This window comes from Tachyglossus aculeatus, chromosome 11 (genome assembly GCF_015852505.1).
Source record: "Tachyglossus aculeatus isolate mTacAcu1 chromosome 11, mTacAcu1.pri, whole genome shotgun sequence".
NCBI classification, from domain to species: domain Eukaryota; kingdom Metazoa; phylum Chordata; class Mammalia; order Monotremata; family Tachyglossidae; genus Tachyglossus; species Tachyglossus aculeatus.
Genome location: NC_052076.1, coordinates 64509238 through 64653416, shown reverse-complemented (window position 1 = coordinate 64653416; position 144179 = coordinate 64509238). Strand labels below are relative to the sequence as shown.

General features: G+C 44.3%; 1 long non-coding RNA gene across 1 annotated transcript; it reads right to left on the bottom strand.

Moving 5' to 3' along the window:
• Positions 1-53154: 53154 nt before the first annotated feature.
• On the bottom strand, positions 53155-102821 carry LOC119933992. Its single transcript, XR_005452829.1, has 3 exons — positions 102713-102821; positions 78776-78945; positions 53155-53301 (listed from the first exon to the last, which is right to left on the bottom strand). It is a non-coding gene; the product is annotated as an uncharacterized LOC119933992 (long non-coding RNA).
• Between the last annotated feature and the right edge of the window lie 41358 nt (positions 102822-144179).

Sequence of the window (144179 nt, the reverse complement as noted above, 5' to 3'; positions counted from 1 at the left end):
GAGGGAGAGGGACTGGATCTAATTCTCAAATGTGCATTCTCTCCCAGCAATTAGTACAGGGCTCTGAACCCAGTAAGCACTTAATAAATACTATTACTACTATTATTACCCCTCTAGACTACAAGCTCATTGTGGGCAGGGAATGCGACTGTTTATTGTTGCACTGTACTTGTCCAAGCACTTGGTACAGTGCTCTGCACACAATAAGCACTCAATAAACACAACTGAATGAATGAAATGGAGAAAGGGAGGAGAAGTTGGTCAGACACCATGAAGACACACCCTAATATGTCTGCTCCACCTCTGATTTCACTTCCCATGTGGTACAATCTCAGATGGGAGTGCAGGAAAGCGATCAGTGGATGCCCCTAGAAGATTTGTGTGGTGCCCTGATACCCTCTGGTTGAAAGACTTTTCTCCAGCTCACCAAGAGATGAGACTTTATGGTGCAAGATGCCTGCTGCTGCCACCCCCAAGTGAGCTAGGTTTTGAGAATCCACAAGCAGAACCGTTCATCACCTATAATGGAATATAACTTCTCTAAGTTAAACACTCCAAATGAATATGCACCTTCAGGGCCTTTGAGTTATGTTGCTTTAAACCATCTCCTCCTCTTCCATAAACCATCCATTTATGCAAGTAAATAGGCTAGGCTATACTCTGTAGTTTTGATCTACATGGTACTAGAAAAGACCATTTGAGTAGAGTGACCTTGAAAGGGTATACCCATGTGGTTTAGCCTGGCCTTAAGGTCCAGGGGTGGTACTGGAGTTCCTGGTACAATGAAGAAAAGACTGTTTTGCATTTCTTATTTGGCCAGGAAGATCCAATATATCTGCCAATCCACAGCATCTATGGGATTTGATGGTGGAATGCTAAGAAATGATAGAAATGATTTTTTTTTTTAACTTTTTTAATGGTATTTGTTAAGCACTTACAAGGTGCCAGGCACTGTGGTAGATCAACTGATCACATTTTAGCGAGTGCTTACGGTGTGCAAAACACTTGAGAGAGTACAATATAACAGAATAAGTTCCCTGCTTACAATGGGTTTACAGTCCAGAGTGGGGAGATAAAAGATAATCAGATTGAACCCAGTCCCTGTCCCACATAGAGCTCACAGGCTTAATCCCCATTTTACAGATGAGGGAACTGAGGCACAGAGAAGTTAAGTGACTTGCTCAAGGTCACACGGCAGACAAGTGCCAGAGTTGGGATTACAACCTAGGTCCCCTGACTTCCAAACCCACACTCTTTTCACTACGCCATGCTGGTTCTCTGGGGAACAATTCAATAGTCTCTGCTCTTGGATCCCAAGCACTATGCTGCCTGTAGATGTACAGTGCTAAGCGCTTAGTACAGTGCTGTGCACACAGTAAGCGCTCAATACGACTGAATGAAATAAAGACATTTTGACTGTTTTTTTGTTGTTATGGTATTTGTAAAGCATTTACTATGTGTCAGGCACTGTTCTAAACACTGGGGTAGATACAAATTAAGTTGGACACAGCCCCTCTCCAGTCTGAGGCTTAAGTCTAGGTAGGAGGGAGAACAGGAAAACTGGGGCACAGAGAGGTTAAATGACTTCCCTAAGGTTACACAGCAAGCAGTTGCCAGAGTGAGGATTAGAACCCAAGTCCTCTGGCTCCCGCCCATGCTCTTTCCACTAGGCCATACTGCTTCTCTGACTGAGTCACGGTGGCACTCCAACAAGCAAGAGTCTCTGCTGGAGAGAAGGATGTTGAGGGAGGAGAAGGAATTGAGGAGAGTTTTTCTAGTTGCTCCTAGTGGACAAGGACATAAACATTTAATAATAATGATGGCATTTATTAAGCGCTTCCTATGTGCCAAGCACTGTTCTAAGCACTGGGCTTGTTACTGCTAGGGCTGTGTTTGGGTAAGAATCCGGTTCTTAGCTTCATTCATAGGAAAAAGTATTAGAGCACTGAATTGAAAGTATTCAATGGTAACTCTGATGCTACGACTATACCTCCTTGTTTGAGTAATATCTCTCCTCCTTGGGCAGAGAATGTGTCTACCAACTCTGTTGTACTGTACTGTCTCAGGCACGTAGTACAGTGCTCTGCACACAAGAAGTGTTCAATAAATACCGTTGATAGATTTGATCCTCTGGAGTTGGAGAGGTATCTGCATTTAGCACCCTTCTCTTCTCTCCCCCAAACCCTGCTTGACAACACATTTGATGTCACAGTGCTTTCTCATCCCCAATCCCAAAACTTCCCTCTGCCTGTAAAATTTCCGTTTTGGATCTACCCGCCTTTCAACACTTACTCATCTCTCTTTCCATGTCCAAAAGCCCCCCCCACAAACACATACTTTTACAATACTGTGGGGAAACTTGTCTGTGTCAAAGTCCATCTTTAATCTGGGGTGATAACACCACTGCCTTTATTGAGCAGCACTGAGATGGGATTTGCACAAATCTACAGAGCCAGAATTGAGCTGGGTCCAGACTGGAGGAAATCCCCCTGGGTCAGGGAGAATCTTCAACTAAAAGCTTTCAAACCTACTAAACATCCAGTTTTTAACGGGATACAAATTGTCCGTAATGCAGATGACTCCATCAACTGTGAATGAGGGAGCGTTCGACTATCTCTCATCCCATAGTAAATGGGGGATTCTTTTTGGAGGGGTGGTCCCTTTTGATTGTGAGGTTTCTGTGAAATCAGAATAAAGGGGGTTTTCTGTCACTCACTTCATCATTCCTATTTCTAGTCAACGTGTCTCCATTCAGGAAGATTTCTACTTGAAGAGAGAAACTTAGGTCCCTAGAAAATGTTTTGAAATGGCCAGGGGAAGGGAAATAAGTTTCCTATGTTGTGTCAGCATCCTAGTGATTTGCTTGTAATGGAAAATGCATTTGATATTCACCCCATCATCAGCCCCGCAGCACTTACGTACATATCCTGGTACATATCCTGGTATACCCCTTCTAGACTGTGAGCCTGTTGTTGGGTAGGGACCGTCTCTATATGTTGCCAACTTGTACTTCCCAAGTGCTTAGTACAGTGCTCTGCACACAGTAAGCGCTCAATAAATACGATTGAATGAATGAATGGTACATAGCCTCTAGTCCGTAAGCTCATTATGGGCTTGTATTTTATCCTCCCAAGCACTTGGTGCTTTGCATATAGTAAGCGCTCAATAATTACGATTGATCGATTGATCCTTGTGCTCTGTCATTTCCTTGCTTAGACCCATCTATGCCAACCACCTATGAAATTTAAATGCTGAGGTTCACTGCTGGCTAGGGAGACCTTCATTTCCAAACATCCTGTTCTCACTGGTAGTGAAAGACTACTAGGCTAGGTGGAACTTTAGTCTGACCCAATTATGGTGTTGCTTTCCACCTGTTCATTCATTCAATTGTATTTATTGAGCACTTACTGTGTGCAGAGCACTGTACTAAGCACTTGGGAAGTACAAGTTGGTAACATATACAGTCAGTACCCAAAAATGGGCTCACAGTATGGAAGGGGGAGACAGACAACAAAACATGTAGACAGGTGTCAAAATGGGATCAGGACACTGAATTTTGGGAGTCAAATTCCTGGAAACCAATCAATTGCTCATATTAAGTGCTCACTATGTGCAAAACACTCTACTAAGTGCTAGGAAGAGTATGGTATATGACAGAGTTGGTAGACACTTTCCCTGATCACAATGAGCTTTCAATCCAGAGGTTGAATTTAGAGTCTAGAGGGCAAGCTTTAAGGCTAGCGTAGGTCCAATGACCTCAACCCTTGGACATAACCCTCTACCATTATCCAGACTCACTCTCTTTGTCTGTCCATAGAAATCTACCCAAATGGACCAAAGTGTGCACTGGATTTATTTTCTAGGCAAATTTCATTATAGGATGAACTTAGGCCCTCTGTGCATATGCACACACAATCAGTCAATCAGTGGAATTTATCAAGAGCTTCCTGTGAACAGAGCACTGTCCTAAGCACTTGGGAGAGTATAGCAGAACAGAGTCGGTAGACACATTCCCGGCCCATGATGAATTTAACAGCCTAGACGGGTTTCAGAGACTGATATAAATGATTTACAGATGTGTACATAAGTGTTGTGGGGCTTGGGGTGGGGTGAATACCAAATGCCCGAAGCACAGAATCAGGTGCAGTGATCAAAGGCCCCCTAAGACCCGAAACTCCTCTCTGTTTATAAAGCTCAAGATTTGCAATGTCCAGGCTTTTGCAGAAAGTGTTTGTCTCGTTGCCTAAGCCAGTCTGATGTATTTTCCCTGGCCTAGGGAGCATGCTACCTTTGGGGTTTTAATTACGAATTGTAACATTTCACCTCTCCATTTCAGCTTCTAATGTCTAACTAAATGGGACTGCTCCTCCCAGGTCATTAGTGGTCACATTCATCTGTGAATTTTCTGGTTGCTATCTTTCTTTTTGGTACTTAATAGAAGACAGAAATCTGGTTTAAAAATGAAGTGGTACGAATAGGACTAGAATATGCCTACACTTCTACACTTCACTGCAATAATGAAAAGAGGCAGAAGCAGGAAAGAGATGACAAAAATAAGCACATCTTCAACACCAATATTGGGTTAGCTAATTGTCCATCCAGCCCAATATTGAGAAACAGTATGGGCTAGTAGAAAGAGCACAGACCTGGAAGTTAGAAGACCTGCATTCAAATCCCAACTCTGCCAACTGTCTGCTGTGTGATCTTGGGTAAATCATTTAACTTCTCTGTGTCTCAGATTCCCTATCTGTAAAATGGGGATTCAATGCCTGCTGTCCCTCCCCCTTAGACTGTGAACCCCAAGTAGGGCAAGAACTATGTCTAACCTGTTCATCTTGTATCTACTCCAGCGCTTAATGTGGTTCACGGCACATAGTAAATGCTTAACAAAAACCACAGGTATTAAATCCAAAAGGGGCATCGGGATGTTTGGAACAATCACATGACCTTCCTTGACATCCATCCTCATTGTTAAAGGATGCACCATATAACATCCCTGACTCTCCTGGAAGGGACCAGTTGTGAAATTCTCTTCTAGGCATTAATCCAAACCTCCATGAAACTCCCTCACTGGTGCGAACTCTTCAGGCACAGGAGCTTAAGAGGAAGGGAAGGTCCAGCTACAAACGTGATCATCTACTCTCTGATTCCCCTAGAAGTGACAAGGGCCTGTGGGAGAGAGCTATTCTGATTGCCAGAAAATCTCCTGTGAATGCTTGCCCAATCCAGAAATGCTACTGGGAAGGAAAGTAGACAACCAGCTGGGCCAGGGCCATAGCATATTCATCTGCCCTTCCTATTTAGGCTCTAGCCTTGCATTATGGGTCTCAAATCCAGTGTCCAATTTGGGTTCTGCAAAAAAAAAAAAATGGCCACCACCCTCTTTGTCAATTTAAAAATACTCTTTTACTTCTTCTCTGGTCTCCTTTATCTCCTAGATTAGGATGTGTCTAATCTGTTTACCTTTTAAATTAACTCAGTGCTTAGCTTCTCACATAGCATTAATAAATAACATTACTACTACTACTATTGCTGCTACTAAATGTCCATTTGCTTTCCCTCTGCTTCCTCCTCCTCTTTTCATCCAATATTTTGATAATCATTTCTCCATCTCAGGCCTTTCTCCTTGAAAACCATCACTTCCTTGACTGCCACTTCTGTGCAAATGGCCATTTTAAGCCTAATTTTGCTTCTGACCTTCAGAAGTTTAAATCCTTCCTCCTTTTTTCTATTCCCATTTGGTGCTATAAAGACTTTTTATGGCAACATACCTAGCTTTATGATTTCTAAAACACTGCCCTCTCCAATCTGCCTGCTCCTTTTGGGACCTTTCCACACTGGAGATAAAATATTTCCTTTTGGTTTAGCCTTTGGGCTTATTGTTCTCAAAATGCACCAATTCAAGGAGGTCCCTGTACTGAATCAGGGAATTCTAGACTTTCCACAGACTCATTTGCAACAGTGGAAATGTTTCTCCCTCATATACTGTCTAAATAAAGGAAGGTTCCATACTCCTCAGATACCATCTAGACAGTCAATCCTATTTTTTTGAGCTCCTACTGTGTGCACAGCACTGTACTTAGGAGAGTACAATGTAACAGTCACATTCCCTGCCTACAAGGAGCTTACAGTCTAGATAATATCTGTGAGGAAGGCCCCAAACTCAATCAATAAATCAATGGTATTTATTGAGCACTTATGTGCTGAGCACTGTACTAACCACTTGGGAGAGTACAGTGCAAAAAAGTTGGTAGACATGCTCCCTGGCCACAACTGGCTTACAGTCTAGATAATATCTGTGTGAGGAAGGTCCCAAATTTTTCAAATAACATCTAAATAAGGGAAGATTCCTATAATGAGTCTTGGGTGTTTTATCCTTGAAAGAGAATGAAGCGATTGTCTCTGAGGATGACATTTCTTTGGGGCAGAGAGAGGGAATAAGAAGTATCCCCTCCCTTTCTGCCCATACACAAACCCTACTCCATTCAACCTGCCTCTACCTTCTATGACTGTCAATGGCTTCAACAAGAACTATTGAAATGGAGACCTGTTTTTTCGGGCAAACCTAGGTCTACATTCCACTAACATTTGCTCTCCTCCTCCTTCTCCACACAGATTGCCTTAGTTCACCCCCTCAGCTGTCTTTGAAACGCTTCGCTCCCATCTCATCTTTCCCGCTTCGCTCCTGGTCGCATTTTCCCCACGGACTCCAAGGCGCTATAGAAAATGTTATTTATTGAGCACCAACTGAATGCTTGGCACTGACATAAACACTTCAGAGAGTACAGCAGTAACACGACACCCATTTCCTGCCTCAAGGAGTGGAAAATCTAGTGATTAGATTGGGGAATAGCTGTGGAAAGGACAGTGGTTCTGGGTTTGTCATTCAGTTAATAATTGTGGCACTTGTTAAGCACTTATTACATGCCAGGCACTGAACTAGGTACTGAGGTAGATAAAAGGTTGGACCCAGTCCCTGGCCCACATAGGGCTCACAGTCTTAATCACCATTTTGCAAAGGAGGAAAGTCAGGTGCAGAGAAGTGACTTGCCCAAGGTCACACAGAGGATAGGTGGAGAACCCAGGCCCTCTGACTCCTAATCCCAAGTTCTTTCCACTGTGCTATACTAAGCGCTGCAGGGAGCAAACAGAAAAATAAAAACAGAATACAGCTCCTGCCTTGCTGGAGCTGAAAATCAGCTACAGGAGAGAGGATAAACATAAATACACCAAAAGACAAGGGAAAGAAACAAAAATCAGTTGTAAGACACACACACATATTTAAAAATTAAACGTGCATATGTTCAATTTTTCTTTCAACTATTTTGATAACTTCAGCTGCAAATATATTTTATGTATGGCTCCCCCAATTCAGAGTATACGCTCTTTGTGGGAAGAACAGAAATCACTTCATTACAGTGTACTTCCCAGTGCCTGGTACAGAGGATTGCACCCAGTGGGTGCTCGATAAATTTTATTTTCAGAAATCAAACAAAAAAATCTATAAGATCCAGTTTATACAACTAGAGCCAAGTAAGCACTGAAGGTTGCTGGAGTGACTAGAGCGACCAGTGATGAGCAAGGATGATTTATTTTACTTGTACATATTTACTTCTCTTTATTTTATTAATGCTGTGCATATAGCTATAATTCTATTGATTCTGATGGTTTTGACACCTGTCTACTTGTTTGGTTTTGTTGTCTGTCTCCCCCTTCTAGACTGTGAGCCTGTTGTTGGGTATGGACTGTCTCTATACGTTGCCTACTTGTACTTCCCAAGCGCTTAGTACAGTGCTCTGCACATAGTAAGCGCTCAATAAATATGATTGAATGAATGAATGATCGGGGAAGATTTCATGGAGGAGCTGGCTTTTCATCTGCCTTTTGAAAGAAAGAATGGAACTGGTTCAATGAAAGAGCATTGCAATGGGCATTGTAAGATGGCTCAGAGGCAGGAGAGTCATAACAATGGGTACGTTCCCCGAGATGGCAGATTCTGGAATTTCTGTATGTTGCACAAGACCCTAACTTAGCCTGTGTGTTTCCCGGCTTTCTGGAGGCGAGGAGCTGAGATTTCACCTGCCACCATGGTGTTTGCTCTGAGAGACTGAATTCCTTGGAGGGGTGTCCCTTCTGTGTTGCTTATGCACTTGTTTCCTTTAATCACATCTTATTCACCTCATCAAGGCCTAGTGGATAAGAACACAGGCCTGGGAATCAGAAGGACCTGGCTCCCAACCCCAGTTCCACCACTTGTCTGCTGTATGACCATGGGCAATTCATTTAACTTCTATGTGCCTCAGTTACCTCAGCGGTAAAATGAAGATTAAGACTGTGAGCCCCATGTGGGATGTGATCTGTGTCCAATGCAATTCGCTTGCAATAGTGATAATGATAATTATGGTATTTGTTTAGTACTGTTCTAAGCGCTGGGGTAGAAACAAGGTGATCAGGATGGACACAGTCCCTGCTCCACGTGGGGCTCACAGATTTAAGCCCCATTTTACAGATGAGGTAACTGAGGTACACAGAAGTGAAATGACTTACTCAAGGCCACACAGCAGACACGGTGGTAGAGCCAGGATTAGAACCTGTGATCTTCTGACTCCCAAGCCCATGCTTTATCTAGTAGGCCAGGCTGCTGAGAACAGTGCCTGGAACACAGTAAGCACTTAACAAATGCCACAGTTATTATAAGCGGGTCTCCCTTGCACTTAGATTTACACCTTTTATTCACCCTACTTGCAGCACCATGGCACTTATGTACATATCCATAATTTAGTTATTTATATTAATGCCCATCAACCCCTCTAGAGTCTAAGCTCCTTGTGGGCAGGGAATGGGTCTATCCAATCTGTTGGCTTGTGTTTTCCCCTGTGCCTAATGCGGTACGCCACGCACAGTAAGTGCTCAATTAATAAAATCCACTGATAGCTGTAATTTATATATTTATATCAATGTCGGTCTCCCCCTCTGGACTGTAAGATCCTTTTGGACGGGGAACAAGACTACTGTATGTGCCCTCCCAAGTGCTTAGTACAGTGCTCTGCACACAGTAAGCACTCAAAAAATTCGACTAATTGATAGCTGTAATTTACATGTTTTATTAATGTCTGTTTTCCCCTCTAGACTGTGAGAGACTGTGAGTCTTTTAGACTGTGAGCCCACTGTTGGGTAGGGACTGTCTCTATGTGATGCCAATTTGTACTTCCCAAGTGCTTAGTACAGTGCTCTGCACATAGTAAGCGCTCAGTAAATAGGATTGATTGATTGATTGATAGACTGTAAGTTCCTTGTGGGCAGGGAAGTGTCTACCAAGTCTCTATTGTAGTCTTCCAAATGCTTAGTACAGTGTTCTGCATGAAATAAGTGCTCAAGAAACACGATTGAATGATTGATTACCAGTGACTGAGAATATTTGCTCTGAACTCGGGGGATGGAGTTCCTCTCAGGATCATACCTGGAGAGTTTCCAATACTCTACCAGTCTCGGCTATGTAGGGGGAGAGTCAAGCAGAGGTATACCCATCCCATTCTTAGCTTGGACAGTGGCTAGCAAGTAGAAGGCAATCTGCTAGTAGTCAAAACTCACCTGTTCTGGGCAGCAGTGGCATGGAAGAGAGTCGAGGGCAGAGACTCAAGTTTACCAGGCAGGAAAAGGCAATGGAAAACCACGTCTGTATTTTTACTAAGAAAACTCCATGGATACGCTACCAGAACGATTGCAGGTGGAGGTGGGACTTTCTGGGAGAGATTTGTCCATGGAGGCTCTGTGGGTCAGAAATGACTCGACAGCATAAGACAGGACAAAGGGGGGAGGGAGAGAGAAGGGGGCAGTGAGAATAGAGACCCCATTACCTAATGCAGAGATGGCAAGAAACTCATAGCATGGGCCTGGGGGTTGGAAGAAACTGGGTTCTAATCCCAGCTTCTGTGGGACCTTGGGCAAATTGCTTCACTTCTCTATGCCCCAGTTACCTCATCTGTAAAATGGGGATTAAAATCAGGAGCCCAATATGGGACATGGCCTGCGTCCAACATGATTACCTTGTATCTACCCCAGCGCTTAGAACATTGCCTGGAACATAGTGAGTGTTTAACAAATGCCAATAAAAAAAAGAAAAGGGAAAGAGCCCCAAGACTTCCTGAGACCAAACCCCTAAGCTGCTCACCGCCCCTATGTCACTGACTCCGTGTTCTCGGTGCAGAGATTTACAATTGAGAAAGCAAATGCCGGCCAGCTCCACCCACAGACACACAGCCCCATACCCCCCCGCCCCTGCCCAGTTCATTTGGCCCATTTCCCCACACCAGATTTTTTAAAAAGCTTATTTGTTAAGCGCTCATGATGTGCCAGGCACTGTACTAAGCACCAGGTAGATACAAGATAATCAGGTTAAATGCGGTCCCTTTCCCACATAGGGCTCACAGTATTAATCCTCATTTTACAGATAAATAAGGCATAGATAAATTACGCCGTAAAGTCACACTGCAAGTATGTGGTGGAGCAGGGATTAGAACCCAGGTCCTCTTAGTCTCAGGCCCATGGTTTTTCCACTAGGTCACGCTGCTTCTCTTAGTAACTTTTTGAAGGCAGTCATGAAGTTCTTAAGGTGCTTTATGGCTGAAAGGCACCAGTTCCTTCAAGCCCTAAGCACAAATCCTCAAGAGCCAAAGACTCAGGCCCCAAGCCCCCATGATCTCTTCACAACCTCCGTGGGACACAGTAAAAGATGGCACCTGCTTTCCCAGTCTCTCCGGAACAGAGAAAGGATGAAGGTTTGGAGATGCTCTGAACTACGGGCTTGGAGCTCAAGGGTAGGGTGACAGTGGAGGAAGGGGCCTAACCTTGAGGTAACAGGGGCATTCCTAAAAACAAAGGAGGGATTCACTTTCCTGCAGAACGTGATTGTCCTATCCAGACCGTTTCTGCAGTAATAATAATAATAATAATGGCCTTTATTAAGTGCTTACTATGTGCAAAGCACTGTTCTAAGCACTAGGGAGGTTACAAGGTGATCAGGTTGCCCCACGGGGGGGCTCACAGTCTTCATCCCCATTTTACAGATGAGGTAACCGAGGCACAGAGAAGTGAAGTGACTTGCCCAAAGTCACCCAGCTGACAATTGGCGGAGCCGGGATTGGAACCCATGACCTCTGACTCCAAAGCCCGTGCTCTTTCCACTGAGCCACGCTGCTTCTCTACGGAATGCACGTAAGTCTACTGGGAAAATTACCTTCCGGAAATAGCCAAAATGGGTTTCTTGAAAATGCGGATTTTTGAAAACATGGGTGAATTTAAGAATGGTTGTATCTTTAAAGTACACTTATATTAGTAATAACAGAAACTCTTTACCATTGGATTTGAAGCAGTCGATCACCTTGCGGCCTCTTATCTTACCTCCCCGGTTTCCATTTCAACCACCCCGCTCCCTTCATTCCTCCAACGCCAACCTACTCACTGTGCCACCGTCTCGTCTATCTCGCCGCCGACACCTCCTCTCCCGCTTCCTGTCTCGTATCTGACAGGTCATCACTCTCCCCATCTTCAAAGCCTTATTAAAATCAAATCTCCTCCTAGAGGACTTCCCTGACCAAGCCCTCAATCCCCCTATTCCCTCTCCCTTCCGTCTTATGCTTGCTCTTAGATTTGTCCCCTTTATTCACCCTACCCTCAGCCCCGCAGCACTTATGTATATAGCTGTAATTTATTCTAATATTTGTCTCCCCCTCTAAGCTGGAAATGCGTCTCCCAAATCTGTTATACTGTATTTTCCCAAGAGTTTAGTACAGTGCTTTGCACCCAGTAAGCGCTCAATATGATTGATGGATTGATAACAATAGGACTTGCGTTAGTTATCTAACATGTCGAAACAGCAAGAGACAGTGAGATGGAGAGAGGGGGCTGATGGCAGAGGGGGTGGCATACAAATCTTGCGATAGAGAACCTAGGGTTTTTGTTGTTTTTTAATAATGTTCACATGAGACACAGCATGGCCTAGTGTAAAAAGCATGAGCCTGGGAAGCAGAAGACCTTGGGTTCTAGTCCCGGCTTCACCACTTGTCTTCTGGGTGACCTTGGGCAATTCACTTTACTTCTCTGGGAAGCAGCGTGGCTCAGTGGAAAGAGCATGGGCTTTGGAGTCAGAGGCCATGGGTTTGAATCCTGGCTCAGCCGCATGTCTGCTGTGTGACCTTGGGCAAGTCACTTAACTTCTCAGAGCCTCGGTTCCCTCATCTGTAAAATGGGGATTAAGACTGTGAGCCCCACGTGGGACAACTTGATCACCTTGTATCCCCCCCAGTGCTTAGAACAGTGCTTTGCACATAGTAAGCACTTAAATGCCATTATTATTATTATTATTATTATCTGCAAAGTAGGGATTAAGAAGACTGTGAGCCCCATGTGGAACATGGACTGTGTCCAACCTGATTAGCATGTATCTACCTCAGAGCTTAGTCGAATACCTGGCACATAACAGATACCATTTTTTAAAAAATGTGAATTAATCCCTCTGCTAAATTACTAACAAAATACAAGCTGACACTCAACGACTATTGTAGACTTTGGAAATGGAATCTGAGGAGCTGTCTTTCTGATCTCAAGCCAAATCACGTCTGCTATGTGGCCCTGGGCAAGTCACTTAACTTCTCTGTGCCTCAGTTACCTCCTCTGTATAGTGGGGATTGAGACAATGAGCCCCACATGGGACAGGGACTGTGTTCAACTTGCTTAACTGTATCTATCCCAGCGCTTAGTACAGTGCCTGATGCGCAGTAAGCACTTAACAAATACCATCATTATTACAGGTCACACCCTTTCTCCAGGAAGTGTTTAAAACAAACTTTTCAAAGCAGACTCTCAGCATGCCAGACATGCTGAGGGCACTTCCCTTCTGTTACCCGGGACTTTTTAAGCTGTTTCATTTTCAATTTATGATGGAAGGGCCTCCCTATTTACTGCAAGAGAATGAATCATAAAACTGAATTATTTCAGCTTTTAATTGAGCAAACTGGCAGACATTCCATGGTTTTGTTCTTCCTAATCTAAATTGAATCTGGGAGGGGGCAAAGATAACATGATGTGAGAAGGAGCAGAATTTCAAACATGAAATTCCGTACATGAAGTTATACTGATTGGAATAAAAATGGGTCCTTTAAATCGTCTCTTGCTGTATCCCTATGACTCCCATAAACTTAAAGGAAATAGTTTTTTTAATCCTTCATCATATTTATTTAGCAGCTGACATGCCGTATTTGTCTCTAAATAATCTGAGCCACTCAGTCATCATTTAGGTTCTCCTCTGCCACTAAAATAATTTGGTTTCCCATTCCATGTGTGAGTTCATCTAATTAAACATCCTCCAAAAATCAGTGTTCAATAGGATTCCACGGAGTGACGGGCCCAAGGAGAAACTGCATCCTTTGCAAGAACGAAAAAACATCCCTTATTGTTCCCTCCACAAAGACATAATGCGTTGTTTACCAATTTCCCCTCCTTTAGATGTATTAACAAGTGCCTCGCTCTTAGGTCATTCCTCCCGAAAACAAATATCCCAATTAAGTTATTAGAAGTATTAATTGGATCATCTGAGGAGCGTTTTATACGATTTCTCTCTTGCTAATCTAAATGGAATCTGTGAGTGAGAAGACTGCCTCAGGGGAGAGTGGGGGAAAAAATCATGTTCACTGCCTTGCAGTTTATAAATGGGTATGTTAAATGCTGTTGTTAAAAGATGTGAGTGTCATATTCTGATCTTCATCAAGGGAGAAAAAAAATTCTGCAGAGCTTCAGATTCCAAGGCTCAGCACTGCCAAGCGGGAGCCAGAAAAGGGAAATCATCCAATAATAGTGGTATTTGTTAAGCGCTTCCTATGAGCAAGGCTTCCTATGTGCTAAGTGCTGGGTTAGATACAAGCTTATTGGGTTGGACACGGTCCCTGTCCCACATGGGACTCACAGTCTCAATCCTCATGTTACAGATGAGGTAACTGAGGCACAGAGAACTGAAGTGATTTGCCTAAGGTCAGAAAGCAGACAAGTGGCAGACCTGGGATTAGAACCCAGGTCCTTCTGATTTCCAGACCCATGCTCCGTCCACAAGGCCACATCACCATCAATGGTATTTGATGTGCTTACTGTGTGCACAACACTGTACTAAGCACTCAGAGTTGGTGGGCAATGTTCCCTGCCCACAAAGAATTTATAGTCTAGAGAAGCAGTGTGGCTTGGTGGAAGCAGCACGGGCTTGGGAGTCGGAGGACGTGCGATCTTAACTTCTCTGTTGCCTCAGTTCCCTCATCTGTAAAATGGGGATTAAGACTGTGAGCCCCACGTGGGACAGCCTGATTACCTTGTATCTACCAGTGCTTAGAACAGTGCTTGGCTCATAGTAAGCGCTTAACAAATACCCTAATTTTTATTATAGTATAGAGGACTGTGATCAACAAGGAATCCAGGAAAGCTACCACACTTCTTACACTTTATCCGATGTACAGAAAGAGCCTCTCCTTATTGATCTTGGGGGATCAAAACAACTCCTTAAGGGTAGGGGGAATCATGTCTACTATCTTTGTATTGAACTCTCCTAAGCACACAGAACAGTGCTCTGCACATAGAAAACACTCAATATACACCACTAATAGATCATTTCTCCTATTATTATTATCAAGTTGTCTATTGCCAAATTGTCCTTTCCAAGTGCTTAGTACAGTGCTCTGCACACAGTAAGTGCTCAATAAATACGATTGAATGAATCACGTACCGTCAAGTTGTTTCTCATTCATTGTGACTCTATGGATGTATTTTCTCCAGGATGTCCTTTCCCAGAGCTTAGTAAAGGGCCTGGGACACTAAGTGCTTAACAAATACCATAATTATTATTCTGCCGTAATTTGTAACCTTGCTAACAGTTCTTTCATTATCATTGTTATGGTTTCTATTCATCGAGCTGCTGGACTGCCTCTTCCATGTTTTCCCTGGGCTTTTCCTAGCATTAGTGTCTTCTCCAGAGAATTAATCCTCCTAATTGTGTGTCCACAATATGCTCATCTAAGTCATTTGTCCTTCCAAAGACCACATTGGTTTAATTTGCTCTATAACCCTTGTGTTTGTTTTTGGACAGTTGATGTTACATGCAAAAGCCTTCTCCAACACCACATTTCAAAAGAATTGCTGTTTCTCTTCATTTCTTTGATGTGCGAAGTGAGAGAGTGGCTCCTTGCTGAGTGCTTTCAATCAAGATATATAAAATGCCTAAACTCCTTCCACTGGCATTCCAGGGTGAATACTTTGTATTTCAATAGTCCTTTCTGCATCTTATATGCTCACTCCATCACCTCCCTTAAACCAGCTAACCCTCCTGGGTCCTTTGTCTTCTGGTTGATTTTCAGCAATAGAAAAGAGGCTCAGAAGCATAAACATTTTTATTGTAAATCAATTAAGCAAGATGCAGTTGCTCTAAATAAGAAGAGTTTACACTTGGTGCCTTTAACTATCTGACTGGCAATAAAATTAGTTGGCATACCATCATAAAAAAGAAGCAGGCTCTGAATTAGCGCGCCGAGCGTATGGCAACATTCTGAAAAGGTTAAAAAAAAAGAAGCAAAGCTGGAGGGAATTTAAGTATTCGGAAGTGGATTTAATTTAAGCTTCACAGGTTGGGCTGGGAACTTGTTCAGATCCACTGATTTGAGCTTATTGGCTATTCAAGTCCTGGGCTTCAGATTTACTTAGGTACAACCGGATTAATAAGGTCGACAGACTGCCCTGCCTTGAAAAATGAGAGAAACAAAATATATTTTGGGGTCATTCCCGGCCCTTCTACACCCACTGACTGGGGTGGGACAGCACAAGCCCAAGTCTCCTCCCAATACCTGTTTAGGCCATGGTTTAGGCCATGGAAGGATTCCACACTCTTTCAGGCCACCTTTTGGGACACCACAGCATATATTACATTCACAGCTGCAATGTACCCTACATTGTCCCTCAGGACGGTTGACAGAGTTAATGCTCGCCCCAGAGTGCCCAACTTATTAGGAGGAGTAAATGTAAGCTCTGGGAGAATCAAATTATGTGCCAAATATAAGAAGTGTTTCAGTGGAGGGCTGGGCCACAAACAAGGAGAGAAAATAGGAAAATTCTAATTGTCTCCTGGTGGAATGCACGAGCCTGATCATAAATCCCATGTTCCCTCAGAGACACCATGCTCCCCACAACCTCGAGAATGCCACCTGTTTCTACTTGGGAAAGAGCCAACGAAGGACAGATTCCATTTCCTTTCTATTCAGGAGCCAAGAGGCAGCCAAAGAACTTGGTCTCCCTTGAAATCGTGGCTTTACAGTGTCCAAACTTGAGGAGAATAGCAGGAAACCCCACTAGCCCAATGGGAAGGTTGTCACCAGGAGCCTGTTCCCCCAAATCCAAGCCACTGGAGGGTAATCTAAAGACTTGAAGTGGAGATTGTAAATTCCTGGAGGGAAGGGGTTGATGTCTTCTATCATCAATCGTACTTATTGAGCGCTTACTGTGTGCAGAGCACTGTACTAAGCACTTGGGAAGTACAAGTTGGTAACATAAGTCTTCTATCCCTATTTTACTCTCCCCAGTGCTCAGTAATCAGTAAGAGAAGTAAGAGAAGCAGCATAGCCTAGTCACACGAGCCAGGGTTTGGGAGTCAGAGGTTGTGGGTTCTAATCCCAGCTCTGCCACCTGTCTGCTGTGTGACCCTGGGCAAGTCGCTTCACTTCTCTGTGCCTCAGTTACCTCATCTGTAAATTGGGGATTAAGACTATGAGCCCCACATTGGACAACCTGGTTGCCTTGCATCGACCTCACTGCTTAGAACAGTGCTTCACAAATACTATAATTATTATTGTTATTAAGTACTTGATAAACACCAATGGCTAATTGATTTGACTTTCAAGTCAGGAGAACTGAACCCTAAACTGCCTTTCATCAAAACTGGAGGTCCTCTGAGGGAGAAAGCAAGGGTTTGAATTGCTTCATGTTTGGGAGGGCTGGATATCCAAAATTCATTCAATCGTATTTATTGAGCGCTTATTTTGTGCAGAGCACTGTACTAAGTGCTTGGGAAGTACAAGTCAGCAACATATAGAGACAGTCCTTCCCAACAATGGGCTCACAGTCTAAAAGGGATGACTGGATTCAGTATGCGGAGAGACAGAGAAGCAGCGTGGCTCAGTGGAAAGAGCACAGGCTTGGGAGTCAGAGGTCGTGGGTTCTAATCCCGGCTCTGCCACTTATCAGCTGTATGACTTTGGGCAAGTCACTTCACTTCTCTGTGCCTCAGTTATCTCTTCTGTAAAATGGGGAATAAGACTGTGAGCCCCTTGTGGGACAATCTGATTACTTTGTATCTACCCTAGTGCTTAGAACAGTGCTTGGCACAAAGTAAGCGCTTAACAAATACCATCATGATTATTATTATGGCAGGTCTTTAAAGTCTATGGAAGGGGCCATGGAGATATTCCCCTGGAGAGCCCAAGAATGAAACAGACACACACATACCTGCCCAGGATAAATCCTTGGCAGGTGTATCTGGGGATAGGGGAACGGATGGTGCGGCTTCTGGAAGAAGCACTGGGCCTTAAAACTCCAACTCAATGGGTTCAATGACAAATTTATTTTCTTCCACAGCTTCATTAGCCTAGTGTGTGACTCAGTAAGAATATGACTAGGCTTTGTTTGCAAACCATCACCACTGATTCAACGGAGAGAAAGGAATTTCCTTGAGCGTGCAGTACATGTTAGCTCTGGGGATGCCAGTGGGGAGACATGGAGGCAGAATTTTGCTATTATTCATGCTGTTACTTCCCTTCCCATAGTGCCTTATCAGTGCCTTATCTAGGTATTTTAGTACCCATTACATTAAAGGGAAAAGTTGATCCTGTCTGCAGAGTTAGGAGTTAGACAAAGAAAGTTACCAGCTAGCACTGGGAAACATGTCCCAAGGTTAGGAAAGCCATGAAGTGGTGAATGATAATTGAGACTGTCCACTCTTAACTCTCTCCTCCCTGCCCAAATCCAGAAAGAGCAAGGACACTGGACCTCAATCTGCTTCTTGCATCATCCACATCATCACCGATAGTATTTATTGAGCACCTGCTGGAGAAAGGGGAAAAATGGTCCTTGGGGAGCTGACATTCCAATCAATCAATCAATTGCCGATCAAATTTATTGAGCACTTACTATGTGAAGAACACTGTACTAAGTGCTTGGGAGAGTACAATATAACAGAGTTCGTAGACACAATTGGTCGACAATATGTTTACAGTCTAGAGGGTCAGACACGAATATAAATAATTATGAATTGGTACATAAGTGCTGTGTGGCTGAGGGAGGGATGAATTAAGGATGCAAATCCAAGTGCAATGGGGAAACCAAATGGATATAATTTTTCTTTTTTAATGGAATTTGTTAAGAACTTACTATGCTCCAGACACTGTATTAATTGCTGGGGTAGATACCCTTCTGCACCCTCTGACTTGCTCCCTTTACTCATTTCTGCCTCCCAGCCCCATAGCACTTAGGTGCATATCTGTAATTCATTTATTTAGATTAATGTCTGTCTCCCCCTCTAGACTGTAAGATTTTAATGGGCAGTGACTGCATCTTTTCATTGTTTTATTGTACTCTCCCAAGCTCTTGGTACAGTGCTCTGCATACAGTAAGTGCTTAATAAATACTATATTTCCATACTTCATGCCGCTGCCCAGATTGTCTTTGTCCAGAAACACTCTGGGCATGTTACTCCCCTCCTCAAAAATCTCCAGTGGCTACCAATTAACCTACGCATCAGGCAGAAACTCCTCACCCTGGGCTTCAAGGCTGTCCATCCCCTCGCCCCCTCCTACCTCACCTCCCTTCTCTCCTTCTCCAGCCCAGCCCGCACCCTCCACTCCTCTGCGGCTAATCTCCTCACTGTGCCTGGTTCTCACCTGTCCTGCCATCGACCCCCGGCCCACGTCCTCCCCCGGGCCTGGAATGCCCTCCCTCTGCCCATCCGCCAAGCTAGCTCTCTTCCTCCCTTCAAGGCCCTACTGAGAGCTCACCTCCTCCAGGAGGCCTTCCCAGACTGAGCCCCCTCCTTCCTCTCCCCCCTCCTCCTCTCCATCACCCCCGCCTTCCCTCCTTCCCCTCCCCACAGCACCTGTATATATGTATATATGTTTGTATGCATTTATTACTCTATTTTATTTGTACATATTTATTCTATTTATTTTATTAATATGTTTTGTTTTGTTCTCTGTCTCCCCCTTCTAGACTGTGAGCCCACTGTTGGGTAGGGACTGTCTCTATATGTTGCCAACTTGTACTTCCCAAGTGCTTAGTACAGTGCTCTGCACACAGTAAACACTCAATAAATATGACTTAATGAATGAATACTAATATTAGTATTAACAAATATGACTGAATGAATGATTGAATACAAACTAATCAGATTAGACTCAGTCCAGGTCCCACATGGGGCTTACAGTCTTAATCCCCATTTTACAGATGAGGAAACTGAGGCAAAGAGAAGTTAAATGTTTTGCCCAAGGTCACCCAAGAGGCAAATGACTGAGAGGATTCGAACGTGGGTCCTATGATTCCTGGGGCTGTTCTCTTTAAACTAGGATATGATACTCTGACAGTCCCTGCCCCATAGGATGTTCAAAATCTAAGACACAGAGAGTAGATTCCTCAGTTTACAGATGAGAAAACTGAGGCACAGAGAAGTTAAGTGACAGAAACAAACTGAAACTTTGGTCTTCTGATACTCAATCCCATGCCTTTTTCACAGGCTACTTAACCCCTATTAGAAAAAGAACTGGCAGGATTCATACTGCAACTGAATATGGGATGTAAATAGCAGAGAGGAGTCAAAGACAATAAAAAATGAGCTCCTAAGGCAGCCAGGATAAGAGTGTTGTCAACACTCATGTTAGAAAGAGATGGCTTAGGATAGAAGATGAGGTTTGACATACAACATGTAAGGTACTGGTAGGTTACTGAGGTAAAGAATGTCCTGAAGAGATGTCCTCTTCTCCAATTCTTTCCATGACCCCCTCCAATCTCTTTCACCCCACAGAAACGACTCTATTGAAGATCACCAATGATCTCCTTCTTGTCAAATCCAATGGTCTGTTTCCATCCTAATCCTCGTCGACTACTCGGCTGTCTGACACTGTCAATCACCTCCTCCTGGAAACACTATCCATCCTCTGGTTCACTGACACTGTCCTCTCCCGGTTCTCCTCTTATATCTCTGGCCACTCATTCTCAGTCTCTTTCATGGGCTCCTCCTCTGTCTCCTACCCCTTAACGGTGGGTGACCCTAAAATTTCAATTCTAGATCCCCTTCAATTCTCCATCTACAACCACTTGCTTAGAGAACTCATTCTCTCCCATGTCTTCAACTACCACCTCTGTGTGGATGATGCCCAAATCTGTATCTCCAGCCCTGCTCTCTCTCCCTCTCTGCAGTCTTGCTTTTCCTCCTGCCTTCAAGGCATCTCTACTTGGATATCCTCCCATCACTCAGGCTTAACATGTCCAAAACAGAATTCCTTATTTTCACACCTAAATCCTATTCTCCCCTTCACTTTTCCATCACTGTAGACAGCACCACCATCCTTCCTGTCTCACAAGCCCATATCCTTGGCATTATCCTTGAAATTCCAGTGTATTCCTAGCCACCTCTGCCTCAAATACTCCTCACCGTTGGCTTCAAAGCACTCAATCACCTTGCCCCCTCCTAACTCACTTCACCACCCTCCTACTGCAACCCAGCCCACACATTTCATTCCTCTAATTCTAACCTTCTCACTTTTCCTCAATCTCATCTAACTTGCCGCCGACCCCTCGTCCATGTCCTGCCTCCGGCCTGGAATGCCCTCCCTCCTCAAAACTGACAGACAATTACTCTCCCTCCTTTCAAAGCCTTATTCATTCATTCAATCATATTTATTGAGCACTTACTGTGTGCAGAGCACTATACTAAGCGCTTGGGAAGTTTGAAGACACATCTCCAAGAGGCCTTCCCTGACTAAGCCCCCCTTTCCTCTTCTCCACTCCCTTCTGCGTCACCCTGACCTATTCTCTTTATTTATCCCCCCTCATCCCCACAACACTTGTGTACAGATCTGTAATTTCTTTATTTCTATTAATGTCTGTCTCCCCTTCTGGCATGTAAGCTTGTTGTGGGCAAGGAATGTGTCTGCTTATTGTTATATTGAACTCTCCCAAGCTCTTAGTACAGGGCTCTGCACAAAGTGAGCACTCAATAAATACAACTGAATGAACAATTATGAAGGCAGAGAGAGATAGGTGAAAGGGCAGGGTTGGTAATGTAGATTTGGAATCATATGCGTAGATTTGGTAGCTGAAATCATAAAACCAAGCTGAAACCTCAAGAGAACAAGTGAAGAATGAGAAGAGTAGATGACAGAATGGAGTTTTGTGCACTTCCATTTCATTGAGAAGGTGAAGAGTCAACCAAGAAAATTGAGAAGGACTGGTCTAAGAGGTGTGAAAAAAGTCAGGATCTTGTGTTGATAAAACCAAAGCTGGAGAAAGGGGAGGGGAGGGTCAAATATCAAAGACAGTTGAGAGGTTACAGAGGATTAGGATAGAATGGAGTCCATTCGATTTTTCCAATGGTGAGTGCTACAATAAATTAATCAATCAGTAATATTCGTTGAGCTCTTACTCTGTGCAGAGCTCTATACTAAGTGCTCGGGAGAGTACAAAAGCAGCATAGCTCAGTGGAAAGAGTACAGGCTTGGGAGTCAGAGGTCATGGGTTCAAATCCCGGTTCTGCCAATTGTCAGCTGTGTGACTTTGGGCACCTCACTTAACTTCTCTGGGCCTCAGTTCCCTTAGCTGTAAAATGGGGATTAAGACTGTGAGCCCCCCATGGGACAACCTGATCACCTTGTAACCTCCTCAGCGCTTAGAACGGTGCTTTGCACATAGTAATCACTTAATAAATGCCATTATTATTTATTATTACAATATACCAGAGTTAGTAGACACATTCGCTGCCCATAATGTGCTTACAGTCTAGAGGGGGAGACAAACATTAAAACAAATAAATTAAAGATATGTACATGAGTATTGCCTCAGGAGAGTTGAGGGCAGATTCCAGGATGCAGCAAGGGAAGAAAAATCGGGCAAAGAGGAAGTAGAGGTTGGGATCAATGCCTGTGGACAATGGAGAGCAAGCGTATGCACTCATAATCTGTTCCAGGGACCCGGAGAATCAAATCATCAGTCGAAAAGGAAACTAGTATAAAAGACCTCTCAGGATCCAGCCAAAGCATAATTAGAAGTGTTGAACTTACTAAGAAAACAAATGAACACCAGTTTGGGCTTACTTTTTAGTCAGCCGACCCAAGGCAACTGAGAATTAGCTTCTGCAAATTACTTGTTCACAGTAGAGGCTCACATCACCTTCACCCTAATCATATTAAAAAAAAATAATTCTTTCCCCATGATTGAGTTTGTAAAATATGTCTCAATTTTGAAACTAACCATGTAATCTTTTTAAAAAAACTGTATTTATGTCCCAGTCACAGTACTGAAGCAGTGGCGTAGATACAAGATGGGGCTCATAGTATCAATCTCCACTTTACAGATGAGGTAACAGGAACAGAGACATTAAGTGACTTGCTCAAGGTTACACAGTGAACAAGAGGCAAAGCTGAAATTAGAACCCAGGTCCCCTGACTCACAGCTCCAGGCTCTTTCCAGTGCTTCTCTGTATTCCACTGGATCGTGGTGATTCCAGCAGTTTCCCAAACCCCCACCCCATAGCCATGAAAAACCATTCCAATCCTAGCCTCTTCCTTGGGCCCCAAGATGAGCTATCATCATTTTTGTATTTATAATCTGGTCATTTGGAAGTCAAGTGAAACAAGAGTCTTTGAATAAAGGGATACAGCTGACCTACTTAGACTGTAAGCCCCATGTGAGACAGGAGCTGGCTGTCAGCAAACCCATTCACCAGGTTTTATTGGAACCCTTGCTGGGAATGCCCTAAGAGGAATATGCGTGCCATGACAAAGGACAGCTCTTCCTATTAGAAACTAGGGCCAAACTACAAACAGCTGATGATAACTCTCTGGTCTCCACTCTCCTCAGTTAAGTTGAACTACATTCAAGAAGTGAAGTGTCATTTCCTACTGCCAAATTCCTGAGTCATTCAGCCTACCCTTCTCTCCTTTTTTTCATTTGATTTCTGTTAAGGTGTTCCTTGCTAATCAATAACAGGAGAGGTGATACCTTCATCATCATCAAGCCAGTTGGTGTTCTGCCTGTCAGAAGCTTTTAGCCACTGCAATCTTTCTTCTCAAAGGCTGTAATTACTTTTCTTTGACGTTCTATTGGGGAAAAAGTAGTTTTCTAGCCTGATCTTTTACATGTGTATTTGAGGGATGCCATGAAAGAGGAGGAAGTGATTGATACTATAGGGGAGCTCTAAGAAAGACTACGGATCATTTTTGAAATGAGTAGGTACGTTTCTTTGTCCATGCTCCAAAGAACTTCTTTTGCTTAAAAAACGCACTCAACTCCCCAAGCTTCTTAATAATAATAACAATAATAATAATGATAATTATAATGGCATTTAAGTACATACTATGTGCCAAGCACTGGGATGGACACAAGCAAATCGGGTTGGATACAGTCTCTGCCCCGCACAGAGCTCACAGTCTTAATCCCCATTTTAAAGATGAAGTAACTGAGGCATAGAGAAGTGAAGTGACTTGCCCAAGGTCACACAGCAGACAAGTGGTGGAGCCAGGATTTGAACCCAGGTCCTTCTCCTTGGCCTGTGCTCTATCCACTGCACCATGCTGCTTCCCCTACACTTGCACCTTCCATGACTTAGAACGTATCTTAGAGGTGCCCAGGTCCCACCTTTTCTCCCACCCTCTTAGTTCGTTACTCCGCTGTGGAAGAGGGACTGTGTCTCACCTGTCTTGTGTTTTACCCAGTGCTTAATACAGTGTTTGACACATAGCAAGTGCTTAAATACCATTTTGAAAAACTGTTATTATTATAGAGCTTCCAGAAGAGTCAGCCAGTTTGATCAAAAAAATAAAAAGGTATTTACTGAGCCCTGTGTGCAGAGCACTGAAATGAGTGCTTGGGACAGTGTAATAGTTGGTAGACATGATTCCTGTTCTCAAGGAGCTTACAATCTAGTGAAGCAGCGTGTACCAGTGGAAAGAGCACGGGCTTGGGAGTCAGAGGTCATGGGTTCTAATCCCGGCTCTGCCACTTGTCAGCTGTGTGACTTTGGGCAAGTCACTTAACTTCTCTGTGCCTCAGTTACCACCTCTGGAAAATGGGGATTAAGACTGTGAGCCCCACGTGGGATAACCTGACTACTTTGTATCTACACAGTGCTTAGAACAGTGCTTGGCATATAGTAAGCTCTTAACAAATAACATTATTATTATCTCAGTCTGACCAAATCCAAATGCCTCTACTCCATTCTAGTCCTCCACACTGTGGTCCACACCCTTCATTCTGAAACATTATCTCACCTTGACTTCACTGACACTGTCCTCACCTGGTTTCTCCTCCTATCTCTCTGGTTGCTCCTCCTCGTTCTCTTTCACTTTGCATTCTCCAATTAAACCCACTCACTTGGAGAACTCATTTGATGAGTTCCCTCTCGTCCCCCTCTCCACCCCCGCATCTTACCTCCTTCCCTTCCCCACAGCACCTGTATATATGTTTGTACATATTTATTACTCTATTTATTTATTTATTTTACTTCTACATATCTATTCTATTTATTTTATTTTGTTAGTATGTTTGGTTTTGTTCTCTGTCTCCCCCTTCTAGACTGTGAGCCCACTGTTGGGTAGGGATTGTCTCTATATGTTGCCAACTTGAACTTCCCAAGCGCTTAGTACAGTGCTCTGCACACAGTAAGCGCTCAATAAATATGATTGATTGATTGATTTGATCCCATGGTTTCAACTATCATCTCTACTCAGATGATTTCCAAATCTACTTCTCCAGACCTGACCTCTCTCTCTGCAGTCTTGCATTTCCTCTTGCCTTCAGGACATCTCTAATTGGATGTCTCAGTGTCACCTCAAATTTAACATGTCCACAACGGAACAGAACTCCTCATCTTCTCACTCAACCCTGTTCTCCCCCACTTTCCTCTCACTGTAGAGAGCATCACCATCATCCGTCTCACAAGTCTGTAATTTTGGCCCACATAATCAACACACATATTCAATTTGTTCCCAAATCCTGATAGTTCTACATATTTTATCTCTAGAATTCACCTCTCCCTTTCCATCCAAACTACCATGCCAATCCAAGAATGTATCATATCCTGCCTTACCACGGCATTAGCTTCCTCGCTTATCTCCCTGCCTCCTGTCTCTTCCTTCTCCTGCCCATAATTCACTCTGCCTGGAGATCATATTACCAAAAAATAAAATTAAAAAAAATTAAGGCAAAGCTATCAGCCTGTGATTCCCCTGCCCTCAAAAGTTTCCAATGTATTGCCCATCCACTTCTGCAAACAGAAACTCCTTTCCAACAATGTTAAAGACATTTAACCACTTCTCTCCCTCCTACCTTACTTTGCTAGTGGTCTACTATAAACGAATCTGCACATTTTGCTCCCCTACCACCAACCTACTCTCTGTACCTCAATCTCACCACTCTCCCCACCTTCAAAGCCTTACTACTACTACTACTACTAATTGTGGTATTTGTTAAGTGCCTACTATGTGCCAGTCACTGTACTAAGGGCTGGGGTGGATTCAAGCAAATTTATTCATTCAGGCATATTTATTGAGTGCTTACAGTGTGCAGAGCACTGTACTAAGCGCTTGGAAAGTACAATTCAGCAATAAAGAGAGACAATCCCTGCCCGCACCGGGCTTACAGTCTAAATGGGGGAGACAGACATCAAAACAAGTAAACAGGCATCAATATAAACAGAATTATAGATTTGTACATATATCCACAAGTGCTGTGGGGCGGGGAAGGGGTAGAGCAAAGGGAGCGAGTCGAAGTGACATGGAAGGGAGGGGGAGCTGAGGAAAAGGGGGGCTTAGTCTGGGAAGGCCTCTTGGAGGAAGTGAGACTTCAGTGAGGCTTTGAAGGGGGCTCACAGTCTCAACCCTTTTTACAGATGAGGTAACAGGCACAGAGAAGTGAAGGCCACACAGCAGATAAGTGGTGGAGTCAGAATTAGAACCCATGACCTTCTAACTCCCAGGCCCATGCTCGATCCACAACACCGTGTTGTTTCTCTTCCAAGAGAACTTTTAATCAACCAGTAAAATCAATCAATGGCATTTATTGGATGCTTACTATGTGCAGAGCATCATACTAAGCACTTAGGAGAGTACTTTCCCTGACTTAGCTCTCATTCCTCTATTTGTCCTCCCTTTGGCATCCCCTGTGCACTTGGTTATGTTACCCTTAATCACTTGATATTTGCCACAGCCCCACAGCATTTCTGTGTACAATATTATATGTTGTCATTTTCCCTAACTGCAGTTTCCTTTTATGTCTGTTTCCCCCCTCAGGACTGTAAGTTCTCTATGGACAAGGATTTTATGTAATGACTCTATTGTATTGTACTCTCCTAAGAGCTTAGTACAGTGCTCTGCACATGATAAGCTCTCAATGACTACCCCGATTGATTAAATATTGAATCAGAGGTGGAGACTGGAGAGGCAGAGATGGGAATCATCCACATAGAAATAGTAGGTGAAGCTGTGGAAATGAATGAGTTCTCCAAGAGAATGGGCATAAATGGAGAATAGAAGGGGACCTTGCTTCAAGGGATTCCCACGATAAGGGGGTTGGGAGTCAGAGGAGGAGCCAGGGAAAGAGACCGAAAAGGAGCAGCCAGAGAGATAGGAAGAGAAGCAGGAGAGAGCAGTATTGGTGAAACCAAACTTAGGTAGTTTAATCAGGAGAAGGGGGTGGTCCATTGAGTCGAATGTGACTGAAAAGTTGGGGATTAAGTTTAAGATGGGAGAAGAGAGGCTTCTATTCTGCAGTAGCAAAATTATTCAGCCTGACTCTGGTGCCCCTCCTGACTTTCTCTGAATCTATTCTCTGTCTCTCTGCATGGGCCAACTTTTCCTCTCCCCCCTCTCTGATAATAACAATAATAATGATGGCATTCGTTAAGCGCTTACTATGTGCCAAGCACTGTTCTAAGCACTGGGGGGGATACAGGGTAATGAGGTTGTCCCACGTGGGGCTCAGTCTCCATCCCCATTTTCCAGATGAGGGAACTGAGGCCCAGAGAAGTTAAGTGACTTGCCCAAAGTCACACAACAGACAAGTGGCAGAGCTGGGATTCGAACCCATGACCTCTGACTCCCAAGCTCGGGCTCTTTCCACTGAGCCACGCTGCTTCAGTGATCCTGATGGCTGCAGGCTATCCATGCTTGACCCCTCCCCCCCACTCTCCTCTCCCCCAGGGCTCTTCTTTCTCTTTCCCCGTATATATGTATATATGTAATATTTATTACTCTATTTATTTATTTTACTTGTACATATCTATTCTATTTATTTTATTTTGTTAATATGTTTGGTTTTGTTCTCTGTCTCCCCCTTCTAGACTGTGAGCCCACTGTTGGGTAGGGACCGTCTCTATATGTTGCCAACTTGTACTTCCCAAGTGCTTAGTACAGTGCTCTGCACACAGTACGCACTCAATAAATACGATTGATTGATTGATTGATTTCCCCATCTAGCTCCTGTTTTGATTCCTGCTCCTCCCACACTGCAGCCCTTACAGCCTCTGTGCTGACTGTGAGCCAGTCAGAGCCCTCAGATGAGATGATGAGGGATAACTTTTAGCATCATCTTTCCTAGCAACTCATTCAGAATTACAGGCTTCTATCAATGGCACAGCTTCAGTGACCGAAACAACCACCAGTTACGGTTGATTCGGAAAAAGACACCCAGGCCAGGCTGAGGATACTAAAATTGGCAGGACAGAGACAATCGCTCCACTGACGTTTTGTCCAGATAAAGTTTTTATGTGGGCTGACCAAATTAGAGTAAACACAGATATCTCCTTTGATTTTTTTTTACTCCACCACTGAGCTCCAAAAGGTGCACTTGAAAAGCTTGAGATTTCTTTTCAAGCCACGCACAACCAGTGTGGGCTTTCTCCTCCCTGCTTCTGAAGAGGAAAAACTGCAGCTTGAAGGGAACAAGAGACCTTACAACTTCAACTTTATCCTTGTCATACATCTTATTTACAGTGGTTCAGCAGTATGTTGGAAGAATCTCATTTTAATTACAAAGATTTTTTTGGAAAGTGCTTAGCGGGATACCGAATGCTAAACTCGGAGGGATGCCTGACTCCGATCTATAAACCCATCTTTGTTTTTCTATCCACTGGGGAATTGATTGGTTCTGGGACCAGTCCCACCTAGGGAATTATTAAGAACACTTTTAAACTCTCCAGTTATTTTGTGAAGTTAATGACTGGCTATTGAAACAGTAAATGCAGAATCCTTGTGAGATATGGTGCCTGGTGACCGACTATACAAAGAAGAAGACAAGGAAAATGGCAATGACAATGGGAAAATGAAGAAAAAATATTTCAGTTGTTTTAAAGACAGGTCTGTACTAACGACAATGCCGATGATTCCATTTGTAGCAACGGCAGAGAGACTGGAAAGAGATTGGGGGTTTTTTTGGTAGAGAAAGAGATTAATGGTGATGGAGTTTTGAAGGCGCCTGCAGAAGAGTCCGTAATGGTTTACTTGTGTCATGTAAAAATAATGAAGATATCTAGTAGCCTTTAACTACCTTTTGCATATCTGGGAAAATTGTCCTGAATATTCCTGCAGCCCTCATTCCTGGGAAATTGAAGGTCTTTTTGAGCAACTACCAACCTTTACAAGGATGGGGGTGGAGGGGGTGTCTCCCATCCAGAAGGGCTGATGCCCTCTGGTCCTGACGTTTCAGGGCCAAGACCCTGGAATGGATGATAGTGCAGATGGCTAGCTTGGTACTATCCATACTCTCCTCATTCCTGCCAGTCTCATTTCTGTTGGGGTCCGGGATGCAGTGAATTAGATGTTTACAGGAAGGTGGACACAATGCCAAGTGCACACCAAGCGTTTTACACGTGGGACCTATTTCTGGCCGAAGAGATCTCATCACAGTGCCCAAGCTGGGTCCAACAGCAGTGATTAATTTGGTAGCCTTCATGTTCTTTGCCATCCTCGCTAGCCAACAACTTTTCAAGATTGCTGCTGGGCCTATCCATCTTGCAGAATGTCTTAGTGGCTTTTTTATTAGAAGGACCTGGGTTTTAATCCTGACTCTGCCACTTTCCTGCTGTATAATGTTGGGCAAGCCGTTTCACTTCTCTGTGCCTCAGTTTCCTTATCTGTAAAATGGGGATTAATACTGTGAGCCCCATGTGGGACATAGACTATGACCAATCTGATTAGCTGGTATCTACACCAGTGCTTACTACTACTACTACTACTAATAATAATAATGATGGTATTTGTTAAGCATCTACTACGTGCCAAGCACTGTTCTAAGTGCTGGAGTGATACAAGGTGGGGCTCACTGTCTTAATCCCCATTTTACAGATGAGGTAACGGAGGCACAGAGAAGTTAAATGGCTTGCCCAAAGTCACACAGCTGACAAGTGGTGGAGCCGGGATTCAAACCCATGATCTCTGACTCTCAAGCCCACACTGTTTCCATGAAGCACAGTGCCTGGCACATAGTACTACTTAGTTCGCTTAACCAATACCACAAAATAAGGAAACCTTGCTACTAAAAGCATGACCCCAGCAGGCATTCCCTACATGCAGAGCCAAGACTAGAATCCAGTATCCTGGTTAGCAAAGCCATGTTCTTTCCATGGCTCCAACGGGAGGACAAAACCTACTACAACCTTAATCCAAAATTTCAAAAGAGGGAGAAATACTTGGCACAGGACAGTGTCAATGCTACCAGCCCAAGCTTCAAATTATCCCAAGGTCGCTGTACTCAGGAGGAATGGCCGTGGCCTAGTGGAAAGAGCACACACCCGGGAGTCAGAGGACCTGGGTTCTAATCCTAGCTCTGCCACTTGCCTATTTTGTGATCTTAGGCAAGTCACTTGATTTCTCTGTGCCCAGTTTCCTCGTCTGTGAAATGGGATTTGATATCTGCTCTCCCTCCTACTTAGACTGTGAGCCTCATGTGGGACAGGGACTGTTTCCAACCCGATTAACTTAGACCTGCCCCAGTGCTTAAAACAGTGCTCGACATACAGGAAGTGCTTAACAAGTAACATTTAAAAAAATAGACGATCCCTAACCCTAATGGATTTTATGCACCAATGGGAGCACTAAGCCTTTTATATTGATAAATACCTAGAATTCACTAGAAATGTAAAATTACATGGTTATTCAGGAGGTTAATATTCTACTTCAGTAGATGTGAGAATGTTGAGCTAAATAAGACCACAAGCTTTCCAAGAAGCTGTTCCCATTGTGATTATGCACTCATTATGAAACTGTTAGGTTTGCTCTAAAATCCATTTTTTATGATGTTTTATTTAAAGATGGCATTCCTGGAGTTCATCAAATGCATATTTGAGTATGAGGCACTGACTAGAATCACACAAATCAATTCCTACTCCCTAGAAATTTACCGTTTGATGTAAAGTTTTAGCCAGGAGCACTAAGAAGCTAATTGAAATGGAATACGTCTCCAGAAGAGAGCTTAAAACCAGCCTTTTCTTGTATATCTGCTCTCCTTACCTGTACTCTCCGGCTCGTGTTCTGTGCCGCTCCCAAGAGCACCTCCTTAAATGCCTCCTTCATGTTCTATCATGCAACTAACTCTTGTCTTTCTCCCTTTCTCCAGTCTGTAACTCCCTCCTCCTTTAAATACTCCAGACTCAACCATCCCTAGTTTCAAAGCCCTCCTGAAATCCCACCTTCTTCAGGAAGCCTTCCTGGATTAAAAACCATCACATCCCTGGTCACATCATCCCAATGTCTTCTTGAGGACTTACAAAGCAGTTTGGTCTAGTTAAAGGAGGACAGGACTGGAAGCCTGACGACAGGGGTTCTAATCCTGGTTCCATCACTTACTTGGTGGTGACCTGGGGGCAAGTCATTTATGGCACTTATGTACATTTCTGTAATTTATTTATATTAATAGTCTCCCCCTCTAGACTGTAAGATTCTTGTGGGCAGGGGATGTTTCTGTTTGTTGTTGTATTGTACTCCCCCCCCCAAGCACTTAGTATAGTACTCTGTACACAGTAAGAGCTCAATAAATTTGATTGACTGACTTTTTTGTGCCTCAGTTTCCTCATCTGTAAAAACAGGGGTAAGATACTGTTCTCGTTCCTCCTTAGACTGTGAGCCCAGTGTGGGACAGAGACTGTCTCTGATCTAATTACATTGTATCTTCCCTAGTGCTTAACATTGCTTGGCCCAAAGCGCTTTAAAAATACAATTATCGTTATTATTGCGATCAGCACATCCTTAGAACTCATGTATGTATTGATCTATATACGTTACCTATTCATTCACTAATTTATTTCCCTATCCATCTTTCGCTCCTCTACCCATACCGGTTGTATCTTTCTCCTTCTCCCTTCCTTGACTGATAGAACTTGCCGAGGCTAGTATTCTGGGATCTGCTCCAGCCCAAGCCTGAAATAAGACACTCGCAAACGCTGATCCCCATTTTTCATTGCTCAGTTATGTGGATATCTTCAGGTGTAAAAATGCTATAGAGGGAAAGAATATCTGAGGGAAAGGTTAAGTGATTTTGGGGAGGGTTTGGATTTTTGCGGGGGGATTTTTTTTTCTTCTTTATGGTATTTGTTAAGCACTTACTAGTATTCGAGGTAGATAAAAGGTAGTCAGGCTGGACATAGTCCATGTCCCACTTGGGAATAACAGTCTTAATCCCCATTTTACAGATGAGGTAACTGAGGCACAGAAAATACCTTCACTTGAACCAGAATGGTAGTTCTCAGAGTCTCTGAGCAGCCCAACTGTTCGCAACCTTGTCCCAAGAGAGGCTGGGAGAGGAAAGGGATCGACTTCCAAACTCAGGACTCAGCCAAGGACTTCCTAGCCTTTCCTGTGCCGAGCTCCCGTGTCTGAGGCAGACTCCTTCTGGGAAGCATTGCTGGCCTCCTGCTGATAAGCTCCCATTCCTCTGCTCATGGTGGAAGCTCAGTGTAATCTGTGTTATAATTTCAGTCTGTTAGAAAACAAAGCAGGAGGAGTTGTGTGTGTCTATTTTGTTGGCTACTGTCATGTAAGATTAGAAGATTCCCTGCTAGAAAGGTTCGTGAATTAGCTGGGTGGGAACTCTGTGGCTGGGGAGCTCTGAATGAGTTATCCTCTCACCTCTAATATCCAAGAGCCCACAGTTTATGCAATAGAAGGGGAAGAAAATCCAGTTTGTGTAAATCATGTGGACATCTTGGCTGGACTCCTTGCAGACAAGGCTTACTTTATAGAAAATGACTCCTGGCTGGCCAGCAACATTTATGTTTCCTTCAATATTTTCCAAAATGCTGCTTCTCTGGTGTTTCCCTTCTTGGCACAAAGAATCCAGAAAAAGAGAAGATGCCAGAGGAGTGCAGTGTGGACCTACATTGACCTAACTCTAATGGGGGATTGGTTTCCTCATCCCCATCCTAGCCAGCAAGCCAAATACTGCATTCTGAGCTGTAAAGTTCAGGCCTGTTTTAACATTCCGCAACATAGCTGCAGAAACACAACAATTATTCACCGGGGAGACTGGGTCAATGGAAAGCAAAATAGAAAGGGAAGCCAGCCCTGACTTCCAGAACTGACATTCCAATTGGTTTTCTGCCAACTCTAAAAAAAAATCCTCCCTTTATTTTTTGGCGCTCATTGGGCCATAGAGTAAATTCGTGGCATCCCCGCCTTTCCGATTCAGTCATTTCCCAATCAACAAAGGCTCGGTGTTAATATGTTGTTAATGAGGCCCGATTCACCCACCTCTATTTCCCTGCAGTTACTGACTCTCATCTTGAACTGACTCTGTTTGCTGCTTTTTCCCTACTTGAAGGCTAAATTGCTGTTGAAGTTGATCTGATTTATTAAGGCTTTAATAAACGCTTAGGTGTTTGGGTAACAAGGCTGTGACGGGAAGGGGCAGCCGATTGACGTTAAATGATTAAACACAAGCTTATTTAACGATGGTAAACCAATAATGGGACTCAATCTTATTCAAGTGCCGGAAACTTTGTCGGTTCAATCTTGGAGCTACCGTGCTGCCTGTCCAGGAGGCTGGAAGAAAACTGCAGTGGGATTGATGATGGAGGCTTTAAATGGAGACGAGGAAGAGTTTATGAAGGATCACTTTCATCAAAGCCATTAAAAACATTCTCTGAATTTGCCTGACTGAAGCACGGGAATCATCATGATGGACCAGTAAGCAAGCGTGTGTCTTTCCAGGAAACTTCAAGTAGTACAGAGAGGTCATTAAACTCACTTCCTTGCAGGACCAGGGATGAGACTGAGTATGGATAGGGAAGAATTTTTTTTTCTTCTTTATGGGATTTGTTAAGTGCTCACTATGTGCCAGGCACTATTCTAAATGCTGGGGTAGATACAGAGTAATCAGGTTGGATCCAGTCCATCAATCAATCAATCGTATTTATTGAGCACTTACTGTGTGCAGAGCACTGTACAAAATGCTTGGGAAGTACAAGTTGGCAACATACAGAGACAGTCCCTACCCATCAGTGGGCTCGCAGTCTAAAAGTGTTCCACAGGGGACTCACTGAGGCATAGAGAAGTGAAAAGACTTGCCCACGGTCCCACAGCAGACAAGTGGTGGGGTCAGAATTAGAACCCAGGTCCTCCTAACTCCCAGGCTCGTGCTCTGTCCACCAGGCCACGCTGCTTCTCACTGGTTTTAGAAAACCTAGGCCAGTTCTGGCAGCCACATCTGGAAGAACATTCCAATAATACTACTAATTGTGATATCTGTTCAGTGCTTTCTATGTGCCAAGCACCGTACTAAATGCTGGGATAGATACAGTGCAATCAGGTAGATCAGGTGCCAGACTGGAGACAGACTGCAAAAATTAAGGCGCTTCAGTCTGGAAAGACAAAGACTGAGAGAGGTTGTAATTGAAGCAGAGGAAAGCCATAAGAGTATGAACAGGATGAATACAGAACTGTTGCTCACCAAAGCCCAAACCACCGGAGCGAGCAGGGCTCACTGAAGCGTAAAGGTGGTAAGTTCAGAACAAATAAAAAGAAACGCATTCTCGCCCAGCAGGGTAATTGGACTGTAGAATTTATTTCCACAGAATGTTGTGATGGCAGGATACATCAATAGGTTTGAGAAGGGTTCGGATGATAGATACAAAGGGAATAGGGAGAGGTGTTAAAAGTTCCCGAAAGGGTTTAGCTAATAGCTTCATGGACGATTGGCCCATGATGAGCTATTAGAGGGAAAAAGTTAGGGACATTAGACGGTAGACTTTCTAACCACAAGGTAGGATGCTAAGGAGGGAAATCATCGCATCGCTCCCACAACACATCCTTTATATCTTGATCGGAGATGTTGGGTTGGATGGAGCATTAAGCTGGCCCGCTAAGGTACGATTCAGGTTCTTACGTTTTATAATGGAGGTGGAAAGGGCAGATTCATTTTAATCATGCCAGAAATCAACCAGAATGAAGACTCCCAGAACCCTGGAAATTAACCGACAACATTGTCAAGCCAAACACAACTGTGTGGCAGCACTGTGTGAGTTTGATAAGCCCTCCTTTCCCCTTCTCCCACTCCCTTCTGTCTCTCGCTGGTTTGCTCCCTTTAATCATCCCCCCTTCCCAGCCCCAGAGCACTTATGTGCACATCCATAATTATAAAATTTTTATTAATGTCTGTCTCCCCCTCTAGACCGTAGGCTCACTGTGAGCAGCAAATGTGCCTGTTTATTGTTATATTGCACACTGACAAGCGCTTAATATAATGCTCTGTACACAGCAAGCGCTCAATAAATTTGATTTACTGACTACCATCTCTATCTGGAAACACACTGCTAACGAGCCCCACCCAGCTCCAAGTTTTCCAGGAATCCCACAGTCTGTACTGGAAATTAGGTTCTTATGATCCTGCCATTCGTAGCCCTTTATCGGGCCAATAAAATCCTATTTGTTGAGTACCTCCTGAGAGCAGAGCAGTGCACTCTGGTGAGAACAGGAATTAGAAGTCATCATTTCTGGCCTTAAAGAGGTTACTATCTAGCAGAGAGGGGCAGAATGATTTCAGACAGGAGTAAAAAGAGGATGGAAAGGTGGTTTGTGGATGAGTAAGTGCTTAAATAGTCAATTACAAAAGTTTCTATGACCAGAAATGATAGGCACTCAATCAGCTTTCCCCTTTCTGCTTGAGAAGCACTTCGACAACGGAAAGAGCACGGGCTTGGGAGTCAGAGGTCATGAGTTCTAATCCCACCTCTGCCACTTGTCAGCTATGTGACTTTGGGCAAGTCAATTAACTTCTCCATGCCTCAGTTGCCTCAACTGCAAAATGGGGATTGACACTGCGAGCCCCACGTGGAACAACCTGATTACCTTATATCTACCCCAGCACTTAGAACAGTGCTTGGCACATAGTAAACCCTTAACAAATACCATCATTATTGGGAAACAGTGTGGCTTAGTGGAAAGAGCACAGGCTAGGGAGTCAGAAGGTGTAGATTCTAATCTTGGCTCCACCACTTGTCTGCTCTGTGACTTTGGGCAAGCCACTTAACTTCTCTGTGCCTCAGTTACCTCGTCTGTAAAATGGAGATTAAAACTGTGAGCCCCCCATGGGACAACCTGATTACCTTGTGTCTACCCCAGAGCTTAGAACAGTGCTTAGAACATACTAAGCGCTTAACAAATACCATAATTATTATTCCTCCTGTCTCACCTTGCTGATCCCCTCCTACAACCCAGCTCATAGACTTCACTCCTTTAACGCTAACCTAGTCACTCTACCTCGATCTCATTTATTTCACTACCGACCCTTAGCCCAAATCTTCCCTCTGGCCTGTAACTCCTCCACCGTTCATATCCAACGGACCGCAATGCTTTTCACCTTGAAAGTCCTACTAAAAATCATATCTCCTCCAAGAAGCCTTCCTTGATTAAGCTTTCACCTCCCCTATTCGCTCTTCTTGTCACCTATGCGCTTGGATCTGCACCATTTAAACCCTTGACCCCAATGTGTTTATGCATCCTTATACTCTCCCACTTGCCCTATCTGTAATTTATTTCATTATCTTCCTATCTTATCAATTATCATCTGGAGAGAAGAAATGTTATTTGAGGAAGGCCTCCCTGAGGAAATGGAATTTCAAAAGTGCTTTGAAGATGGGGAGAACTGTGATAACAAGGACAGGAGGAGTTAGGCCATCAAAGACCTGATTTTTAAAAAAATCATGTTTAATTTTCTCTTTAGGAAAGGTGGCGAGCACGTGAAGGGGTGTTTTCTTGTTGGAGTTGTTTTAAGAGGGAGAGGAGAAAGTTCGGAATAATGAAAAAAGCAATCAAGAGTGGCCAAATTGCTTTGAAAACTTTCACTGTTTGTTGGTGTTTTAAATAACTACCCAGGGTGTCGGGAATAGCAAATCAAATATAGGGAAGTGTGAGTGTGAATGCCACTGAGCACTTAATTATCACAGCGTACCCTAATTACTGTAACACCATGGATCTTGCTTATACACATACACACAGGAGACTGCCTGCTCCCCACATACACCCGCCATGAGAAGAACTGCTCCTAGTGAATACCCACATTAAATCTGGCCACTCTCTTTCCACGGAAAGACCACTGGAAATGATCAAGAAAATTTATGTTCCATGGCCGAAGTGATCTACATGTTGCCGCGAAGTAAGAGTCAATTAAAGATTGCAAGGTGTGAAATTAAAAAAATAGCTGTCTCTGCTGGACTCTGGCAAGACTTTGGTTGGTTTAAATTACATATTATAAATTATTTATTTATAGTAATGTCTGTCTCCCCCTCCAGACTGTAAGCTTGTTATGGGCAGGGAATGTTTCTCTAATTGTTTTTTTTTTTAATGGTGTTTGTTATATGGTTACTATGTGTGTTACTATGTGCCAGGCCACTGTACTAAGTGTTGGGGTAAATACAGACTGTGAGCCCATTGTTGGGTAGGGACCATCTCTATATGTTGCCGACTTGTACAATGCTCTGCACAAAGTAAGCGCTCAATAAATACGATTGAATGAATGAATGAATACAAGCTAATCAGGTTGCACACAATCCCTGTCCCACCCCTGTCCCACATAGGGTTCACACTCTTAATCCCCATTTTACAGAGAAGGCAACTGAGTCACAGAAAAGTGAAGTGACTCGCACCAGGTCATCCAGCAGACAGGTGGCTGAGCCAGGATAGAAACCTAAGTCCTTTTGGCTCCCGGGCCTGCTCCTAGGCCAAACGGCTAATTCTATAGCATCACACTCTCCCAAGTGCTTTATACAGTGCTCTGCACATAGTAAGCACTCAATAAATATGATTGATTGACATGTGGTGAATTCTGGTTGAAGTCAATGCAGAGTTTAGAAGCTTCATGTATGAAGCTCAGTGGCATCACCCCTCTCAGGGGCCGGGCAAGGCAGACAAAGGGGAGCGTTCTGTGTTGCTTCTTAAAATGGAAGATTTTCCCAGTAGGGAGGGAGAAAGTGACCAGGCAGCTGACCATCACCCTGCTCCCACAGGAAAGCCAACGGCTGAGCCAGACGTGCCGGGACCTAAGAGCTGGAGGCCGCGGGGAAATGTTGTCCCTCCCCATTCAGGCTTGAAGAATATTCCTGCTGCTCTTCTTCTTCAGGAAGCACTGCTTTTTTATGGCATTTGTTATGCGCTTACTACGTGCCAGGTGCTGTACCAAATACTGGGGCAGATACAAGGTTGTCAGGTCGGGCACAATCCCTGTCCCGCATGGGACTCCCAGTCTTAATCACCTTTTGACAGATGAGGTAACAAGTACAGAGGAGTTAAGTCACTTGCCCAAGGTCACACAGCAGACAAGTGGCAGAGCCGGGATTAGAACCTAGATCATCATCATCAATCGTATTTATTGAGCGCTTACTATGTGCAGAGCACTGTACTAAGCGCTTGGGAAGTACAAATTGGCAACATATAGAGACAGTCCCTACCCAACAGTGGGCTCACAGTCTAAAAGGGGGAGACAGAGAACAAAACCAAACATACTAACAAAATAAAATAAGTAGAATAGATGTGTACAAATAAATTAAATAAATAAATAGAGTTAAAAAAAAAATCCTTCTGACTCCCAGGCTTGTGCTGTATTCACGAGGCCATGCCAACTCCATCTGGAGCTCTGATGGCCATTGGAAGAGTCTCACATACAAGTATGAAACTCAGTCTCAGAGACCCACCGTAAAGATACACACGGACACTCTCAGTCATGTGCTCATGGAAAACCATCTGATTTACAAGTGCACAAACCCACATGAAAAACACACAGAGGAAAACATGCACAAATGGACGCAGAAAGGGAAAGACATTCTAGCTTCCAGAAAACACTCCCAGGGACACTCTTGGGCATACTCAAAAAGGATCCCCATCTGAATTGTACTTCCCAAGCGTTTATTACAGTGCTCTGTAAGCACTCAATAAATACAATTGAATGAATGAATACACAAGGGAACCCAGGCAGAGAGAGATAGCCCCATCCAGCCGTTTCCTCTCTCCCTCCTCTCCCCCACCATAAATGCATAGGAAAATGAATACATAGTGATAATAATGACTGTTGTAAATGTTAAGCACTTACTATGTGCGAGACCCTGTCCTAAGCGCTGGGTGGGAATACAAGCACATCAGTTTGGACACAGTCCCTATCCCACATCAGGCTCAGTCTTAATCCTCCATTGTACAGATGCGGTAACTGAGGTAGAGAGATGTGAAGTAATTTGCCTAAGGCCACACAGCAGACAAGTGGCGGAGCCAGGATTAGAACCCATGACCTTCTGGCACCCAGGCCCATGCTCATGCTAGAATGTATTCTATAATGCTAGAATACACATTAAGATAAGTTTACCCCAAACCACACAGAGAAAAACAAGGAAATGGACCCAGAGTCAGAGATATCTTCCATTCATCTAATGGGAATTTTCTTAGTTTGTTAGCCTAGTGGAATGATGAAGAGGAAGGGTAGAGTCTGGTTTCTCATCTAGTGAGTGATCACCTCTAGCACAACCCCGGTCCTCCACAAACTGGACTGAGTCCACACAGGTTCCAATTAATTTCTGTCCCCAAAAGTGAGCTTGGGAGGGGAGCTATCTGCATGGAGATCCTCAGACCCACCTACAATAATAATAAGCGCTTAGTACCATGCTTTGTACATAGTAAGCACTCAATAAACATGATTAAATGAGTAATAGTAATTATGGTTCTTCTTAATAATAATAATAATGGTATTTGTTAAGCGCTTACTATGTTCCAAGCACTGAGGTAGATACAAGGTAATCAGGTTGTCCCACTTGGGGCTCAGTCTTAATCCCCATTTTACAGATGAGGTAACTGAGGCACAGAGAAGTGAAGTGACTTGCCCAAAGTCACACAGCTGACAAGCAACGGAGCCAGGATTAGAACCCACTACCTCTGACTCCCTAGCTTGGGCTCTTTCCACTATGCCATGCTGCTTCCTAAGCATTTAATATGTACCAAGCACTGTTCTAAGTGCTGGGATAGTTACAAGTTAATCATTTCGGATCCATTCCCTGTCCCACACGGGGCTCACACTCATAATTCCCACTTTTCAGATAAGGTAACTGAGGCACAGAGAAGTGAAGTGATTCACACAACAGACGAGTGGAGAAGCAGGGATTAGAACTCTGGTCCTTCTGACTCACAGGCTGGGACTCTATCCACTAAGCTATACTTATTAAGCCAAAAATGCTATTGGGGTGCTATGTTGAAAATTAGGAAACAAAGCCTCGGGAGCTAAACGGCTTGATGGGATATTGGATTTAGAGCCTGAATGCAGAAGGAGAGATGAGGAAAGGGAGTTTCCCCATACTCCAAACATATGTAAGCTCACATCTTCCCAACTAAGAAGAGTTGGCAAGTAAACCAGAAGCAAATGCCCTGCCACTCAGCACTTTCGTCCGCATCTGTCATTTATTAATTTACATTAATGTCAGACTGTAAGCTCACTGTGGGCCAGGAATGCATCATCATAATCATCATCAATCGTATTTATTGAGCGCTTACTATGTGCAGAGCACTGTACTAAGTGCTTGGAAAGTACAAATTGGCAACATATAGAGACAGTCCCTACCCAACAGTGGGTTCACAGTCTAAAAGGGGGAGACAGAGAACAAAACCAAACATACTAACAAAATAAAATAAATAGGACAGATATGTACAAGTAAAATAAATAGAGTAATAAATATGTACAAACATATATACATATATACAGGTGCTGTGGGGAAGGGAAGGAGGTAAGATGGGGGTGATGGAGAGGGGGACGAGGGGGACAGGAAGGAAGGGGCTCAGTCTGGGAAGGCCTCCTGGATGATGATGATGATGATGATCATCATCATCATCATCAATCGCATTTATTAAGCGCTTACTATGTGCAGAGCACTGTACTAAGTGCTTGGGAAGTACAAATTGGCAACATATAGAGACAGTCCCTACCCAACAGTGGGCTGTATATTGTTATATTGTACTCTCCCAAGAGGTTTGTACAGTGCTCTGCACACAGTAAGCGTTAAAGAAATACAACTGACTGCCTGAATGAGTCTCTTCTCCGGTTTCCGGCACAGGAGCAATACACACAAAAACCATTTCTCCAGAGGCTTGGAGGGCAAACCTTTGGAATGCCCGGCTGGGAACGAGAAACTCACCAGAGGCCATCTGGAGCTCCTGCAGACCCGAAAAGCCTGAGAGAAGGTAGAGAAGCAGTGTGGCCTAATGGATAGAGCACGGGCCTCGGAGTCAGAAGGACCTGGGTGAACCCACTGTTGGGTAGGGACTGTCTCTATATGTTGCCAACTTGTACTTCCCAAGTGCTTAGTACAGTGCTCTGCACACAGTAAGCGCTCAATATGATCGATTGATTGATCCCAGTTCTGCTACTTGTGCACTGTGGGACACTGGGGAAGTTGCTTCGCTTCTCTATGCCTCAGTTACCTCATCTGTAAAATAGGGATTAAGACTGTGAGTCCCAGGTGGGACAAGGACCATGTCCAACCTAATCAGCTTGTTTACCTAGTGCTTAGTACAGTACCTGACACATAGTAAGCACTTAAATACCATTAGAAAAAAAATAGCCTCACCCATCATCCAATTGCAAAGATTACCCTTAGCCAACCACTACACAATTTGCAAATGAAAATTGTTAAACAGTTGGCCAGAGTGGCCCAGAACCTTCAAGTTAATGCAGTTTTTAGAGTACTATAATACTAGAGAAAAGTTCAACATTTTCAAAAGGGAAGTTACAGCTTTTTTTAAAAAAATTTTTGGGTGATGTAACATACACATATGTAGCATTAATTCTATTCCACTCAAATATTTAAATTGCAAAACAATCAAATTACATTTTAGGTATTATTTGGGAACTGATTTTTTTTTAAAGTCAAGGAATTATAACTTTGGAGAAGGAAACTCATTTGAATAGGTGATTTAATTCATTAAAAGTCTTCTCGACTTTAAATAGTGATAATAAAAATCAGAAAAGCTCAAGAGTTGTTAGGATTAATTAAGAGTGAATACATTTGGGAGAAGGAAATTGCAGTGCCGTAATTTTTAAATTCAAATGAGGTCAAAAAGTTTAAGCTAATGTGCATGTATATCAACACCAGCTTAATAAAGAAAAATTGATTCACAACAAGGATTTGGATGTACTCCTTCAATCAATCAATTGTATTTACTGAGCACTTACTGTGTGCAGAGCACTGTACTAAGGGCTTGGGAAGTACAAGTTGGTAACATATACAGTCCCTACCCAACAGTGGGCTCACAGTCTAAAAGTAGAATAAATGGTAGGAGAGACGATTTATCTCCACTCACTCACCACCTACTAGCAATCCAAATATCAACCTGGAATCCAGAAGGGTAAATAAAAGCGACATAAAGGAATGGGATTCATTGGGAACACCAGAATAAGTAAAACTCTAAATTCAATCCATTCTTGATTATCAAACATGCCCAGTGAAACATTGAAAAAAAAAAAAAAGGAGGGAAAACTCTGCATTCCTTTCTGGTCAACAACTTAGTAAAGTGCTCTCTACATAGTACGAGCTCAATAAGTACCACGGATCAATTAATTGGTTTCCATCCTGGCACCATAAAACTGGCATTAACTCTACCCAGTACTTAATTGAGATCAGAATAAGTTCAGTAGAATTCAGGCAGTAGACCTAAAAGAAATCTGAACCTGGAACCAAGTGGATATTTATATTTGCCTGTGTCCCCTGTGAAATTGGGGCTGTATAATATTAATAACCTCTGTGTTTGTCAAGCACTTGCTTTGTGCCAAGAGCTGTGCTAAGTCCTGGTATAGACAAAATCAGATCTGACACTATCTCTGCCCCACCCTGGGTTCACAGACTAAGGGAGCGGGAACAATAATAATGCCAATTTTACAGATGAGGAAACTGAAGGACAGAGAAGTCAAATGACTTGCTTATAGTGCAATAAATGTTGTTGTTGTTGATGATGATGATGATCACAAGGATTCTGGTCACAGAAAAGGCTCCTTCAATACGGTTGGCTGATTAAAGTTCCTTCATCACAGGTAACATCAGTCTCTTACTAGATTGTCTCATCCTTCTCTGATGGTATCCTGAGGAACAAAGAACTTCCTTCATTCCCACCGTGGCCTAGGGCAATCGGTGAGAGCCTGTCCTTTGAGAAGGCTGAACTTTCTCCTGTTGGTCAAAGCCGGGGCGCGGGGGAAACTGGAATTAAATTTGGAACCACGCTTCGTCCCCCTGAAGACTCAGGGAAACATAATTAGCGCATATTTTAAATGAAGTAAACCGTTCAATTAGGGGTTGCCAACCTGAAGGTTCACTGGAGAAGAGACGCTATAATTAAAAACCCAGATTAGCATCTATGTAATTCAACTTCAGTTAATTCAAATCCATACAGGGTCATTCCTAGGGCTCCCTTAGTAAGCAACCACAGAGGAGGCTGATCTTGGTGCTGCTGGAAAAGTTGATTAAAATCATTCCAAACCTGAAGTTTGTTTCTAAAACTGAGCCGCTCGCTGGGTGTGAGGACCAAATGTTTACACTCTGCAAGAGGAAGGAGAACGATAGCTCTGTTTGGCCTTTTGCCCTCAATTTAAAAGGATTTGTTCGAAGAAATATATCCAGGACAGCAGGTCAAATCCATATTATAATGATCATGAGAAGATCAGAGAGGCTTGCCAATACAGGGATTGGCAGAGGAGGGGGATTCATCTATGTCTATTATTGTGTGGAACATGTTACTTAAATGATAGCATTTTTAAGATGTGCCAGGAATATTAACCCCAGATTCTTCTCGCACAAGTAGCTGATTACTTCGAATGCAAGCACCACTTCCAAAGGTTAGGGTCTGTCTTCTTACAGACTCCAAAGCCATGCCCTTCAAATACCCAGGCCACACCCCAGAGAATAAGGGTGAGAAATCAATCGATCAATTGTATTTACTGAGAGCCTACTGTGTACTGAGAGCTTGGGAAAGTGCACTATTAAAAGAGTTGGTAGACACATTCCCTGCTCAAAAGGAACTTACAGTCCAGAGGGGGAGACAGCCATTAATATAAATAAATTACAGAAGTGTACAAAATTCCTGCGGGGTGAGAAAAGGGTACAAATCCAAATGCAAGAGTGATGCAGAAGGGAGTAGAAGAACTGAGAAGAAGAGACGAGAGAGGCTTCTTCTTGGGTTTTTTTTTGTACTCTTTTTTGCTTTGAGCCTCAACTAGCTTAGAGATTGTTGACCCTTCCTCCTCAGACTCCAGGTCACTTTGAAACAAAAGGAGAGTTGGTGTTCTGGATTCTTACACCTCGAAGAAGAAAAATCCACAGGTGAGCCAAAAAGCTTGGAACTACAAATAGGCGCTATTAACACTTGCAAAAATAAAGCCAATTTTCACCTGGAAGAGATCTCACATTTAAATCCCGAACGATAATGTACATTAAAGCAAAGAGCAGAAAGCTGTCCAGAGTGTCTTGTTAACAGACCGCAACAAGCCACGAGGTGAAAATTACACCTCTGTTTCTATTGCCAGCTGCACAGGAGGGCCTGTCTTGGCATCTCTTCTTTTTACTGTATTTCCTCAGACTACTAATTAGAAGGAATTTGGAATGATTGAGTCTTTCAGGATCAAAGGAACGAAAACCTTCACAACACCCTGTGTGTCTTTTTGATTGCTTTTCATCAGAATGGAAAAACATCACAGTCAGAGGACTGAACAGAAGTGGGAAAGTAGGAAGTCTAAAAGAAGTTAGAAACCAGTGTGCTCAAACTAGCAAGAAGAATTCAGCCCAATGCAGGACATTTTCCCACCTAAAAAATAAGTACCTTTGGTATACATTGGGAACTTTCTTCCACAGAAGACATGGTACCTGGATTGCTGCCGAGCTTATCACAGCATAGCACATTTACCTGTCTTAATGGATTCTACTTTAAAATCCCTCTGTTTTGTTTTTTTTCCTCCAATTAAGTCTTCACTCAACTTCTTACCTGGACCCGTATTACCGTTTCTCTGTTTTGCAACTAATTTGAGGCAGCGATTTAAAAATGCTCCAATCCTCCAGCAGTCACTGGAACTACCTATCCAGAAACTTTGATGTAGTAGCACCAGACCAGATACTATTAAACAAAATATTGCCATAAATCTTGAAGTGGGTAAAATTTCAGGAGCAGCAAAATAAAGCCAGTCACAGCCATGTTCTTTCTCTCTTTAATTTAAGCAGGATTTAGCTATCTTAAAATTGTACCGATGTGGGGAGGTAGACATGGAGACAGAGGAGCTTGTAAATCAGCATTGTTAAAGGAGTCTGTTTTGCTTAGTCTCTTCCAGAATCACATTAGCTTGGTCTAATGGATAGAGCACAGGCCTGCGAGTCAGCACGTCTTGAGTTCTAATCCCGCTCCACCACTTGTCTGCTATACGACCTTGGACAAGTCACTTCACTTCTCTGTGCCTCAATTCTCACATCCGTAAAATGGGGATTAAGGCTGTGAGCTCAATGTAAGATAGGGACTGTGTCCAACCCAATTATCTTGTATCTACCCCGGTGCTTAGAACAGTGCCAGGCATATAGTAAGCGTTAACCAATACCACAATTATTATTATTATTATTAGCATTTGGTGGTAAACCCCAGCGTAAGCACAATACTCTCCTATTCCAGTTAAACTTCTTGAAGATGATTTTTATTCCCCCACTCCAAGGCACTTGGATCAGACCAGATCCTAGAGGGGAGTCCATAAATATTTTCTGAATTGATTAGAAGAATCGTCCCTTCATTTATTGAGTTGGTTCGTCCCTGACCAGGTCCCCATCCTGAGACACACCCAGACTCCTTGCCATTTGTCTTCTCCAACACAACAGAGGGAGGGGCCCATGTAACATTACTTTCTCTGGACAATCACCCCTCAGAATGATTTATCACCATCTCCTCCCTCTTCCCAAACAGCTACCATTTTCCATCATCTATCCCATGGTCAAAGCAGTACTTAAATCTCATTTACCCCATGCTGGAGAAGGGGGATTCAACCTTCGTTTTTGATTATTTGTTAAGTGGATACCATGCTTCAAGAACTGTTCTAAACTCTGGGGTAGATTCAGATTGGACACATTGTGGTCTAACACGGGGCTAAAAGTCTTACTGGGAGGTGGAACAGGTATTGAATCCCCATTTTACAGTTGACGGCCCACGTCATCCCCCTGGCCTGGAATGCCCTCCCTCTGCACATCTGCCAAGCTAGCTCTTTTCCTCCCTTCAAGGCCTTACTGAGAGCTCACCTCCTCCAGGAGGCCTTCCCAGACTGAGCCTCCTTCTTCCTCTCCCCCTCCTCCCCCTCTCCACCCCACCGCCTTACCTCCTTCCCTTCCCCACAGCACCTGTACATATGTATATATGTTTGTACGTATTTATTACTCTATTTATTTTACTTGTACATATCTATTCTATTTATTTTATTTTGTTAATATGTTTTGTTTTGTTCTCTGCCTCCCCCTTCTAGACTGTGAGCCCACTGTTGGGTAGGGACCGTCTCTATATGTTGCCAACTTGTACTTCCCAAGCGCTTAGTACAGTGCTCTGCACACAGTAAGTGCTCAATAAATACGATTAATTGATTGATTGGGGACAGAGAATTTAAGTGACTTGCCTACAGTCACATGGCAGGCAAGTGGCAAACCTCGGATTAGAACCCAGGTTCTCTGACTCTCAGGTTCGTACTCTTTCCACGACGCCACACAGCTTCCCCTGTCTTTTTCTCACCAGGTTTACCCAGGGAGAGATGAGTTTATTGGATTTTCCCTAAGAGCTCTATATGCCTCTCTCTCTTGCTCTGGGCCCTTGCAAAACTACATATAGTTCATAGTCAATTAAGTCAAACCCCAGTCTTTCCTCACCCGTTCAAACACCATTTCCCCTTAGCTGGCATCCCAGGAGGTTCACTCTGCATGCCCTTGTGATATTCTTGGGAAGGTAATAATAATAATAACAATAATAATAACAATAATAATAATAATAATAATAATAATGATGGTATTTGTTAAGTGCTTACTATGTGCAAAGCACTGTTCTAAGTGCTGGGGAGGTTACAAGGTGATCAGGTTGTCCCATGGGGGAGCTCACAGTTTCAATCCCCATTTTACAGATGAGGTAACTGAGGCACAGAGAAGTTAAGTGACTTGCCCAAAGTCACACAGTTGACAGTTGGTGGAGCCGGGATTTGAACCCATGATGTCTGACTCCAAAGCCCGGGCTCTTTCCACTGAGCCACACTGCTTCTCCACCGAGCCACGCTGCCTCTCACCCTACAGCCCCGATCCTCCCTTGCCAGTTTCATCCAACTCACCCTCCCTAAAGCCAATCAGAAAGAAAGGGAGACTGTGAGCTCCACGTGGGATAGGGACTGCATCCAACTCGATCTGCTTGTATTCACCCCAGCGCTTAATACATTGCCTAGTACATAGTAAGCGCTTATCAAATACCATTATCAAGTGCTTAGTGCAGTGCTCTGCACACAGTAAGTGCTCAATAAATACGATTGAATGAATGAATGAATGATCATTATGTGAAGCAGCGTGGCTCAGTGGGAAGAGCACAGGCTTCAAATCCTGGCTCCACCAATTGTCAGCTGTGTGACTTTGGATAAGTCACTTAACTTCTCCGTGCCTCAGTTACCCCATCTGTAAAATGGGGATTAAGACTCTGAGCCCCCCGTGGGACAACCTGATCACCTTGTAACCTTCCCAACACTTAGAACGGTGCTTTGCACATAGTAAGCACTTAATAAATGGCATCATTATTATTAATAACAGTAATATTAATATTTAATTTCAATTTAGAACTATTAGGACCTGGGTCTGATTTCTGCTTGAAAGTCTCCTTCAGTAAATCCCGGCTGCAGGAGGGACAGTTGTAGGCGTTACAAGCTAAGTGTGAACGGAGGCCTGGTTCGTCCATCTTTCTCTTGGGGTGGTGGCTACTGACCTCAGCCAGAGCTGAGAAAATGGGCTGTGAAGCAGCCCGGGCTGCTTTAAGGAAAATTCATTCATGGAAGCCCACGTCTATAAAAGGTGTACTTAAGCCTATCTTCACGGCCAAGCACGCAAGATAAATTACTGCTCATACCACCAAGTACTTCTTAAGAATACTAAAATATGGTCACGGTTCATAATGCATAGGTGTAAAGAGGTTCTGCTGCTAATATAAAAGAATGATGTGCTTTATTCCCCATTCACTGTCATTAATTCACCTCAATATTATCGCCGTTTGACGGACGACAGCTCTGGACTTCATGCAGCATTAACCCCTGATGGCCAGGAGAGTTTGAGGCTGAGCATGAAACACGTCCCTGTCAATATAAATTTAAATTTCAATGATGGGAGTGAAATGGTTAAAAAAAAGAGCTACAGATTCTTTTTGCCATTGGCATGAGAAAAGAGACCATTCTAGACGAAGTCCTCCCCTGGCATGTGTCAAGATTTGAAGAAAGTGTATATCAGGCTTGGAGAAGAGGATAAGGGAGAAAGAGGATACCTATTGAGGGAAGGAAATTAAGAATTACGTCAAGATTTGAAGAAAGTGTATATCAGGCTTGGAGAAGAGGATAAGGGAGAAAGAGGATACCTATATTAAGGGAAGGAAATTAAGAATTACATCAACCCAGGTTGAAACTTTATTCTTTAAAGATCCTGAAAACACCCAGTCCTCCTTTCCTCTCTCCTATGTCCTACTTGCGAATGAACAGAGGATAAAAACCAGTCTCAGTGAAAGGCAAAAGGATCTTTACTCATTGGTTTTGTTTGGCTTGGGGCTAACAGCTTTTAATTTTCCTGACAATTGTCAAATAAAATTAGAAGAACATTGCACGGACAAACTGTTTCAAGGATCTAAAATGCTGAATTTTCTTTTCTTTCAGTCAACCTACAATCCCCCCTAACACCTAAAATTAGAACCCATGACCTTGTCATGTCATGACACCCAGGCCCATGTGCTATCGACTACGGCACGCTGTTTCTCATGAGGGCCCCATTCATTCAATTCATTCAATCATATTTATGGAGCGCTTACTGCACGAAGAGCACTGTACTAAGCGCTTGGGAAGTACAAGTTGGCCCCATCTCCGGGAATGGTGTCAGGAAGAGAACCTAAAGGGTGAGGCTTGATTTCTAAAGCTACAGTTTTCCATGCATGCATTCTTCCTCTCCCCTCTATCATCTGCAGGATCAGGGAGCATTCATCTTGTGAGTTAGAGGACTTCACTGTTTGCAGAGAATCAACCCGCTCTTACAGAATTAAGTTTATGATTTCTGGAGTCAGTATCAGTCTATCTGCATGAAGCCCCTGGAGCGCTAGGAAATTGGGTGCCTAGGGTCAGTTCTCTGTGGGACAGGCAATGAAAACATATTTTTCAAAGCAGGAGAAATAGGAGGGTCAGCTTCACCCGAGAAGGGGGAGAGCAGAGGCAGCAGGGGATCAGTTTCCATTTTCAACTCCCTTTCTCCCATAGGGGAAATAATAATGATGACATTTGTTAAGCACTTACTATGTGCAAAACACCGTTCTAAGCGCTGGGAGGGGGATACAAGGTGATCAGGTTGTCCCATGTGGGGCTCACAATAGCAATCCCCATTTTACAGATGAGGTAACTTAGGGACAGAGAAATTAAGTGACTTGCCCAAAGTCACACAGCCGACAAGCGGCGGAAGCGGGATTGGAACCCATGACCTTTGACTCCCAAGCCCGTGCTCTTTCCACTGAGCCACCCTGCTTCTCAAGTAAACTGTGTCCGGAGGAGGGGGTCTTGAACACACGCTCATTCAGAGAGCAATTATAAACTTAAACTTTGACCCATCCTGTGTCAAGCTATCCACTCCCAGCCTTCCCCGAGAAGGAGGTGAAAAGAACCCATGGAAACCATGAGACTCCAATCAGTGGCATCTCACCAAACCAAGCCATAGCTTCCCTCAAATTATTCCCTATCCATATGGATAGGTGTCAAGTCATCAGAACAAAAAGAATTAAAGCAAAATGCACATCCCACTCTGCCACTTGCCTGCTGTGTGACCTTGGGCAAGTCACTTAGCTTCTCTGCGACTCAGTTTCCTCATTTGTTAAATGGGGCTAAAATACCTGTTCTCCTTCTTAGACTGTGAGCATTGTGGGATTGTGAGAGCTCCACATTGTGGGAGCACTGTGAGCATTAATGCGCTCAATAAATACAACTGAATGAATGACCCCTGAATCCCCCAGTGAAGATGAGAAAGATGATGAGAAAACTTGTAAAAGCTTGAATTTTCATCTCATGGTTTTCCTCCTCTTTCTTCTTGTTTCAGCTTCCTCATCTCAACTGCTATTTCTGAGCCCTACCTGGAATTTCACCCTCCCCGGTCCTGAGAGCAGCATCTTTGCCCCCCAGTAGCATGTGAAGCTACTATGAGAAGCAGCGTGGCTCAGTGGAAAGAACCCGGGCTTTGGAGTCAGAGGCTGTGGGTTCAAATCCTGGCTCTGCCAACTGTCAGCTGTGTGACTTTGGGAAAGTCACTTATCTTCTCTGTGCCTCAGTTCCCTCATCTGTAAAATGGGGATTAAGGCTGTGAACTCCCTGTGGGACAATCTGATCACCTTGTAACCTCCCCAGCGCTTAGAACAGTGCTTTGCACATAGTAAGTGTGTAATAAATGCCATTATTATTATTGTTATTATTATTATGTGGCCATCACCCATCACCCCTGAGTGAGTTCTCTTTTCTAACCCTGCCACTAAGGGGGCCTGGAGTGACTCACTTTCAGTCGCTTTTACGGGATTCCAGATTCCATCTGTCTTCGGCCTATGGATTGATCAATCAATCAGTTATTGAGCACGTACTGTGTGCAAAGCACTGCACTAAACGCTTGGGAACATACAGCCCAATAGAATCGGTCGGCACGATCCCTGCCTTTGAGGAACTGAGGATCTCAGTTCCCAGGGATGAAGCAGCCTCTCGGACCACCTCTCAGACTAGGGCAGATCTCCTTTGTTCCCTTTGGAAACTAATCGCCAAGCTCCTTCAGCCGGATCTGGTGACCTGGAATCACATGTTCTGGCAATTCCCAGAATCCTGAAGGCCACGAAGCTGATCCTACATGCCTCTAAATCCCAGGGTCTCTCATCCTGCCTGTCTGTTGGCAACTCTGACGGTCCCACAAACAGGATTAGTGCTGTCCACTAAGGGCCGTTTTCCTTCTTGTTCACAGGAAGGCTGTGGGGCAGTGAAATTTATGAGCCACTGAAAACCTCGCGGAGAGGGCAGGTTAGAAAATGCAGGTTTGTCTCTCACCAGCAGCCCTGCCCTCGGAATTTCTTTGCTATGGCACCCTTTTTTTTTTTTTTGTTTAATGATCTCCAGGAGTATTTCCATCCTGAATTTCTCCCTGGGGGAATTTCATATACTGTAAAGCAGAACAAGAGCTGGAGTTCATTTTGTGCTGCTTCAACCATGGACTGCATTAAAACCCAAATGTTCTTTTAGAAGATAAGCCACACATCAGTGTATAAAGCCCATTGGTGCCCTGCCTGAATAAGGAGAATATCCATGTAACAAGTATCACTTCAGGCACCCTTTCTCTGGAAAATTTGCTTCGGAAATCAGACACCTTAGCAATGTTTACTTTCTCGGTATTATTGAAAAATCGCAGGGAATGTGACCATGAGTGTCCAAATGAATGTACACACACGGTTGACGCTGTGTTATTCACCCCCCTCAACATCCACCCATAGGCATACAGACACCTTCACCTTGAAACAGCCCTTAGGAACGAATGATAATTTGATTTACTTTATTCTCTGCCTACATACCAAAAATGGGCAAGGAAGCACTGGGAAAGGAGGGTTGACTGGTAGTGTTTCTGTTTTGAGCTACGTGGCTGATATTACTAAATGCCTAAAGTCTAGGCCATTTGAAATTGTTCCAATTGTATTTGTTGCTCGATTGGAGCAAACTGCTTAGGGGGCAACTTTATTTTGCCAACGTGATCTTGGAGGTCATCACTAGCCCAAGGGAGAAAGAAGCTGCCCAAGCGTCTCATCCGTTTCTCTGATTTACAGCCTAATCTTTATGGACATCATCATCTCGGGAGCAGAAGGCAGGTGCAGAGGGCTGGGGCCTCAGTATCTGTTTAGTCAATAATTAAGGATGCACTGGTTGCAAGAAGATATCCAACTCCTGACAAAGAACCCAAATTATTCATCTAATTTATTGCCATGGCCATCTTGAATACTAACAAGAACCCTTCTTGATTAGAATTGTCAAAAAATATCGTCGTCGCTGTCCTACCCAGAAATGTTTTTTGGGTTTTTTTTTCCCCAACTGCCAGATGCTGCCATTCACATTAACGTACAAAGAGTCTCTTGTGCTAGGATCCTTTGCATTTTCTCCAGCCTTGACAAGAGAACAGAACGGGCTACCCCTCCTCCTCTCTCTTACTCCGCGCACCAGATTTTTAGACACGCTCCATTCACTAAGCAAGGCCTTTAGGAAATAGCACCAGCCTGGACCCTCTGATCACGAAATCATTAAAACCCGGCCCGGTTGAAGAACTGAAGTTTTAAATATTCACACAGAGGGCCAAACCTGCAGTCTTTACCTCCGCTTCCTGGCAGATGTCAAAAAGACATCTAAAACCATTGCCACTCTAGGGACGAGCCACACATGTGGCTTACGGTAGCGTGATTTGCATGCCTATCACATGATCGCTGTTAAGGCAGAGTACAGAAATCAATCATTACGGCAGAAGCACAAGTCTCTTTTATGGCAGAACACTTCACTACCTCAGCGTGCTCTCTCCGCCATTTGGGGAGCCTAGGGGACAAGTGAGGGTGAGGATGGAGAACAGTCTAGTAGAAACATGAGTTTTACACCCAACCAGATCATATTTTCTGGTCATCTCTACGATCCTGCCAACTCAGACTCCTCAGGGACAACATGTGCAGTTCATTTTGAGAAGAACAGCGAAGTGATCTAGTCGGTGTTCAATTAACTCCCTCAGCTAACTGTAAATTTCTCCAACACTTGCTTTCACTCTATGGTGATAACTAAGTTTTTAATGAAGTATTTTGTCACCGTATTCAATTTTCATAAATTAGTCTGAAAGTTGTTGCCCTGATTGGGAATATACATTAATAGAGCACCCTGCTAATTACTCCATAGCTGAAGCAAACGAGGAATCTCGAGCAAAGGCCTCGTGGGCTGGGGCCCATTTAGCAAAAGACAGACGAGAATCAGTTACAGGATGATGTTCAGTTGACAACACCAGGCCCCTAGAAGATGGGACAGCCAAGCCCTTGATTGACATATGCCCCAGCTCTGGCCCCACACTGTAGAGGAGAAACAAAACCACTTACTGGGAGATGAGAGGAGGGGAAGGAGCAGGTCACTTCAGCTCTGAGGCCTGGAGAAGGTCATTTTTCCAAACAGTTGCCTGGAGTCTTGAAAAGAGTTGATTTGCCTCAGTAGGAAGAGCCTTCTGGGGATAATTGGCTAGCTTCTCATTGCTCTCTGTGGGGAAGAAATTCACGTCAAGAAGACTTAACACTCACTTAGTGGATTTTTACCTTCAGAGGTTCTTTACCAATATGAACTAATTAGTATCGGGTCCTTTCCTGTGGTGACTTTGCGGATGAACAAACTGTGGCTGAGGGTGAGTGAAGGTGAGCCCATTCTTGTGATGATAACAACGGGTGCTTCTAATGCAAGTCAAGATAGGAAGGGTTTTCTGGAATGTATTATTTCCCAAGTGACACAGTTAAAAAATACAACCAGGAATGGGACTCTTAAGTAATCACAATCTCCAAACGATGCAGTATACCCCATCCCAACAGGATAGGAAGGGCTAACTTCCATTGGCATTAAATTCCAATGGCATTTTTCACCTCAATAAACCCAACTAACTCCTAGAAATCACAATGAGACTTGGGCTCCTTTTCAGTGCTCAACTTATTTTTGAAAGGTACTCATTGCACTCTCTGACTCCTAGAAACAGCGTGGCTCAGTGGAAAGAGCCCAGGCTTTGGAGTCAGAGGTCATGGGTTCAAGTTCCGGCTCTGCCAACTGTCAGCTGTGTGACTTTGGGCAAGTCACTTAACTTCTCTGGGCCTCAGTTACCTCATCTGTAAAATGGGGATTAAAACTGTGAGCTCCCCACGGAACAATCTGATCACCTTGTAACCTCCCCAGCGCTTAGAACAGTGCTTTGCACATAGTAAGTGCTTAAAAAAATACCATCATCATTATTATTAGAATGTGCCACAAAGCTGCAGAGAGGCAAAGCATCCACATTTATGGGACTGATTCTTCTCTAGAATGGGAGACCCCCAGCTCATCCAGAAACTCATTGAGAAAAAGCAAATAAAAAAAAAAATCTCCGCTGAAGTCATATACTTCCAGCATTCAATTTACCAGAAAATAACCTGGTTGTGTGTAAAATTTTATGTTCCTACTTGAATATCTCCCCAACCTGTCTCCCAGGCTCCCCAGTTGGCAGAGAAACACACTGAGGTAGTGAAATGTTCTGCCACAATGATTGATTCCCGTGCTCTGTGTTAACAGTCATCACGTGATAAGCATGCAATCAACCAATACAGTTCAGTCAACCAGTACAGTGCAGAGCCTGGGAGACTACAATAGGGTAAAATAATAATAGTAATAATTTGGTGTTTGTTAAGTACTTAGTGTCAAGAACTGCGGTAGATGGAATATAGTCAGAATAGATACGGGGCTCAATCTGAGGAAGAAAGAAAAGGTGTGTATTCCTGATAAGAAAAGTGAAGCACAGAGAATTTAACTGACCTGTCTACGGTCAAGTAGCAAACGAGTGACAGAGCCAGGATTAGAATCTCATCTAATCTGTAAACTGTTATCTGGCAGGGATTGTGATTTCCCTCTCTGATGCTAAGTATTCTCCTAACTGCCAGGCTGCTTTCCAGTACAATCAAACAATCAATCGTATTTATTGAGCGCTTACTGTATGCAGAGCACTGTACTAAGCACTTGGGAAGTACAAGTTGGCAACATATAGAGACAGTCCCTACCCAACAGTGGGCATATAGTGTACCAGTATTATTACAGTTGCTAAGCACTTACTATAGCCAAGCACTGTTTTAAGCTCAGGAGTAGACACAAGTGAATCAGGCCAGATCCAATAGTTAGCCCGCAGTCTAAGGGTGACAATAGACACTGAATCCCCATTTTACAGATGAGGAAACTAAGGCACAGAGAAGCAACTTGTCCAAGGTCACAGATGACAGGCAATTGGCAGAGCCTGGATTAGAACCCACATCCTCTGACTCCCGGATCTGTGTTCTTTCCAGTAGACCAGAGGGTCTAACAGAATAGACAGTCATACAGATATCACAGTGAAAAATAAGGAATCTGGGATTGGAGTAAAATTCCTTCTGCCAGAGCCTTGAGGAATTTCCAGCACTTTCCTTCCTAGCAAACCAAGGTTAACCAGGACCAGTGTTGATCATGTATAAGATATTTTCACCACCTTCTCCTTAAGAAATAAACTACAACAATACTCCACCCACGGCTTTTCTGCCTTCTAATCAATCTTCAAGTTCTTCTTGGTTGGTGTTGGGAATTGTTTTACTTCTATATCGTGGGACTATTTCAGATGACATGTAAGGATGACAGTGTCACTCATGCGATGAGAAGAGCTGTCTCCGCTGAACTCAAGAGTGTGAGATTGAGACAGTTTCACCATCTCCTGAGCTGTCGTCACCTGGGGTGGCTCAAAAAGATGTGCGTAAAATGAATCAGCGTGGAAATCAAATCAATAGAAGTCCAGTCAATCAATCAATGGTATTTACTGAGCAGTTACTATGTGCAGAGCACTGTACAATAAGCACCTGGGAGAGTACAACAGAATTAGCTGAAATGTTCCCTGCCCATAAAGACTAGCATGCTCTTTCCAATGTCTGAGTGAGGCTCATTTTAAATAAAGCTACATTTTTTGCAATTGACTCTATGGCCCTGCATCAGTGAACACTCCAGAAGCAACAGGATGAAACGACCCCAGAAAGGACTGAAAAGGAAATGCTGAGATGCAATCAGGGAGATGGAGGGATCCGAGAAAGCAGTGAAGCCACCAGCTCCAGACCCCTAATAATAATAATAATGGCATTTATTGAGCACTTACCATGTGCAAAGCACTGTTCTAAGCGATGGGGAGGTTACAAGGTGATCAGGTTGTCCCACAGGGGGCTCACAGTCTTCATCCCCATTTTACAGATGAGGTAACTGAGGCCCAGAGAAGCTAAGTGACTTGCCCAAAGTCACACTGCTGACAATTGGCGGAGCCAGGAGCCCTAGTTAACAATCAGTGTATTCATTAAGTCCTTACTGTGTGCACTGTACCAAGTGCTGGGGCAGATACGACACATTCAGATAGGTCACAGTCTCTATCCCTCGTGGGGCACACAGTCTGAGGCAAGTAAAGAATCCCCATTTTACAGATGAGGAAAATGAGGTATGGAGAAGGGAAGTGACTTGTCCAAGGTCACATAGTGGGTAAGTGGTGGAGCCGGGTTTACAACTCAGGTCCCCACTCTTTCCACTAGGCCACGCTGCTGCATTATTAACGGAGTGATTTTTTGTTAGCCAGCTTCCTGGTGGGCCAGAAGCTGATTCAGAAGCCAACAGGGATGCAGAGCTGTTACCTATCTGAAGGACAAGTGTCTGGAGTGTACATTGCCAAGATCCGCCCTTTCCTCTCCATCCACACCGCTACCCTGCTCTTTCAAGCTCTCATCCTATCCCGTCTGGACGACTGCATCAGCCTTCTCTCTGATCTCCCATCCCCGTGTCTCTCCCCACTTCAATCCATACTTCATGCTGCTGCCCGGATTGTCTTTGTCCAGAAACACTCTGGGCGTGTTACTCCCCTCCTCAAAAATCTCCAGTGGCTACCAATCAATCTGCGCATCAGGCAGAAACTCCTCACCCTGGGCTTCAAGGCTGTCCATCACCTCGCCCCCTCCTACCTCACCTCCTTTCTCTCCTTCTACAGCCCAGCCCGCACCCTCCGCTCCTCTGCCGCTAATCTCCTCACCGTACCTCGTTCTCGCCTGTCCCGCCATCTACCCCCGGCCCACATCATCCCCCGGGGCTGGAATGCCCTCCCTCTGCCCCTCCGCCAAGCTAGCTCTCTTCCTCCCTTCAAGGCCCTACTGAGAGCTCACCTCCTCCAGAAGGCCTTCCCAGACTGAGCCCCTCCCTTCCTCTCCCCCTCATCCCCCTCTCCATCCCCCCATCTTACCTCCTTCCCGTCCCCACAGCACCTGTATATATGTATATATGTTTGTACATATTTATTACTCTATTTATTTATTTATTTTACTTGTACATATCTATTCTATTTATTTTATTTTGTTAGTATGTTTGCTTTTGTTCTCTGTCTCCCCCTTTTAGACTGTGAGCCCACTGTTGGGTAGGGACTGTCTCTATATGTTGCCAACTTGTACTTCCCAAGCGTGCTCTGCACACAGTAAGCGTTCAATAAATATGATTGATTGATTGACTGATTGCAAGGGCTCTAACAAGGCAGCATGGTCTAGGCATCAAAAAGACCTGGGTTCTAATCCCAGTTCCGCCACTTGTCGGCTGTGTGACCTTGAGCAAGTCACTTCATTTCTCTTGGCCTTAGTTACCTCATCTGTAAAATGGGGATTAAGACTATGAACCCCATCTGAGACAAAGCCTGACCATCTGAGCTATGGCCTGATGACCTTATATAATAATAATAATGATGATGGTATTTGTTAAGCACTTCCTATGTGCCAAGCACTGGGGAGGATACAAGGTAATCAGGTTGTCACACTTGGGACTCACAGTCTTAATCCCCATTTTACAGGTGAGGTAACAGGCACAGAGAAGTTAAGTGACTTGCCCAAAGTCACACAGCTGACAAGTGGCGGAGCCGGGATTAGAACCCGTGACCTCTGACTCTCAAGCCCGTGCTCTTTCCACTAAGCCATGCTGCTTCTCTTCTCATCTTACATTTCCTCTTCTCATCTTATTTCTACCCCAGCACATAGAACAGTGCCTGGCCCAGATTAAGCACTTAACAAATACCATAAAGAATAAGGCTGGGCCCCAGTGGAACAACTCTGATGCTGGGTATGGAAAAAAGCTCTCCTTAATTTGAAGTGCTTTGTCCAGTCCAGATGATGTCACCCACCCAACCTCACTGACCACCAATCCAAAGTGGAAAAGCCACACTGGGTATCGCTTGACTGACCGGAGCAGGGGATCAAGTGACCATCTGTCTGCTTTTATACAGAAGAGTCTGTTTTTCAGCTGTCCTGCCCCATCTGGGGACTGATTCGGCCACCACCTTTTGGTCTGGCATTTTTTATTTTAATCATCCAGCTTCCCTCCCTCTGATGAGTCCTAGGGTCCAGAAGCGGTGCACATGTGTACAGAGGCCAGGGAAGGGCACAAACACCTCTGGAACCAACAGACACATCTTCTGCAAGGAACATTTTCGTGGGTGACCCTGTCATGCTTAAATGACACTGAGGGACATCTGGCACCCTTTAATGCCTTGAGTGGCCCCCCAGTACTGGACTATGGGGGGGGGGGTGTCCCCTCAAGATTCAGTTCTGGGTCCCCTTCTATTCTCCATCTACACTAATGCCCTTGGAGAACTCATTTGCTCCCATGGCTTTAACTGCCACCTGTATGCAGATGATACCCAAATTCACATCTCCAGTCTCGCATCTCCTCCTGCCTTCAAGACATCTCTACTTGGATGTCCTCCTATCATCTCAAATTTAACATGTCCAAAACAGATATGTTTTTCTTCCCACCCAAAGCCTGTCCTCCTACTGACTTGCCCACCACTGTAGATGGCACCACCATCTTTCCTGTCTCACAAGCCAGTAACCTTGGCATTATCCTTGACTCCTCTCTGTTATTCAACCCACATATTCTATCTGTCCCCAAATCCTGTTGATCCCACCTTCCCAACATCGCTAAAATCTGCCCTTTCCTCTCCATCCAGGCTACTAGCATGTTAATACAATCACTCATACTATCCCCCCTGGATTACTGCATCAGCCTCCTTGCTGACCTCCAGCCTCCTGTCTCTCCCCACTCCAATCCATATTTCATTCTGCTGCCCAGATCATTTTTCTGGAGAAATGTTCAGGACATGTCACCATCCCCATCCTCAAAAAAACTCTAGTGGATGCCCATCCATCTCCGTATCAAACAAAAACTCCTCACCCTTGGCTTTAAATCAATCACCCTGCCCCCTACTAAATCACCTCATTTCTTTCCTTCTATAATCTGGCATGTACACTTCGCTCCTCAAGTGTGCATTGATCTCGCCTGTCTCCCTGTCGACCCCTGGCCCACGTCCTACCTCTTTCCTGGAATGCCCTCCCTCCTCAAATTTGACAATGACTCTCCCCAGCTTCAAAGCCTTATTGAAGGCCTATCTCCTCCAAGAGGCCTTCCCAGACTAAGGCCCACGTTTCCTCATCTCCCACTCCCTTCCGCGTCGCCCTGACTTGCTCCCTTTGCCCTTCCCCCCGCTTCCCCAGCCCCACAGCACTTATGTAAATATCTGTAATTTTATTTATTTGTATTTATTTCTGTCTCCCCCACCTCTAGACTGTAAGCTTGTGGTGGGCAGGGAATGGTATTGTTTATTTTTGCATTGCACTTTCCCAAGAGCTTAGTACCATGCTCTCTGCATGCAGTAAGCACTCAATAAATATGATTGAATGAATGAAAGAAAGAACTTGTACTTCTGATTTTCCAGTATTTTGGAGCCTACCAGCAGGACCTATCAACTGTCCCTTCAACTAAACATTTGTTATTTGTGCTCTAAAAGGTGAAGTTCACTGCTGCTCACAAAACCCCCAAGGTAATCTTTTCCATCTCAGTTGGTTTCACTGTGCCTCAGGCCTACTCTGACTCTCTTCCAGCAATACTCTTGATCTCAGTTGCCTGGATTTTTGTGCTCCATCATGGATTGCCTTTCTTAGGGACTTTCTAGAGCCTGAATCTTTCCTTCTGCCTTCCTCCCTCTCCCCATTTTTCCCATCCGCTCCTCTTTGGCTTCCTTGTTATCACACCTGCCTTATCGCTTACAGGGCCCTAAGAGGGGAGAGATTCACAGAGCAATATGAAACACAGGAAAAATGCCTGAAAAAAAGTCACTGATTATCAAGGCTGAGAAAGGCCAAATCCAGCTGCGTTTCCTAACCATGGATAATATCAGCAGTCCCCATTTTTCTCTCACTCTCTCTCCTCCCAATCCAACAGTTCTAGACTCCTGTTCATCTGACCCAACTCCGCCCCACCAACTTTCCGCTCATTATCACAGTCACAAAGATCGGCACAAATTCAGCAATCCTCCTGGATATTACCAAAGGTTCATTTCAGTCTGAAATTTGTATTCTGTCCTTTTTCTCGAAGGTACCACTGATGGGAAGATGCACCTAGCATTCGACGTGTGTAGGCGTAAAATCTGAAATACTTCAGCCTCTCAACGCTCAGACTGTAATTAGGAAGTTTTCTTTTTTCCTCTTCCTAATGTGGGAACTGGGTACACCTAGAGGATATAGCTGCCTTTGCTGGAAAGACTGTGAGGCTCCATGATCGTTCTGAGGTTCCAATTAAATATTTCCATTATTTTCCATCGAATGAGATTTCCCAAGCGATTCTTGCAGCAATTTTATTATATTAGCTAAAGCTTTCAAAGAGCTTTTGCCCCACATCATTCTTTTGTTCATCCCATGTGGAGATCACTGCTGCTCAGGTGAGGAAACATTCCGAAAAGGCATTAACTCATTCATTCATTCACTCAATCATATTTATTGAACGCTTATTTTGTGCAGAGCACTGTACTAAGCACTTACCGGGGTCAAAATCAGGCTTAGGCTCACAGACTCCACAAGTCCCAAGTCTCCACTGATGCTAAACTCACCTTTATTTTTCATGCTTTTTGCTTTTCAGTCTAATCATTATAATTGGTGCATTTGTGACATGCTATGTACTGAGCACTAAGTGCTAGGTGTTGTGGGAAATACCAAATAGTTCAGGCAGTCGCTGTCCCTCAAAGGGCTCATAATCTAATCAGCAGAGAGAACAGGTAGAGCATGGGCCAGTAAAACAGAAGGACCTGGGTTCTAATCCCCCTCTGACTCTCATCTGCAGGGTAAACTTAGACAAGTCACTTCACTTCTCTGTGCCTCAGTTACCTCATCTGTATAATGGGAATTAAGACTGGGAAGCCCCAACGCAATTTGTTCGTACCCACCCCAGGGCTTAGTATAGTGCCTGGCACATAGTAGGCTTTTAAAAAATACCACAGTTCTTATTATAATTATTATTATTAGCCCTATTTAACCAAAGGGAACTGAAGCCCAGGGAGGTTAAATGACTTGCCCGACGTCAAGCAGCGGGTCAAGAGCAGAGCAGGGTTAAAAGTAAGCTTGCTTTGGTCAAGGAATCTACCAACTCTGTTGTACTGTATTCTCCCAACTGCTTAGTACAGTGCTCTGCACTCAGAAAGGGTTCAATAAATATGATTGGTTTCCATTAGGTCTCACTACTGTCTCGGTCATGGGTTCTAATCCCGACTCCACCACACGTCTGCTATGTGACTTTGGATAAGTCACTTCACTTCTCCGGGCCTCAGTTGCCTCATCTGTTAAATGGGGATTAAGGGTGTGAGCCCTATGTGGAACAAGGACTGTGTCCAACCTAGCTTGAATCTACCCAAGGGCTTAGAACAGTGCTTGGTACATAATTAGTGCTTGACAAAGTGCTTAGTACAGTGCTCTGCACACAGTAAGCTCTCAATAAATATGATTGAATGAATTAAAGTACTATAATTATTACTATACCTTGAGGTCTCTCTGAGCCCAGCCCTTTCCAATGGATTAAATGCACAGTGCATCCCCGTATCCCTAGAATGTTTCAGGAACATCCACCACTTTCAAACGAATGAGAGTCGGAGAAGACAAAAAGAAACGATTTCATACTGAACTCAAATGTTTGCCAGGAGCATGTGAGGGGAGACAAATGGACAAAAGTTCAGCACATCACCTGACCGCTTTGAGGTTTTCTATTCAATTATGCAGTGGGCCTGACTCTGTTAGGTCCCCTGAGGTGGGGGTAATTGAGAGGTCACCCCCACTCTCCAGAAAAGATGTCTCTCAGGGACACCGGTTTAGAATCCAGAATCAGAGGAAGAATGGGGCTAAGAAGTAGCAAAGGGCCAGTGGCCTTCCTGAGAAAGCAGTCACTGACAACTGGAAGAGAAACACAGTAAGTGCTCAATAAATACAACTGAATGAAAGAGAAGCAGCATGGACTACTGGAAAGAGCACAGGCCTGGGAGCCAGAGGATTTGAGTTTAAATCCCGGCTCCACTACTTGCCACATTCCCCGAATAATTACCTCTTTCCCAGGTACAACCTATGTGCTCACAACCACTCATAAAGCCTTTGTACAGAATAATTTACCCACAGTATTCACTTATTAATGTCTATCTCTTCATCTAGATGGTAAGCTACTTGTGAGCAGGGATCCTGTCTACAATATTATGCTGTCATCATCATCATCAACCATATTTATTGAGCGCTTACTGTGTGCAGAGCACTGTACTAAGCGCTTGGGAAGTACAAGTTGGCAACTTATAGAGACAGTCCCTACCCAACCGTGGGCTCACAGTCTAAAAGGGGGCTGTCCTTCTTCAAGTGTTTAGCATGGTGCTCTGCACACAATAAGTGCTCAATAAATACCACCGATTGACAGACCTGCCTCATCTGTTATACTATAAATTCCTGCTTTATGCCTGCCTCATCTGTTATACTGGAAACTCCTTTGTGTCTTTCACTTCTACTGAAAATAGTTTATATTCCTTCGTTCAATCGTATTTATTGAGTACATACTGTGTGCTGAGTACTAAGTGCTTGGAAAGTACAATTCAGTAACAAATAGAGATAATCCCTGCCCACAACAGGTCTGGGGACATCCCAAATATCAACTACAGTGCGCCTCACCCCTTGAGAGCTCAATAAGTGCTCTCACCACTAAAGGTGTCCTTCTCACATCTACTCTCCTCATCAGTCTTCACCCAGCAAAGGCATGTTTCAGAGAGCATCATTTCTTTACTCAAATAAGAAAAATCACAACCTTTTTTATACCCCCAATTTTCTTGAGATTGTTTGGAGTTGTCCCTCTCAATCAATGGTATTTACTGAGCACTCACCGTGAGCAGAGCACTATACTAAGGATTTAAGAGAATATGATAAAGTAGACGCAATCTAATAATTTGCAGTCTAGGGGGGAGACTGGCATTAGAATCAGTTACAGGTAGGAGAAGCAACCAAACGTAATAGGAAATAAGTAGTGTGAGAGTGAAATGAGTAAGTGTTTAGGGAGTATGTTGTCAAGTGCATAAGTGCTTCATCAGAGCAAAATATGGTTAGGAGATGGGTAATTAGTCCAGGAAGGCTTCCAGGGATGTGATTTTAGTAGGACTTTGTCTACGGGGAGTGTGGTCCCTGTCAAATACATAAAGGGAGAAAATTCCAGGTAGGTAGGGAGAATGTGAGCAAGGAGATGAGAGAGATGAAATTAAAATGCAGTGCGTTTAAGTCACTATCGGGGGAGCAAATTGTGCAGGCTGGGTTATATTGGGAGAGCAGCAGGGATAGTTATGGGGAAGAGAACTGATTGAATACCTTCAAGTCAATGGTAAGGAGTTTCTGCTTGATCAATCAGTTGTATTTGAGAGCTTACATGAGCAGAGCACTGTACTAGGCATTTGGGAGTGTAGAATATAACAGAATTGGTAGGTGTGCATGATGTGGAGATGGATGGATAATCATTTCACTGGCCAGGCAGGAATCTCTTCCCCATTATCAGAATTTGTATTCACAATCTCCATGCAAATCATCTCAGAAAATTTCGCTTCATTCACTGCTCTTTCCCACACCTCCCCCCGGAAAAAATTGAGGCTGCATTAATGTCCCGCTGCTTATCCTTGGTTCTGGTTAGGGGACTTTTCACCACGCCTTTTCATCCGTAGCGGTTCAGACGTATGTTTTCCATAATTCGAGACTAAAGCCGAACACTGTTTAATCTATCAAATGACACCGGTTTTGGATGACAATCACAAGCTTCAGAAGCCAAGCGGCGGGAGCTACTCTGCCCGAGATGGCATCTGCTCAGTTTGCGGATTCCTGAGGCACTTATAGGCTGGCAGCTCAGTTTCCCCTCTAGGTCATTAATGTGGAGAGGTTGCTAATGGGCTTTCTGGGCTGCCTGAACCTCCTGGCACCATTTCCCCCCGCCTCCTTTCTGGACTCTGAAGGATTCATACATTTTAATTTGCTGGTGAATAAGGACCTGACTCAATCCCCTGATGAGATTTCTATGCAGATCCTCTCGTGGACTAGAAATACAATTTCTTGTTCATTTTTCCTCTCTGCTGCATGTTGACACATGGTCCGTTCTTTCCTGCAAAGCCTCCACTGTCCTAGCTACCTTTCCCCCTTGACTCCCTAAATTCCAAACTTTACGTCCCAATGCCAAACGCCCGCTGATTCTTCGATCAGACTGATTATTGCAAAGTCACTTGGTGGCTTCAGCTTCTATCCTCACCAGTCTTTCTTATTCCATCCAGTCATGCTGTGGGAAATTCAGGAATTAGGGCATCTGAAGGAAGGTGGCGAGAGAGGGGAGGGTGTTGTGGAAATCCAGTCTTGTCACTGACCTTCCTGCCTTTTCTTATCCTAGGTTGTTGGACTCTGTACAGCTCCCTAATTCAATGGCCTTTGGGGGATTATTTTTTAATGGTGTTTGTAAGGCGGTTACTATGTGTTAAACACTGTTTTAAATGTGGGGTTAGATACAAGTTGATAAGGTTGGACACAGACCCTGTCCCCCTGTGGGGCTTACAGACTAAGCAGGAGGGAATTGGGCTCAGGAAATGAAAGGTGAGTGAGATCTGGTCTTTGCTCCTTAGTATCTTTCCTGATATTTTTAAGCCAGGACTTTAGATCATAAAATCTAAAAAGAAAGGCCATCCCACCCCCCCAGCACTTGTCTACCTATCCTTATACTTGGCTGTTTCTCTTGAGAAGCAGCATGGCCTAGTGGATAGAGCACAGGCGTGGGAGTCAGAAGGTCATGAGTTCTAATTCCGACTATGCTACCTGTCTGCTGTGTGACCTTGGCCAAGTCACTTAACTTTTCTGTGCCTCAGTGTAAAATGGAAATTTACCTTGTGAGCTCTATGTGGGACAGGGACTGTGTCCAACCTGATTATCTTGTACCTACCCCAGATCATAAAACAGTGTCTGGCACACAGTAAGTGCTAAACAAATACCACTATTATTATTATCATTAACTAGAATTTATTTTAATGTCTGTCTACCCCACTACTGAAGGCAGGGATTATGTCTACCAACTCTACTGTACTCTCCCAAACACTTATTACAAAGTACTGCACAAAGTAAGCAATCAATAAATAGCATTGAGTGATTAGGAGAGCACAGTTTTTTCTTTTCTCCAGCGACCTTCATTGCTGATTCATTTTCCTTATTGATTCCACGATGAGAAAACATCTGTCAAACAGAAAGACACACATTCATCTTCCTTGATGATGATTCAATCCAACTATTGAAAAAACATCCCACCAGGTAGAGAATCCTCCTCACCAACAGCGTTTATTTGTACCCTCTCTGTATACTACGTCTTTGAAAGTGGAGGGTACAGCGAAATAAGTAAAAGACGTAATCCTCACCCTTAGAACAAAATCTAACAGAGATGACAATAAATAAAATTGAGAAATAAACCTGAGTAACTATAAATCATAGCCACAAATAATAATAATAATGGCATTTATTAAGCTCTCAAATACCAGAGAGAAATTCATCAGGAAAAGCCTCCTGGAAGAGAGGTGATTTCAGAAGGGCTCTGCAGATGGGGAAGAGTTGTTACCTGTCAAATATAAAGAGAGAGGGAGCTCCAGGTTTGGGAAAAGAGTAGCAGAAGCGAAGAGAAGCAGCATGGCCTAGTGGAAAGAGCCCAGATCTGGTAATCAGAGGACCTGAGTTCTAATCCCAGCTCTGCCACTTGTCTGCTGTGTGACTTTGGGAAAGTCACAACTTCCCTGTGCCTCAGTTACCTCATCTGTAAAATATGGATTAAGATTGTGAGCGTTATGTGGGACAGGGATTGTGTCCAACCTGATTATCTTGTACATACCCCAGTGCTTAGCAGAGTGCCTGACACATAGTAAGTGCTTAACAAATACCACAATTATTATCATAATATTAGTATGAACAAATGGCCAGCAGCAGGAGAGATGAGAATGAGGAACAGTGAATGGGCTACAGGAACGGAGAGTGCGAGCTGGGGTGTAGTGAGAAGGGAGCGTAGGGAGAAGAGGGCGAGTAAGTAGCAGGGAGAGAACACCTTAAACCCAACGATCAGACATTTCTGCTGATATGGTGAAGAATGGGTGTATTTTGGAGCATTTTGAAGACTGAGGAGATGGGTTCGGATTGATATTTTAGAAAAGCGATTCAGGCAGCAGAGTGAAATGTGTCTGAGAAATATGTCGGAGAAGCAGGGTGGCTTAGTGGAAAGAGCACGGGCTTGGGAGTCACAGGTCATGGGTTCTAATCCTGGCTCCACCACTTGTCAGATGTGTGACTTTGGGCAAGTCACTTAACTTCTCTGTGTCTCAGTTACCTCATCTGTAAAATGGGGATTAAGACTGTGAACCCATGTGGGACAACCTGATCACCTTGTATCCTCCCCAGTGCTTAGAACAGTGCTTCATAGTAAGCGCTTAAAAATGCCATCATTAATTAATTAGGGAACTTACTGCGGAATGCTGCTGGGTGGTGGTAGTTGAAAAGAACAGAGGTCTGTGCGGATTTCTCACTTGAACAAAGGAAATGAATGGAAGCAATGATGCCCAATCAATGGTATTTATTGAGCACTTACTAAGTGCAGAGCACTGTACTAATTGCTTGTGAAGGTACAGTGCAACAGAATTAGCAGACATGTTCCCTGCCCATAGCAAGTTTACAGACTAGAGAGGGAGCCAGACATTAATATAAATAATTAAAAATATATCATTTAAAGGTATGCCCATAAGTGTTGTGGGGTTGAGTATGAGGGGAATATCAAATCACAGATCCAAGTGCATAGGGGATGCAGAAGGGAGAATGAGCCAGGGAAAAGAGGGTTTCATCAGGGAAGGCCTCTTAATAATGCAATGGTATTTATTGAACTCCCTCTCAGAGTCACACCTGGAGAGTTTCCAGTACTCTACCGAGTCACAGCTACAGGAGGGAAGGTCAAGCAGAGGCCTACCCATTCCATTTTTAGCTTGGGCAGTGGCTAGAGAGTGGAAGGCAAACTGCTACAAGCCAAAACACACCAGTGCTGGGCAGCTGTGGTATGGAAGAGAGTCGAGGGAAGAGACTCGTTTACTGTGCAGAGGGAGGCAGTGGTAAACCACTTCCATGTTTTTACCAAGAAAACTCTATGGATACACTACCAGAATGATTGCATATGGAAGTGGGACATTCTTGAGAGATGTGTCTATGGCATCGCTATGGGTAGGCCACGACTTGACAGCATAAGACAACAAATTATTGAACATGGCTTTGTGCTGAGCACCGTATGAGGCATTTGGGAGAGAAGAATACAGGACAGCTGATAGACAGTTTCCGGATCTCTCCAAGCCCTTTCTGCCTTGACTGACTGATTCTTTCATTTAATCGTATTTATTGAGCGCTGTGCGCAGAGCACTGTACTAAGCACTTGGGAAGTACAAAATCGGCAACATATAGAGACGGTGCCTACCCAACAATGGGCTCACAGTCTAGAATGGGGAGAAAACTTTGCATCCCAGATGGGACTCAACCCCACAATCCCTGGATTAGGAGGCCAGTGCCACTGGGGCTCTTTGATGCCTCTGAATCCCTAAAATGTTGGGAAGAGGAAACTGAAAGGGGAGAAGACGGAGCCACTTGGACACATCCCACCTCCAACAGTGAGGTGGGTCCTTTCTTCAACAAGGTTCTCTTTCACTGGCTACCAACACCAACCAGCTCATAGCATCCTTCTACCTTGGATGACGGGAAAAATACTTCTCCAGATTTGTGCCCTCTAGACTGTAAGCAGGTATCGTGTCTGCCAACTCTGTTCAACTGTACTCTCCCAAGTGCTTAGTACAGTGCTCTGCACACAGTAAATATTCAATAGATACTTTCGCTCGATCTCATCCATCAATGGCATGTAAGCACTTACAGAGCACAGTAATGAGATCTTGGAGCTTAATAAGGGGACAATGAGGAACCAGAAAAAAAAATCAGAATTCTAGATTCTGCTGAAATTGTTAAACCCTAGACCTTTGTGGACTTTTTGGAACCTTCCTGGAAATAATTCATATCAAGGCAAGTCGAACAACTACCCATCAGGGCACTCTGAAGTGCAATTAAAGTTTTCATGAGGCAATTTGTACTTCCATTACCTAGCCCTTTCCTCTCCCCAGAGTCATAGGATAAACAGTCCTAAAGAAGCAGTAAGTTTCACCCATTACCATGAGATCCATTTGGTTATCTTCATTCTTTTTACAACCTTTATTTCCTCCTACGTTTTAACTACAGAAAAATATGGTCTGTCTATCTCTGTCATAAAAACTAGAGGATGTTTTACAATCTGAAAAGGCTGCAGAGAGGACCCAACACTAGTTCAGTGAAGAGTGCACAGACCTTTGATGGTTCAGAGAGTTCTTTGAGATCCTCAGTGACGAGGATAGAGCCAACTCATCTCTGAGAAAAGCCACACGGACTTCTGGAGCTGATTCCTCTCACGACTTCACAAAAATGGTCCAGTCAATTCTCTTGTGGAGATTAGTGAAAATCTGTTTTTGAACTCTACTGATGATTAAAGAGTGGTTTAGGGATTCTCCAAATATCCTCTGGCTTATCTAGAAAGTAGCTTTTCGAAATTCATTATAGCTACAGGGTCTGAAAGAGTGAATCCAAATGAGAGGTGGGTTCTTCCCTGACACTCTGCGTACTGAATCATTACCAGGTCACATAGGGCAATATCGGACTTCCAGGGGACAACTGATCCAGTCCTCTGCTTCCAAAACAGGACTAGACTATATCTACATCACCCACCCATTACCAACTTCTTCACAGCTCCCTATTTCCCCGACTTGTTTGTTCAATGAAACCGAGCAGTTTTACAAGTATCTTCTTTCATATTTGAGCAAAGCACTGGGAGTCATGAGACCTGAGTTCTAATCCTGGCTCTGCTACTTACCTGCTGTGTGCCCTTGGACAAGTCACACAGTTCCCTTATCTGTAAAATGGGGATTATAAATTCCTGTTTTCCCCCTCAGACTGTAATAATGATGGCATTTATTAAGCACGTACTATGTGCAAAGCACTGTTCTAAGCACTTGGGAGGTTACAATGTGATCAGGTTGCCCCATAGGGGGGCTCACAGCCTTAATCCCCATTTTCCAGATGAGGTAACAGGCACAGAGAAGTTAAGTGACTTTCCCAAAGTCACACAGCTGACAATTGGTGGAGCTGGGATTTGAACCCATGACCTCTGACTCCAAAGCCTGTGCTCTATCCACTGAGCCAGCCCCATGCGGGATGGGGCTCTGACTACCTGCTTCTGACCCCAGCAATTTACACATTGCCAGTGCCTAACAAATACCACCATTATTACTAAATCCTATTTCTCCCAACCCCTTTCCTTTCAAAAATGCTCAATCCTTACTTCTAAGCAGCAGATTTTCATGGCAAGCCAAGGAGAACTCAGAATTAAATGACTATTTCCTCTTCAAATAATCAGAAATTTAAGTAGGAATGTAAAAGTTATTCAAGTGAAATGAGTCTTAAAGTAATTGACATATACTGGGCATTATTACAATTACTTGCTTAATACCATAGGCATTTGCATATCTGGAGGAGGAGGATGGCAACTGATGGCACCCCTAATTAACAGGCTTGGGCCACCTGTGTTTTGGGCCCAGCACGGTGGACACTGGATGTAATTCTCCAGTGTACACCTGCATCATTACCTCCAAATAGAGAGAAATGCTCATTCCCAGCAAAAAGGGTACACTTCCCCACCACTGGCTTCTGTATTACTACCTTTTGGGTTCAAAGATGACATTGTTCCCATCTCGAAGTAAGAACTTGTCTGAAAACATTTCCAAGTGATCGGCGGTCTCTTCTCTAGATTATCATCAGCAGCAATGCAACGTAAGCACCTGAGTATTGTGCACTTTACTAAGTGATCGGGAAAGTATTACAAAAGGCCAAGGCTCAATCCCCTGCCCATAAGGAGCTTATCAATAAAGACGGTCTGAGTTGCTGCTGTTCGTATGTTGGCCTTGTAGACGCATCACTTTATCCACAATCCTCCACTCTAGAAGTGCCACTCGTTCCCAATTGGCACATGCCACACAGGTCAGTCCGATATAGCTTTCTCCCAGTGCTCCTCCGCAGCTGGATGGGTTGAAGTTTGACATCACAGGACCTTTAAAATCTTAAGCCAGCATGGCCTAGAGGAAAATGCACAGGCTTGGGAGTCAGAGGACCTGGGTTCTAACCCTGGCTCTACCACTTGCCCACTGTGTAACCTAGGACAAGTCACTTCACTTCGCTGTGCCTCTGTAAAATGGGGATTCAATACCTGGTCTCCCTTCCATTTAAACTGTGAACCCCATGGGGAACAGGGGCAGTGTCCAATCTGATTAACTTGTATCTACCCCAGTGCTCAGTACAATGCTTGGCACTAAGTACCTCACAAATACCACTATTACTACAGTGTTTGGCACTGAGTAAGCATTTATTAAACAATTATTAACTATCCCAACTGTTCTCTTAATGAGTATCATTTAGGACAGGTGAGTCAGTATCAAAATGAAGACCCACGTCCCAAGAAAACTATTATCTCCGTAGTAGATGTGCTTAAGGAGTCAGCTTTAGTTATGTGCCTCAAATAGGGAAATCTGGGTAGTTTGGAAATACCACTGAGGTCATTCACAATAGAGACTGGAGGGAATTAATAAGGACAACAGGCCCCCTGACAAACTCTTTGCCTTGAGAAGAGCTTCCCCAATGATCATTTTGAATCTGAAAGTTCTCCTGTGACAACTCAAACATATCAGGTGCCTCTTCATGCTGGCTCTTCACATGTCACATTTCTTGGTATAATTAGGATCTGAGTAATGATTTTTCACCGCGACTCACATCACTGTATTACCTGCCCAGTCGATGAAGTTGATTCATTTTGACATCCCCCCTAACAACATTGGGGGCTGGGTGGGGATGCTATAGGGTGGGGTGGTGGATAGAGCACGGATCTGAGAGTCAGAAGACCTGGACTCTATTCCCAGCTGTGCCACTTAACTGCTCTGTCTCAATTTCCTCCCCTATAAAATGGGGATAAGATGACTAGCCTTTTTCCACCTCACCGGGTTGCTGTGAGGATAACAAATGATCTGAGTCATGTGAAAGTGCTTTGGAAACAAAAATGCCATCTAGAAAATAAAATACATTATGGTGGTAGGGACTGTGCCCAGCTTGATTACCTTGAATCTAACCCCAGCACTTAGAACAGTGCTGGATATTAATAAGCGCATAACAAGTGCCATAATTATTACTATTGTGTGCAATACCTTCCTCACTGGTTTTTTCACAGCAGAACAAATACAATTATTAATATATAATAATTACAATATGAGAAGTAGCATGGTTTAATGGAAAGAGCCCGGTTTGGGGAGTCAGAGGATGTGGGTTCTAATTCCACCTCCGTCACGTGTCCGCTGTGTGGCCTTGGGCAAGCCACTTAACTTCTCTTTGCCTCAGTTACCTCATCTGTAAAATGTGGATTAAAACTGTGAACCCTAAGTGGGACAACCTGATTACCTCGTATCTGCCCCAACGCTTAGAACAGTGTTTGGCGCATAGTAAGCGGTTAACAAATATTATGATTATTATTAAACAACACATCTTTTTGGCTTTCCCACAATGAGAAAAAAGTTCCACAGGAAGGAGAATAGCCAAAAACCCAGGCTTCACAAATGTTCCCATGATGAATTGCAACAGGAAAGTTCTGTAGGCAGAGCAAATCTACCTAGATCTTACCCAACTAAACTCTTATTTCCCCTAATCCCTCTTCAATCATGAGCCCACTGTTGGGTAGGGACTGTCTCTATATGTTGCCAACTTGTACTTCCCAAGCACTTAGTACAGTACTCTGCACACAGTAAGCGCTCAATAAATACAATTGATTGATTGATTGATCACATGTAGATTTGCATCTGTACCCTTTAAGAACTCAATAGTCATCCTACCCTCAGCCCCACTGCTCTAATGTACATGACCGTCATTTATTTCGACGTGTCTCCTCCTCTAGACTATAACCTTGTGGTGGACGGGGATCGTTGTCTACCAACTGTGTTGTAATGTCCTCAACCAAGCACATAGTGCAGTTTTCAACTAATACCACTGATCTGTTGATTAGATACTACCCTGAATGTCCCCTGAGACATGGGGGTCTAACATGGAACTCTTTCCAACAGCTCAGGGAATTGGCCTCACTCAGGCCCGACGGGCGAAAGTGTAAAGCAGTTGTCCTATTATAACCTCACACACTGGAGTGCAAACATTTTCATGTAATATGCATGCAGCTACTTCGTGCAGTTTATGACCCTAATGATCTCATGCTACCTCTGTGGCCTACTTAGATGAATAAACCAGTAGGGAGAAAAAGAAATATAAACTCTCCTAGCACTGGTACTGATTGGGTCTGATCGTATTACGTTTTCAGAGAGCCTATGCAGAGCGAAAAGATGGCTGTCAGCTGACCTGTCCAAACAGGACCGTAACTATTGTGTGTTAAGCTCACTGTGGGCAGGGAACATATCTATTTATTATTATATTGTGCTCTCCCAAGCACTTAGTATAGTGCTCTGCCCACAGTAATTGCTCAATGAATACGACTGATTAAATGACTTATTTTTCCTACAACATAGGGGATGGTTAGGGGATGGTTTGAAATGGACTGAAATAACACACGGCTTCTCTCACACCAGGTGAAGGTTATGGGAAGAGAATGGCTTATTTCCAGCTTTTATTAGGCTACAGCTTGAAGCTTTGCAACTTCTCTAGCTTTTATTTGATGCTTACCAGTGGTTATGGGCACCTCACTAGGAAACCAGGCACACGGCTTAAATTAGTTTCAAATGAACAATGCATTTTAAATAATTTCAGTTAGTTTCTTTCGCAACAAGAATTAAATTTGGAAAACAGCATTCCCCCAGAGCCTGTTATTTTGCCTGCACTAGGGCATTGCATGAAAAGTGATTTACAACTGGGCTAGTGGAACTAAGTTTCCCTATTCTTCCATAACGTTCTATTCAAATTGCTAAGAAACAAGAGATGAGGAGGCAAGAGAGGAAACGACATCAGATGCTGAAAAAATTATGCATGACAACACAAGGGATATATGTTACACATTTTGTATGTAAAATATGGCCAGGACTGCGCATCACACAATGGCCTTTTCAACCACACATAGCCATATGTGTATGTCACCGTCAATGGTGTCGACTTCTTTTAATACAGAGGAAAGGGACGTATCTGGGTTACAATGTGCGTATCAATTATGCAACAGAAAGAATTGCAATTTCCCAAAAAAAAAAGTCTGTCAGGAGGGGATGCGTAATTGTAATTGTTCAGTATATGCTTCTAAAGTCCCTTCTCACTGCAGGACCAGGGAAGGATTGTTGTCAGGGTCCTATTGTCACAGAAAATGTGTTTTCTCAATTTAACTGAGGAAGGAGGGAGGGGGAAAGAGGTGGGTATGGAGGACGGTCGGGGATTGATTTTATAATTTAAATGGGATGAGTTAATCACCAAGAACCTTAGAGGAGACAGCGAGGGAGGGGGGTTGGGGAGGGACATGAGTTGGGATTGGAAAGAGCAAAGGCTACTACTTGAAATTTCAAGAGAAGGTGCCAGTTTTTAACACGTTTAAGCTCCTGGAAACCAACCCAGATCACCCGACCCGGAAACACTGTAGGCCAAGAGAAAGATGTTGGGAAACAAAAAGTGCCTGCCATTCTTTGTTCAAGGAAGTCATAGCTATGCACGAGCATTAATAAACCAGGGACTTAGCTTCAGCATTCCATTCTGGGTATAAAACCTGAAGTAATTTAACACCTGCTTTGCCTTTGTGTTATTATTAAGGAGTTTTATCTTAAATATTTGAGGTGTAATTTTGTTCTCTCATGCATATGCTAATGGGGCATTTTACACCTGTTGGTGGTAACTGAAACGGCATCTTTATGGAAAATTTTTAAATTCTTATTTTAGTCTAATGAATAAAGTGCCTATGATCCAGCTGTAATAGCTGTCTGCGAGTTCACACAGAAACACATCTCGGAGATAATTGGAAGCCAAGTGTACGTTACTTCATGGCTTAATTTGAAAAGATGTTTGCAAAAAACAATATTTGCAGCAGTAAAATCTCCCAAACACATCTCAAATGTGTTTTGTCTCCTGCCCTAATTATACTAATAAATAGTATTTGTTTTCTTACATTGTAAAGTTAAATATTCCTTCAGAATTCCCTGGGTCTCCCGCTTCGATAAGCAATGCACTCTTGATGAGAATACCTTTGAAGAAAAACACCACCACAAAAAGGACAAAAGAGCCAAGCATCTGGAGAAAACAATATTAATTGCATTATTTCAGACAACTCTATGCCCCTCCAACTTTCCTAGACTCCTCCACTACCTTGCATACTTTCACTCTCTCCTAGAGTTTGTCCTCCTTCAAAATCCCAACTCATGCCACCTCCACCAGGAAGCTTTCCCTGATTAAATCCTCCCTTTTAAACTCCAAGATCAATCCCTGACCCCTCTCCAGACCCATCTCGTTCCCCTCCTTCCTGCCCCAGCTAAGTTGAGAGAACAGGATTTTTCCCATTTCCTGCCCCAGATTCTTACAAAACCATATGAAGAAAAGGGAACAGGAAGAAAAAGCCAAACCTCACTGGGCATATTTTAGGGTCACAGACTAATTCCTTTTTAGGCCCACTGATCAACTTCTTTCTAGTCCTAAAATTTTGAGGAGTGGGTTAATTCGCTTACCGCGGTGCTCTGCCTACACAAAGTGCTCAGTAAATACCACTGATTGACTGAAATGAACCACCATCACAATCTCTCACTGTCGGGTAACATGCCATTGGAGGACCTCACCCTTCCAGGGATCAAGGATGTCCTGAAGGCAGTTGAAGTGCACATAGTAAGCACTCAATAAAAACAATTGATGATGATGATTTAGAACCACCCCTTCCTCAAACCTCCTCCTTGAAATCAGTGAGTGACTGGAAGTTTGATGCACAATGCTGATGTGAAATTTCCAAGGACTGGAGAGACGCTGGCAAAATTGGAGAGTAAAGGAAACTCACTACCAACAAGATGCCACTGATCCCAGCTTTGCGTCTTACGGCCCTTGGATCCTGCAGAAATCCAGTTTCTAGCTTTGCAGTGGGGAATGTACAAGATGCTTATTTGCCTCTCCACCTGGCAAACAAAGTGGTGTGATGTCTGGCACATGAAAAGTCCCAGGGTCACTGAGCCTGGAGGTACCAAATAGTCTGAAAAACTGGCTTTTTTAAAAAATGGTATTTCTTCAGTGTGTACTACGTGCCAAACACTTTCCTATGCACTGGGGTCGATAAAAGTTAATCAGGTTAGAATGAGTCCATACCACATATGTGGCTCAGTCTTAATGCCCCTTTGACAGATGAGGTAATTGAGGCACAGAGAAATTAAGTGACATGTCCAAGGTCACAGAGCAGACAAGTGGCAGAGCCAGGATTAGAATACAGGTCCTTCTAACTCCCAGGCCTGTACTCTATCCCTTAGGCCACTGACTGCCTTTGAATGCCACAATATATGGGGTCAGACCCACCCCGAAACTAAGTACTAAAAGAAAACACGAATAATTGAGAACAAGAATTGGAATTCTTGCACTGAATAACTTTCCAGAGACAATTTAGTCCATCCCTCTGCTTTCTGGTAGGATTACACTTGAACCAATGACAAAGGGCCTTACCTAGGGTGTTTTTAAGTTAAATCCTTGGGCATTATTCCTCACAAGGTCTTCCCAGAGGCAGACTGAGTAGATTTCATCTGCCTCTCCTTCCTAAGCTCATGTCTGATGGTTGCATCACTTTCCTGGACTCCAACTTCACAACACCAAACAGGGAAAACATGTTTTCTGCTAATAACATTTGGCTGGGGGAGAGGTAATTAAGGGTGTTTATCCATTCACCAATTCCTCAGAGCTTTCGGAAATGGAAAGGTTGCAAAGCTGAGGCAGCCTTTCCATGCTGGCATTCTGGAGCTCATCTGGCTCCATTTAAATGTCTTTGCTTTTCATTATTAAACAAAATAGCCAAATTCACAAGAAGATGAGGTCCTGCATGATATTCACTGTCACTTTAAGCCGGTTTGTCAGTACCAAGGCAATGCTCACCACATTTCTGCTGGGTGGGAAATAAAAGAACCAACTAGAATAGCAGGAAGCACACACAGCTGCTGGAGCGTGAACTAAAATGGGCCATTCGCTAGCCGGGAGGGAGGAACAAACATTTTATAGACCGGGAAGTACAAATGGCAAACGGATCAGCTCAAACATCACTCTTTATGTGGAACGTGTGACGTGGAATGGACCTTTTCAGGCATATCCACACACCTGGAGGAGAGCTCACTAAGAAGTAGCATTATCTTCAAAAATAAGGGCAGTTAAATATGCAATTAGCACCAAATCCATAAAGTCTACAGGCTCACAGAGACAAGGAGATGGAGTTCACTGAAAGGAACTATCTGAGATTCCCTTGACGATTTTCTAAGATATGAGTGTCTAGCCTCTAGAGTGTAAACTCCATGAGGACAAGAATCATGCTTTCATCTCCATTGCACACTCCCAACACTTAAGAGTTTAGCAGAAATAGGTGCTCAGTAAATGCCACTGAGTCTCTTTATCTTGGCCCCAGCGTCACAATTCTCCCTGTAAGGAAGGTGATAATTAGTATCGGTGATTTTCGTGCCAAGCACTGTGCTAGGCACTCAGGTAGATGCAAGTTCTTTCCCAACCTACTGAAATAAAATTCATATCCTCTTCCTGCACCATATGTGGGTATGAAGAGTATCTAGCCACTAACTTCCATATCTAGCAGACTCTCTAGTGCTTTCCAGAGCATCTTAGGCAGAGAACAATATTATTCAATGTTCTTTTCAATATTTTTCCATATTTGTTTTATGTGGTTTTGTGCTTGAGGGTATATCTTGTCGAAGCTAGATTATGATGCTAAACACTTTTGAAATAGACAGAGATAAGGAGAAATCTGATGGTGATTCTTGAGCAAAGAAACTCAAATGGTAATAACAGCAGAAGATGTTTAAAATAATCCAGGGTGAGCTTGCAGACTTTTTACTAGCTTCTCACCTGTAATAAACTTGCTGAACTTCCCTTTCCTCATAACTCTTTAGGGCTATGCTATTATCATCATCATCATCATCAAGAGGAAGGAATTGAGGCTCATAAATGTAATGAAACCTAGTGGGTACTGAACACCATCTTCATTTCCCCTTCCTCATACCACCATTCTTCTGGCTCACTATTTTTTGATATGAGTTCCAGTCAGAGTTGTTGCTTCACTCACGCTGAAGTCTGGCCTGTAGGTGTGGAGGCCATTTAGTACCTTGAAGCAGCTAAAAAACCACAATTCAGCCAAAGAGAGCAAGGAGAAAATTGCTACCACAGGTGGAGTTAAGCGCCCATTGCCCTCTGACTGGCCATATCTTTGCTTACCCAAAGGATCATGGGGACAAAAATCATGCATCATGAAAAAAGCCTCTCAAAACAATATGACTGAAGAGATCAATTCATTGTACTCCTATCAGGGAGGACAAGACTCCCTTTCTCTCCAAGTTCATGTCATCATGCGAGGCTACTGCATAACTCAACACTCAGATTTCCCCCACAATCCAACTGCATCCATTTTTAAAAAATGGGTCCTCTCAGATTAGTCCTTGCCCTCAAATTTCCCCTCGAGTGGAGGTGGGAGGAGAGAGAGACAGAGGGTGACATAGGTGAGAGATCTGCTCTCATTTTAAAGTACAGATGTGGTTTTCCTGCTTCATTCCAATGAATTTGAATAGAACAGAACCCGTTTCGGAGCAGAGAAATAAGATTTGTCCTATTTTGGCTCATTCCTATCCCATGCTGAAAATCCCTTTGGGGAGCTTTCTTTCTCCAGCCATTTGGGGATGTGTGGGTTTTCTAAATTCTCTGCCACAGCTCCTCACTTCTCCCCCTTCATTAACATTCTCACATTCCTTCATCATTGTCGGGCAGAAGTGCTCTCTGCAACTTTCCTCCCACTCTAGCCTTCAGCAGTGGAAGATACTGAAGAAGGCAGTGTGGAATTTTAATTACTTGCAATGGGCAGTGATGATTTGCTGCCTTTGCTAAATAGTCTCAGAGGATTGGACTTGCCAGCCAAAACCACACATCACGGAGATGAAAGTCTCAGGGGGCTCTTGAAACCACTTCCCTGCAATCAGGGGATTCCACTAACCATCTTGGTGAATGGATTCAACCAGGATGATTGAATGAATGAATGAATGAAGACTCATCTATGCCAATCACATTCCCCACTTACCGTAAAAGGGACCGTTGGGATGCGTTGAAAAATTTATCTGGTTTAACTAGGATTACCCTAAATAAACCATTTTCCTCATCTTGATTTGCCATTGAGATTTTCTCTGACTGATTATTTCATGTAAATTATGATCAATGCTACTGTACCAGCTTGCCATTTAATTCATTAACATACTTTGACTCTAATTGCCATCTCTATAACCTATGCTTACCAGGCATTAGGACTCCGTGGGTCTGATTCTCCCAGGGTTTTGCAGGTGCTGCTAACTGTGTCTTCCCAGAAACCTCCAAAAATCACATGGTGCCTCTTCTTGAAAGGATTTTTCTGGCATCCCGCACTGTATTCTCTCCCAGAATTGCAATCATCTTGATTGTCAGCTCTCTGTTAATTAGGAAAAAATGGACATGGACTAAAGATGTAGCTGAGCAGGTTTTACTTGCCTTGTTGTATCCCAAACCAACCAGTTTCTTTGGTTAAGAGGAATGACTGCATATTGAGTGTAAAAACACACACACACACACACACACACACACACATACACCGAACTAGCTTTACAAGGGTTAAAGAGGAAAAACTGGCTCTAATGATGGCAACAATTGTCTATGTCCCTCCGACCCCCACTTCCCGTCATCATCATCAGTGGTACCTATTGAGCGCTTACTGTCCACAGAGCACTATACTAAGCACCCGAGTACAGTACAACAGACATTGTACACGTTCCCTGCTCACAACGAGCTCACACAAACGTTAAAATCATCATTTCAGAAACCAAGGGATGGAACACAGGCAAAAATAGGTAAGTGTATGAATGTCCAAAGTTGCCGCCTGTCGGGTCAGAAATGAGATCCTGTCAGTTAGCCATCTCACAACCCAAGCCCTGTGCTCTGCCATTTCACTTAGATTCTTCCCCATCAGTGGCTCAAGCCAACACAGGCCCATACATCCCCACACCTGGCCAATTTAACTGGAACCATATGTGTCTCAAATATTTTGAAAAGCACACAGCACTCAACTACACATTTTAAGGGACAGAGAAGACCCAGACTACATCAATTTTAATCAGCTCCTTGTGGGCAGAAAACATGTCTACCTACTCTGTTGTATTGTACTCTCCCTAGCACGTGACACACAGTAATCATTCAATAACTACCACTGATTGATCTGGAAAATAATACTGAGATGAGAAGAATTCTTTATGCTGAAGAAGAGAAAGACAGGAAAAGACTCTGTTTCCCAAGAACAGAAACAGTTCCTTTACAGTGGATGGGCATCAGGTGATATTCAACTCCAGAAAACACGATAAAAGAGGAAATGTGCTTCATAAATTTGTACAAAGGAAAGGACCCTTGATTGGAAAGATGTTAGACTACATATACACATCTGTCCTTTGCATTTGAAGACGACACCTGATTCCTTAGCTACAACCGCATGTGTGGCTGAAAATCAAAAGTGGGAATGACAGTCTCGGGCACACAAAAAAATTTATCTCTTGTTGTGCTGTTGTTCTTAAAATCTGAAGCACCAGGTGCTGTTTTCTCCTTTACCTCCTTAGCTCTTTGTCAATGCAAAGCCTTTTCTATGGGCAGGGAACGTGGCTGCTAACTCTGTTTTACACTGTACTCTCCCAAGCACTTAGTACAGTGCTCTGCCTGTAGTAAATGCTCAATAAATACGATTGATCAATTCAGAGGGAGTCATAGTCTTCATGATGGCAGGGCTCCCTGCAGGTCTATCCTCAGCAATTGATTCCCAGCTTGCTGTATTACCCGAAACTTGATTTTACTTTCTCTTTATAAAATAATTTTTGACACTGCCCTGGGGAATGAAGGGAGCTCCAGAATCTGTCTTCATGAATATCCTTCAGGTCAAGACTGACAGCCATCTGGAAAAGTTTCAGTGCCTTTCTGCTGAAGAGAGTGGACTAGATGATGCCTACAGTCAGGCAATTGATGTGAAAAGAAATCACTAGCACAACAGGCTACTGAGAATGGGAGTGACATACTGATGTGAACTGTTCATCCTAGGAACCAAGGATTCCAGGGCTTAGAAGGTAAGCCCCTTGATGGACAAAACCCTGATGTTCCCAAGGACCTTTCACCGTGTCCCTCAACCTTGAGGTGTGCCAAACTTCCTCGAGAATGGGCCGGACCACTGCTGCCATCCAAGAGAGCAACCAAAGCTACCGATTCGATTCATATAGCTTTGAGAATGGTGAAACTGGGGTCAATTGTGAAAACAGAAATGGATTCCTCCATCTGTTCTTTTCTGCCAATCCATCACCCAAGGGACAGCATTGTGCCACTTGGTCTTGTGCCAGCAGCCAAACACACAGGGAAACCAATCCAATCTAGTGGGTACCATCCCCGGCTTCGTCTCTCCCGCCCGCTTTCCCCGTCTCACTTTAGAAGGCTGACCAGCCTCCAGTGAATTGGATCTGTGATGCTAATCAAAATGTTCCCTATCAGCCGCCAAAGCTGAAATCAATGCCAACCCCACACATTTCCTTCTCTGACACGCACATTTATATTACTCGAATACTTGAATTCTCCAGAGCGCTTTCCAACACTCACTCACCATGGTCCCTGCAGTCCTGCCCCTCTGCCGTATGTGCTCGAAGAGGGTTTCCAGAGAAACATATTTTGCAGTTGAATTATAAGATCAGAAGAGTTGGGGAAATTGCTGCTTTAAAACAACGCCACAAAGGATAAAATTTAATGGCGGAAGAAATACGGTATTTTGAAATCGTGAAAAACATCTTGCAGAGCTCAGTGAGGATGTTGAGAAGAGCAACGCAGTGTGCCAGCTTTGTCGCTGAAGAAGTCTAATCATTTTTAATAGTCCTGTAAATCTCCCTTATGAGATGCAGCTACTGTAAACACTTTTCCATATTTTTTCAAGTATTTATAGAGTGCTGTTAGAGGTTATTAAATAGAAATGATTTTCATTGATAACTCGGGCTCTGAAGGAGCCAACACGGCTCTCAAAAGGAGCTGTAAAACAGCACAAGCTGGGGGAAATGGTAAAGGTTCAGAGCCGCCTAGCAGATAGGAGCCTCCGTTCAATCCTTTAAAAATAGTATTTATCAAGCACTTACGGTGTACAGAGCCCTACACTAAGCACTGGGAGAGTTCATTACAATAGAGTTGGTAGGACACGATCCCTGTCCACAAGGAGCTTATAGTCTACAGTCTTGCTTCCTTGAAGGGAAGCTCTTTGGCCCCAAAAAGAGGTCAAATGGCTCACATTATGGCAGAGAGTCCTGGGACTCAGGCAGCCTGGGGACAGTTACTTTGAGACCAGTCTCAAAGTCTCAGTTTCCCTCCACGGTTAGGTGGAGTGTCCTTATGGTTCAGAGCTAATGGATTTATTAAGCACTCTATAGGTGCTAAGCACTGGGAAAGGTATAAGGCAATGAGATGGAATGTAGCCCCTGAACTCCACAGGGGGCTCACAGTCTAAGAGGGAGGAAGAGCAGGTATCTTGTCACCACTCAACAGATATGGAAACTGAGGCACACAGAGGTTACCTGACTGACTCAGTCCCACCAGGCCTGTGGCAGAGGTGGAAAAAGAATTCAGGTCTCCTGACTTCTAGCCCCATCTTTCCATTAGGGCACACTCCTCTCGACTACACAAAAGTTGCTTTCAAACACTTTGGCTTTAAGAAGCAGGGTGGCCTAGTGGAAAGAGCACAGGCCTAGAACTCAGAGACCTCAGCTCCTCCACTTACTTGCTGTGTGTCCTAGGGCAAACCACTTAACTTCTGTGTCTCAGTTCTCTCATTTAAAAAAATGGGGATTTAATATCTGTTCTCCCTCCTAGACTGTGAGCCCCATATGGAACCTGATTATTTTGTATCTACCCCATGCCTAGGACAGTGCATGACATGTAGTAAGTGCTTACATACCACAATTATTATCTTATTATTATTAATACAAGGTATTTGTATCTTACTGGGCTGCTAACACACCAGTTAAAATCAAAGGATTCTAGAAGAGGGGAGGAGGAGGAGAAGAAGGAAGCAAGGAGAGGATTCTTTGTTCGGATTAACGTTTGTGCTGTGAAGGAAATAGTGGGAAAAAGAACAGGAAGTCAGAGGACCACTCAGTCCCTAAAACCATCACCCAGCCGGTGAGCAATCCAAGGACAAATACATGTTATTTTAAAGGAGGAATGAAGCCGTCTGCGCACACGAAGCTCTCGGCATTACGAGCTCTGGACAGTAATTGGAAATGGATAAAAGACAATTAAGGATTCAAAATGACCATTTCCAGGGATCATCTGCACCAACTGGGTGCTTTAAGCCCAACTCAATAAACCGCCCTTTTGTTTGCAGGCAGCAGCCACGCTGGCCAAATTGTCCTCGCGTCCGCTGACTGAGCTGCTGAAGACGGAAACATTAGCTCTCCCGGGCACTGATCAGAGCGACAATCAGTAAGTTCCCCAAGGCAGTGGCCTGCCTGCCTGACACTTGGGGAGCATGAACCTAAGGACCGTGGCCTGTGCAAATGGCAGAGCTCAAAGTTAGGCCATCATAGGCGGAAGAATTGCCAATCCTTTTCAGCCTCCTGTAAAAGAGGAGGGAGCATGTTCGATTTTCTAGGGATACCCTATGCTGGATTTCATGAGCCTGGGAGTAGGATAAGGATTGGGGTGTGGGAGAAGAGTGGAGAGACACTATTGCTTTCCCTCCCCTCCCCCCCGCAGTGGTACTGGTTAAGCACTTGATATGATGCTTAGCTTAAGTGTGATCCCTGTAAAATCATCTTTGTTCCTCACCAGTTCCTCCCTCCTCCTGTCCCTTCTTTAACTTGCCCAATCTTTCCCAGCAGTGTTTCAAGGAGAGAACTCCTGCCTCCTCTCAAAATCCAACCCCTCCATCTGTGCAACTGATTACATACCTTCATACCTTATCAAAGAACCTCCCCCTTCCTTCTTCCCTAACTGCCATCTTCAACGGTTTTCCTAGGGTTTTTTTTCCCTACTGCTTTCAAATATGCTCGTGAATCCCCTATCCCAAAACAACCCTCCCTGGATACCACAGCTCCCTCCAGTTATCACCCATTTCCTTCCTACCATCCCTCTCCAAACTCCTTAAGTGAGTTGTTTACACCTGCTGTCCCCATGACCTCTCCTCCAATTCTCTCCTTGATACCCACTAATCTGGCTTCCATCTCCTTCACTCCACAGATACTTTCCTCAAAGGGTCACCAATGACCTCCTTCTTGCCAAATTCAACAGCCTCTACTCCGCCCTAATCCTCCCCAACCACTCAGCTGCCTTCGACACTGTCGACCACCCTCTTCTCCTGGAATCGTTTTCCTACCTTGGCTTCGCTGACACCATCGTCCCCAGATTTTCCTCCTATCTTTCTGGCTACTCAGTCTCTTTTGGGGACTTCTTCTCTGCCTCCCACCCCCTAACTGAAGGAGTCCTTCAAGGCACAGTTCTGGGTCTTCTATTTATCTACACTCACTCTCTTGGAGAACTCATTCACTCCCATGCTTCAACTACCATCTCTATGTGGATGATTCCCAAATCTTCATCTCCAGCCCTGATCTCTTTCCTTCTCCGCAGTCTTGTATTTCCTCCAACCTTCAAGGCATCTCTACTTGGATGTCTCTCTGACACCTACAACTTAATCTATCCAAAACAGAACTTCTAATCTTCCCACCCAAACCTTGTCTTCACCCTGACTTTCCCATTACTGCAGACAGCACCACCATTCTCCCTGTCTCACAAGCCCATAACCTTGGTGTTATCCTTGACTCATCTCTCTCCTTCAATGCCCATATTCAATCTGTCACCAAACCCTGTCAGCTCAACTTTCACATCACTAAAATCTGGCCTTTCCTCTCCAAACCGCTACCTCATCAATCTAGGGAATGACCCTATTCCACCTTGATTACTGCATCAGCCTCCTGTCTCTCCCCATTTTTGTTGTAAGTTTACTCTGCTGCCCAGATCAGTTTCCTATGAACCATTCAGTCCACATTTCCCCACTCAAGAACCTCCAGTGGTTGTCCATCCACCTCAAGCAGAAATACCTTACCATCAGCTTTAAAGCTCTCAATCACCTCACACCCTCTTACACCTTACCTCTTTGATTTCTTAGTACAACCCAGCCCTCACACTTTGCTCCCCTAATTCCAACCTACTCTCTGTACCTCGATTTCATCTTTCTCACCACTTACCTCTTGCCTACATCCTGCCTCTGGTCTGGAACTCCCTCCCCCTTCGTATCCACCAGACTTCCACTCTCTCCACCTTTAAAGCTTTATTCAAATCACATCTCCTCCAAGTAAGCTTTCCTGAGTAAACCCTCATTTCCCCTAATAATAGTAATAATAATGATGGCATTTATTAAGCGCTTCCTATGTGCAAAGCACTCTTCTAAGCGCTGGAGAAGTTACAAGGTGATCAGGTTGTGGGGCTCACAGTCTTAATCCCCATTTTACAGATGAGGTAACAGACACAGAGAAGTTAAGTGACTTTGCCCAAAGTAACACAGGTGACAATTGGTGGAGCCTGGATTTGAACCCATGACCTCTGACTCCAAAGCCCATGCTCTTTTCCACTGAGCCACGCTGCTTCTCAATAATTATGGTACTTCTGCTCTGTGCCAAGCACTGTTTTAAGTGCTCGGTTAAATACAAGTTAATCAGGTTGGACACAGTCCCTGTCCCACACGGGGCTCACACTCTTAATCACCATTTTACAGATGAGGTAACAGAGGCCCAGAGAAGTGAAGTGAGTTGCCCAAAGTCACACAGCAGACAAGTGGAGGAGCTGGGATTAGAACCCAAGTCCTTCTGACTCTCAGGCCTGTGCTTCCTCTCCCTTCTGCACTGTCTATGTACTTGGTTCTGGTCTCTTTATTCATTCATTCAATCGTATTTACTGAGCACTTACTGTGTGCAGAGCACTGTACTAAGCGCTTGGGAAGTACAAGTTGGCAACATATAGAGACGGTCCCTACCCAACAGCGGGTTCACGGTCTAGAAGGGGGAGACAGACAACAACAAAAAAACATGTGGACAGGTGTCATCAGAATAAATAGAAATGAAGCTGAAACGAATAAATAGAATAGTACATATGTACAAGTAAAATAAATAGAGTAATAAATCTGTACAAACATATATACAGGTGCTGTGGGGAGGGGAAGGAGGTTCACCCCACCCTCAGTACTTCTGAAAATAGTTATAATTTATTTTAATTTCTGCCTCCCCACTGTAGCCTGTAAACTCCTGGATGGCAAAGAACATGTCTTCCCAATCCTGTTGCATTGTACTCCCATAAGCACTTAATATAGTGCTCTTTATACAGTAAGTGCTCAATAAACACAATTGATTGATTTTTACCCCAACAAAGTAGTTGGGGTAAATCCGTTATCAGTGTTTAAGGGCAAGCAGGGTCCGGAGCGATCTGCTCCTGTGACGGGCTGAGGAGTTCCTCAGGCCCCAATCAATCAATCAATCATATTTATTGAGCGCTTACTGTGTGTAGAGCACTGTACTAAGCGCTTGGGAAGTACAAGTTGGCAACATATAGAGACAGTCCCTACCCAACAGTGGGCTCACAGTCTAAAAGGGGGAGACAGAGAACAAAACCAAACATACTGCTCGGGGGGTCAGCTGTTCACAACTTGCAGTGTTGTCAGGGGTCTTGCTTCTGGCAGCAGGATCTCCAAGATAATTTTTTAATTTTATTTTATTTGTTAAGCACCTACTGGGGTAGCTACACGATCATAAGGTTGGGCACAGTCCCTGTTCCTCATAAGGCTCACAGTCTAAATCAGAGGGAGGAGGACTTGATCATAAATTTACAGATGAGGTAGCTGAGATGTGAAGAAGTTAAGTGACTTGCCCAAGGTCACACAGCTGATAAGTATTTGAACTCAGGTCCTCTGACTCCCAGTTCTGGGCTCTTTCCACTAGGCCAGTTTCTGTGGGTTGGGGTCCAGGTGGGGCCTGGGCCCTGTAGGGGAGTTCACACAGTTTTAGTCTCTTGGGAGACTAGACTGTGAGCCCACTTTTTAGACTGTGAGCCCACTGTTGGGTAGGGACTGTCTCTATATGTTGCCAACTTGTACTTCCCAAGCGCTTAGTACAGTGCTCTGCACATAGTAAGCGCTCAATAAATACGATTGATTGATTGGGATAGTCTCCCCTCCTCCCCCTCCCCATCCCCCCCGCCTTACCTCCTTCCCCTCCCCACAGCACCTGTATATAAGTTTGTACATGTTTATTACTCCATTTTACTTGTACATATTTATTCTATTTATTTTATTAGTATGTTTAGTTTCGTTCTCTGTCTCCCCCTTCTAGACTTTGAGCCCGCTGTTGGGTAGGGACCATCTCTATATGTGGCCAACTTGGACTTCCCAAGCGCTTAGTACAGTGCTCTGCACACAGTAAGCGCTCAATAAATATGATTGAACAAGAATGGGCCTGAGAATTAGCCCAGCTTTCCTATTCCAAAGACTTCCAGACCCCTCAAAATCCCCTCCCCAACCCCAGGCGAACCCATGGCATCTGGGGATAAGAGCCATTTCCATATTCTATTTAAGCACTCACTTATTCACCTATCCATATTTCTCTCCCTTTCTTCCTTCTTCCACTAGGCTGTAAGCTCCTTGAGGGGAGGGATTGTGTATACCAACTGCTCTACTGCAGTTTCCCAAGTGCTTAGAAAAGTGTTCTGCACACAGCAAGCATTTCAATCCCATTAAATGATTCTATCTAATTTTTTTTCGTCTCCGTCTTCTCCAATAGACTGTAATCTCCTTTAGGACAGGGACCATGTCTTTCACCCCGACTCAACTTTCCCAAGCACTTGTACAGTGCTCTAAGCACTTTCTTTGAGAAGCAGTTTGCCCTAGTGGAAAGAACCTGAGTCTAGTTTCTACCTCCTTACTCTGCCACTTGCCTGCTGTGTGACCTTGGGAAAGTTGCCTAACTTCTTTGTATCTCAGTTTCCTCACCCGTAAAATGAGGATTCAATACCTCCAACATTCATCCCAGCACTTAATACAGTGCTTGGCATATAGTAAGTGCTTAATGAGTGCCATGATTATTATTATTATTCATTCAATCATATTTATTGAATGTTACCTGTGTGTAGAGCACTGTACTAAGTGCCTGGGAAAGTACAAGACAACAATAAACAGACGCATTCCCTGCCCAAAACTGGCTTGCAGTCTAGAGGAATAACAATGATGCAGCATGGCTCAGTGGAAAAAGCACGGGCTTTGGAGTTAGAGGTCATGGGTTCAAATCCTGGTTCCGCCAACCGTCAGCTTAACTTCTCTGTGCCTCAGTTACCTCATCTGTAAAATGGGGATTAAAACTGTGAGCCCCCTTGGGACAACCTGATCACCTTGCAACCTCCCCAGCGCTTCGAACGGTGCTTTGCACATAGTAAGTGCTTAACAAATACCATTATTATCATTATTATTATGGCATTTGTTAAGCACTTACTGTGTGTCAAGCACTGTTTTAAGTGCTGGGGGTAGATGCAATCTAATCAGGTTGGAAACGATCCCTGTCCCACATGGGGCTCACAGTCTTAAACCTCATTTTACCGACGAGGGAACTGAGGCACAGAGAAGTTAGTGACTTGCCCAAGGTCACACAGCAGACAAGTGGTGGAGCCGGAATTAGAACCCAGGTCCTTCTGAGTCCCAAGCCCATGCTCAATCCACTAAGTTATGCGACCTCAACAGTTATGATTTAGGCACTCAATACATTCTACCGGATGTTAGTTCCACTCGATCTATTCAAGGGAGTGATGGACATCCACGTGGCTCAGTGGAAAGAGCCTGGGCTTTGGAGTCAGAGGTCATGGGTTCGAATCCCGGCTCTGCCACATGTCTGCTGTGCGACCTTGACTTCTCTGGGCCTCAGTTACCTCATCTGTAAAATGGGGATTGACTGTGAGCCCCACGTGGGACAACCCGATCACCTTGTATCCCCCCCAGCGCTTAGAACAGTGCTTTGCACATAGTAAGCGCTTAACAAATGCCATTATTATTATTATTATTATCCCTCCAGACAATGGGTTGCGAGGTCGTGCCGTAGGCTGGGAGGTGTCTGTTCAATTGTCACTACCGTTCCCCGGCACCCTGTCAGAGCTGAAATCTAAAACTCAACTGATTCAAGCACCTTGCAGGAGGGCAAGGGTAAAGCTGAGCTGGAAAATTGGGAGGAGTCAGAGGCTAAATGGAATTTGCTAGTTTTGCCGAAGCCAGGGTGTTCTGAGGGATCTGTGACGGAAGGTCAGCGAGGAAGTCTTGTCAGAGTGAAAGCGTGAGAGAGATACAGCCTGGAAGAGGCCCATCTTCTCCAGGAGTAGACGGCAGGGCAACGGCTTCTTAGAGAAAGCACCGGTGATGAGAGGAAAGGAAGATACGCAGGGAACGAAGGGAGCATCCAGCACAGTTTTGGTCTGGGGTTTGGTTTTCCAGTTTAAATCGCAGCAATGCTCAACACCCTGACCTTTGGCTGAAGCACCCTGGAAGTGCTGTGAGTAACATGGTGGTTTTTTGAGAAGCAACGTGGGTTAGTGAATAATAATAATAATGATGGCATTTATTAAGTGCTTACTATGTGCAAAGCACTGTTCTAAGCGCTGGGGAGGTTACAAGGTGATCAGGTTGTCCCATGTGTGGCTGACAGTCTTAATCCCCACTTTACAGATGAGGTAAGTGAGTTGCCCAAAGTCACACAGCTGATAATTGGTGGAGCCGGAATTTGAACCCATGACCTCTGACTCCAAAGCCTGTGCTCTTTCCACTGAGCCACGCTGCTTCTCTAGGATAGAACCCGGGCTAGGAACTTAGAGGGTCATTGCTTCTGATCCTGGCCCCACCACTTGTCTGCTGTGTGACCTTGGGCAAGGTGCTTTATTTCTCTGTGCCTCCGTTACCTCGACTGCAAAATGGGGATTGAGACTAATCCCCATGTGGGACAGGGACTGTGTTCCATTCAATTTCCTTGAATCCACCGCTGCGCTTAGTACAGTGCCTAGCACAGAGTAAGCACTTAAATATATCATTATTGTTATTATTCTTGGCTCTTACCTTATTATCTGGCCCAACAGAACCCTTATCTCTGGGAGGGAAAGGCCTCAGATTGGATCTCTCCAGAACATAGAGTAAGCACTTAAATATATCATTATTGTTATTATTCTTGGCTCTTATTACCTGGCCCAACAGAACCCTTATCTCTGGGAGGGAAAGGCCTCAGATTGGATCTCTCCAGAATGAGGATGTTTCAACATTACATCAGTCATATTTATTGAGTGCTTACTGTGTGCAGAACGCTGTACTAAGCACTTGGGAACTTAGTCCCAAAGTCACACAGCAGACAAGTTGCGGACAGGGAACACGACTACGGTCACACAGCAGACAAGTTGTGGACAAGGAACGTGACTACCAACGCGGTTATATTTTACTCTCAAGTGCTCAGTACAGTGTCCTGCACACGGTAAGTGCCCAATGAATACAAATTGAATGATTGATCACTAGCGGGGTAGATACAAGATAATCAGGTTATACACAGTACCCCAGTAATCCTAAACCTGAATGAATATGGAGGATTTGAAGCCTTTTGATATCATTGAATAGTCTCATCATTTTCCTCTTGAAACTAACTTGGTTGTGTTGCTGTTGTCTACATTTTTTTAAAATGGTATTTGTTAAACACTTACTATGTACCAAGCACTGTACTAAGCACTGGGATAGACACAGATAATCAGATTGGACACAGTCCCTGTCCTACCTAGGGCTCACAATCTCGGTAACAGAGGCACAGAGAAGTTAAGTGAGTTGCCCAAGTTCACACAGCAGTCAAGCGTCACGTTCTCTGACTCCCAAACCTATGCTCTTTCCACAAGGCCGTGCTGCTTCTCATTACACCACTGACTGAAGTGCACAACGTTGCAAGGAGAAAATCTGCAATTCAATTATTGCAATAACGCTCATTGCTGCACTTTCTAGATTACAGTAAATACAGTACATGCAATCATCTTCCCGCCCCTAGTTGCCAAATGAATAAAAGATTTCCTCTCCGGGCTGGGCTAAGACTCTCCGTAGAGAACCTGGTTTCTCCATCCCTCTGAGCTGAAGCCTCTTCTTCCCTACATAAAGTCGGACTCAGATAAGTGGAGGTTTCAGTGTCTGCATGCCTGAGGCTACAAGGTTAACCATTCAATTTCAAGGTCTTAACAGAAACACAGGAATAGCATATACACAAACCAAAGAGGTTTTTCTGAGGCGGCCATCCGCAAAAGCCTGCAAGGCTTCTCAGCCAACCGGGAAGGATCCTGCAGGAGAAAATGATTCCCTCCCTGGAATCTCTATTGAAATACCACATCGGACATGAGAGCTTAAATTCTTGGTAGGTGTTTTAACAAGCAACAGCCTGACACCCTGAAGCCTTTGAAACACACCCACTTTTCTCTCCAGCCAGAAATTTTCTTTTATTATTATTTTGTTAAAAAAAAAAAAAGTGAAGAAAGGTCACTTAAGACCAAAGACATAAACCACAGCAATACGTAAAGAGTGTCTGCAAACAGCCGGATGATTTCCACGAGAATAAATAGCACCGTATGAGAACGGTGTGTGGAGCAATCTGTGCTGCGGCTTGCTGTGTTCCTGTCCAAGACCGTTTGCCAGAAATGCCAAAGGAGCTTTTCGAAACGTTCCTAAATGATACAGGTTAATAAACACTGACCGGCCAAGGGGCTTCAGATGAGAAAAGCAAAGAGGAAGATAATGATGCTTCCTCTCAGAGGGCAGAGGTAAACGTTATCGTCTTCAGGAATGTTCAAGGCTCACGTTAACGCATTCATCCTTAAGAGATTTCTTCTAGAAGTTGAAATGGTCTCCCGTGTGAGAAATTCAAGCAGGGGCTAGGTAATAACAATCGCTCTTGTGGTTGCTAACAACTGTCGTCACCCTCTCAGGATTTTCATTAAACTCTTCCTGTGCAATTCAAAGCCTTCAGTGGACTATGGGATGCCTTTCATCTCCTGTCCTGCTATCAAACTTTGTTTTCACCTCCATTAGTTCCATTCCGGGATTCCCTTCTCAGAGTGCAGGTTTAGTTACTTGCTTGGAGAACTTAGAATTGCCCCATTATAACTTGAGATGCCCTGGCCCCAAGATTTCCATGCTATGAGTGAAGGAGAGGGTGGTCTAGTGAAAAAACAGCAGCCTGGCTTAGTGGATAGAACATTGGCCTGGAAGTCTTCTGACTGGACCTGGGTTCTAATTCTGCTCCTCCATATCTGCTGTGTGACCTTGGACAAGTCTTTAAACTTCTCTGTGCCTTAGTTCCCTCAACTACAAAATGGGGATAAGAGTGTGAGCCCCATGAGGGACGGGGACTGTGTCCAACCTGATTAACTCATATCAGTTAATCAAAGAGTCCTTGGCAGGTAGTAAGTGCTTTACAAGTGCCATAATTATAATATTTATTATTATTATTATTATTATTATTAAAGAGCACAGGCCTGGTAGCTAGGGGACCTGGGTATAAACCTAGCTCTATCACTTGTATGCTTTGTGATCTTGGGAAAAATCACAACTTCTCTGGACCTCAGTTTCCTTATCCTTAAAGTGGGGATTTTTTTACTGCTCTATTTCCCTCTTGGAATGTGTCTAACTTGATTATCAAGAAGCAGCACGGTTCAGAGGGAAGAGCACGGGCTTAAGAGTCGGAGGACATGGGTTCTAATCACAGCTCCGCCACGTGTCTGCTGTGTGACTTTGGGCAAGCCACTTAACTTCTCTGGGCCTCAGTTACCGCATCTGTAAAATGGGGATTAAGACTGTTAGCCCCATGTGGGAAAACCTGATTACCCTATAGCCCCCCCCCCCCAGTGCTTAGAACAGTGCTTAGTACATAGTAAGCACTTAAATACCATCATCATTATTATTATCTTGTATATTCATTCATTCAATCATATTTATTGAACGCTTACTGTGTGCAGAGCACTGTACTAAGCTCTTGGGAAGTACAAGTTGGCAACATATAGAGACGGTCCCTACCCAACAGGGGGCTCACAGTCTAGAAGGGGGAGACAGACAACAAATTAACAAAATAAAATAGAATATGTACAAATAAAATGAGAGTAATAAATGTTTATACTCCAGTTCTTAAAAAATACCCCAATTATGATGATGATTATTACTATGGCCACAGTTCCCACTGCTGAGGCAACCAAGGCCCCTCTCTTTCTCTCCCCACCAAGGCACAAACCCTTCACCTGAAGTTAAGTGAGACTAAGGGGTACCTAGGGATTCACTATGCTGCAGGAAGCATTTTTCCTTAAAGAGCAAGCGAAAACCAGGAAGCAGCACGACCTAATAGAAAGAGCACAGGCCTGGGAGTAAGAGGACTTGGGTTCTAATTCCACCTCTGCCACTTGCCCGCTGTGTGACCTTGGGCAAGTCACTTCATTTCTCTGTGCCTCAGTTACCTAATCTATAAAATGGGGATTAAAGACAGTGCGTCCCACATGGGATTTGGACTGCATCCAACCTGATTAGCTTGTATCTACTCCAGCACTTAGTACAGTGCCTGGCACAGAGCAAGCACTTAAATACCATTAATATGGAGGAACATCTTTGAATCCTAGAGTTTCTTGTTTGACTCTTCTGGCACCATTGAGAGCAGCCACCCACATATGCCTCTCTCTACAGCCCCTGTCCAGGTGACTAGATCTGTGATGTCAGATAGGTGAGGCCTAGAGAAAATCCACAGCCCTGCAGACTATACCCCCCACCCCCAATCTCCAGACCCATCCAGCTCTTCCCGTACCTCCATTCCTATTGCAATCACCTCTCCTTCTCCATTTCAGCGCTCTCATCCCTCCCCAGACTTGAGAGCTCCTGTTGCCAGGCTTCTTCTCTGCTTCTGCTCCCAGACAGCTGAGCCCAATGAGCCCTAATCATCCAAGTGAGCTACAGCTGCTGAGGCAGGCACGGGCTCCAGCTTCAGGGAGGGCAAGCAGCCCCTGTGCTCTGGGCTGGAGCTCTGAACTTGCAGACTTCTTTCTCTGCAGACTGGGTTTTCACTGGGAAGTTATCCAGATAATGTAAGGCCAAGTGGCATCTGTCTGCTGGGCAGTGCCAGAAGCATTTGGGTGCCGAACAGAAATGCTTTTTCAGGGTATACAGGATGTGAACCCTGCCAATCTCACACTAACTTTGTTGCAAGGGAGTATAGTATCCCCCTGAGCCAACTACATTTATGACCCAGGTAATTCCAGGATTTTGCCTCTCACAAGCCACTGATGTAGAATGAAAAAGATTCTTTCTGGGTGTTCTCAAAACACATCACCTGTGACAGACATTTTAGGAGGCTATAGAGAAAGAACTCTGACCCAGGGCCAAGAGGCTTGAAATTCAAAACCCACTGAGTCTGGGGATGAGAAAAGGGTGAGCATCCATGAACACCCCTCGAGCCCATTTAATTTCCAGGAAGCCCTGGATCAGAGAGGGTGATGGGGGTGGGATGCTGAATTGGGAACTGGGGGAGTTGGAGGGGTCTTCTTCCTTAGAGCTCTCTGAGCAAGGCTCCTTCCATTCACTGAGGTTTCAGAACCGCTCTGGCTTCAGCCAGGAGGCTGGAATGGATGACCTCTGGAGCATTCAGCCCTCCCGAAGAATTTGGGATTGGGTGATAAAGGCAGCGTGACCGAAAATGCCTCAGTGGGACATGATATCCTTTGTACTTCAGTGTCCTTTGAGTAACTGCGGCAGTATTGTCTCAGGACCCACAGGGAAAACATAGAAATACGTTGCACATCCATGAAATCCAACAAAAAAATTCCACAGGGCTTAATTCCTTTCGGATGAGATTCTTCAACATCAATTCATGCCAAGGTGCTTTTTCTGCTTCCCCAAAGTAGAATCTATAAAATGAACCCTGCCCTGATACCAAAAGCACACACAAGGTGTTTTTCTTTTCTATCTCCACGCATTTCTTTACCTCTGATTTTTTAAAAATAGTATTCATTAAGCACTTCCTATGTGCTAGCACTGTACTCAGTCCTGGGATAGATACACGATAATCCTGTTGGACACAGGTTTAGAGGTTCCCAGGGGCACCGAGAGGTAGGGAGGGAGATGAGAAGCAGATAAGACTTATGAGCACCCCGTCCGCTCTCAGGCAGCCATCCTCACCCTTGCTGGGTGCCGAGACCCACGGTTGCTGATACTTCTGGTTGTCGAGTGAGCCTCCTGGTTCAGTCTGTGTGGCCGCCACTGCCCTTCTTTTTCCCCTCAAGGAAATCACAGGCCAGAAATGAGGGATGGGTTAACTCTGTGAGGAGGACAAGGTCCTCCATCCCTGCCCTCCAAGAATCTAAGTTTCCTTGGCCACAAGAATGTCCCATTCCAGGAGAGTATTGAGATCTGCTTCTGGCTGGGTGCAATTCATCTGGGAAAAAGAGCAGAAATCTAGATATCTTCCTCTTAAAAGGAACACCTGAATGGATTCAGGAAGGGGAAGACAGTATCAACTTGAAAAGACACAGACCATCACCAAGATGAACCAAATTAGAGGGACGATAACCGGGGAAATTGTCAATATTGAACAGAAGTTTCCAGAGCTGCTTAGAAGAGGGAACTGGGGGTCTGAGAAGCTGATAAACCCAGAAATTGCTGCTGGATCAGTAGAAACCTAAACTGCCGTCGACCCCCGGCCCACATCATTCCCCTGGCCTGGAATACCCTCCCTCCACACATCCACCAAGCTGGCTCTCTTCCTCCCTTCAAAGCCCTACTGAGAGCTCATCTCTTCCAGGAGGCCTTTCCAGACTGAGCCCTCTTTTTCCTCTCCTCCTCCCCATCACCCCCCCCACCTCCTTCCCCTCCCCACAGCACTTGTATATATGTGTACACATTTATTACTCTATTTATTTTACTTGTACATATTTACTACTCTATTTTATTAATGATGTGCATATAGCTATAATTCTATTCATTCTGACGGCTTTGACACCTGTCTACATGTTTGGTTTTGTTGTCTGTCTCCCCCTTCTAGACTGTGAGCCCATTGTTGGGTAGGGGCCGTCCCTATAAGTTTCCGACTTGTCCTTCCCAAGCGCTCAGTACAGTGCTCTGCACACAGAAAGTACTCAATAAACATGATTGAATGAATGAATTAGGATGTTTCTTAGGGACCCACCAGGGAAGGCTGAAATACCTTGTTCCTATCTCACTTCAGGCTAAATAGAACAACAGAACCTCTGAGCCACTTACCTCTCCGTGCAGCACACTCGAGTCTCCGTCCTTGACTCTCTCCTATGCCGCTGCTGCCCGGCACGGATGAGTTTTGACTTGTAGCAGATTGCCTTCCACTAACTAGCCACTGCCCAAGCTAGGAATGGAATGGGTAGGCCTCTACTTGACTCTCCCTCCTGAGCCAAGACTGCTAGAGGACTGGAAACTCTACAGGTGCGACTGTGAGAGGGCTACGCCTACCATTAGCCAACTGTTTACAGTCATCGTTATATTTAAGTCACAGGTGCATTCAATTATTTATTTTGACTACTCTGGCTACAAAGATTTTCATGTGTGTTTCCCCTGTTAGAACGTAAGCTCTTGTGAAAAGGGAATGTGGTAATTTGAACTTCCCAAGTATATACCACAATGCACTGCATCAACTGAGTGGTCAATAAATGCTACTACTACTAGTATTATTACTACGACTACTACTACGAGAAACAGCATGGCAAAGTAGACAGAGCACGAGCCTGGAGTCAGAAGGCCTTGGGTTCGAATCCCAGCTCTGCCACTTGTCTGCTGCGTGACCTTGGACAAGTCACTTCACATCTCTGGGCCTTAGTTCCCTCATCTGTTAGATTCATTCAATTGCATTTATTTATTGAGCACTTACTGTGTGCAGAGCACTATACTAAGCGCTTGGGAAATCCAAGTCGGCGACATATAGGGACAGTCCCTACGTAATGGGCTCACAGTCTAGAAATGCAAATTGAGGCTGTGAGCCCCACGTGGGACAGGAGCTGTGTCCAATCTCATTTGCTTGTACCCACCCCAGTGCTTAGTACGGTGCCTGGCACATAGTAAGCACTTAACAAATGCCATAATCATTATTATAATAGGGCAATAAAGTTGGAATGATGAAAAGGAACTGCAATGCTCAATATAATGTAACGAGCTCATGGAGCTCCTCATAAATACTATTACTCCTCCTCTTCCTCGTACTACTATTGCTACACAAGCATAGACGACTGCAATCAAAAATGAGTAGTTTTTGTCAGGCAATAACTTTGAGGTAATGTAAGACTTAGAGAAAAATATCCTAACAGTTCCAGGTACTGCAAGCAGAAAATAAGTCTGCACGATAGGAACAAGTCGTTATGAATGCATGGCATGGTGAGAAATGATGGTTTGGCCTTTTCAACCACATTCATTACTAGTCCTTACTGTATGCAGAGCACTGTACCTACCCCTTGGGAGAGTACAATAGGGTTGGTAGAGACATGCTTGCTGCCCTCAAAGAGCTAACAATCTAGTAAGGGAGAAACACAATAGATTAGAAATAGGGGAAGCAACAGAATATGAATGTGGAAGGGATGGGGTGAGTAACAAAGTTCTTAGGGGGAATGGAAATAAGTGCATAGGTGTGATGCAAAAGGAAACAGTTTTGCCTAGTGGAAACAGCATGGCCCGGGACATTGCAGGACCTAGATTCTAATCCTAGTTCCATTGCTTGCCTGCTGTGTGACCTTGGACAAGTCACTTAACTTCTCTACGCCTCAGTTACCTCATCTGCAAAATGGGAATTAAGACCGTAAGCCCCATGTGTGACGTGCACTGAATCTGACCTGGTCAGCTTGGATCTATCCCAGGCCTCAGTAGGGTGCTTGGCATATAGTAAGCACTTAACATTAATACCACGTTCATTTGTTATTTGGTATATACCATGGAGAAGCAGCGTAGCTTAGTGGAAAGAGCCCGGGCTTTGGAATCAGAGGTCATGGGTTCAAATCCCAGCTCCGCCAATTGTCAGCTGTGTGACTTTGGGCAAGTCACTCTACTTCTCCGTGCCTCAGTTACCTCTTCTGTAAAATGGGGATGAAGACCGTGAACCCCTCGTGGGACAACCTGATCACCTTGTAACCTCCCCAGCGCTGAGAACAGTGCTTTGCACATAGTAAGTGCTTAATAAATGTGATTATTATTATTATTATATTCAGTTCTGAAAAACAAATTAAACAAACACTTGCATGCATCCAGATGGCATTCAGGAATAAAAGTGACATTTAATTCATGCATTTGTTCAATTATATTTATTGAGCACTTACTGTGTGCAGAGCACTGAACTAAGCATTTGGGAGAGTACACGATAACAATAAACAAGTCATATTCCTTGCCCACAACAAGCTTCCAGTCTATGGTACTGGAGACTCATTAGTGTCAGTCTGCCCTAGGGTGGATAGGATTCAATTCTTTTTTAGTTTTCTCCCACCGATGGATGACCAAAACTTCTCTGCCTCTTCTGTTTCCGATGGACTTTTATAAAGATTAGTGAAAAATCATCTCAGTAATAAAGCAAAGTGCCAGATTAGCATCCTCATGTGAGAGGTGGCACTGATGAGGCTCAGAAAGATTGCCTTCTCTGGGCCTCCTTAAAAACAGGAGAGGTTCACAATGGTTGGAGGCAGCTGAGATGTGGTCATGGGTGGGGGCAGAGGGTCAGTCAGTCGTATTTATTGAGCGCTTACTATGTGCAGAGCACTTTACCAAGCACTTGGGAGAGTACAATATAATAACAGATGCATTCATTGCTCACAACGAGCTTACGGTCTAGAGGGTTGGATTAATTGAGCTCTTTGGGTCCCCCAACCTTAGATTATCTGACATTTGGATGCAAAAATGCTCCAGCCACTTAATGTCAAGAAATCAGAACTCAGCACTCCTGGTGCCATAGCAGCCTCTTGATTTCACAGAACCGGTTCCAGGGGAAGCTTCCGACAAAGCAGTCGTTTGAGAAGAAGGCTTGGCAAATCCAACGGCTCATATTCTGTCCTAATCCTCCTCGACCTCTCAGCTGCCTTGGACACTGTGGACCACCCCCTTCTCCTCAACACGCTATCTGACCTTGGCTTCACAGACTCCGTCCTCTCCTGGTTCTCCTCTTATCTCTCCGGTCGTTCTTTCTCAGTCTCTTTTGCAGGCTCCTCCTCCCCCTCCCATCCTCTTACTGTGGGGGTTCCCCAAGGTTCCGTGCTTGGTCCCCTTCTGTTCTCAATCTACACTCACTCCCTTGGTGACCTCACTCGCTCCCACGGCTTCAACTATCATCTCTACGCTGATGACACCCAGATCTACATCTCTGCCCCTGCTCTCTCCCCCTCCCTCCAGGCTCGCATCTCCTCCTGCCTTCAGGACATCTCCATCTGGATGTCCGCCCGCCACCTAAAGCTCAACATGTCGAAGACTGAGCTCCTTGTCTTCCCTCCCAAACCTTGTCCTCTCCCTGACTTTCCCATCTCTGTTGACGGCACTACCATCCTTCCCGTCTCACAAGCCCGCAACCTTGGTGTCATCCTCGACTCCGCTCTCTCATTCACCCCTCACATCCAAGCCATCACCAAAACCTGCCGGTCTCAGCTCCGCAACATTGCCAAGATCCGCCCTTTCCTCTCCATCCAAACTGCTACCCTGCTCATTCAAGCTCTCATCCTATCCTGTCTCGACTACTGCACCAGCCTTCTCTCTGATCTCCCATCCTTGTGTCTCTCTCCACTTCAATCCATACTTCATGCTGCTGCCCGGATTATCTTTGTCCAGAAATGCTCTGGGCATATTACTCCCCTCCTCAAAAATCTCCAGTGGCTACCAATCAATCTGCGCATCAGGCAGAAACTCCTCACCCTGGGCTTCAAGGCTGTCCATCACCTCGCCCCCTCCTACCTCACCTCCCTTCTCTCCTTCTACTGCCCAGCCCTCAACCTCCGCTCCTCCACCGCTAATCTCCTCACTGTACCTCGTTCTCGCCTGTCCCGCCGTCGACCCCCGGCCCACGTCATCCCCCGGGGCCTGGAATGCCCTCCCTCTGCCCCTCCGCCAAGCTAGCTCTCTTCCTCCCTTCAAGGCCCTGCTGAGAGCCCACCTCCTCCAGGAGGCCTTCCCAGACTGAGCCCCTTCCTTCCTCTCCCCCTCGTCCCTCTCTCCATCCCCCCATCTTACCTCCTTCCCTTCCCCACAGCACCTGTATATATGTATATATGGTTGTACATATTTATTACTCTATTTATTTATTTATTTATTTATTTTACTTGTACATTTCTATCCTATTTATTTTATTTTGTTGGTATGTTTGGTTCTGTTCTCTGTCTCCCCCTTTTAGACTGTGAGCCCACTGGTGGGTAGGGACTGTCTCTATGTGTTGCCAATTTGTACTTCCCAAGCGCTTAGTACAGTGCTCTGCACATAGTAAGCGCTCAATAAATACGATTGATTGATTGATTGATTGGCTTCCTAGGATCTGTGCCGGCCTAGTGTGGGAGGCAAAGAGGTGCTTGCTACCCCAGTGCTTAGCAAATATTAAGCATTTTATAAATACCCCACTCTCTGTCCTGCTCTACCTTCCAGTAGCGGGCGGTCCCCGTCTTGCTGGGAGCCCGTCTTTCTGGGAAGGGACCACTCCCAACCCGACTTGCCTTCCTGTCCCGGAAAGCCACAGTTTTCCCTTAGAGCTCAGGCAGGGGGAGCCGAAGGATCAGGAATTTGGGACCAGTTCTGTTCTTCCTCAGAACCGCACTCACCTCTACCTGAGCTGGCAGACACTCACTCCCTCCATCCACAAATGTCCCTTGTTCAGCAGTCAGAAGTGGCCATCTCATCCCCACGTGGCACTGTTCCTCCCCTCTCTCACCACCCCGTGCCCACCCTATTGTAACGGCCATCAGAGGGATGGAAAAGGAGGAAGACAAGTCAAAACCATAGCGCTCAAATGAGCCCATACTACTAGATCCAGAGCTGAGCTGATGCCTGGTGGCCAGCATCTAATAAACACGTGCGAGCAGGTGGGAGGTGGTTTTAAGCACAATTTAGCTAACAGCCCTCTTTGTTCTGTATCTCTAAGGAGCTATTCCTGAGTTTGGAAGACAGCTGGTTAAACATGGGATCGATCTCCCTTTGTCTCTTTCTCTCTTGCACTCTCTGATCTGATGATTAATATTCTTGATTCCTCTCCCCCTCGTCCCCCTCTCCATCCCCCCATCTTACCTCCTTCCCTTCCCCACAGCACCTGTATATATGTATATATGGTTGTACATATTTATTACTCTATTTATTTATTTATTTATTTTACTTGTACATTTCTTTCCTATTTATTTTATTTTGTTGGTATGTTTGGTTCTGTTCTCTGTCTCCCCCTTTTAGGCTGTGAGCCCACTGTTGGGTAGGGACTGTCTCTATGTGTTGCCAATTTGTACTTCCCAAGCGCTTAGTACAGTGCTCTGCACATAGTAAGCGCTCAAGAAATACGATTGATTGATTGATTGATTGATTGATTTGAAAAAAAAAAGTTCCCATTTTCCTCCCAAAAGTCAGAGCAAAACTAATGGGGCAGAATTCACTCAATAGCCAAATGCTCAAAGGACAAATTAATTCGTTAATCAAATCATTCATTCAATCGTATTTATTGAGCACTTACTGTGTGCAGAGCATTGCTCTTGGAAAGTACAGTTCTGCAACAAATAGCGACAATCCCTACCCAACAATGGGCTCACAGTCATCATCATCATCAATCGTATTTATTGAGCGCTTACTGTGTGCAGAGCACTGTACTAAGCGCTTGGGAAGTACAAATTTGGAACATATAGAGACACTCCCTACCCAACAGTGGGCTCACAGTCTAGAAGATGGGCTTACAGAAGACACATGGCGTAGTGGAAAGAACACTGGCTTGGGAGTCAGAGGACAGGGTTCTAATCCTGACTCCTCCACCTGGGCAAGTCACTTTCATTCATTCATTCATTCAATCGTATTTATTGAGCGCTTACTGTGTGCAGAGCACTGTACCAAGCGCTTGGGAAGTACAAGTTGACAACATGTAGAAACGGTCCCTACCCAACAATGGGCTCACAGTCTAGAAGGGGGAGACAGACAACAAAACAAAACATATTAACAAAATAAAATGAATAGAATAGTAGATATGTACAAGTAAAATAGAGTAATAAATCTGTACATTCATTCATTCAATCGTATTTATTGAGCACTTACGTGTGCAGAGCACTGTACCAAGTGCTTGGGAAGCACAGGTTGGCACTTGTGTGACCTTGGGGAAGTCACTTCACTTTTCTGTCCCTCAGTTCCCTTATGTGTAAAATGGGGATTAACACTGTGAGCCCCATGCGGGACATGGACTGTAACCAACCTGATTAGTTTAGATCTGCCCCAGGGTTGAGTACAATGCTTGGCACACAGAAAGTGCTTAACAGATACCGTTAAAAAAATAAGCCTCTTGCTTATTAAATTCTACTCCTGAGTTCTTTCCTCACTGATGCCTAAAATCTACAAACATCCACTTTCGTGGAGCACATTAGGAAATGAAAGACTGGGACATATCAATCAATCGTATTTATTGAGCGCTTACTGTGTGCAGAGCACTGTACTAAGCGCTTGGGAAGTACAAGTTGGCAACATATAGAGACATATGCTTTTCCCAAAACATTCGCCCAACTGGAGAGAGTGTTCTCTACAGTCAGAAAGCAACTGGGCACCTGTTTTGACCTCCCTCTTTGCCAGTTGCCTTCAGACAAGGGAACGAACAGAAGGGAGATCTGATTCCGATGCCCTGAAGAGTCAGTGGGGAAAGAGTCCAGGCTTGAGAGTCAGAGAAGGCCTGGGTTCTAATCCCAGCTCTGTACTTACCTGCTGTGTGACCTTGGGCAAGTCATTTAACTTCTTTTTGCCTCAGTTTCCCCATCTATGAAATGTCAACTCAATACCTGTTCTCTCTCCTATTTAGATGGTGAGTCCCACCTGGGACAGGGACTGTATCAGACCTGATTAGCTTGTATCTGCCCCAGTACTTAGAACAGTCCTTGACAGATAATAAGTGCTTAACAGATATTATTACTAATTATTATTATTTACTTACTGGGGGATGGGACTCTCCAAGATAACATGTTAGGAGTGAAGATATCTGTCCTGGGAAGGAGTTCTGCAAATACTTCCAGAAAGCCTGGAACAAATGATGCAGAGGCGGGAAGGGCAATGCCAAGTGGGACATCTGAGGATTTGCAAAAAAGAAAAAGAAAAAAGAGGCAGTTAGATCCTGGCACAGCACAGGAGAACTAATGCCTGGGGCCCGGCCTAGGAGGGAAATCAAAAAACACTCAATCACCTTGCCCCTTCCTACTCTCCTATTACAACCCAGTCCGTCCATTTTTCTCCTCTAATGCTAACCATCTAACGGTACCTCAATCTCATCTATCTCGCCACTGACCTCTCACCCACATCCTACATCTGGTCTAAAACACCCTCCCACCTCATATCAGACAGATAATTCCTCCTCCCCACCTCAAAACCTTATTGAAGGCACATCTCCTCTAAGAAGCCTTCCCTTTCTAGACTGTGAGCCCACTGTTGGGTAGGGACTGTCTCTATATGTTGCCAGCTTGTACTTCCCAAGCGCTTAGTACAGTGCTCTGCACACAGTAAGTGCTCAATAAATACGATTGATTGATTGATCTCTCCTATTCTCCCACTCTTTTCTGCGCCCCTCTTACTTGCTCCTTCATTCATCCTCCCTCCCATCCCCACAGCACATATGTATATAAGTGTATATAGCTGTAATTCATGTATTTATCTATCTACTTATTTATATTAATGTCTGTCTCCCCCTCTAGACTTGAGCTCGAGGGAATGTATCTATTTGTTATTATATTCTGCTCTCCGAAGCACTTAGTACAGTACTTTGCACACAATTAGAGCTCAATAAATACAATTGAATGAATGAATTAATGATTGAAAGGTGCTCTACCCAGTAGGCCATTCTGCTTCTCATCAGTCTCTCAGTTGCTGAAGCAGGAGGGACAACATTCTTGATTCCTGAGCAGTCATCTTTAAGATTGAACCACTCACTCAGATTAGGCCAGAAAAATTGCTCTGCAGTACTTTATCCTGGAGTGTGAAAGAAACCAACTTCCAATGACGCTTAAAGTAATGAAATCTTAAGTGTTATAAGTGACATCCTTCTCCTCCAAGAGGCCTTCCCTGACTAAGCCCCTCAGCCCTCTTCTCCCACTCTCTCTTCTGCATCACCCTGACTTACTCCCTTTACTTATTTATCTGCCCTTCCAGCCCCACAGCACTTAAATATACAACTTAACTTCTTAACTTACCTACTCACTTAACTTCTCTGTGCCTCAGTTTCCTCATCCATAAATTGGGGATTCAATGCCTGTTCTCCCTGCTACTTAGGCTAAGAGCCCCATATGTGACAGGGACTGTGTCTCACCTGATTAACTTGTGTCTATCCCAGTGCTTAGAACAGGGCTTGGCACAAAGTGCTTAATATAATAATGGTGATAATAATAGTTCGAATAATGATAATAATATACTAGTCACTGGGGTAGTCACAAGGTTAGCAGATTGGATATCGTTCCTGTTGTGGCACTCACAAATCCACCTTAGAGAAGCAACATGGCGTAGCGGATAGAGCATTTATTTATATCGGTGTCTCCTCCTCCTCCTCCTCATCAATCGTATTTATTGAGCGCTTACTATGTGCAGAGCACTGTATTAAGCGTTTGGGAAGTACAAATTGGCAACATATAGAGACAGTCCCTACCCAACAGTGGGCTCACAGTCTAAAAGGGGGAGACAGAGAACAAAACCAAACATACTAACAAAATAAAATAAATAGAATAGATATGTACAAATAAAATAAATAAATAAATAGATAGAGTAATAAATACTCCTCCTGTTGACTGTGAGCTCTCTGTGGGTAGGGGATGTGTCCGTTTATTAATCAATCAATCAATCGTATTTATTGAGTGCTTACTGTGTGCAGAGCACTGTACTAAGCGCTTGGGAAGTACAAGTTGGCAACATATAGAGACAGTCCCTACCCAACAGTGGGCTCACAGTCTAAAAGGGGGAGACAGAGAACAAAACAAACCATACTAACAAAATAAAATAAATAGAATAGATATGTACAAATAAATAGATATGTACAAGTAAATAGATATGTACAAGTAAATAGATATGTACAATATGTACAATAGATTTGTACAAGTTTATTGTTATATCAGACTCTCCCAAGCACTTAGTACAGTGCTTGCAGAGCACACAATAAGCGCTCAATAAATATGACTGAATAAATGAAAATAAACCACCAATATCTACATTCATACTCATAGATAGGTGGGTAGATATTCAGTTATCAGTGACGCAGTGCTTGGCACATAGTAAGTGCTTAAAAAATACCATTATTATTAATTATTATTATGAAAAGAATAGCAGCAGCAGCAAGTAGGGCTCATCTCTATTTCAATCTGTCCCTAAAGCAAAGATACAGACCAGAGCTTGCCTGTCCTCGGGGGTTTACATTCAAAAACAAGCTAGAAGCGCTCTGCTGCCGGATGAATTGAATACTTGGGAAATGAAATTAGGAGAAGAGGAAATTGAGGCTTTTGTTCCAAGAGTCGGTGTGGGGAACTAAGGGATGAATAATATCAATAAAGCTAACTCCAATAACTCGGGAAACATCAGACCCTCTGGGGGCAAACTGAGCTAAAAGATATAGGGTTATTGGGGGAAAGGGAAAAATAATCCATAATGCTCTGGATGAGAGAGGATAGAGACAGTGGGAAACAGAATAGCTCTTCGCTCTTGGCCCCAAATTTCCCAAGTCTTTGTATCTAACTGAGCCACACAGTTAGCCCAGCTATGCCTCAGACAACTTAATATATTTTTAATATTATTACCATTATCATTATTACTATGGCATTTATTAAGTTTAATTTTTTAATTTGTTGGTATTTGTTGAGCGCTTACTATGTGCAAAGCACTGTTCTAAGCCCTGGGGAGGATACAAGGTGATCAGGTTGTCCCATGTGGTGCTCACAATCTTAATCCCCATTTTACAGATGAGGTAACTGAGGCACAGAGAAGTGAAATGACTTGCCCAAAGTCGTCCAGCTGACAATTGGCGGAGCCGGCATTTGAACCCATGACCTCTGACTCCCAAGCCCAGTCCTCTCTTTCTCTTTTTCTTCTCTTCTAGACTGTGAGCCCACTGTTGGGTAGGGACTGTCTCCATATGTTGCCAACTTGTACTTCCCAAGCGCTTAGTACAGTGCTCTGCACACAGTAAGCGCTCAATAAATACGATTGATTGATTGATTGATTGCTCTTTCCACTGAGCCATGCTGTTTCTCTAGCAATATATCTCTGCTTGGAGAAGCAGCGTGGCTCAGTGGAAAGAACCCGGGCTTTGGAGTCAGAGGTCATGGGTTCAAATGCCGGCTCCGCCACATGTCTGCTGTGTGACCTTGGGCAAGTCACTTAACTTCTCTGAGCCTCAGTTACCTCACCTGTAAAATGGGGATTATGACTGTGAGCCCCATGCGGGACAAACTGATCACCTTGTATCCCCCCCCAGCGCTTAGAACAGTGCGTTGCACATAGTAAGTGCTTAATAAATGCCGTTATAAAAAAAATTATTATTACTAAGTACTTATGACTAGGAGCAGCAAGGCTTAGTGGAAAGAGCACGGGCCTGGGTGTCAGAGGACCTGTGTTGTAATTCCAGCTCTGCCAGTTGCCTGTTGGGTGACCTTGGGCAAGTCACTTAACTTCTCTGTGCCTCAGTTTCCTCATCTATAAATTGGGGATTCAATTCAATGCCTGTTCTCCCTGCTACTTAGACTATGAGCCGCTGTCACCCGTCCTCTGGTGAAGGGTTCCTTAAGTAATTGGAGGGGAGAGAGGGGGAGAGAGGGGGAAAGAGGGAGGGAGAGGGAGGGAGAGAGGGAGGGAGAGGGAGGGAGAGGGAGAGGGAGGGAGAGGGAGGGAGAGGGGGAGAGGGAGAAGAGGGGGAGACAGAAAGGGAAGAGGGGGAGAGGGAGAGAGGGACAGAGAGGCCGGGAAGGGAAAGCCTGAGTTTTATATAAAATTTATTCCGCGAGGCATATTGAATTATGTAATTGTTTAGGCGCAATTGATTGAACTTCCCTTTCGGGAGGAATGTAATCAATTAATAATAATAATAATGATGGCATTTATTAAGCGCTTACTATGTGCAAAGCACTGTTCTAAGCACTGGGGGAGATACAAGGCGATCAGGTTGTCCCACGGGGCGGGGGCTCCCAGTCTTCATCCCCAGTTATTCCAGATGAGGGACCTGAGGCCCAGAGAAGTGAAGTGACTTGCCCAAAGTCACACAGCTGACAAGTGGCCGAGCCGGGATTTGCACCCAGGACCTCTGACTCCCAAGCCCTGGCTCTAATTAGCAATATTAGAGCTTCCCTAACGGGAGGAAAGCGCTCATCCGTTAGGAGCCCGTGGGGGAGGTGGCTGGCTGTCAGCAGGTGTTCTCCCTACACGGGAGGAGTCCCCTTGGGTTCCCCACGCACGTGGTGGGCGGCCAGCCCACCCGGGATTAATTCACTTGTATAATAATAATAATAATAATAATAATAATAATACTGAAACCTCACCTCCTCCAGGAGGCCTTCCCAGACTGAGCCCCCTCCTTCCTCTCCCCCTCCTCCCCTGCCTTACCTCCTTCCCTTCCCCACCGCACCTGTATATATGTTTGTACGTATTTATTACTCTATTTATTTATTTTACTTGTACACAAGGGACTGTCTCTATATGTTGCCAATTTGTACTTCCCAAGCGCTTAGTACAATGCTCTGCACACAGTAAGCTCTCAATACGATTGATGATGATATTCTATTTATTTTATTTTGTTAATATGTTTTGTTTTGTTCTCTGCCTCCCCCTTCTAGACTGTGAGCCCACTGTTGGGTAGGCACCATCTCTATACGTTGCCAACCTGTACTTTCCAAGCACTTAGTACAGTGCTCTGCACACAGTAAGCGCTCCATAAATACGATTGAATGAATGAATGAATAATAATGGTATTTATTAAGCGCTTACTAGGTGCAAAGCACTGTCGTATGCATTGGCCCTGCGGGTGGTGAGGTGGCTAGTTCTCCCCACGTGCTCTCCCTAGAATCAATCAATCAATCGTATTTATTGAGCGCTTACTGTGTGCAGAGCACTGTACTAAGCGCTTGGGAAGTACAAGGGAGGAACCCACTTCTGTTCCCACCCACCGACTTTCGGCGAGACACTCACCCATGTCGTGGTCCTTCCCTCGGTGTGTCGGTTCTGGTTGCAGGGCGGCCCTCTGGCCTTAATAATAATAATAATAACGATGGCACTTGTTGAGCGCTTACTATGCGCAAAGCACTGTTCTAAGCGCTGCGAGGGATACAGGGCGATCAGGTTGTCCCACGCGGGGCTCACAGTCTTCATCCTCCCGGCTCCTTCAACTGTCAGCTGTGTGACTCTGGGCAAGTCACTTCATCAATCAATCAATCAATCGTATTTATTGAGCGCTTACTGTGTGCTAAGCGCTTGGGAAGTACAAGTTGGCAACGTATAGAGGCAGTCCCTACCCAACAGTGGGCTCACAGTCTAAAAGAAGGAGACAGAGAACAAACTTCTTTGTGCCTCAGTTACCTCATCTGTAAAATGGGGATTAAGACTGTGAGCCCCCCCGCATGGGGCAACCTGGTGCTTAGAACAGTGCTTTGCACATAGTAAGCGCTTAATAAATGCCATCACTATTATTACTATTATACCCATTTTACAGATGAGGGAACAGGCTCAGAGAAGTGATTTGCCCAAGGTCCCCAGAGAAAACACGTGGCGGAGCTGGGATTCGAACTCACGACCTCCGACTCCAGAGCCAGGGCTCTTTCCACTGAGCCCTGTCCTTTCAAGCGCTTAGTACAGTGCTCTGCACACAGTAAGCGCTCTTTTTTTAAAAAAATACGATTGAATGAATGAGCCACGCTCCTGGCCTTCTGGGCAGAGAGAAAAGCACGTGGACTGCTGCTGCTGCCCATCTCAATGTTCTGCCCAGAAAGTCAGAGGCCACAGATATTTATATCACCTGTGGCTTGGGCCATCCCCTTTTCTTCCTCCGCTTGCTCAATCTCCGCCCCTTTCATCCCCCATACCTAATTTGGTCGGCACGGAGCGTGAGGGACACCTATCTTTCCTCCCTGCTCCCCTCCGGCCAGAGAAATTGCCTCAGAGGTAATAATAATAACAACGATGGCATTTATTAAGCGCTTACTACGTGCAAAGCACTGTTCTAAGCGCTGGGGAGGTTACAGGGTGATCAGGTTGTCCCACGGGGGGCTCACCATCTTAATCCCCATTTTACAGATGAGGGAACTGAGGCCCAGAGAAGTTGAGTGACTTGCCCAAAGTCACTCAGCTGACAATTGGCGGAGCAGGGATTTGAACCCACGACCTCTCACTCCACAGCCCCGTGCTCTTTCCACTGAGCCATGCTGCTTCTCTAATAATAATCCAATAATAGTAATGATGGCATTTGTTAAGCGGTATGTGCATAGCACTGTTCTAAGCTCTGGGGAGGATATAAGGTGATCAGGTTGTCCCACGGGGGCTCACAATCTTAATCCCCATTATACAAATGAGGGAACTGAGGCCCAGAGAAGTTAAGTGACTTGCCCAAAGTCACCCAGCTGACAATTGGCAGAGCGGGGATTTGAACCCACAACCTTTCACTCCACAGCCCCGTGCTCTTTCCCCTGAGCCACGCTGCTTCTCTAATAATAACCTAATAATAGTAATGATGGCATTTGTTAAGCGGTATGTGCAAAACACTGTTCTAAGCCCTGGGGAGGTTACAAGGTGATCAGGTTGTCCCACGGGGGGCTCACCATCTTAATTCCCATTTTACAGATGAGGGAACTGAGGCACAGAGAAGTGAAGTGACTTGCCCAAAGTCACCCAACTGACAATTGGCAGAGCTGGGATTTGAACCCATGACCTCTGACTCCAAAGCCCGGGCTCTTTCCACTGAGCCACGCTGCTTCTCATCTCAGGTAGCATTTGACCTTGGGATGGCCGATGTCCAGGGTCATTATATCACCTGTGTCTTGGGCCATCCCCGCTTCCATCCTCCGCTTGCTCAGTCTCCGCCACTTTCATCCCCCATAACTTATGTGGTCGGCACGGAGGTGAGGGACACCTGTCTTTCCACCCCGCTCCCCTCTGGCCAGAGAAGTTGCATCAGAAGTGGCATTTTGACCACAGGATGGCCAATAATAATAATAATGATGGTATTTGTTAAGCTCTTACTACATGCAAAGCACTGTTCTAAGCGCTGGGGAGGTTACAAGGTGATCAGGTTGTCCCACGGGTCACAGTTTTAATCCCCATTTTCACAGATGAGGTAACTGAGGCACAGAGAAGTTAAGTGACTTGCCCAAAGTCACACAGCTGACAGTTGGCTGATGCCATCTCCCAAACCCTGCCCTTTCCCTTACTTTCCCGTCACTGTAGATGGCACTACCATCCTTCCCGTCTCCCAAGACCGCAACCTTGGTGTCATCCTCTACTCTGCTCTCTTGTTCACCCCTCACATCCAATCCGTCACCAAAACAAGCCTGTCTCACCTCCACAACATCGCCAAGATCCGCCCTTTCCTCTCCATCCAAACCGCTACCTTGCTGGTTCAATCTCATCTTATCCCGACTGGAGTACTGCATCAGCCTCCTCTCTGATCTCCCATCCTCCTGTCTCTCCCCACTTCAGTCTAAACTTCACGCTGCTGCCCGGATCATCTTTGTGCAGAAACACTCTGGGCATGTTACTCCCCTCCTCAAAAATCTCCAGTGGTTGCCTGTCACCCTATGCATCAAGCAAAAACTCCTCACTCTCAGCTTCAAGGCTGTCCATCACCTTGCCCCCTCCTACCTCACCTCTCTTCTCTCCTTCTATAGCCCAGCCCACACCCTCCGCTCCTCTGCTGCTAACCTCCTCACTGTACCTTGTTCTCACCTGTCCCGTCGTCGACCCCCGGCCCATGTCCTTCCCATGGCCTGGAATGCCCTCCCTCCGCACATCCGCCAAGCTCGCTCTCTTCCTCCCTTCAAAGCCCTACTGAGAGCTCACCTCCTCCAGGAGGCCTTCCCAGACTGAGCCCCCTTTTTCCTCTCCTCCTTCCCATCCCCCTCGCCCTACCTCCTTCCCCTCCCTGCAGCACCTGTATATATGTTTGTACAGATTTATTACTCTATTTATTATACTTGTACATATATACTATTCTATTTATTTTGTTAATGATGTGCATCTAGCTTTATTTCTATTTGTTCTGACGACTTGACACCTGTCACATGTTTTGTTTTGTTGTCTGTCTCCCCCTACTAGTCTGTGAACCCATTGTTGGGTAGGGACCGTCTCTATATGTTGCCAACTTGTACTTCCCAAGCACTTAGTACAGCGCTCTGCACACGGTAAGTGGTCAATAAATATGATTGAATGAATGAATGATGGCCACGGTCCCCTTGGCACAGCCCCATATGTGACAGGGACTGTGTCTCACCTTATTAACTTGTGTCTATCCCAATGCTTAGAACACTGCTTGGCACAAAGTGCTTAATATAATAATGGTGATAATAATAGTTCGAATAATGATAATAATATACTAATCACTGGGGTAGTCACAAGGTTAGCAGATTGGATACGGTTCCTGTCGTGGCACTCACAAATCCATCTTAGCAAAGCAACATGGCATAGTGGACAGAGCACAGGCCTGGGAGTGGGTCATGGGTTCTAACCCCAGCTCCACCACTAGTCTGCTGTGTGACCTTGGGCAAGTCACTTTACCTCTCTGGGCCTCAGTTACCTCAGTTAAAACGGGGTTTGAGACTGGGAGCCCATGCAGGGCAGGGACTGTGTCCAACCCGATGGGCCTGTATCCATCCCAGCACGTAGTGCCTGGCACACGGTAAGCCCTTAACAAATGCCACCATTATTATCTCCGTTTTACCAATAAGCAAGCTAAGGCCCGGAAAGATAAAGTGGCTTTCACAAGGGCACCCAGCAGGCCGGGGACTGAGCTGCAACTAGAACTCAAGTCTCCTGTCTCCCTGTCATATATTTTTAACAACTCTGCGGAACTGCCCCACTTTCAGCTTGGGAGGTGCTCCGGAAGGGCTCTGTGAGTCCATCAGTCAGCAAGTATTTATGGAGTGAGCTGGCAGAGACGGGAGCGGGCAATTCACTGAGGCCGGATCCGAAGGAAAGCATCTCATTCACTTTGGTTCTATTCTAGATTCCCATTTCTCTGGGCCGAAGCCGGCTTGTTGGAACTCGGGGTAAAAGTGACAAAGTCTTCGGCCATTTGCCATTAGAGAAGCAGCGGGGCTCAGTGGAAAGGGCACGGGTTCAAATCCTAGTTCCGCCCCTTGTCAGCTGTGTGACTTTGGGCAAGTCACTTCACTTCTCTGGGCCTCAGTGACCTCATCTGTAAAATGGGGATGAAGATTGTGAGCCCCCTGTGGGACAACCTGGTCATTCCGTAACCTCCCCAGCGCTTAGAACAGTGCTTTGCGCAGAGTAAGTGCTTAATAAATGGCTATGTTGCCAATTTGTACTTCCCAAGCGCTTAGTACAGTGTTCTGCACACAGTAAGCGCTCAATAAATACGATTGATGATGATGATGATCATTATTATTATTATTATTATTTGCCTTTCCCTCCAAATATACTCTAGCTCACTCACAGCACTGGGGGTTTTTCTCTTCACTTACCGTGGTCTAATGAGTAATGAGGCTTCAACAAAGAATAATTAGTTTGTCTTATGGGAGCGTTACCTCCCCCCACACCCCCCTCTGAAGGAGAACATGAACTTTTCATGTGCTATTGGAGAGGCAATTAAAGAGTTGTTTGCTAATCGTACATTTCAGTTCCTTTTATCCCCCCTCGGTGGAAACAGATATTTTGAAGAGATTAATTTATAGGGAAGGGACATTACTCAACAGGTCTGTTTTCCAAAACTCCCCAGGGTAAGTGATAGAAACAGGGTAAAGGCCAATGCTGTCATATTAATAATGGATGTTTAGCTGCCTGTGAGGCTAACTATAATCTATGCATTGTGCTTTGGAAAAGTCCAATTAGAGCTGAATTATAGTAATCAATAGAGCAGCAGGATTTAGATCCAAGTAAAGAAAACATAGGCTGAATTTACAAACGGGGATGTGTGTATGAGAGACTCACCAGCATAAATGAGAGGAAAAACACATTGGCTCAGGGTAAGTTTCCCCAGGTTCTGGAGGATTTCAGTTTGATTTTCTTTTTTTCAAGTGACAAACATGGAGCACAGTTCAGGCCCTAGGCCTTTATGTTCCTCTGTTTTCACCTAGCACATCTCCCTAATAGCCAAGAGGAGACACCGCACCACCGCCACACCCACGGTGAATCACTTGATTCATTTGCTATTTCTATTCTTCGCTCGTCTTTTTTTAAAAAAAATCCTTTCCATTCTTTAAGGTTTATATTGCCAGCCTTTCCAATAAGCTGATGTGGTCAACGGGGGTGTTTCTTGTGGTATTACTGAATGGCAGACTCGGGAGAGAAATGGGGAGGTTCAGGAAAGGTTTTGAAAGGCTGGTTTGGTTGCCAGGAAGGTTTCTTTCAGTCTCTGCAGAGCGAGGGAGTTTAGAGTTAAAGGGAATGTTTTTCATAAGATCGTAGATCTGAGAAGGACCTCGAGAGATCTTCCGGTCCTGCTCCCTGCCTCCGAGCAGATGATTGACTAAACTATCCAGGAGATAATGTGTTTTTTTTTTCCTTAAAGATTTCTAAGGTTGGAGATTGTGCACCTGGATTTCCTAGACAATTATTGGCAAAATGAACTGCATAAAATAATTCTGCGTGGCGAAATTCTGTCCGCAGATACCCCCAGGGGAATGAAAAACATTCTTGAATCACTACGGCTATTCCTAATTTTCCTAGACCGAGATTCATTACTCTCTGATTCTGGGCAGGAGGATCATTCTCTCTGAAAGGAGTGGCAGGGAGCATCATTTCTTGAAGGAGGACAGAATATCTGTGCAAACCAGAAAGTGAAGGAAAGTCACCTGGTAATTGACCCAAACATTCCCTGGAATCCGTAGTTCGTTATGTCCTGCAGAGATTGATCTGTGTCTCTGCTTTAATGTTATTTTAACATCGTTTTGAGGGGTGGTAAAATGAGTTCCTTCACATCGAAATGGAGGACATTTTGTCTCCTAATGGGCACGGCAATGTAATGAGTCCACCTCAGAGATTGTTTCCAGATGGGAATTTGCTATTATATAGAAGAGAGAGTTGATAATTTATCTTCTTGCTCCTCAGAGCACAGTGCCAATTTGATTCCCCTGCCTATTGTCACATATAACCTCTACCTTCATATTGTATTCTAATGCTTATTGATTTTTTAACATCATAGTGAAATGATCTCTTCTCACATCTTAGCGTAATACCTATTGATCTCAGTGCTCCGGCTATTTGGACTGCTTATGAGAAGTGGGCCTCTCATTGCATTACTGCAGTTTTTTGAAAATAACAGACTTCTAATTTGGTACCCCTGCTATTTGCATGCATTTCTAGAAATAAGTTATTTCTAACTAAAAATCCCTTGCCGTGCTACATACTGAGGATGCCGGGAAACTGTCTTCCAGTCCCAAAGTTTCCGGAAATTCTGGTTCCTCCACAAGCACTATCATTCGGTGAAGTGATGGGTAAGTGAAGTGATAAATAAGGGAGGAGAATACTGACCCTAAGAGGGGAACATGATAAGTCTCCATCTGCTAAGGTTTGAAGGACAAAAGAAATCGCCTGGTATCCTTCTTTGATGGCATTCCACCTGTTGAAAGGATTGCTTGACAGAGTGCTCAAAGGCCACAACAAATACCACAATTATCATTATTGTTATTATTGCTTTAGTATAATCTTATTAGTTCCCCCAGGCGGAATATTTCTTTGTGTAACCTTCAGTAGGTTGGACTGTCACTGGACAATCTGATATCCTTGTGGCATTAAGCTCTTAGTACAGTGTCTTGCATAATAATATTTGTTAAGTGCTTACCATATGCCAAGCACTGTTCTAAGCACGGGGATAGATACAAGGTAATCAGGTTGTCCCATGTGGGGCTCACAGTCTTCATCCCCATTTTACAGATGAGGTAACTGAGGCACAGAGAAGTTAAGTGACTTGCCCAAAGTCACATAGCTGACAAGCGGCAGAGCTGGGATTAGAAGCCACGACCCCCGACTCCCAAACTCATGCTCTTTCCACTAAGCCACACTGCTTCTCAAGTAGCAGTAAGTGCACATTAAATATGATTGAGTGAATTAAGCTTCAGGGCAAGGGAGACACAAAATAGCTGTCCAGGAACTTATAGAAGATCAGAGTTCGTTTGTAGTGCGAATCAGAAATCTTGGTCTTTCCTACTGGTGTCTGACTCCACAGCTGCTTCGGCTTCATCTCCTCCTTTGTGTCCCTTCCTAGAGAGCAGGGACTCTCACCGACCTTCGATCCTTGCGGGAGAAGAGAGAATAAGTCCTACAAGGTATTTTACAGTAAAGATATTCCCCAGAACAAATGCCACCTGAGAAGAAAATTGAGGAGTTGGTTGGGGAAAGAAATTAGTTGTGGAGGAAAAGAATAAGTTGATGATATTTATTGAACATTTATTGCACATTACTAAGCACTTGGGAGAGTACAGTACAGTAACATTTATAGAAATGATCCCTGCCCTCAAGGAGATGAAAATCTGGTGGAAGACTGCTGGAATTGTGAAGAAACTCTATATGTCTATAAGCCATGTGGTCCAGATCCCTGCTTCCAGGTAAATTACAACTAAAAATGACTACTTCCACATTCATCTTTTTATTATCAAATCAAAACAGGCTTAGGGACTGAAATCTGGGCATTTGTGGCTCTAAAATATTCCCGCTTCCCACCTCCGAGGTCCCAGATACTAATATGGTTCAAAAACCACGTTCCAATAGGTAGGGAAACAACACCTTCAATTTGGGTTTCCTTTTTTCCGAACTAACTGCAAGATGAAGACATGTGAGAGAGTTCTTTGATTTGTATAGGCAGGTTTAGAAAGCTTTTCTTACATAGTTGAACTATGGCACATAAATCAACTTCTGTTCTCTTCCAGGAAGGATCAATTATTTATCTGAATAGGAACATTAGGTGATTGCGGAGAAGGCATAGGTAGAATGCTGTTGGTTAAAATCCTTCATGAATTTCTAGATAGGTTTGTAATTTTTCCTTTCCTGGTTTTATTTTTCTACTTCTTAATGTCCAAGAAGCCCAACAGATCTCTGAAACTCATCACCTTTTAGACTGTGAGCCCACTGTTGGGTAGGGACTGTCTCTATATGTTGCCAACTTGTACTTCCCAAGCGCTTAGTACAGTGCTCTGCACACAGTAAGCACTCAATAAATACGATTGATGATGATGATCACCTGAAGAGCAGTCACCAGGGCCTTACAGGCTCTGCATAGCAGTGACCTGGTGGGATATAGCACCTGTCCCAGGTGAGGCTTAAAGTCTGTGAAGGAGGGAGAATACCCATTTTATAGCAGCATGGGAAGTAGTGTGGCCAAATGAAAGGAGCACGGTGCTGGGAGTCAGAGAACCTGGGTTCTAATCCTGACTGTCGCTGGTCTGCAGTGTGACCTTGGGCAAATCACAACTTCCCTATGCCTTAGTTTCCTCCCCCTTCTAGACTGTGAGCCCACTGTTGGGTAGGGACCGCCTCTATGTGTTGCCAACTTGTACTTCCCAAGCGCTTAGTACAGTGCTCTGCACACAGTAAGCGCTCAATAAATACGATTGGTTGATTGATCTGTAAAATGGAGATTAAATCCTACTCCTTTTTAAGACTGTAAGCCCCATGTGAGACGGGGACTGTGTCCAACCTGATTATCTTGTATCTACCCCTACACTTAAAACAGTACTTGACACATGGTGAGCACTTAACAAGTACCGTAATTATTTACAGAGGAGGAAACTGAGGTTCAGAGTAGTTAAGTCACTCGAAGTCACACAGCAGGCAAGTATCAGAGCCAAGATTAGACCCCAGGTCCCCTACCTCTCAGGCCCATGAGCTTTCCACTAAGCCACAACTCAATTCCCTGCCCTCCCCTCTTCTAGAGCTCCCCCCCACCAAACCCCAGTGATCACATCCAGACTTCTCACCCTTGCCTCCTTTAGTTTCTGCAATTCCTTTTCTGGAGTTTTGGATTAGGGAAGCCCTCTGGAAAGAGCAGGGAGCTAGTAGTCAGGAAACGTGGGGAAATAAGCGTCGCCTGCCATGAGAAGGACACAGTGGGTGCACTGAGGACGATGCAGGGCAGTCAATCAATAAGTGGTATTTATTCTATTGAGTGCTTTCTAGGTGCTTTGGAAAGTACAGTGTAATAGGGTTGATGGATGTGATCCCTGCCCACAAGGAGCTTACAGTCTAATAAGGTCTTGGGATGTGTGTGTTTGAAGAAGGGATCTTGGATAGGGCTTTTGGGAACTGGACAAGAGGGAAAGAGCTCCCAGTGGACAGTAGGTCTGGAATATGTGGCCTCGTCTGAGCCCTGTCTTCAGTACCTCCTCCACCGCTCAACTAGAGGGGACTGCAGCATGGCGTAGCGGATAGAGCATGGGCCTGCGAGTCCAAAAGTCATGGGTTCTAATCCCAGCTCCACCGCATGTCTGCTGTGTGGCCTTGGGCAAATCACTTCACTTCTCTGGGCCTCAGTTACCTCATCTGTAAAATGGGGATTAGGACTCCATGCAGATCCGGGACCGTACCAACCCTATTTGTTTGTAATCCACCCCAGGGCTTAGTACAGTGCCTGGCACACAGTAAGCACTTAACAAATACCAGAATATTAAGAATAATAATTGCCTCACTGGCACAGGGAACTTAACAGGCAGATTTGACCACCAATTAGATGGCGATTTAGCACTCATGAGCACTCAGAAAGAGATTTGCAGTTTGGTATTTGATAAATACTGCTAACGATATTCCCCCTCCCCATCCCCCCGCCTTACCTCCTTCTCCTCCCCACAGCACCTGTGTATATGTTTGTACATATTTATTACTCTATTTTACTTGTACATATTTATTCTATTCATTTTATTTTGTTAATATGTTTTGCTTTGTTGTCTGTCTCCCCCTTCTAGACTGTGAGCCCGCTGTTGGGTAGGGACCGTCTCTATACGTTGCCAACCTGTACTTCCCAAGCGCTTAGTACAGTGCTCTGCCCACAGTAAGCGCTCAATAAATACGATTGAATGAATGAATTTGCCTAACACAAAGATCCGATCTAAGCGAACCAATTAGAGGAGGGGGCGGGAGGGGCAAATCCTAAACCAATGTTTTAAATGGATGAGTCAAAAAACAAAAGTTTCTGGAAAGCCATTTGTTGGCGAGGGAGTCGAAGATTAGCAAGCCTCAGACCCATCATGTATCTGTCCTGCTTCCCAGGCTGTGGTAGATGGACTGACGGAGCCTGGCTTGGGGGGCTCTCAAGAGATGGAAGTTGCAGTGACGTCTGTCAAAACACAGATCAGGAAGCCACTAAAGTGCTGCCCTTAAAAGTTCTTCACCCTGGAAATCTTCGGGAAGGGAGCTGCCCTCTTTTCCAGGCAGCCGCTGTCTAACGGGAAGACGCAGGGACCCATCTTGACGCATTCAGGAGACCTTCAAAGGCACATCTCCTCCAAGAGACCTTCCCGAAGCCCTCATTTCCTCTATTCCTACTCCCTTCTGCATTGCCCTGATTTGCTCCCTTTACTCACCACAGCACTTATGTACATACTGGTAATTTACAGTCTCCTCCTCCAGACTGGAAACTCGTTGTGGGTGGGGAATACATCTACCAATTCTGTAATAATCTACTTCCCTAAGAGCTTCGTATAAAGCACACAGTAAGCACTCAGTAAATACGACTGATTGCCTGAAGGTCCAAATTCCTTCCTGCATGATCTAAACCCACCTATTTCAATATACTCTAGCAAACATAATTGTTGACAAATTCCATCTTTGCTTAGGTGAAAAAAGATACATTTGTACCATTAAGCAATAGCTGGGTTTGGGTGATTTATTTACTTTTTTCAGGGAACAAGTGTTTGGCTTTTTTCCCCCAGTAGATACAGGCAATGATTTTAAAATCAACAGTGCTAAGAATGACTTTGTATGATGTCTACTGGGAGTATTTCCGCAATCCATAAGATTACAGAAGTCATTTTCAATGAAATATTTGTTACTGCTGATTTATAAATAACTAAAAGACAGAATAAATTATTCTCTTCTAATGCGCCTCAAATTTCTTGAAGATGATGTAAAATTACTGATATAAATCCCCAAATGTTTTACTAGACTCTCTAAAGACAACATCAGAGAGAGTTCATTGAGACCAGATTTTCATAGACATCACCATGAAATGCTGGCTTTTCCATGCAATTTGAGAACTCTGCCATGCTAAACGGAATGCAGTTATTAAAAAAATATCAACATGGGTTTTGAGATTTTTCCGCAGTCCAAAAGCATCGATCTCAGACGGTGAATCTTCCAAAGCCCCTGCTCGCTAAAGTATTAATTCCGTTGTCCCTAGTCACCCTCACTGGCCCTTCCAGAAATGACTGCCTAAACTGCTTAAACTGCTCCTCCTCCTAATTTGAAATTTAGCTGAAATCCTATAGAAGAGAAGGCTTGTGATCAGAGTTGATTCCACGAGCTTCTACAGGAGAACCGGCCGGTTTAGAGGACAGAGTGAGGGCCTAAGATTCAGAAGGACCTGGGTTCTAATCCCAGTTCCTCATTCATTCATTCATTCATTTATTCAATTGTATTTATTGAGCGCTTACTGTGTGCAGAGCACTGTACTAAGCGCTTGGGAAGTACAAGTTGGCAACATATAGAGCCGGTCCCTACCCAACAGTGGGCTCACAGTCTAGAAGGGGAATGCCTGGAGGATGCTGGAAGGATAGTCAGAGGATGCCTTTAGGATGCCGGGAAGATGGCCGGAGGATGTGTGGAGGATGCCGGGAGGATGGTCAGAGGATGCCCGGAGGATGGCGGGAGGATCCACTTGCCTGCTTTGTGACCTTGGGCAAGTCACTTTGCTTCTCTGCGCCTCAGTTCCCTCATCTGTAAAATAATAATAATAATAATAATGGCATTTATTAAGCGCTTACTATGTGCAAAGCACTGTTCTAAGCGCTGGGGAGGTCACAAGGTGATCAGGTTGCCCCACATGGGGCTCACAGTCTTAATCCTTGTTTTACAGATGAGGTAACTGAGGCCCAGAGAAGTTAAGTGACTTGCCCGAAGTCACACAGCAGACGAGTGGCGGAGCCGGGATTTGAACCCATGACCTCTGACTCCAAAGCCCGGGCTCTTTCCAACGAGCCACGCTGCTTCTAAAATGGGGATTAAGACTGTGAGCCCCATGTGGGGCACGGACTGTGTCCAACCTGAGTTGCTTGCGACTCCCCCAGCACTTAGAACAGTGCCTGGTACATAGTAAGCGCTTAAGCATGGCTTGGAGGAAAGAGCACGGGCTTGGGAGTCAGAGGTCATGGGTTCTAATCCTGGCTCCGCCACTCGTCAACTATGTGACTTTGGCCAAGTCACTTAACATCTCCGTGCCTCATTTACCTCATCTGTAAAATGGGGATTAAGACTGTGAGCCCCACGTGAGACAACCCGATTGCCTTGTATCTACCCTAGCACTTAGAACAGTGCTTAGAACATAGTAAGTGCTTAACACATTTTCTTCTAGACTGTGAGCCCGTGGTTGGGTACGGATTGTCTCTATCTGTTGCTGAATTGTACTTTCCAAGTGCAGTGCCCTGCACACAATAAGAGCTCAAAAAATACAATTGAATGAATGAACAAATACCATTATTATTATTGTTATGGTTAATGATGATACCAGAGTCAGGCTGAAATAAAGACCGGATTCAACCCGCTGACAGGGCAGCCACTCTCCCAGAGGCCTCAGCTCCCTCCGGAAAATGAAATAATCAGGAGCAAGCCAATAATTCACAAATGTGTATTTCATTCAAGAAATACTGTAATTCACAGCCAAGCTATGAAACTTGCTGTCAGACTAGTAGTTGGAGAAGCAATAACATAAATAAGTTACAGCTTGGGAAGCATTCCACAACATTACTGTACAAGCTATACATTTTCCTAATGTGTCACTAATGAGTTGGAGATATCAATCATCTCATTTCACTGTCTATTGAAAGTGAGTCTTTCATCTTCCAGAGAGTTGTAGAATCCTAGAAATGACAGGCTACTCCAGAGGTCATCCCATCCATCCTTGCCTCCAGAAGGACTTCACCATCAAGAAAAGAGAGCCCCATATATCTGATAGTTAACATCTTCTAGGAAAGGAAATCTCATCACCTTACTTGATGTAATTCTAGTGTTTTATAATCTTTATAGACCATAACCTCTAGCCTGTAAGCTCATTATGGGCAGGGAAGGTGTCTGCTAATTCTGTTGTCTCCCGAGCACTTAGTTCAGTGCTCTGCACATTGGCAGCACTCAAGAAATATGATTAATTGGCTGATTGTATACTAAATTACAGTCCTCTTTTTGCAATTTTAAAACCTATTTTGTCTTGTGGAGATTAAGAATATATCTGCCCCCACTCAATCCTTTGTGTAATAACAACCTTTTGTAAGATCCATTAATAAATACTTTCACCAGCTGTTTCCTCCCAGCTGAAAAATCCAAATTTCAAATGTGTTTTTTTCTCTAAATCAATCAATCAATTAATTATTTACTGAGTGATTACGGTGGGTCAAGAACTGGACTAAGCTCTTGGTAGCATGCACTACAACAGAATTCATAGGCACATTCCCTTCCCACAAGGAGCTTACAATCTAAAGGGGGAGAAAAAAATTTGCAACACCACACACACACACACAGCAGCCCTCCAGCACTCTTTGCCAATCTTATAATAATAATAATGATAATAATAATAATAACAATAATAATAATAATAATAGCATTTGTTAAGCACTTACTATATGCCAAGTACTGTTCTAAATGCTGGGGTAGATACAAGGTAATCAGGTTGTCCCACATGGGGCTCACAGTCTTAATCTCCATTTTACAGATGAGGTAACTGAGGCACAGAGAAGCTAAGTGGCTTGCCCAAAGCTATGCAGCAGACAAGTGGTGGAGCCAGGATTAGAACCTATGTCCTCTGACTCCCAAGCCCGCGATCTTTCCACTAAGCCACGCTGCTTCTCTAAAACGATGGTATTTGTTCAGTGCTTCCTATATGCCAAGCACTGTTCTAAGCATTGAGCAGTCTTCTAAGTTCTAAAGGGACGAGGAAGATAAAGTTTGCTACAAGCCTCATCTTCAAGGTACTCCAAATAAGTTACAAACTCCTCATTGATTTCCATGACACCCTCTGAGAGAATAAGGTGCCACACGTTCTTAACCCCCACTTACTGAGCTAGAACAAAGTGCTGAAAGGGAAGAAACAGAAGCATGGAGAGGTTAAGTGACTTTCCCAAGGTCACTCAGGGAGTTGGTGGTATGACTGAAGGTAGGCTACAGCCCTCCTTTATCAGGCGTTGCCCCCTTAGCTGTGGATTTGATGCTCATAAAATTCTTGACCCACCTAACTGTCAAACCGGGGATCAATAATTGTCTTCATAAGGCAAGTTTCCACGGCCAAAGAATAATGAATGGTGGAGGCTATTACTACGACGCCAGATGATGCCCAAATGATTATGAACTGCCTTATAGAGTCAGCACAAAACTTTGAACTGACAGGAAGCCTGAAGAAGGTTTAAATTATGTTCCATCTAGCCTTCAGGAAACCTGACACCCAACAATACATTTGAAACAGCAATACAGAATTTAACATACTCTCCCAAGCACTTAGCACTGGGTTTTGCAAACAGTAAGTGCTCAATGAATACGATTGAATGGATGAATGAATAATGCTGTAGCCAAATTCTGCTGCCTAAACACTGTTTCCCATTAATTCAATTAATGAGTGGTATTTTACTGAGCACTTACTCTGTGCAGAGCACTGACCTAACTGCTTCGGAAATTACAATACAAAAGGGGTTGGTAATAATAATAATGATAATAATTGTGGCATTTGTTAAGCTCTTACGGACATGTTCCCTACCTAAAACAAGCTTACAGTCGAGATGGGGCGACTAGGATAGGCCAAACAGCAGAAAATTGAAGCACACATATAAACTAACAATGGTAATAATAATAATGGGATTTGTTAAGCACTTACTGTGTGTCACGCACTGACATACATAGATGAATACATAAAACAAATACAGGTATATACATATGTGCTGTGGGGGTGGGAGGGAGGATGAATGAAGGAGCAAGTAAGAGTGGTGCAGAAGGGAGTGGGAGAAGAGGAGAGGGCTTAGGCAGGGAAGGCTTCTTGAAGGAGATGTGCCTTCAGTAAGGTTTTGAAGCAGGAGAGAGTAATTATCTGTCTGATATGAGGAGGGAGGGCATTCAAAGCCAGAGGTAGGATGTGGGTGAGAGGTCTGCGGTGAGGCAAACAATATAGAGGTACAGTGAAAAGGTTAGCATTAGAGGAGCGAAGTATGTGGACTGGGTTGTAGTAGGGGAGTAGCAAGGTGAGGTAGGAGGGGGCAAGGTGATTAACTGCTTTAAAGCTTATGTTCTCTCTCCAAGCTACCATAGAAGCAGTGTGACTCAGTGGGAAAAGCCCAGGCTTGGGAGTCAGAGGTCATGGGTTCTAATTCCAGCTCCACCACTTGTCAGCTGTGTGACTTTGGGCAAGTGACTTGACTTCTCTGTGCCCCAGTTCCCTCACCTGTAAAATGGGGATTAAGATTGTGAGCCCCATGTGGGACCACCTGATTGCCTTGTATCCCCCCCCCCCCCCCAGCGCTTAGAATAGTGCTTGGCACATAATAAGCACTTAACAAATGCCATAATAATAATTATTATTATTATTATGGAACCACACCAGAACCATGCCAGCTCACGGTAGGAGCAGTCAGCCCTGCAGATTGCAGACTGTAACCCAGGCTCTGGGCGAGTGTTGCTTCAGGGCCAACTCCACCACTGGGCACCCATGCCAGTGAATGGCAGCCCAGCCCCCATGCCGCCGAGGATCTGAAGGAAAGAAAAAAATCTCCTACTTCAATCCAGTTCAAGCCGAAACGGGCAATCTGACCCTCATTCTTGTCAGCATCCCTTTCCGTACCTCTCCGTACAATTTCCACCCTTGGCGGGCACACGATAAACACTAAGGCCTAGCGATAATTAGTCTCAGAAAATACGGTACACCGATACCGCCGGGACACGGGGCAGCAGACGGACCAGCCTGGCGCGCGGCAATCAGGACAGGGGTTGCTGTCCTGGAGAGAGGGCTTTGAAATAATTGGGAGAACAAGAAGCAGGTCTGACGGTGGTGATGGGCAATGCCAAAGCCCCCAAAGCCCCCACTACTGTGGAATGGAGTGGGGGATCTCGCCTGAGTCTTTCACCTACACCTGTGGTTGGGTCATCTTCTGAAACGAAGCAGAAATATTCATAAAGTCGATTTAAACCTCTACCCATTCAGCCCGAAGATGAGGCTAGTCCCGAATGAGTTGAAGCACCGCTCCATCTTCACAAACCATCCACGACTATTTGCCACCTCTGGAGAGAGGCACTTGATTGTTAAATCCCATCAAGACGTTCAGTGGTTAAAGACATGATTTGAACAGCCCAAGGCGTTTTGTTTCGCAACCTGGAAAAAGCTCAATCACTCCCCGCTTTGATAAAACATATTCCATTAACATCCGTCTCCGTCAACCGAATGAAACAAAGAAAAACTTGTGGTGCCAAAATGGCTCCTGCAGTAAAGGGAAACCTTGTTTAAACTTTGATAGGAAATAAATTTGAAATAATCAGCTACTTTTAAAAAACCGTAAGTAGCTTCCAAACATGTTTATCAGTAACAAAGCAATTACAGACCTTGGTTTGTTATATTCCAAAATTAAGTTGACACATTAATTTAACATTAAAACAGTGATTTAATGAAGTCTGAAGAATGAATTACTATCTGCTCTTTGAATGAGTTATCTAAAATGCCATTTTATTATGTAAAACTATGTAAAACAAATTGCATTCAAGCAATGGTTCAAAAAACACTTTATCATAATCTGATGTTCACAAAGAAAATGATAGAAAAGATCTGGGGACCAGCGTTCCACTCTACACATGGGGAAAATTAAAAAGTAATGGTCTTTAATTCAAAACCAGCTAATTTGACATGCAGATAATTATCTGATTACTTTGCAATCCGATCTGCTGCAGTTACGGCAAGAATAAACCAATAGAGAACAATGAAAACAAATTACGAGTGCTTCTGTGAAACAAGAGAGCAAAATGTTGCTGTCACTTCTCCTTTTGGAAAGTTAAAGCACTTTCCCTTTACTTGAAAAATAGAGGTTAACCCTCATCTCTTATCTCCTCACCCTATTCACCCCCACTACACTTCCTCATCACCTAAGGATTGGGTTCTCACCCTCCCCCATCCCGCAGCACTTAGAAATTTATTTTCGTACTCTATTTCTTGTCCCTATCTGAAATTTATTTTAGTGTCAGTCCTCCCTGCTAAATTGGAAACACCTTGAGGGATGAGATCATATCTCCAAGCATTCTCCCAGGTTTTAGTGCAGTGTTCTGCACCGAATAAGTTCCCAATAAATACTATTGATGGATTGACTGAAAAGGACCCAATGTGGTCTAGTAGAAAGATCAGGGGAATGAGAAGACATAGGATTTAAGCTCACCTCTGCCACAGTTCTGATGAGAGACAATGCCGCCATCTGTAAAATGGTGAGAAAATACCTATTCTCCATGTAAACTACTGCTCTAGACTAAGCTCCTTGTTGGCAGGAATAGTGTCCAACTCTTATATTGTACTTTCCTAAGCACTCAGCACATAGTAAAACACTCAGTAAATACCATGTACCGCTGACAGATCCATGGACTGATTTTGGATGGCAAACCCTGTGGGGAACTGGATGCTGTCTCATCTGGTTATCCTGTATTTAGCACAGTGCTTTGGCCCACAGTAAGAACTTAATAAACATTATTTTACAATGATAATAATAATAATAACAAAAAATTCTACCACCTCTCCGCTTCAGTCTTCCAATTTTAACAGCAATTATTATTCACAGCCTCCATCTCACCTGTCTTGCTGACGACCCCTAGCCCACATCCTGCCTCTGGCCTGGAACGTCGTTCCTCCTTAAATCCTCCAGACAATTACTCTCCCTCCCTTCAAAGCCTTATTGAAGGCACATCTCCTCCAAGAGGTCTTCCCAGACTAAGCCCCACTTTTCCTCATCTCCCACTCCCTTCTGTGTCACTCTGACTTGCTCCCTTTGTTCTTACCCAGTCACAGCCCCACAGCATTTATGTACATATCTGTAATTTTACTTAACTGTATTGATGTCTGTCTCCCCCTATTTAATAGTAATAATAATAATAATGTTGGTATTTGTTAAGCACTTACTGTGTGCCAAGCACTTTTCTAAGTGCTGGAGTAGATACAAGGTAATCAGGTTGTTCCATGTGGGGCTCACAGTCTTCATCCCCATTTTACAGATGAGGAAACTGAGGCACAGAGAAGTTAAGTAACTTGCCCAATGACACACAGCTGAAAAGTGGTAGAGCTGGGATTAGAACCCACGACCTCTGACTCCCAAGCCTGTGCTCTTTCCACTAAGCCATGCCTTTAGGCTCACTGTGGGCAGGGAATGTCACTGTTTATTGTTGTATTGTACTTACCCAAGCACTTAGCACAGTGCTCTGCACACAGTAAGCACTCGATAAATACGATTGAATGAAGTTAGTATAAAAAGGCAACTGAGGCCATGTTTGCAACACAAATTGATCCTAAAATCACCCATATGTCTATCATGAAACCTGGTTATGAAAGTTGCCCCTTGTTCTTTCTCCTGCCCCAGTACTAAACTGAAATTATAAACCTACGGTGAGGGGAGAAACAAGCAGGCAAACAAGTGTGAAATGGGGCCAAAGGAAGCCAGCGGGAGGAGTGGAGAAGTAAATCAATCAATCGATGGTATTTATTGAGCGCTTACTATGTGCAGAGCTCTGTAAATGGGATGACTGTCTAGATTCCCAGGCTAAGTCCCGCCCCACAAACACACTGGTGAAGGAGACTGAGGCGATGTGGGGTCTCAGAGCCATCCGTCCTGAACCAGGGTTTCTGTGAGGAAGTGAGGTTATCGAGGGGCCCTCACAGGGCCGATGCACCCCTGCGGACCCCTTTGAGGGGGTTTGCCCTTGTCTGCCCCGCTCCCGGAAGCCCTGGATCAGTGCTGATGACTCACAAGACCTCGCGTTGGAGCAGTCGCCAGAAAGGGGTGATGGCACAGATCCGGGGGCGGGCTCACTCCACTCCAAAGAGTCACGCTGTGTTGTCATCCAGGATGCTGCTGCCGTCATCCTCCCACCCTTGGGAATCGAGGTCCTACCGGAATAGAGAAGAAGCACGGGCTTGGGAGTCAGAAGGACCTGGGTTCTAATCCTGGCTCTGTCACTTGTTTGCTGTGTGACCCTGTATGAGTCACAACACTTTTCTGGGCCTCGCTGACCTCATCCGAAAAGCCCGATGTGAGCCCAATGTGGGACAGGGACTGTGTCCAACCTGATTAGCTTGTATCCACCCGAGGGCTTGGTTCAATGGCTGGCACATACTAAGTGCTTAATAAACACCATAATATATCAAAACTATTTGGGGGTTTCCCTTTCCAGTCTCTCTCTCTGTCCCACTGACCACTTGGTCCAAAGCAATGGATTTGATACTGGTAAAAGCAAGCAAAGAAGAACAAAGAATCCAAAGTGGTTTTATTTGAGCTTCCCTTGAACAGCCTCATAAGAGGCTTTTCCTCTTTGTGTTTTGAATGCTGTTTTCCTGGTTTTTCCAGGGCGTGATGGGAACATGCCCAAGATAGCTTCCCTTCCCAGAGTTTGTAGAGACATCCTCAGCTCATCCTGACACCACGAAATCCATGCTTTGACCTTCTGATGCTCCCACATTTTCATGAAAAGAACCTAGGTGTCGCTCATTCATTTTTCTTCAGAGACCAATTAAACCTATTGTTACCCTGTAATTGTATTTAATTATGATCCGAGAATCCCCCAAATCAGGTGCTATAAAAATGTATTGACATCCTACCGGCTGAGGAGGAAATGTATTGCTGAATTTTGAAGGAAAGTGGCTTTAAGGAGCTTTAGGGAAGAGGCGCATATGCTGACTTTGTGGCATGAACATAAAATGATTAAAGAAATTGTGTAAGGGATAAATTGATATCTGTAAAAGCAGAAGAAAGGACCAGAAGGTGTTTAATATTTCATGAGTGAAATTGACTAGCAGATCTCTTGGGATTAGGCCAATCAATACTACTGATGGTGATTTGATTTCTTCCATTGTTGGGCCAAAGGCCCTATTAATGAAATAGCCAGTTGGTTGCAATGAGCCCCAAATGATAACGAGATGGAGAGATGGAAAAGGAATCCATCTTCCTGGTTCCTTGTTTGGAATATATGATTCAAAGAGGCACGAGAACAATGCTTTGCACGTAGTAAGTGCTTAATAAATGCCATTATTATTATTATTATTATTCTTATGAGAAGAATAGAACAGTCTAACGGCTCTTCCACAGTTTCCAGGGCTGGGGCACGAGTGATTTGAATAACAGGTCATAGCCACTACCAAATCCAAGCTTTTTCTCTCATCCCCTTTTCTTCGTATTTGCATAGTGTATGCATTCGTTTGTATTCTTCCCATTCGTGGAACTTTAAATGATTTTACTTGAAACCTGATTTTAGAGCTTCTCTGCATTTCAGCTCCTCTACTCTCCTTCCCTCAATATGCCCCAACAAAAAGGTACAGAAGTCCAATATGGAGGAATGGGGGTCCAGGTAAATACCTCAGTTCGAGTCACCTCATTCCTTGTGCTCTAGCCACTCTAATTTCAGCCCAGACTCGGGTGTTCTCACTAATCTAGAGTGGCATCAAGGAGTCCAGGCTGGCCCCTGCTTATTTCCAAATGGGGTAAACCGAGAGACGAAATGTGTCCGAACAACAAGAGGGCTTGTGGGGTTGGTACAGGGAGCAGTGTGGTCTAGTTGAAAGAACACAAGCCTGGGAATCAGAGGACCTGGGTTTGAAACTTGGATTTATCACTCGCCTGCTCAGTGACCTTGGGAAAGTCATTAGCTTCTCTGTGCTTCAGTTTCCTCATCTGTAAAACGGGGGGTTACACATATGTGTTCTCCTTGACAATTTAGATTGTAAGCCCCATTTGGGACATGAAATGTGTTCAACCCAATCATCTTGGATCTCCACCAGTGTTTAGTTCAGTGCTTGGTACATAGCAAGTGCTTAACAAATATCACAATCATTATTAATCTATGGGGAGAGAAGGGTAAAGGTGGAAAGACGTCTGAAGGGCTTCAGGAGTTCCAGATCAAACTGGACCCCTGAATTCCCCTGAAATCCCAGCTCACACCTGGATCCACCCTGGCATAATTATTAGAGAAGCAGCATGCCTTAGTGGCAAGAGCACGGGCTTGGGAGTCAGAGGACGTGGGTTCTAATCACACCTCCGCCACTTGTCTGCTCTGTGACCCTTGGCAAGTCACTTAACTTCTATGTGCCTCAGTTACCTCATCTGGAAAATGGGGATTAAAAGTGTGAGCCCCTCTATTTTGATGCTATTGATGCCTGTCTTCTTGTTTTGTTTTGTTGTCTGTCTCCCCCTTCTAGACTGTGAGCCCACTGTTGGGTAGGGATTGTCTCTATCTGTTGCCAAATTGAGCTTTTCAAGTGCTTAGTACAGTGCTCTGCACACAGTAAGCACTCAATTCATTCATTCATTCATTCAATCGTATTTATTGAGCGCTTACTGTGTGCAGAGCACTGTACTAGGTGCTTGGGAAGTACTAGTTGGCAACATATAGAGACAGTCCCTACCCAACAACGGGCTCAGTCTAGAAGGGGGAGACAGAGAACAAAATAAAACATGTAGACAGGTGTCAAAATCGTCAGAACAAATAGAATTAAAGCTATATGCACGTAATTAACAAAATAAATACGACTGAATGAATAAATGAATAATCTGATTACCCTGTATCTACCCCAGCACTTAGAACAGTGCTTCGTACATTGTAAGCACTTAACAAATACTATAATAATAATAATAATTATTATTATAATGATGAAGGCATTTGTTAAGAGCTGACACTGTCCTAAGCCATGGGGTAGATTCAAGGTTATCAGGTTGGACAGAGAACCTATCCCATATGGCGCTCACCGTCGAGGTGGAGATTCTCTAGATAACCTAGTAATGAATCAGACACCACTTCTCTCTTCTCCCATTTCCAAAAAATGCTCAGTCAGGAGACCCTCACATCTCCTGAGCTGGAGCTGAGCTGGGGAAATAGGAGAGGAACGTCAGGTGCAAATCTCCTCGGTGTTGAACCTCCCAGAGATCAGCAGCTTCCTCCTGAGCCCAACTCTCTACACATTCCCTTCCTTGGCCTTTGAAGTCCACCTTAATCCTGAGCTGGAATGAAAGCTATGGATCTTCCCTTTGGAGGTTTGGTCGCATCTAGACTGTAAGCCTGTTACGGGCAGGAAACGTGTCCACTAATTCTGTTGTAGTGTATTCTCCCAAGCACTTAGCACAGTGCTCTTCACATAGTAAGCGCTCAATAAATACCACTGATTGAGTGACTGCTCCAGGACCGCAGGCCGGGAAGGGGGCGGGTAGTTTGAGGATAAACAAGATCATGGAAACCCCCAGAGAAGGTCTCAGGATGAGAGAGTTTGAAGAACTTTGCCTTACCTAATCATATGCCATCTAGCTGGATAATTTTAGCCCCGGTAATCAAGCCGAGGAGAGTTGAGGTAATCAAGAAGAGGAGCAAGAAATAACTACGGAAAAGTAAAGCATAACGTTTCAATTGCCTTGGACAAATGCCACCGAGGCCAATGTAGAGCAAAAATAACAGTGTCTCATTGAATCACCTCTTCATGGAGAAATGACAGCAAGCTCCTAAACGGGCTCCGTTTCCTTGAGCTAGTAGAAGATTGTCATGGAATCTGTTTACAAATTGGGGAATTTCAAAATACTGGCAATTATTAATCTCTTTTACAACTGCCTCCAATATGCATAATATTAGCGAAAAGGTTTCAATGGCTGGTAAATCATCTTTAATTCCTTTGGAATTCATCGTAGTAATGTTAACCATGATGAATTCTTTTGGTATTTAAAGAACTAGACTGTCAATTAGCTTTTATGAGATACATCACGGTTAGTCATCAGTCTAGTATTAGACCCACTTTCTTCCAGAAGTCAGTTATTAAAATGTAAAATAATTTGCCTTTATTATAATCTATCTAAAAGCCAAAGTGAATCTCCAAAATAATTTAAAGTTTAAAGTTACAATCGAAAGACCTTTTCTCAGAGATTTCGGGTAAAATGGAACATTACGGTTCTTGGTTAATTAATTTGCAAGGGATGTGTGCGTTTCCATTAATCATTTCTTACCAGGGACAAACAGCACAGGTGCTCCGTAACAGTTTCAAGAATACTTACTGTGCATTCAAAAGGATTAATTATCAAAGTCAGTCTTGTAATCCCTTTGGCTAGGGTGGGGGCTTCCTTTTGTCCCTCTGCTCCCCTGCCACCACCGTTTCCCCAAGGAGTGAGCCCCCAAACCTAATAATGATACTGATATTTGCAAAGTACTTAGTTTGGACCAAGGACTATGCTAAAAAACTGGGGTAGATAGAGGGTAATCCCATCAGACACAGTCCCTGTCCCTCCCGGGGCTCACGGGAAGAGGAAGAACTGAATCCCCATTTTTGTTGTTGAGGGAACTGCGGTGCTGAGATGTTAAATGACTTGCCCAGGGTCACACAGCAAACAAGTGGTAGAGCTGGGATTAGAACCAGGTGCTCTGTTTCCCATGCCCACGTCTTTCCCCTAGGCCTTACTGATGATGGGTGAGGGGGGGTGAGAGGATGCCTTCAACACTACTCGATCTACTGAATTCGACTCATTTGCTCCTCTATCCCTCTGCCAATCTCATAACTCTAACCCTGCAGCTCTCGATCCTCTCCACAGCCTCTTCCTTCTCTCCTGTTCACGGGTGGCAGAGTGCTGCTGGCAGAAATCCGGATATCAGGCTGACCTTGCAACCTTCAAGCTCATCCTTGTCTGCTTTAGCTCTGCCCTCTCCACTGTCTGACAACATTATTTCCCCATCTTTACTGACTACAATTCCCATTGCCCTTTCCAGTGCTTTCAGATGTTTAACTCCCTCCTCAAAACCCATTTCCTCCCACGTCCCCCATTTCTTTCCCCTAATGACTTGGCCACGTACTCTGTTGAGGAAATTGAAACTGTCAGGCTTGTGATCTCCCTGAAACCTGCCCTGCTCCTCCTCATTCCCTCCCTCCTCCTACCCCTTCTTCAACTCTCCCATCTTTCCCAGCAGTATCGCCAGAGGAAGCTTCCTGCCTCCTCTCAAAATCCACCACCTCCACCTCCACCTCAGCCCCCATCCTGCTGCAATTTATCAAGGTGGTGGTTCCCTCCCTTTTCCCTCCCTGACCACCATCTTTAACTGTCCACTCTCCAATGGCTTCTTTTTCTTTCTAACATGCTTGTGTCTTTCCTATCCTAAAAAACCCTCCCTTGATCCCACGTCTCCCTCCATCTATCCATCGCCCCATGTCCCTCCTACCATTCATCTCCAAATTCCTTGAGTGAGTTATCTACACCCTCTGTCTCCTCTTCCTCTCCTCCAATTCTCTCCTTGACTCCCTCCAAGTTGGCTTCTTCCCTCTTCACCCCAATTTTCTCTCTCAAAGGTCACAAATGATCTCCTTCTTGCTAAATCCAGCTTAATCCTCCTCAATTTATCAGCTGTTTTGATATTGCCAACCACCCCCCCTCCCCTGGAAACTTTATCCAACCTTGCCTTCACTGACACCGTCCTCTCCTGGCTCTCCTCCTATCTCTCTGACTGCTTCTTCTCAGTCTCTTTCATGGGGTCCTCCTCTGCTTCCCACCCCCTAAATGTGGGAGTCCCTCAAGGCTCAGCTTTGGGTTCCCTTCTATTCTCCACTGACACCCACCACCTTGGAGAAATCATTTGCTCCCGTGACTTCAACCACCATCTCTTTGCAGATGACTCCCAACACTTCAAACTTAACATATCCAAATCTGAAACAGAACTCCTTATATTTCCATTGAAACCCTGTCCTTTCCCTGATTTTATCATCACTGTAGACGGCACCACCCTCCTTCCTGTCTCACAAGCCTGTAACCTTGGCATTACCCTCGACTCATCTCTCTCATGCAACCCACATTTTCAATCTTTCACCAGGTCCTGTTGATTCAACCTTCACAACATCGCTAAAATCTACATTTTCCTCACCATCTAAACTGCTACTTCGTTAATCCAAGACTTATCCTATCTTTTGTACAGATTTATTACTCTATTTATTTTACTTGTACATATTTACTATTCTATTTATTTTGTTAATGTGGTGCATCTAGCTTTATTTCTATTTGTTCTGAAGACTTGACACCTGTCCACATGTTTTGTTTTATTGTCTGTCTCCCCCTTTTAGATTGTGAGTCCGTTGTTGGGTAGGGACTGTCTCTATATGTTGCCAACTTATACTTCCCAAGCACTTAGTACAGTGCTCTGCAAACAGTAAGTGCTCAATAAATATTATTGAATGAATGAATGAATCCTATCCCACCTTGATTGCTGGATCAGCTTCCTTGCTGACCTCCCTGCCTCCTGTCTCTCCCCACTCCAGTCCATACATCCTTCTGCCCGGCTCATTTTTCTAAAAAAAAAATGCAGTCCGTTTTTCCCCACTCCTCTAACACCTCCAGCGGTTGCCTCTCCACCTCCCCATCAAACAGAAATTCCTTACCATCATTTTAAAAGCACTCAATCCCCTTGACCCCTCCTTCCTTACCTCACTACTCTCCTACGACCACCCAGCCCGCACACTTCAATCCTCCAATTAATTAATTAATTAATGATGGTATTTGTTAGGCGCTTACTATGTGCAAAGCACTGTTCTAAGCACTGGGGATGGTACAGGGTGATCAGGTTGTCCCACAGGGGGCTCACGGTCTTAATCCCCATTTTACAGATGAGGGAACTGAGGCACAGAGAAGTTAAGTGACTTGCCAAAGTCACATAGCTGACAATTGGTGGGGCCGGGACTTGAACCCATGACTTCTGACTCCAAATCCCGGGCTCTTTCGACTGAGCCACGCTGCTTCCCACAATGTCAACCAATGTCAACCTGCTCACCATACCTCAATCTCATCTAGCTCACCATCATCATCATCATCATCATCAATCGTATTTATTGAGCGCTTACTATGTGCAGAGCACTGTACTAAGTGCTTGGGAAGTACAAATTGGCAACATATAGAGACAGTCCCTACCCAACAGTGGGCTCACAGTCTAAAAGGGGGAGACAGAGAACAAAACCAAACATACTAACAAAATAAAATAAATAGAATAGATATGTACAAATAAAATAAATAGAATAATAAATATGTACAAACATATATACTCACCGCTGACCTCTCACCCACATCCCACCTCTGGCCTGGAATGCCCTCCCTCTTCATATCAGACAATCACTCTCCCAACCTTCTAAACCTTAATAAAATCACATCTCTTCCATGAGGCCTTTCCCGACTGACCCCTCATTTCCTCTTTTCCCACTCCCATCGGCATCACCCTAACACTTGGATTTGCACCCGTTATTCCCCTCTCCCTGAGCCCCACAGCACTTACGTGCATATCCATAACTTATTTATTTGTATTAATGTCTGCAGGGAATGTGCCTAACCATCTCTGTTATACTTCCAAGTGCTCGGTACAGCACTCCGCACACAGTAAGTCCTCAATAAATACGACTGAATGATTGATAGGGAGAGAAGCTGGTTCCACAGGAATCTAGATCGCCTTAACTCCTGCTTCTGTTCCATTTCTTACACCTACCCTTCCCCATCCATGGTAATTTGACATTTAAAACAAGTGAGCTGAACCCATCCTTTTCCTCTAAACCCCCCGATACCCCCACTTCCTCCTCCTCTACCCCTGACTTCCACTGTAGAGACAGAGAGCCACGGCACTGAGCTGAGCAGGCCCTATTTCAGGACTGAAGTGTCAGCATCCCTAAGGGAAGAAGTGCCTCTGACTCAGACGCCCTGAAACAGGGAGCTTGGTCCCGCTAACTTTGGGAATGGGAATCTTTGGCTGAAATGCCGAGGAGAGGTGTAGTGGTAAGGGCCTGTCAACGGAAATGTGTAAATGCAGTTCATCAAGGAATCAGGAAGGGCTGGCAGTCAGCTTGTTTAGAGGGCCACAAGTCCTTCATGTGAACACCCAATAAAAACCATTGAAAGAGCTAAACTGAAAGTGCATTAGCCGGGCGAGCGAGGAATGAGAAAATGCCACATTCCTGGAGGAACACCGGGGTCTATCACTTTGCCGAGATGAACTCTTCCTGGTGGAATGAGGCTCCCCTTTCCCGGGAGCCAGCGCCGGGGTATTTATTGGCCAGGCCTTTCATTATAAAGCAGCCGACAACCAGTTACCTGGAATATATGCAAGTTTTTAAAGTCTACATTCAAGGTTTAAAACCCCCTTGCTTATGAAAAATGGTCTACCTGGCCTCTTCCTGTCTCGTTTCAGAGATTAAATGGCGGCTGTATAGTTGAACTGCAATTGGCTTGGCTCTGAAGGAACCATTATCATTGAAATTCAGGACCCTTGATCTAAAGTGCCTTGGAAAACTATAGTAGGCTGTATCGTAGATAATGCAGCACATGGTACAGTGTAGAATTAGTCTTTGGAAAGAGCTACGGAATGAAGTCTCCACGAAACAAAATAGAGTAGTAATAAGAGGTGTTCGGTATGGATGGTATATCATCCCGAGAGACCAAGGCAGCTTCATAGGGAACTTCCCCAGAGCAGCTGCTTGAATCAAGGCAATTCAGGTGACACCAAAAGATGAGTAAGGGATACAGGTGGGATTTTCATTAACACTGGCATTTTACATAATCTGTGGGACAAAAGAAGGCATCTCATTCTGAAGAGCTCAGGTGAACATAAGCATTGTGTTAATAATAATAATAATAATAATAATAATAATAGTACTTGTCAAGTGCTTACTACATGATAGGACTGTTCTAAACCCTGGGGTAGGTACAAATTAATCAGATAGGACACAATCCCTGTCCCAGATGGGCCTCACACTCTTAATCCCCATTTTACAGATGAGGGAAATGAGGCACAGAGAAGTGAGGTGACTTGCCCAAAGTCACACAGCAGACATGTGGCGGAGCCGTTATTAGAACCCAGGTTCTTCAGACTCTCAGGCCCATGCTCTATCCACTAAGTCACACTGCGTCTCCTGGAACTACCCAGTCCAATATTCTGCTCTAAAATGGGCATCAAATGCTGCTTGGAGAATTGCCCTCCCGGATTTCCATAGTAATGGTTAGCGTTAGGACCAGTTAACATCCCAAAATATTCCCTCTAATAACCCATTTTAGATCTCTCAGATATCTAATTGTGCAAAAGTACCTTGAATAATTGATATTTTCCTTCTGCACGGCTTCCTGTGGAAACAAAATCTCTATTTGACCACTTGCTGTCTTGTAAAAAAATTCATTGCTTTGGTTCGTTTTGAAAAGCAGAGTGGCTCAGTGGATAGAGGGCAGGCCTGATGATTTTGAGACTGGGGTTCTAATTCTGGCTCCACCATGCGTCTGCTGTATGTCCTTGGGCAAGTCACTTAACTTCTCTGTGCCTCAATTTACTCATCAGTAAAAAGGGAATTAAATACCTGTTCTCCCTCCTGCTTAGACCACGGGCCCCATTTGGGACACAGACTATCTGATCTGATTATCCTATATCTACCCCAGCTCTTAGCACAGTGCTTAGGACTTAATGAGTGCTTAATGAACACCACAATTAATATAATTCAATTATATGCAACCTCACATTCTTCTCAGCATTCTAATGTCAGTAGGGATTTTACACCTGACTTGAACTCAGAACGACCTGGGTTCTAATCCCAGCTCTGCCACTTATAATAATAATAATAATGATGGCATTTATTAAGTGCTTACTATGTGCAAAGCACTGTTCTAAGCGCTGGGGAGGTTACAAGGTGATCAGGTTGTCCCACTGGGGGCTCACATTTAATCCCCATTTTCCAGATGAGGTAACTGAGGCCCAGAGAAGTGAAGTGACCTGCCCAAAGTCACACAGCTGACAAGTGGAGGAGCCGGGATTTGAACCCATGACCTCTGACTCCAAAGCCCGGGCTCTTTCCACTGAGCCACGCTGCTTGTCTACTGTGTGACCTTGGGCAAGTCACCTCACCTGTAAAATAGTGATTAAGACTGTGAGCCCCATGTGGGACACGGACTGTTCCAACCTGATTAATTTGTATCTACCCCAGTATTTACTAAGGTACCTGGCACATAGTAAGTGCTTAACAAATACCCCAAACAAACAAACAAACAAACAATCATGCTACAGGGAGAAGGCAAATCATATTGGCTTAAGTAAAAAATGAAGATGAAGATAAAAAGGAAGGCTTTCAGTTTAAGGGGTGAAGGCAGGAATTGGGGAAGAAATGGAGACAAGACACTCTAGAACTTCCCCAGTCTTTAAGGAGGCATGAATGAGGAGCAGAGCTGAGTGAAGAATCAAGCAGTAAAGTCTAAAGGTTTTCCAAATTAAATAGAAACACAGGGAGTTCAGAAAGATCATCATCATCAACATCAATGGTATTTATTGAGCGCTTACTATGTTCAGAGCACTGGACTAAGCAGTCAGTCATATTAGTGAGCACTTACTGTGTGCAGAGCACTGTATTAAGCGTTTGGGAGTACAATACAACAATATAACAGACAAATTCCCTGCCCACATCGAGCTTGGAGTTTAGAGGACTTGGGAGAGGATACACTCACCATGTTTGTTTTCTATCCATGTGAATGACCCAGGAGAACAAAGGTCTGCACATCCAAACCAGAAGATAATCAGTATCATTTCCTATGAATTGAGAAAACTGCATCACATAACACACAGTACAGTGCTCTGCACACAGTAAGCGCTCAATAAATACGATTGAATGAATGTGGTAAAACATACTGAAATGAGCATCCGCTTGAATTGTGCCATCAACAGGGAAACGTTTCTGACTGAACGACCATCTAGGGGTGTCTTGGTAGAGTCTAGGCTTGGGAGTCAGAGGTCCTGGGTTCTAATCCCGGTTCTGCCGACTGCTTGCTGGGTGATCTTGGGCAAATCACTTAACTTCTCTGTCCTTCAGTTTCTTCATCTATAAAATGGTGATTCAAAACTTGCTCATTCTCCCTCTTCGACTGTGAGCTTCCTGAGGGATAGGAACTGTGTCCAATCTGCTAAACTTGTATTTACCCCAGCGCTTAGAACAGTGCTGAGTACAATGCTGGATAGCATTGCGGCCTAGTGGAAAAAGCATGGGCCAGGAATGCAGAGGATACTAACCCCAGCTCTGCTACTTGCCTGCAGTGTGACCTTGGGCAAGCCACTACACTTGTCCGGCCTCAGTTTCCTCAACTGTAAAAATCAATCAATCAATCAATCGTATTTATTGAGCGCTTACTGTGTGCAGAGCACTGTACTAAGCGCTTGGGAAGTACAAGTTGGCAACATATAGAGACAGTCCCTACCCAACAGTGGGCTCACAGTCTAAAAAGGGGATTCAAACCCTGTTCTCTCCCCTACTTATACTGTGAGCCCCATGTAAGACAGGGACTGTGTCCAACCTGATTAATGTGTATCAACTCCAGCACTTAGAACAGCATGGCCTAGTGTTTTGTTTTGTTGTCTGTCTCCCCCTTCTAGACTGTGAGCTCGTTGTTGGGTAGGGACCGTCTCTGTATGTTGCCGACTTGTACTTTCCAAGCACTTTGTACAGTGCTCTGCACACACTAAGCGCTCAATAAATACAATTGAATGAATGAATGGATGGAAACAGCACGGGCTTGAGAGTCAGAGGACCTGATTTCTAATCCCATCACTGCCACTTGTATGGTATGTGACCTTTGGCGAGTCACTTCACTTCTCTGTGCCTCGTTTCCCTCATCCATAAAATGGGGATTCAATCCCTATTCTCCTTCTTAGTTAGACGGTGAGCCCTATATGGGGACCTGTTTATCTTGTATCTCCCCATTGCTTAGTACAGTTCTTGACACATAGTAAACACTTAAATACCACACGTAACTCCCCTCTCAGGGTCGCACCTGGAGATTTTCCAGTACTCTACCAGTCTCACCTATGGGAGGGAGAGTCAAGCAAAGGCATATCCATTCCCTTCCTAGCTTGGGAAGTGGCTAGCGAGTGGAAGGCAATCGGCTACAATTCAAAACTCACCCATGCTGGGCAGCAGCAGCATAGGAGAGAGTCAGGGGTGGAGACTTGTTTACTGCGCAAAAGGAGACAATGGTAAACCACTTCTGGATTTTTACCAAGAAAACTCTCTGGATCCACTAGCAGAACGATTGCAGATGGAGAGGAGGGTGCTCTGGGAGAGATGTATCTATGGCATCGCTATGGGTCGGAGACGATTCGACAGCAAATAACAAGGTAAGACAAACACTTAACAGATAAAATTATTATCCCTCCATACTGTAAACTCCTAGAGGGCAGGTAACCCGTCTATCAACTCTGTCATATTGTTATATTGTCATAAGCATTCCCAAGAACTTACTCTGCATCTGGTAATCTGCATCTCCCCCTCATCCCCCTCTCCATCCCCCCCCATCTTACCTTCTTCCCTTCCCCACAGCACCTCTATATATGCATATATGTTTGTACGTATTTATTACTCTATTTATTTTACTTGTACATATCTATTATATTTATTTTATTTTGTTAGTATGTTTGGTTTTGTTCTCCATCTCCCCCTTCTAGACTGTGAGCCCACTGTTGGGTAGGGACTGTCTCTATATGTTGTCAACTTGTACTTCCCAAGCGCTTAGTACAGTGCTCTGCACACAGTAAGTGCTCAATAAATACGATTGATTGATTGATTGATTGGTAAGTGCTCAATAAATATGATTGACACATAGTGAACACTTAATAAATGCCATTATTATTAATGTTATTGGTGGTGGGTGGGTTCAGAAGGAATGTTGGAAATAGAGGGCTAACAATAATATTCGTTAAGCACTTACTATGTGCCAAGCACTGTTCTAAGCACTAGGGTAGATACAGGGTAATCAGATTGCCCCATGGGGCTCACAGTCTTAATCCACATTTTACGGATGAGGCAACTGAGGCACAGAGAAGTTAAGTGACTTGCCCAAAGTCACACAGCTGACAAGTGGCTGAGCTGGGATTTGAATCCACGACCTCTTACTCCCAGGCCTGTGCTCTTTCCCCTGAGCCACGCTGCTTCCCGCTCTCACTAGCGCTTAGAACAGTGCTTTGCACATGGTAAGCGCTTAACAAATGCCATCATCATTATTATTATTATTACTAATGAGAGTAGTGACCATCATAGTGACTAGTGGCTACCAAAGTGGTCTCCTTGGCAACTTTCTCCTGGTCTGTGGTGTGGAGGATTGGCATTATGCTGATTTTTCTCTTTATGACTTGAGCTGTAAATGTGTTATGCAGGTAATCCCATTGTGAGGACTTTGCAACATGCTGTACCCCGGCCTCCATATTTGCTTGTTGCAACCAACATCCCAGTGGGAATGTGACAGGGAGTTCAATACATAGTACTGGCACCTAGTACATTGCTTTTAGACTGTGAGCCTACTCTTTTAGACTGTGAGCCCACTGTTGGGTAGGGACTGTCTCTATATGTTGCCAATTTGTACTTCCCAAGCGCTTAGTACAGTGCTCTGCACATAGTTAGCGCTCAATAAATACGATTGATGATGATGATGATGCTTTTCACTGATTGAATGATTGACAGTACCAAAAGAAACATCCTGGCCTAGAGGGAAGGGCATGGGTTTGGGAGTCAGATGGCTTGGGTTCAAATTCTGGCTCCACCATTTGCCTGCAGTGTGAGTTTGAATCAATATGCTATTGATTCAATCAATCAATCATATTTATTGAGCGCTTACTGTGTGCAGAGCACTGTACTAAGCGCTTGGGAAGTACAAGTTGGCAACATATAGAGACAGTCCCTACCCAACAGTGGGCTCACAGTCTAAAAGGGGGAGACAGAGAACAAAACCAAACATACTAACAAAATAAAATAAATAGAATAGATATGTACAAGTAAAATAAATAAATAAATAGAGTAATAAATATGTACAAACCTATATACATATATACGGGTGCTGTGGGGAAGGGAAGGAGGTAAGATGGGGGGGATGGAGAGGGGAACGAGGGGGAGAGGAAGGACTACTTGTTTTGTTTTGTTTTCCTGTCTGACTCCCTGCTTCTGACTGTGAGCCCATTGTTGGGTAGGGATTATCTCTGTTGCCGAATTGTACTTCCCAAGCGCTTAGTACGGTGCTCTGCACACAGTAAGCGCTCAATAAATATGATCGAATGAATGAATGAAGTATTTTGCATCTCTGTGTCCCAGTTTCCTCAACTACAAAATGAAACTACAGTATCTGACTTTCCTCCTACTGAGACCGTGAGCCCCATGTGGGACACGGACCATGTCTGACATGATTAATTTGAATTTGCCCCAGTGCTTGACACATAGCAAGTACTTAAACACCACAAAGAGAGAGAGAGAGAGAGAGAGAGAGAGAGAGAGAGAGAGAGAGAGAGAGAGAGAGAGAAAGGTGTGTGCTGAGACTCATCCTCAGTTTACATTGTCAAAGCAGAAATGAAAGTTCTTTCCCTCAAGGATCTTACATTCTACCAGAGGAATTGAGCAATCTCATTTCCTGCCCAGTAAATATTTCAGGGGCTTCTCTTTAGCCAAATTAGCCATGCTAAATGGGACTTTAACTTTTCACCAATGTGAAGCCTCTATGCTCCAAAATCATTTGTGATGATGATGATGATGATGGCATTTATTAAGCGCTTACTATGTGCAAAGCACTGTTCTAAGCGCTGGGGGGATACAAGGTGATCAGGTTGTCCCACGGGGGGCTCACAGTCAACCCCCCTTTTACAGATGAGGTAACTGAGGCCCAGAGAAGTTAAGTGGCTTGCCCAAGGTCACACAGCTGACAATTGGCGGAGCCAGGATTTGAACCCACGACCACTGACTCCAAAGCCCGTGCTCTTTCCACTGAGCCACGCTGCTTCTCTTTGTGAACTTCCTCTCTTCCTACATCAGAGGAAGATTCCCTGGGAGACAGGAAGTGGGGGTGCATTAAACCCCCATCCACCAAAAAAGCAATGCCTACACATCTAGAAAACTAGCTGTGGATTGGAAATGGCAAAAAACTATCGAAGGCCAAACGGAGTCGGAAGGTGCTGAGGTCGAATTTCTGGGTAGCTGTAGACAACCCAGAAGTGACAGGTAAATGACAAGCTAATCTTGCCCTAACTAAATTATGACAGAGGGTAATGACAGTTTCTGAGCCTCACACATCCACAAAGCCATCGGGGCCTAAGGGAGGAGACAGGTTTTTTTTTTTTTTAATCAAAACCGACAATCGTTCTTAAATCCATGTGACTTTCTTATTTAGCTGGAGCAGACAAAGCAAGCTACCCTATAGAAACGTGCACCTCAGCACATAGGGGCTAAGATCAAACCTAATGGCATTTTGCACTTACCTAAGGTGTTTTCAAGTTCCAAAGAAATTCAGAAAAGTGGGCAAGAACTATAACAATAGAGTGCTTTGCAGATCAGATATGAAAAAAAACTAAAGGCTTTATTTTAGAGATGCCTTAAAGACATCACTGATGAAAATGATCTGAGAAAGGAAAAATAAGGGCATTAGCTGAATGGTGAACTCTTCTCCAAGTACAGTTGTACTAAGAATGGGCAGGAATCAGCCCAAGTATCTGATCCATCATCTGAAAAATGGGGATTAAGACTGTGAGCCCTATGTGGGATAGCGACTGTGTCCAACCCGATTTGCTTGTATCCACTCTGGCGCTTAATAGAGTGCCGGGCACATAGTAAGTGCTTAACAATTACCATAATTATTATTATTATTGTTCCACAAACCAGACCCAGGTTGGCCCTCTTCCAGAAGAAAGACTCTGAAGTCCTACAGTCCCCAGGGGCAAGATACAACCGAGCAGAATATTTTCATTCCCACCCCCGACCCCCAAAGGACTAGTATCCAGTAGAGCAGATATATAGACCTTGATTGCAATATTGATTAAGAAATTTTACAGCCCAAACATACCATCAATATTGTTTACCTTAATGCTTGGCTTGGCTCATTCTACCAAATTAAAGACGATCATCAGTGAGGGGCTAAAAAAAAGGCCATGAACCTTGAAATACTTAAATCGATATCGTTTCCTTGGGTGGGTAGGGTGTAAAGTCAACATCTGGCAAATTTGCCTGCCTCATCTGTTTTATGATGTCTTGACATGCCCCATTCCAGGTCCCAGAAAGAAAGCAACAAAGAGCAGCCAAGCTTCAGTATTTAGCCCGTTGTTGGGTAGGGACCGTCTCTATATGTTGCCGATTTGTACTTCCCAAGCGCTTAGTACAGTGCTCTGCACACAGGAGTGCTCAATAAATACGATTGAATGAATGAATGAACGGAAGCCAATTCACTTCTGACAATGACCAAATTTAGGCCACGGCCAATAGTTCATCTAGGACTAAGAGACGTTAGGCTAGGAGACAAACCTTCAGAAGGGAAACTGATGATTACTGACGTCTATTGGAGTGCCTCACTGTGAGACAAGAATCAGGGAGATTGGCTTAGGTACAACTAAGCCCACCTCCTCCAGGAGGCCTTCCCAGACTGAGGCCCCCTTTTCCTCTGCTCCTCCTCCCCTCCCCATTGCCCCTCCTCCCTCCCTCTGCTCTACCCCCCTCCCTGCCCCACAGCACTTGTGTATATTTGTACATATTTATTATTCTATTGATTTTATTAATGATGTGCATATATCTATAATTCCGTTTCTCTATTTTGATGCTATTGATGCCTGTCTACTTGTTTTGTTTTGTTGTCTGTCTCCCCCTTCTAGGCTGTGAGCCCGTTGTTGGGTAGGGATTGTCTCTGTCTGTTGCCGAATTGTACTTTCCAAGCGCTTAGTACAGTGCTCTGCACACAGTAAGCGCTCAATGAATACGGTTGAATGAATGCATGAATGAACTGCTTCTCCCAGCTGTTTGGAAGAAAGATCAATTTGTCAGGGAATTAAAAAGAAGTCTTGTTGAGTGAATCCCCCACTGTGCCTTTCTACTTGTTTCTTTCTCGCTCCTTATTTTC